The sequence below is a fragment of the Pararge aegeria genome, chromosome 4 (genome assembly GCF_905163445.1).
Source record: "Pararge aegeria chromosome 4, ilParAegt1.1, whole genome shotgun sequence".
Lineage (NCBI taxonomy): Eukaryota > Metazoa > Arthropoda > Insecta > Lepidoptera > Nymphalidae > Pararge > Pararge aegeria.
This window is the reverse complement of record NC_053183.1, coordinates 6,695,212-6,822,289: the sequence shown is the minus strand read 5'-3', so window position 1 is coordinate 6,822,289 and position 127,078 is coordinate 6,695,212. Positions and strand designations below refer to the sequence as shown.

Genomic DNA, 127,078 nt, shown 5'->3' with positions numbered 1-127,078 from the left:
GCAATTACCAAATACTCTTCTGATCAGTCTTGTTATTCCTAATCTAAAGATGGACTTCAGACTCTATGTATTCACGACGTATTAAAATAAACCTACTGGATTCCCTTGTTTTAATATGTTTTCAAAAAGTTATCAACAATGGTACGGTTTTGCTTAAGAGCTAAGGATTCCCAAAAAGAAGCGATAACTTACAACGAATCTCCATCCGCAGCTGATTTAATTTGTAATGACAAACCTGATCCCGAATGGAAAACAAATGAATTATAATCTGTGGTCTGCATTCCATCTGTATGTTTATCTGTGCCTAATAGAGTATGTGAACACGTCCCCCGATGCAGTAAGCAGGAGTTTTCAGCCCATTGACTTGAAGATGCAGCGGAGATGCCATGATCTGATGGAAACGCAAAGGGACACGGAGTCGTTCTGCGGTCGACAACCACTGAAGTAGCTAGTTTCAATTTATTTTAAACTTAATTGGAACTTGATATCTACTGGAGATTAAGTTTTTTAAATGGATGTAAATGTAATATAGAGAGAAAAAGGTATTTGATACAAAACAATTCTATAAAATAATAATATAAAAGCTTTTACGGTGAACTGCAGACAGTGCACATCATTAATTTCAGCGTGAACACTTCGTATAAATGGCATTTATATAAAGTGATGCGGCTAGATGCGGATAGCGGGTAGTAGTAAGCCCACTACTTTGATAACGCGATCATGCACACAAACTAAGAACTAATGCCACTTAAAATGGGACCACATCCTAAGTGAATCGCAGAAAGAGTGGTTGGGAGTAGGGAGACAAGGACCAGGACGAAGAGTTAGTGAGACATGAGTATAAAACCAAGCATGGAGAGATAGACCAGTGGCAAACAAAGACATTCCGCGGTCACAGAGTTCTCAACATCTACCTAACCGCATTAAGGAAAGGTAAGAATACTTGATTTGTGGAAAGGAATACACTCATGCAACTTTTGAATGTCCCGCTGGCAGTCTTGAGGCGGCACGGTGTGCGAACCCAGATGCGGACTTCCAAAGTCTCAAGAAAAAGAAAAACGAACGAACGACTCTTCTTAGCTTTTTTTAACTTCAGTAAGAAAAAAGAGAGAGAACTTTTTAGAAAGATGGGACTACGAAATTCTATGCAGTTTCGTAACCAAGAGGACACACGGGGGTTGTTTAAAAGGTATGTTTCGTGCGAATAGGACACGCCTTGCCAACAGAAAGAAGTGGCTAAGAAGGAAACGTGGCTATTTCCTACTCAAAAGCAGAAGCAGGCAGAAGCTAAGATGGCTTTTTCCTGCACAGAGGGAAAAAAGTCCGCTGGGCATAAACATGGTTACCAAAATTCAAAAATCAAAATTCAAAAATGTCGACCTTATCACAGGTACTTATGAAGCGTTCATACATTTAATGTTAGTGATGGTGAACTGCATTCGTAACCTGTGTTTGTGTTACCATGTTTATTCGAACTGGGAGCCTTCAACGGTCAAATTGTCCGCTGCATGCTCGTTAGATGATATTACTTGAAATCGAAATCGTTCGGCCGCAACGCGACCGCAAAGTTTCTAAATTTTAGCGATTGATTTTCTCACAACATTGCCTACTATTAGAGATAGTTTGCATAGCCGGTAACTCGATCAGCTGAGAGCGTCGCGCGATGGCGCGGGCGCAGCCAAGCGATCGACACCGTCTTCCTACTTATCATTTTACGTGCGCTCAATGGATATTGACCAAATCATAATCTTAGCTTGCTAACTTAGATTTTATTACGAAACAGATGTTGCCGATAAGCGTGGCACTAGTTGATGTGCGCAATTTTTGTTGGGTAGCTAAACATGATTTTAATTTTCAGCCATTAGTTGGGCTGCTGTTATATTATAGATATGTATAGATCTGTATCGTAATGATATTTTTACGTTTGGATGTCGTAAGGAAAATGGAATCAAGGGTAGATATTCTATGTAGGTACTTATAACATACTTATGTGTACGTAACTCGAACAAATTTTAAATTGTATTCCATTTAATTTTAAGCATAGGTACTTATGGTAAACTCTTTTTTTCACTAGTTAGCCCTTTGCCTCCAATTACACCTAGTGGTAAGCGATAATGCCATCTATGAAGCAAGCTCGGGTAAGCTTATATAGTTATAGGGATTAAGGCAGTTATATTAAATACTAGCTGTTGCCCGCGACTCCGTCTGAGTTTGATTTTGTTTTTTGATGTCGCAATCAATTAAGTTGTAGTTGTATAAAAATTAAAGTATTCAGTATCGCTAAGCCCTAAATGAGGAGTTCTGTCCTCTAGGTCACACAAAGTTTGGGGATAATTTAACACACATTATAACCTCTATAGTACAAAAATAATTATTTAAATCTGTTGGAGTTATGGTGTAAAATCGTCAAACACTTTCATCCCCTCTCCGCAAGGAACCGAGCTTAAAGTCGGGAAAAAGTATCCTATATTACTTCTAACACTTACAAAGAATATTTGTACAAAGTTTCATGAGGATCGGTTAAGTAGTTTTTGCGTGAAAGCGTAACAAACAAACTTACATTGACATTTATAATATTTGTAGGGATACCCCTAATCGATTTCAACGCAGAAAGTTCTACGTTTCTATCGTTCCAGGAAGTTAAAACGCATGTCTTGGTCGGTATGGTGGTAACTAGCCTCGTCGAAGCTTCCCACCAGGGCGCTATTAGGTTTGTTACCACTATTCGTTTTTATGAAGTAAGCAAACCGATTGCTAAACTATCCACCAAGGGTACGTGGTAGGCAATAAAGCTAATCTACATATTTTACTTATTAATTGAATGTTACGTAATAGATATGCATATCACTTGCAACGGTTGGTTAGGCGTAGTTACTTTATGCAACAATGTGCATGTAGGGTATATGCCTAAGAATTTATTGATCAATAAAAACCCATAGCCACTCTCGAGTTTTTTTTACGGTATAGTACCCACCGCTACGCTAATTATAACTCATCAACGGATTTCTTCATTTCGCATATATACTCGTACTCCGAGTATAGCTCTCTCTACGTCCCGCTGAAGCTTCCTTGTCTCGTATGTTATATTCTTCTTTCTTCTTTGTCGTTACACTCTTGGCAGAGTGGTCATAGTCATCATGAAGCGTGTTTGAGGGCAGATGTCACACGTCCCACGAGCATCCGCCACTTCTCTCGGCTGGCCGAAAGCCTGGTCCACTCGTGCAAAGGGCCACCCACAGCAGACTTAATCTAATCGGTCCATCGCATGGGTGACCTTCCTCGACCTCTAGTGCCCTCCACCTTGCCCTGCACGACAAGACGCTATATGGAGTCACTCTCACGCCAGGAGACGTGCCCTTAGAATTTTAAGATGCGATTCTGCACTAACGCGGAAAGACGTTTTTTAATGGCGATTTCTTGGAGTATAGAGATGTTGGTATTATATTATATTATACCTACTTATCTATATAAAACCCTCTGACATGTCTACATAGAGCTTAAAAGTGTTTTAAATGGATTCGTTTGAAATGGACGTTCAATTTTAAACAGACTAAAGTCAATAAAGCGAACGCTTTTATTTACATGATTTGTAAACATAAAAGGGTAAATTTACATTCTGATACTCGCAAGTGCTTCGGGGACTAAAGCGGCGTTCGCTCCCTAAAATTTTAAAACATCCATTTGCATATGCTTTGAGTAAATAAACGACACTTCTGTAGCACTTTGGGTTGGAGGGGTGGTAAAAGTGGGGGGGCTATTAAAATCTGTTAAGTTGTTATCTCTTCGTACTGCTCAGGGTGTTCTTGTAGATATTATGTGTTTGGATGTAAGGGTGAGTCACAAGGAACAGAAGTCTTTAATAAGTTGTTATTTACACCATATAGGTAGGAAAATATGATTTATATGGTTATTTATTTGATTTAAAAAGCTTCAGTAGATCTCTCCAGAAGGAGGCATTAAGACATTAAATGAGTCGCAGAGAGCAGCTGGATGCGATATAATGAAGTTATTTTCACCAGTGGAGTTTCATCGTCATCATCATCTGTACCTATCAACGGTTTAATCGTCTTACAGATTTCTAAGCTTAAGCATGCCTATGCCACTCTAAAATTGAAAATATAAATACGAATTTTATGGCTATATAAAGCCAAAAAGAAAAAAGTCGTGTCGGTAATATAAAGCAATATTCTAAAAGATTTATATTTTTATATACCTACTTACCTAAAAATCCTGATACGCACAAGTATGTACATAATAAGTATATTATTACGCACTATTAAAACACAGTATAAACAAGAACTTAAAGATATTCGTATGTGTGATATACCACTAGATATTTTTATCGTATTGTGTGCGACCCTTATGTTTACAAATGAAATTGATCAAAAACAAAAGTTGTCCTGTCTATAAATCCAAAAAAATCTCTCGAAACGTAGGCGGTAATCAGTTCATTGATAAATTTGCTTCACTAAAACTCAAATGGGCTGATTTGCATACGTTTACGTCTTTCTGGAGTAGGTGAAGCGAGGCGAACGTCAGGGGGTGCAAGTGGGGAGGCTACAGAAGGGGGGGGGGGATAATCAGCGTAATACCAATCATGCAAATGCCGAGATCCGACTGAAAGCCTCAACCGGCTTGTTTCAGGAGTTAAAATGGAGATCCACTTAGCGGGCTACGCAACTCACATACGCAATTGATGGCGGCGTCATAGATCAAAAAGTCTGCACAGATGCCAATTAATAACATTATACCTTGTCACATGGTGTGGTTTGCTACAAGGTGAGTTACCTAGTTGTCGTTATTTATTTTTACTCTGAGTTGATCAATAAAAAAAAAAACTGGTTTGGTCATAGTAGGTTGTGGAAATTCTACATAATTATTACCTAAAGTTAAAGTCAATTTCAAAAAAATGTTTATTCAAGTAAAACTATACCAAACTAAAGCTGCGAGGGGTCCAAACGCGCCCTAGACTTCACAAACTTATCTGGGTGTTCTTTTCTGTTATCACGATCTAACATTGTCACTTAAAATAACAACTAGAAGAGCAACCTGGTTAGAGCTATTAATCACACTCAAGCTTTTTATCGTTTACGTTATCATTTATACTATAATAGGACTTTTCTAAATGCCCACGTTTGACACAAACTTTGAACTTTTTAAGAGACATGCCATCCGTGCCTTTTAGAGTAAATTGTGTTAATTTCTCTACTAAATGGCAGGTCTGTACATAACACATTCAATGTCGAAACCGCGAACGAATACAACATTACCCGCTCCTAACGAATTTAAACGCCGGCATAAACTGAGCTGTATGCTGCTAATTGGGGATTTGTAACACGAACTCGCTGGCTTTGCTTTGAGGGAACTTGTTAGCTGCTTACAAGAAAGCGCAGAGTGTACCTAATAAATATTTCATCTCGATGTTTTTTTAATGGCGTTTTTATAGCTCGGAGGACGAAAGACGGACGTGTTTTTTGTCTGGTGCAATGAATTGATCTGACCCACATTTCTACACATACAACCATCCTGTGGCTTTTCCAAATTGATGTTAACAAATTCTGTTTTTACAAGAGGTTTTGCAAAAATGTTTTTTTTTAATAGTTATCATTAACGGACCAATCAGATGGCTAATATGATCGTCTTTAAACTAAGCAACGTTTGTAGGGCTTGCAAGGAACTTGTCTAACAAAGTGCTGAAGCCCTGTGACCATTAATCTGAGGCCTCAAGTGCCAGTATTGACACTGGTATAGGCTGATAGTACCTACTTTAGAACTTCTCCGGTCGCGCTCTTTCACAAAAAGTTCTACTACTACTGAAAATAATTATTGAAATTTGTATACCTAAGTAATAAATTTAAAGTTTAACTGTTTCGATAATTTTATTTCGTTTTCTAGTTTGATTAATGCTGTTGTGACACGTTATTTTTTTATTCTGAACTAGTGTACCAGGCAGAAGCCGTCTTGCCAGACGGCGAGTGCCTTGTCGACCAGAATCCCATTGTATTCCAAATATACACATAAAATTCCATCAAAATCAGTTCAGCTGTTTAGGAGGAGGTAGGTGACTAACACACCTACAAAATAGTTATATGTAGGTATACATAACTCTTATGTGTACTTTCATTTTTGGTATTTTCTCACCGTTTAAACATTCCCTAGACTTCCACGAATATTTCAAGATCGAAATTAGCCAAATCGGTCCATCCGTTCTCGAGCCTTAGTGAGACTAACGAACAGAAATTCATGCATATATATATATATATATATATATAAGATAGATTATGGTTGTTAACTAGCTTACAAAACCGCTATACCTAGTTGCCCTACCCGTCAATTAGTCCACTAAAAAGGTCCTATCACATAGATCATTTTCCGCGGTACTATCTAGTTAAACATTTTATGTTTGTCCGAATTCCAATTAATTCCGTAGATACGAAGAAATACTAAAATGTAGTTACCAAAATGTGCTTAATCGGCATATACCTAGCTGGCGGGCAATAAGCTGATGCCAAATCTATGGCTGCTTGCCGGATTCAACCGTTTCCTTTCCACCACCCGGCCCTGTTTCCGACTCCGTGATATCCGAACGTTATAAAGCAAATGTGACAGGAATTTGCAGCTTTCTACCTATGCTACAAAACTATGTGAACGTTTCTCCACTAAAGTAGTACTTATTATGACTTAAATAACTTATCAGCTACTATATAAAGCAAAAGAATTCACAGCAACAATTAAGTGATGTTATTTCTTTTTTAATTTTGGCGAACAGAGCATAGAAATAAAGTTCTATATTCTACCAATTATTTATCAAAGACGAGTTGATATTGTTTGTCATCTGGCACAACAAAAACGGTAACTTTAGTGGTCATGACGAGTCCAATGAGTTTTTTAACTGAGCTTGTTCAAATTGAAGTAGTACCTAAGTGTTGTAGCGTTCCCTAGCGAATCCCTAGGTCGCATACTTAGCTTCTAACAATAGCAGACATAATTAAAACGTACCTCTTTACATAAAAAAAACCTAGCTTTGCCGAAGTTCACCTAGAGCTAACCTTTGCTAAGCTATGAATCTTAAGCGATAATATTGCTAAGTTTGACAGATTTAGAGAAGCAACCTAACAGTCACAATAGTTTATATTAACTAAACAAAAGCTTAAAAAGTTTCAGCTTTTTCCATCAAAGCATTTCTACTTACTTCAACTTCTCTACGTTATGAAGCTGTGACCTCTTTTATTTTATAATACTTTCCATTAAAGGGCGCTAAAAGCAATATGGCTGCCGTTTCGTGCGCTTCCCGTTTTGATTTCGTATTCAAAACATGAAAACGGAGAAGAGCTGGCTTGGGTTAATGTTGCCACTTTTAAATATTAAGATTAGATTATTGTATCGTGACAGAAGTGGCATAAATTGGTCCTAACTATAGGGCGGACGTGACTACACAAATAGGTATTTTTTAATAAACAAGTTGGTATATCTACCGGGAAGATGTTCTAAATAAGAATTGAGAAATTCGTCCCATTCAAATACTCAGTTACTTTGGTGTTTCAGAACTAGTGGGTCGATTGAAATTTTATTTTTCGGTTATAGTCTACCTACTCATCTCATTTTACAATATTTACATGTTTCGTTTTAATCTTATCATGTTTACCAATTATATATTATGTTAATGCTTTCTCTCTCTCATGTAGGTGTTTTTGTATATGTACCATATACAAAAACACTTTATATTCTCGTGCATAAATGTTGTTGGCTTCTCAAAGAGCAACAACTGAGTTTCTAGCCGGCTCTTCTTGGTATAATCTGCTTTGGTGGTAGAGTCACTACAAGCACAGACAGACATATTTGACGTTTCAAAAGTGCTTATAAAATAGGCCTGCTTGATATAAATGAATTTTTAAAAAAAAAAAATCATTTATAAAAATAAATGAATTTGAATGTGAACCATAAAAAATAAATAAAAATACGCATATAAACACAAATAAGTTGCATACGCAAAATACAAATAAAAAAAAATATTAACCGGCTTCGTACGCTCAGGTGGCCTTTAAAAGATCACTTTTAGTGATAAGGCTGCACTCTAGCACTAAGTATTATTATCATTTTCCTTGTATTTTTCCTATTGTGTTGTGTTGCAATAAAGTTTTTCTATTCTATTCGAAAAATAGAATTTAGTCGAATACCTCTTTTTCTTTTTTAACCATGCTTCATTGTACCAATGCTCGTCATATCTCTAACATCACCCTATGTAGAAGACTAAACAAAGCATCATGCGTTTCTATGACTTTTTCCTCCAAGATTATCCATCTCAAATTCAAATCATTGGTGTTGCTCGATCCATTTCGTTAACGGTTTTCACACATCTGTTTAACACGGTTTTTCTGATCAAAATCAAAGTGCGCTCTATAGACCACAGCTTAATTACCTAGGTACGTAATCCTTGTCTTTATTCATGTTCCTAGACTTATCCAATTATTATAGTATACACATAATATTTTCTGTATGGCTTCTATCTTATAAATGTATTTGCATAGAGTGGGTACTTACCCACGCAAGAAGTGAGCGGGTGAGATGCACACAAAGGCAAGCTAATAGATGCGATGAAAAAAGAAATAACGCGAAATTAACATATCAAACGCCCCATCGTTACTTGTTCGCTGAAACAGCCGCGTCGTCGATGCTATTAGATCGCCTAATCAGTTTTGTATAACTTAGCATATATTTATTTTAAATATTAGTTTTTACGTTTTACACGGTGAAATTGTTAAAAACAGTTGTTTTACAACAAGCGATGGTAGCCTGGTAGGTAACATTTCGGGGTAGCAGTTTGAATCCCAGCACACGAGGTTCACCCACCTGTTTCCAGTTCTGGTGTAATCCCATCAATATAACCCACCGCCTTGTTTTGCTTCAGAGTCCTCCAACATGCCTGGAAGTCCGATTGACACTCAGAATTTTTATAAACGCATTGTGCGTAAATTAGTTGGATAGGATACACACACTCACAGACACGCAAATATGATATGTGGGACACAATATGCACAAATCTCTAGTGTCTGGAATAATCAGTAATGATAGTGCATCGGTTTAGTCTTAGTACTACTGCTAAGACGGACATTACATTGATACATAAAAAATATGTAGCAATGTCTAAAATATAAAAAGGGAAATATTACATGAAATGTTTTCGCCCTCGTGGGTGTGTCCTTCAAACCACCTCCAGGCTTTAGTTAAACGGTCGCTAAACGTTTGGGCGGCCCGCCCTAAGAACTTGAAGGCGACACAAACGATCTAGCGATTTTATTATAGTAAAATGGCCCCTAACCTCGTTATTATAAGGTAGATGATGAGCGATATGTGCTTTTGATATGGAACTGTGTCATAGTCATGTTCGTGTCATGTCTCTACGTATAGTTTAAACGGTTTGGATATTTAGGGCGTTACTGTTTTTCCTTGTACCTTCTTGTTGCAGGATTAAGAAAACCCTGCTCTTTAAGAACAAGAAAAGGTTTAATGAATCCCTGCTATAAGCTTATCATCATCAATGAATAGCCTATAACAGTTCACTGTTAGCCTCTCGCCATGGGAGGATTTCCCCATACACGCTGGGCTGGCTGGCCGCTGCGTTTGTGATCGCAGTAGATAGTTATAATGTAATACATATAAATAATATTAAATAGTCATACATATCTTAATATATATAAATTTCCTGACACGATGTTTGTCCGCGATGGACTCCTAAACTACTTAACCGATTTTAAATTTAATTGGCACACCGTGAGCAGTCTGCTCCAACTTAAGAGATAGGATAGCTTAGTACTTTAATTATAGTCGCAATTTTATTTTATTGCAAATTATTTGTCTATAATTAATTGACAGTCACATGTTATACATATATATAACTACTATACTCATTTAAGGCTTAGCGATACTGAATACTTTAAAAACAAAATCAAACGCAGACGAAGTCGCGGGCAACAGCTAGTAATATATATAATGTTGTTATTGTATAGATACGATAAGCTTTATAGTACCTATACAATAACAACTAGTAACTACGCGTCTTACTTTATAGCGAGAAAAAGTAAGTAACAAAAGTCGTACGTTTGACTAAAATGAATGAGGGTTCAAGCTCAAGGCTTATAAAAAAGAAAAAGAAAAGGCTTATAAAATTCAAAAATTCAAAATTCTTGTATTGTAATTTAGTGTAAATTAGTGTCTATACACAGAATTCAGGGCAGTCCACTTTACTCTATAAGCATGTTATGACTGTGCAGGTAATTCATTAATTGTACCCTTTGTTAGTCAAAGCCTTTAGCAGTTCACTGCTGGACTAAGGGTGTCTGGGTGGCAGGGTGTACCTACTGTATTCTGATCACCGCTATGTCCCCTGTTGGTACCTACTTGTACGGGAGCTCTGGTGATGCACTCGACCGTAATAATAGGAAGATCTTCCTTCTCCGAGCTGGTGTTGTGAGTTGGACCGAGGTCCAACAGGACGATGTGGCCTTGAAGAAGTAGCTGTGAAGCGATAAGGCCGCCTAATTGTATCCTTTTTTATGTACTTTTTGTAATGTGCAGTAAAAGTATATTCATTCATTCATTCATGTGGCAAAGAAAAATTCTTATATATCCAAGAACGATTAGGCTAACATAACATAGGTACTTAATATATTTAATGTATCAAAGAAAAACTGTTGGGAAAAACGCTCTGCTCTATGCTTGTAAACAAAGTACTTAGTTGAGTACAGTAAATAGGTACAAAAAGTAGACACTTAAGGCGATTCCCGGAGAATGACAATCGATTTGACCGGTCCATTCAGACGTAGGGAGGTGGGGGGGTCCGCTTTCCCCGGAAAGCATTTAATAACCTCTCCGCTAAAGTTGTGTACAGGGAAGGACTCCGGAATGTGAACAACTACTTTTACTACTATTCACCCAGTTTATTTTATCAATGAACCTAATGAAATTTACTTAAATGCGCGAAAAAAATAATACACTGCAGTTTTTTCATGCAACACAAATGTTCATGTAAAATTGCTTAGTGCCAGTAACTGCAAGCTAGGCAAGAAAATGGCAAAAGTTAGACGCGTTCGCTTCGTTGAGTACGCCCTGGACATCTTAAAGACAATATACGATTTTCCCTATATGTTGCCAACGGTTGCTTTCACATTTAGAAAACATTATCTACAAGAATCGTGAAAAAGGTATAGATGTAGCTTTCGTGAAAAAAAATTATTGACCTTTTAAAGGGGTATTTAATATTATTGAACGAACGAAAATTTAAATAAAATTAATTGCCGAACATGGCGAATACGTTTTAACACTTGTTGAGTGAATGTAGAAAAAAACATTAAAACCGCAATGCTTCCTTAAAGATGACGCTAACAGTCGAATCAATCTATAACTGCGACTATGCATATCTTAATTTCTATATCGGGGGACGAAGAACTGTATGGCTTAGTAGGCAAAGCACTCAGGTCACAATAGCAGGAGAAATGCAGGTTCAAATGCTACAGATTCTAAAATATTCTTATTACCTGTCGATAAAGCTAACTTCTATATTCGAATCACTGGTCAAATCCAAGGATAAGTGTCTAGCCAAAAGTTTTAAAATAAATGCTATAAGTAGCCAGTTATCTAAAATCCGAGCCTGGAATTTTATCCTGCAGTACTCTGTGCGGAGTAGCGATATGACTTTTTGCATTAGTCAGGAGTGCCACACATTTTCCGTTATCATTCCATATTTACAACACTTCTATGACTGCGGGATGCATCCGTATGCACGACAGCGTGTTATTCAAATATTTTTATTTTACAGCATCTATTAATATAATCGTAAAAATCTCGTAAAAATCTTAGCTACTTTATCACCGTACTATGAATTTAAACTTATAATATATTAAGTGTTATTATTTATTTATTTTATTAATCATTGGCGAAAGCCTGTGTTGTTTTACATCCCTCATGTTACTTCGCTTAGCGGGATGAATTCAGGGATGAATACAGAGGAACTAACTCTCTATTATTCGTCCTTACAACGATAGATAATTCTTACATATTACAGTGGTTAGTTAAATGTATGAGTAATAAAGATTATTTTTGAAGAACCGTTTTTTACTTACAAAGCAGTTAAATTAGTTGTAGAAATGTTATTTCACGAGCTAATTACCTAAAATTGATATCCATTTCTATTTTTATGATTTTTATTTCGTTTGACACAGTTGCCAAAGGTTGCCAACGTCTGTCTGTATTTTTTGCACGCCTAGTTAATAAGCGTCTACTGGCTCGTGAAATATTACAAATTGCGTCTCTCTCCCCTCCCGACCCTCCCACTTTTTACATTACCTTTTTTCATGCCACTTCATCAGGGGTATTCGAACCCCAAAGTGTTAAGTTGACGCTTCTGTTTATTTTAACATGCGACTCATCGAGGTGTTTACCTTGTTATAAAACTGTCTCTTGGTCTAGTGGTTAGCATATTCGCGTTTTCTGTCAAGGAGTTCTCAACTTGAAACTTGGAAACTGGCCCGTTTCTTAGAGCAAATCAAGTTGTACGTCCAGTAATTATTATTTATAGCATAAAATGATATTAACCTACCAAACTTTATGTAGCAACGTGGTAGGTTTATGGTCTAAAATCGTGTCTCCTACGAAAGGCCTTTGAAAGAAAGAAAGAAAGAAAAACTTTATTTGGATATACACACACTAGAATTAAAATACAACTTAATAGTCTACACAACAATTATAGGAACGGGGTGATCCCAAAATGGTCTTCACCTTTGCTATTTGCGGCTCTAATACGCTCACTATAAGTGTTTCTCGGTGAACTTAAAAAATAACTACGAAAGCGGAGGCTGTCGCTAAGGCCATCAACCTGACTCAGTTGTACATTTGAACCAGTGACGTCCACTTCATGCATGTACCTACTGCCTTCCCAAGTTTTGTTCTATTACCTACTGGCTACTTGTATTATCAATAGCCTGACGACCTCGCGCAATGGTGAGCGCCCTGAATTTAAGTTGAAGGTCCCGGGCTCGATTTCCGGCGGGGCAACATGGGAAAATATAATTTCTGATTTTACTGTTTGTGGAAGGCCGTGGCTAGTTACCGAGGTTACAGTTTTTTTTTTTATTTTTTTTTATTAACGATAGGCCAGCGTTTGACGACAATCATGCCCGTTAGAAAGCAATGATGAGGTCTAGGTTGGAGCACGCTTGCCTAGAAAAAGCCTATTCACTCTACCCTTGAAGGTACTTAAATTATACGTGGCAGGAAACACAGTTACCGGGAGGGCGTTCCACATCTTAGCGGCACGTATCAGAAACGTGGATGAAAAACGTTTAACAGTTAGAAAAATAAAGCAAGAACAGAAGAAAAAAGATAGGAATATAGACAAAAGGCGGCCTTATCGCTTAGTAGCGATCTCTGCCAGGTCATCTGATTAGGACAACATTAGATTAAGAAATAGGTGGTGTAAAATCAATAAAGCTACATTCAGAAAGTTACATACAATACATACATAAAAAATTCAAATAAGAAAAATATATTCATTAAAAAGAGAAATAATTATAGGTACTTATAAATGTATCAAGCAATATATTTATACCTAGGGTAAACTAAAATACAAGTATTTCGTAGGGAGGAGGGAGTTCCAAAACCACGGTGCCTTTGTGCCGTTTGAGTCCAGCGGATCCTTGCGAAGCGCTTTATGTGGTCTTTCCACCTCGTTGGGGCCGGCCAATACTGCGCTTACCAGTGCAGGGTCGCTATACCAGCATCCTTGGACTCCAAACTTCCATACGTTCTTTGAGCTATGTACCCCGCCTATTGCCACTAAAGCTTTGCTCGCTTCGTTGAGCTATGTCGATAACTCCAGTCTTCTACGGATCTCTTCATTTTTTATTTGATTACGTAGAGATACTCCAAGCGTAGCTCTATCCATCGTCCTCTTAGTGACTGAGCCTACTTGGCCTATTAAAGATACACGTATCATTTTAAGTGTATATTATTGAGTCATACATACAAACTTTCACATAGTTTATAATGTCAGTGTTATTATTATAATGTTCATAATAGGTATTACGTAGTACGTATAAGCGTTATAACTTTATAATATAAGTACTATAAATTACTTTAATTGATCTCAATTTATTGTTTACGCTTCCTAAACCGTTGCAGTGAAAGTATCTTTGTTACTTAATACTGGAAAATGTTATCCATTAAACTTAAACAATCCGTACATTTACCGAATCCTTATATTTTATAATAACATCGAAATAAAAATAGAAAAGACAGAAAAAGAGGCATTTTGAAAGTGAAACTTTTATCGTCTCAGAATTTTTTCATAGGTAGGTACATTACTGGATCGAATTAGAAAATAACATTTAACTGTAACCTAAGCTATATATTGGATTTTTCCATTTGCATCGTTATTTATCTACATTTCTTTTCCTACACCCGCAGCCTATAAATCCGCTATTGCTGGACACTAGCCTTCACTTTCATAGGAGAGACGGTTTTTAGAGCATAGGACTACCACGCTGGTATGATCCGGGTTGATGGGCTTAAGCGACTATTATCACCAATTAATGATAATAACCAGGAGCTAGGCTTAACGTGATCTCAGAGGCACGGGGGTTAACACCCAAATTTCCTAACTCTTGTCTGGTATCTACGGAAAATTCTCTTATAGATTTTTGTCGATTCGAGTTCTAACCCAGAGCCTCGTGATCCGCAGTAGCGAGGTAGTTAAATAAAGCTGCCATGTTCAAAATTACGCTATACTCTACATAAGACATCGGTGCCGTCATTATCAACCTCCATCGTTAGAATCCTTAAAACATCAAGTGATATGGAACAACGTATGACTACTTCTTATGTAAGACTAGTAAGTAATTATCTCGTGAATATAAGAAGTCAGAAGCTTACATTGTAAGCTTATATTGTATTAGTGGCATAATCAGCAAACGAATTTCTTTCTCGTTCACTTGACGTTCGTGATTGCAATACCTCAAAGTCTCATATCTTTAGCGTAACTTAGGGTCAAAATTTTACAAGTTGATAGAACGGTATTTCCTTCTAATATGATGATGATTTTATAGTAACTGATTGATTTAATTGTTAATCGAAATTATTTTTTATGTTTTAATTAGAAATGTCAATGTAAGTTTGTTTGTTACGCTTTCACTAAAAACTGCTTAACCGATCCTCATGAAACTTTGTACACATATTCTTGGAAGTGCTAGAAGTAATATAGAATACTTTTTATCCCAACATTTAGCTCGGTTCCTTTGGGAGAGGGGATGAAAGTGTTTGACGATTTTACACCATAACTCCGACAAACTATAACCGATTTAAATAATAATTTTTGTACTATAGAGGTTTTAATATGTGTTTGATTTTGCCCAAACTTTGTGTAGATCTGATGAATGTGGTTTGAGGTAGAAGACAGAACTCCTCAGCGGACAGCAGCAAACCCCTCATTTAAGGCTTAGCGATACTGAATACTTTAATTTTTTTTAGAACTACAACTAAATTTAATGCCACATCCAAAAACAAAATCAAACGCAGACGAAGTCGCGGGCAACAGCTAATATTTTAATATTTTCATCTATTGTAATAATAACAATTTAATTTCATCATAATAATTAAGGTTCATGTTTATCACACAAACATTTTCCAGTTGTGGGAATTGAACCCACGACCTTGGACTCAGAAAGCAGGGTCGCTGCCCACTGCGCCACTCGGCCGTCAAACCTTTGTTGCTCATGTTACTACTAGTAGAGTAGAGTGCGTGAAGATTTGACTTGAGCCAACATCTGAGTTGGTAGCAATTTGGATGTTGGCTCCACCAAAGAAATAGTTAATAGAACCAATAAATTTACTTAAAGGATAATTTTATAAAAGCGTCTCGTCCTTAGAAATTGGGAAAGTGAATTAAGCGCCCCGCAAACTGGTTATATCAATCATAAACTTATTCGATTAATTACGTTTTGCGGAGTTAATAGCGACATCTAATATCGGTTTAGTGATGGGGATGCAAGAGGGTCGACATCGAGAAGGTTAGTTACATTTGTCAGTATTTTATATACTAATATATGCCAAACCCTAAAAGGTTAGCCCGTAACGTAGGTTGAGATTGCAGTCAAGGACTAACTTGTAGTGGAATAATAAAAAAGAATTATATACTAATAAATGGAACTAATGCTACCTTTAAAAGCTTATGTAAATATTTATGTCATGAGCCAATAATTCATGATTATCATGAAACTATTACCATGCGTAGTGTAGAACGCTTGCCAAGTGCGGATTGGTGGGCTTCATACGCATTTGACAACTCTTTAGACAACTCTCAAGTATCTCACGAAGTTTTCATTTACCGTGTAAGTGATATTTAATTGCTATAATTAAGCAAAAAAACATACAATTATATGTTTAAGTTTATAAGAACAAACGCTTAGGTCCGCTGTACGGAAGTAAAGAAATATTCACCCTAATTTCAAATAAAAGATGTTACAAAATAGTTAGGTAATTAGTATTTAACCTCGATCGCACACTGCCGCAAGGTCCGCAAAGGCCGAGAGGTAGGAACCGCTAACAATGTCATACGAATTACAGGAGTAACACGAGGCAAACAGTAGGTTGCATCGCTCTCAACAACTTCATCAAAATTCGAAATTCAAAATTAATTAATTTCAGGTAGGCTTATTTAATAAAACACTTTTGAAACGTCAAATCTATCTGTTTGTAGCGACTCTAGGTGGCGAGTTCGGAAGGCAGATTATACTGAGATAATCTTCTTGGATGCCACTGCTCGTATTCCCATTTGCATTATCAATACTGAAAAATTAATAACGTACCACTTTTCTGGGTATTCATGTCTTTTGCAATATTTGCGGCTGTTTCAGCAATGAGCGATTAACTATAAGCAATTTGAACCAATGGTAAAAGTATATGCGTTAACGTCAACTACTTAACTATCGAATTCCACCGGACATTATAAATGTCGGCACGTATCGTATTATAAGTTTGGCATTCAAACATTTTATTTTATTTTGTCTGACACTTTAACTCTCTTAAAAGCGATAGACGCGTCGGAAACGGTAGCCAATTACCAGGCTCACCTGTAGGTGTCAAATAACATAGCGGCGATTACAATGAAATCATTCGAGAGAGGGCCGTAATAACTTTTGAAGAACGAATACATTATAATTTTATAACTTAATAGATGTAAATTTTAAGTACTTGCCCTTTATACCTAATTAGTTCGCCGGTATATCGTTCGAAAAACAAGAGTAGGTATTTTATTCAAACTACTTACATAACTAAAATTTAACAGCAGATTTAAATGTTTCTAGTCGGATGAATTACATTTTCTAAGTCTCTGAAGACATTTTTGAAGTTATACTTCTTTAGGCGCGTTATGAAAAAATTATGAGAGTGAAATTTTAAGATGCGCGCGCATCTGTGACACAAAATTAACAGTATGAAGCTGTCTGCTTAACCGCTCATTAAGTCTCGAAAAAAAAGCTACCTCCACTGTTTTCATATTTATAATATTTATCAACATGTTTCTAGTTTATACATTCACAACACGTGTTTTAGTTTCATACAAGTGCGAATTATATATGTGCTAATAAATTATATTCAGTAGTGATTTAAATTGAATATTTTGATTGATATTACTTACTATTTGTGAATATTAGTGAAAAAAATTGTGCTTATATACTTTTTCAAGTGCTCCAATATAATTGAGGTTAACTATCCGAATGAATTGTTTATTTTCCATACGCCAAAGAATTATAACTTCTAACGCGTGTACATAAGTAAACACACTCTCTGTTTTTACTTACTGGGTGTAAGTAAAAAATGTGGCTTTTGAATGTAATAACATCATAGGTTAGGTTAGGTATATATACTTATTACTAGTCCATATATTATCCTAAAATCTTTTTTTTCGGTTGTCAACAAATCTAAGGACGCTCACTACAAAGCCAAAAAGGTATTTATTTTGTTTAAATTGTTTTCGTTTACATTACCGCAAAAATCGCGTTTGCTAAGACAGAAACAAACAGACAAATTGCGATTGCTAAGAAAAGCCACAGAAAGACGAATTAACAAACCGTGACTTCAAAGAAACAGCAACAAACATACAAATCGCAATTATTAAGAAAGCAGTAACAAACAGATAAATCATGATTGCTTAGAAACAGCACCTTGCAGATGTATCGGAAATATCGCAGTTAACTCTCATCCTAGCATCATCGATAATCGTTGCATCACTATGCCCATTTCGGTGGTGTCATTAGGCAGGCTGCGTTAATGATTAATGCGGCGCCGTTCCAGGGATCACACGTCCCCTCTATTCTCCCCGGCCCCTCCCGTCCCGCGGCAAATAAAACTCAAACCAACACTTAATCGAGCTACCCCTTTTGATGGAGCGGCCTGCCCTCGGATTACTTTTATTTGCTAGTGTAGTCCGGAATAGCCATCGCTATGCGAGTAGATGAGTCTACTTTGTAAAGCAAGATTGTAGCAGTGCATTTCTATCTGAAATGCCCGTTGGAAACTGAAGTCATTAATTTTTTACGCCACTGATTTGAAAACTACTGAAGTAACTTGTGTATAATAAAAGCTCCTTACACGCTTTTATGAGTATCAAAAATGTAATGTCATCTTAAATTATACAAATTATACAGCTTTAGTCTTAGTTATACACAAGGTATAATGTTCTTCTACTTTTAACACGCTCTCTTTCCACAAGGTAGCCCTTGAATGCAGTTGCGTGCATAGAGGGTATGCTGATGATATAAAATTAAGAAAATCTGCAGTACAAGTTATATAAAACTTAAGGATAGGCATTGTAAGAGTTATAAAACGCCTACCCTTAAGTATTTATAACTTGTACTGGAGATTTTCTTCATTTTATTTTATCTACATATCCTTGAATGACTTCGTGCTTAAGATGCCTAAGATGTTAGGGGGCTAACCTGCTAGCGCTCATGTTATATTTTGTTACGTTATGCTGTTATAGGCATTACATACCCCTTATCTTTCTACGCGGCAACGTATTGAACGTTAAATCGCTTGGCGCCGGGCGGCACGCTACTGTCGGTAAAGTGGTAACTAGCCGAAGTCTCCTCTGATTCTTTGATTTGATGGATCATGTTTGTCGACAGTAAATACCAACGGTAGTTTTATACTCATCATCATCCTTTCAACCGGTTAGTTCAACTGCTGGACGAGAGGGCGGATGGTGTTTTGTAGGGAGAGCCAAAATCCACGGTCTGGAGCATTTTGTTTTCAGCAAATCCTAGCGTTTGATGTCGGTATACACTTCTACAAGTTTATCTGAGTACAAACGGTCTTTGTGAGATAGAACGACTATACGAGTACTAACTATAAAAACTTCCCTAAAACAAGGTACAAAACACGTACCTATCCATTATTTAAGAGCATCCTTTTTGAAGAAAACACAAACGCTTGGTCGGTATGCACTAGTGTTGCCCAAATTCAGTCTTGGTCTTGCAGTCTTGGTCTTGTTCTTGCGTTTTTGCAAGACCAAGACCAAGAACAAGACCGCGTATTTTTAGCAAGACCAAGACCAAGACTGACCGTGCAAGACTTGAGCAAGAACAAGACATAGCCTGCAAGACTCTTGCGTCTTGCAGCTAGGACTTAGCGCTATTTCACGGAGTAGTTAGGTGTAACAGTTCGGTGTATAGGTAGGTAGGTACGCTTAGGAATTCTATGAGACGCAAAAAACTATATCAAAGAATATGAAAAACTGGACCTATGCGCATTACGACTAATACCATAAAAAAATATCTATTAAAATCAAACTGAGTGCATGCATAGTTATGTTTTAACCATCGGCACTTTGATAATGCGGCATCAAAGGTTTTGTACTTACTTCTCAAAGAAATTTGCCGCTTTTCGGAAGTACATGGTTATGATACACGCGCCGGCGGCTTCTTTTGAAATCTAAAACAATCGTTGCCGCCGCGCCGAAATCATAACATTTGACACTATTCATGCAAAATAATTTCGAATTTTAAGAGTACCTACAGGTGTTCCAAAGAATAAATAAGTTTCAGATTGGTGATTTTAGATTGGTGGAGGACGCATGAGACAGAGTATCCGATTTTATCGAAAATGGCCCGTGATTTTCTCTCAATACCTGCAACTTCAGTACCTGCTGAGAGGTTATTTTCTAAAGCATCATTAGTAATTAGAAAACATAGAAATAGGTTAAGTGATGAGTCAGCCAGATGGTTACTTTGTATTAATTCTTGGTCAAAAGAATTGATATAAAGTATCATAACCTAATGATAAAGCTGTTGATTTGTGTTGTATTTTATTTTTTATTCAAATAAATGATAAATCGTAAAACTCTTTTATTAAATTTAAACAGTTACTTCCATGGAAAACGACATATAGGTCAGTTGATTTTTCGAATTTCTTATCAAATCTTCAGTTATTTATTAATCTGCTTGATCTTTACTATGGCTATGTTAATTCAAGCTCACAATGTTCCAATTCTAATACGTTTTTCTAAGATTTAAAGTAAACTTTAATAAATAGTAATAGACTAAAAGGTAATTGCAAGACTTGCAAGACTCTTGCTGCAAGACCAAGACCAAGACCAAGACTGGGAGCGCAAGACCAAGACCAAGAACAAGACCAGGTGTATTGGCGCAAGACCAAGACCAAGACTGGCTAAGTCTCGTCATGTTCTTGCATTTGGGCAACACTAGTATGCACTACTATATCCGAGTACAAAAGATCTTTCTCGACATAGGACTATACTTACTATAAATAATTACCTTATATAAAGGACAAAACGCGTACCTATTTTTTAAGAGTACCCTTTTTAAAGAAATTAAAATTTAATTATCATAAAGTGCTTGCTATAATTATAGGCAGGAAAATAAAACGTCCAGTTGGCAATCAGCCGCAACACTCGCAAGCAATTACACATCGCGTCAGAGGTCGGGGAGGACGAATGAAATGGATAAGAGAGGCAGGCGAAGCAAGGTAGCAGGCAATCAGTCGCACGGATGATGGATGACGCCCTTCAATATGTGACGGACACAAAACGACCAGCGCGGGTACTCGTATAGCTCATTATACGCCGTTGATAACGCGGTATGAAGTTGTAGTTAGATACGGGGCTTCTTGATTGCCGCGCGCTTTTGAGGTTATTATATTTTTAATATGGATTCTTACCTTTAAATATTAAGTATAATGTGTTGGAAGTTTTGAACGATCTCTCTGGTACAGATAAGTGAGAGGTCTTTTGTGGTTTGAAACTTTGCCAGTTGACGCAACTTATTACCTGTATCGTAATTGACTCTTCATTGGCTACTGACTGAACAGGTCAGGTTTTTTAGGTATACAAAGTTGTTTTGAAATGAATTATTTAAGCCAAACTTAGGAATTCTAAACGATGTTAAACAAAGGGGCTGAGTTGGTTGCAGGCATCTTAGTTCTCGTCTATGGTAAATAATTATAATACACATTCCACATATCGCAAATTAACTTCAAAGTAAACTTAAATATAGAAAAGCTTTGTATATAAAAAAATATATTATATTTGCAGTCTCTTTTGGTCTCATATAAGCTTGAGAGTTTAATTTCAGGAATATATTAACGTCAAGAAATTATCAAGAAGAAAAATATCGAAATTGATGGTTGAGAAATCCACAAAAACAATTAATACGTTTTGATTTGTTTTTTCTCCATTATTAGTTTTTTTAGCTTTAAACGAATTATTGGATTTCAAAGAAAGAAGTCAGTTTTATATTATTTTCAAAATACCATTATTACATATGATATTTCAGAAAATAAACAGAATGACAAATAAACAGCGGTTACGTACAGAAAACAAGAAAGTCTAAGGGCGCCAATAAGCGGGATTAGTCACGGCATTAGAGTAAGACAGAGGACATTAGGGAGCATTAAGCTGCGGGACGCAGGTGTCGTATTAGACACGCTACTGGATGGCGGTTAGCTGGCCTTTGATGGCTGCTTAATGTTGGAGAAGAAATGAAGGTTATGTAGGTGTCATATGAAGATAGTTCTAGATGTTTGGCTATTAGAAAATGAAATATTCCTCTTTACTTGGCATGCTGTAGGTACTGCAATGCCGAAACACTACAAGCTAGCCGCCCCGTCAGCGGTTAAGGCGTCCTCTTAAACACCCGATCCTAACGCCACTTCCATCAGCTGTCATTCCAAACACATCTTTTAGACCAGGCGGACCAAAGAATCCCAATAAATGCAGCCACTTCGTCTTTGCCGACAAACTCTAGGTCTCCGATTTCTAACACTATTCGGACGTGGGACTAATCCATGGTAATTTTATCAATGGATTTAGTCCGTAGATAGGTACACCTAATAAGGACTTAATCCTAGTTCGAAAAACGCAACAACCCATAATGTGGTTATCGGCTACTTTTTATCCAAAACAACAATACTTGTTTTGCCTAATTCCTCTCATTTCGCTTCCTAGCCGGGAGTCCATGAGTGATAGTTAAGCGGAGGACCCACGTTAACATTACTTAGGAGGAAATGATGCATGAAGAAATGATTTGAAACGACACACCGCCGGTTATGCGCTCAGAAAGACTACTTACGAGCCATGCACACTGCAAAGATTTTGGTAGAAATTTAAAGATACAAGTTCATTTGAAAAGCGTACAGGACACTGCCTATAAAAATAAGCGAATGATTGATTTAATATGTTACTATCGTATATTTTGGGGTCTACTTCGAATACTCTCACTTTTTCAGAAACGCACGAAACTCAAGTTATGTGCGTTTGAAATGAAAAAATATCACTGGCTTCGATAGTGAAAAAAGACATCGTGAGTGCATGCATGAGAGTCGTCTGTAATGTTCTCAAAGGCCGAATTGACGGCCGAATGGCGCAGTTTGCAGCGACCCTGCTTTCTGAGCCCAAGGCCGTGGGTTCGATTTTCACTACTGGAAAATGTTTGTGTGATGAGCATAAATGTTTTTCAGTGTCTGGGTGTATAGTTCATAAAAATATTCATCAGGCACCTTAGTACACATAACACAAGCTACGCTTACTTTGGGGCTTGATGGCGATGGTGTATAGTCGTAGTATATTTGTTTTATTTATTTAAAGGCATATGGAGTCCACCAATCCGCACTGGAAAAAGTTTTGGATCAATCGCTTTTCATTATGATATCATGAGCCTCTGCATGAGCGAAGTACCTGCCCTAATTGAGATTAAGCTTTATATTGTGATCACTGGAGAAAAATAGTGATATTCGCTCCCCTGTAGGACCCTTTTTAATATTAGTTTTGTGTATGTGCTTAGTAACCGTCTAACCACATAAAATCGGCATGATTGTTTGTTTATTTCAATTCTTTATTGCACAATGACCAAAAAACACAAATCTTAATGGCGATAAATTTTACAGAGTATAAGAGTTATATTGCAGTAGATAATCAATTTTTTTGTGATAAATCATTTATTTACCGGTTCAGTTCAAAGTTAACCTAATGAATCCTGTGACATGCAAATTACTACGGTTCACAATTTGTCTTATTATTGGCGGCGAGTATACAGGCGCAAGATGGAAGCCATTTGTCATGTGTGCACCTATTTGCGTCACACTTTCACCCAATTTGCGGTGGTTTACAAGGCGACATTTTGATTACTACCTCTTCAAAATTGCCTACAACACACCATTATTTAGTATTTCCTGCATTCATCAAAATAACTAACTGATGACTATAAAACAATAGCCGACAATTTATTATCTGGCAACAGTTTTCTAAAGGCACTGTAGTATTTTTGTTTATATCTTCTCCGAAGGTAAAAAGTAAGATAAATTTCAAAAGATAACCGAACACGTAGGTCGTGAAAGTGGTAAGTACACGGAGCCGATAAGAATCTCAACCTTTAAACGCTCCAAAGAAAATGGCGAGCGATTTGAATTTAATCAGTACCAAACGCTGCAGATGTGAAGTAAATTGATAAAAGAGAAAAACTGTCTGGATTTAACATTATTCACACGTGTTATCTGAGTGCACACGGCGGTACGGGCGCGGGCGATAGGCTCTACACGGCCCGGGGAACGCTGCACGTATCCTGGCATAGCCATACCTATCTTACAGATTGTGTTCTGCGGTAAAGCGATAATTCAGCTCAATCTATGTCGTGAGCGCTCACGCTTTGTTTTATCCGTTGGCTTCTGTGCGCCTTTATTTAGAAAATTGATGAGAAATGGTTTCCATTACGTACCGCCTTATAAAAGATATTACTCGGATCCGCTATAAGTACCTACGTCTGTTCCGAGAGAAAGGAAATGAACGCAAATTTGTTTTCGTGATTGCGAGCTTTGGAACGTATATTGACTTGAATAAAATTGATATCGACATCGATTTTGTTCAACAGTACCTTCCATTATGTACGTATGTGACCCCGTGAGAGCCTTTGGCTCTTTGTCCACTATTATTGACTGCGATATATCTTTACCCACTTTGGATACATTGTAACGTAATCACGTAATCACTGCAGATAATTTTTAATTCTTAACTTACTAAAAAGGAAGAGGTATTGAATTTGACTTTGTGTTCATGTATAATTTTGTTAAGCATGTGTACATGCTTGCATGTGAGTTTTTTGTATAGTATTATAGTATTTTTTATGTAGCGCTAATATCTTCGAAGACTCCTGATAGTTAGTTCAATGGTAAGTTAGTAGGCAATTAATATTAAAAATAATTGGTGTTAGAAATGTTAAAAAATAAATGCATTTATGAAATGAAATAATGTAAAATAATTATAAAATATCTATTATAAACATATCGTATAAAATGAAGTAACTTCTTTGTACTACGATGAATTAAAAGTACCTACTTTGTACTTGTAATTTATTAAGACACATTGACAATTTAATATAGTTAATTATTAAATCAAATATTTTCGAAATAGTACACAAATGGTTCAATTTAATAAAGCAGGGCCCAATTATTTAATAAACAGTTGCTCAAGTCTCATGGCTCATAAAAAATATACCCACTTAGAAGACAACAGAAATTAAATAACGTAAATGAAGCAAAACCTGCATTCAAATCGGCAAATACGTTGATCACTTCGGTGACACAGGTACATAAACAAACTGTCACAGCAGTCCAACCTACAAATAACATTTGTGTAGGGGATTAATAAAAATAAAGAGCGTTTTGATAAAGTTAAACCAGGAACAGCTGAGTCGTTATAAGGTTAAAATTGGTATGTACCCTTAGTTTAAGATGCGAACGTAAAGTCTTAGAGTCGATTTCGAATATCGAATAACTTTAATAACGTTGAAGTCAAGTTGTTTTAAAGTTATTTTACGCAAGGACTGACGGAGAGGAATCCATCCAATCCTTCAGTACTAAGGACTGTAGACGTATGAGACTGACAATCGGTAGCTGGTCGGTAGGTGCACGGTGTTATCTTATACACATTCACCCTTGTTGGTCAGTTTCTATAGAGTCTGTGAGTGTTTGAAACAGGCTTGTTCACTTCCCACAGCATGAACCTCGCGTTGTATATCAAAGTCAAAGTCAAAGTCAATGTGTTGGTGGCAAACCCTGGTGGTGAGATGAGTAACACTAAATACCTGGTACGCCTTGTCATAAAATTTAAATTAATACTGCATCTTAGGAAAGAAAAGAAAACTAGATCTGCATTTTCACATTTGCTGTTTTGCTTGGATACAATTATTTTCGGTAGGCAATATTGAGACAAACCGGAACTTTGTTTAGCAATGTTAGTACCTCAGATTAATGAATAGTTCTGAGGTTGGTACCCTGAAAAAAATCGCCAATGGCTTTCCCTCATAGATTATGTTCTTTAGACTGGTCAATTGAGTTCTGAATAAAAAATGGTTTTGTTTCTATTTTATCTCAACCTGTATTGGTCACACTTGAAGAAGCTTACGAATTCTATCTTCTATACTATCTTTTATTTTCTATACTATTTTTTCTCTTCTATTGTTCTTTAAAGCAGCTAATCAAATGAACGACGATACAAACTCGAATATTTTTCTGCTTCACCAAACGACCGAAATTGATTGAATTGATACCGCCTGTGCATCGTGTCGATAACACTTCACTTCATGCTTCTTACTACATACACCAAACTATTAATTTAAATTTTCTTAATATTTTTTGTTTATTTTTTTATACCAATTGTAAGTATACACAATTGGATTGAATTGGACAGATTAAATGGGTCGATATTGTAAGAAAAAAGTCAATATGTATATTGATGAGAATTTAAACGTAAGAAAAAAAAGCGCTAGACGTAGACTCGTGGGCAAAATACGGCTTTCAAATGAAGCAAATTAGCCCACTTTAAGCTACGTAGTCCACAAACGTTAAAGTTTTTCTATACTTACTCGAAGAGAGCTGCACAAAGGCGTACAGATTTCATACTAAGGGTAGGTACAGTTTGTAGGCGAATAGTAAATAGTTCTCGTCCAATTTGCGTGCTCGCGTCTCGCCACGGACAATCGCTCGCAAATTGCCCGGCCACTGATTGCCCACTGACGTTTATCGATATTCTAGCTCAGTACCCATTCGGTACCGCATGAATTTACACTGTTCCCTATGGTTACATGCTGATGGATCCGTTTATAATGTATTTTGCTCGAAACCTTTGTTATAGGGAAAGTTTACGCAATTCATAGGCCATATAAAACAATTGATTCAGTTTTTGCATATAAATATGTAACAGTTAAGCTTTATTCTCACGCGAGACTCCTACGTGACGGACCTACTCGGGTTTTAAGCGCGTTGCCAAAATTTACAAAAATAACTCGATTGCTCTGTTTAAAATACTATGGTTTTAATTTCGATTTTTTCTAGTAAATGCAAAAAAAAGCGTGTGTGCTCCTCACCAACTCTTTAGAGTAAGTTTATCGATACTGTTTGTTTGTTTAAAAGCTTTATTGCACACACACATTATATACAAATTTAACTCATATACAGAAGTACTGTGTTCAAGTGTTATTGGTTATATTTAGGAAATATGGTTTTAATATTATGATAATGAAATATTATGACTAACATAGTTACTTTTTGTTCTATCATTATTTATTAAACAGATCTTTCACACAATATTATGCATGAGAAAGTTTAGAACTTTCCACCTTACATTATTCAAATATATAAAGTACGACAATATGTTATTTCTACTCTTGTTTTATTTTACAGTTTTGGGTTGTGTATCGGTTATAGTATCCAAATTTTTTTTTTAAATATCTTCTTCGTACACCATTTGACCCTACAGTTACAGTTTTATTATAAGTATAGATTATCTTGTGTATTTATAAATCTCTACTGTCAAACAATATATATACAAACTAATTTTAACTGAATTTTAGCTCAAATGGGATACGGTTCAGCCAAAATACTATTAATGGAGCATTAGCTCCATTAATCGTGAATTTTAAATTAAGTAACGACACAACAAAATGATGACGATGATGACGGTTTATTGTTGTACATTGTTTACTAGGCGGCAGCTTTAATAGTTGCTGCATCTAATTTGTATGATAAGCTAACGAAATTATCCATCATCAAAGTCGACTCCATAACGATACTAAACCGTGACCATTATAATCAATAATTACGAAACGATATCACACATACGCGGAACGAATCCAGTTCCTATTTTCAAGTAACGTGATCCGACGGGAGTCAATGGTGCCCAGCAGGCCGCATTCAGACAATGCCGGGGTCATCCCACACAATACCGTCACGTTTACTGGCGCGTTCAAATCGAGCATTCATACCCGATGCCGAAAAAAATATCGATTTCCGTAAATAAGTGAGTGTGGCACATTTATAATAATGATGAATGGATGTATCGGGTGTTGTACGCGTCGATATTGCGTATCGAATCGTGAAGTTGCTCGAACGCAACAACTAAGATATTCAATGAGTGCTAATTGAAAAAGAATTATTATCGTCCTACCATAAATCTAACGTAAACTGGGGCGTATTTCGATACAATCTATTTGAGGTTGTTTTTCGTTTTTGTCCTTGAGATGTGTGGTCTCGTAAATCTTGCATGGTGTTATTGTAAATTCATATCTATCGATATAATAACGTAAATTATGATTTATTCCTTTATGATTTCGTAATATCATAAAGGCAGGGAATAAATGGAATAAATTATAACTTACTTATTTATATCTTTGTTATTGGTATAGTTTTCCTTGCACTTGAATATTAAAGGGATCTTGAGAGATCAATTTTATGCATGCACGATAACGTTTGTGATTGCAAAACACACAAAAAGTTATCTTAATTGATTTAGGTATTCGTTTGTCTACTCATTATACCTATTCATATGGCTAGCGTCACACTGCTGAGCATTGGCCTCTTCTCTCTTAGAATAGAGCTTTCAGATATAGACCACCATAAATTGGATTAACAGCTTAACTTGATCTCTTAGGCTCGAAGGTAGGCAACTTTTCCCTATATAATGTTATCATTATTGTTATCAACCCATTGCCGGTTCACATTTGAGAATGAGAAGTGTTTAGGCTGTAGTCACATGCCTTTGAGAACATTACGGAGAACTCTGAGATATGCAGGTTTCTCACGATGTTTTCCTTCACCGTTAAAGCAAGGGATTTTTCATTGCATATAATATAAACCAGAAACTCACGATACTTTGTTGGATATGCTAACTGCTAGATTAACGAAGCATCGCTGCAGTTATAGCCTAATCCAAACACACTCAAAACATTTTTTTTTTGACAACCCCACTGGCGCATTGGTGAGCGCTGTAGTCTTAATGGATTGGAGGTCCAGGGTTCAGTGCCGGTCTGAATTTTCTTTAGTCTGGTCCGGTAGGCTTCGGGCGTTACTAGTTACCACCCCACCGACAGAGTAGCCGTGAAGCGATTTAAGCGTTCCGATACGATTTCACGTAGAAACCGATTAGGGGTATAATGTCCTTAATATATATAACTGACTTACTCGGATACCCGCCCGCCGGTTAGCCCGCTACTGTCTTAGGATGCATCATAACTTAGGTACCACCAGTTAAGATTGCTGCCAATTGCTAAATTGTAGTGAAAACGAAAAAAAAGTGATAAAAATGAGGTTATATAGGACCTATACCACAATTAAATCATCTTACTCACATCCTGGGGTAGCTGGAAGAGATCTCTTATAGAGATAAGCTTTCCTTTGTACACTTAATGTATCTTTTGTTCACAATCACAATTTATGGTACATAAATCATAAATAAATATAACATACAATAAACACACAGAGAGACACACGCATGCACACACAAACACAGTCATATACACACATCAACACAATCATACACACGCACACACATTACACACACTAAAGAACAATTTTTTGTAATTATTGCTCCAACAGAATTTGTATGCTAAGCTGTTTATTTTATGTTTTTGATTTTTTTGTTTTATTATTAAGTTACCTTTATTGTATTGAACTTGGAAGGAAGTGATTTCCACGACACAGGGAATCCTAGTGTGGAAATCACATCTGTATTCTTTGGATTACTTTTTATGTGTTTGTTTGAAATAAATATCCCATGTAAAACGTTTTGCTTCCCCGTTCCTAACTTGCACCGTAAAGATCTTGAATAACTTTTTGGCTTCTGTCTTCCCCTATACCTATAATACGTATCGGGGAAACATCTACTGTCTCTGAGACTTATCAGTGAAACCGAAAATCTAACAGTTCTTGAGTAAACCACTGCCATAGTTTTCACTGAAAGAAATCAGATACAGTCCAAACATCACATGCAAAATTAAAATCATTAGACTCCTGTCACATTATAGATACGCGTCGCGTAGCGTAGGTACTATGCGCGTGTTGGTATTTTATCTTCAACAGGGTTGTCGTAAGAAAACACTTAAAATGCTTTGAATAATTTGTATGGAAAAATAAATATCTAATATTTTTACCCCTGAGCTTCTTATGAAATATACTTACGCATCCTTATATATTATTTCGTAAATCGGTTACACGTTGTAAATGTAATAAAAAAGGATAATTTCGATAGTAAGCAATCAATTAGGTTTCAACATAGCGGGACAAAGTTGCGTGTGACCGCAGGGCAACCTCGCTGCGCCAAATGTCGATAGCACTAACCCTTCACAAAAGCGTGGCGAATAGGCAAATTTAACGAAATATTTATGTAAACTTGCTTGAGGGTGGAAAAGAATTTCTGTAAAAGAATAATTCAAAGCCTGTTTTAGAATAGCGAGATAGCCAGTTGGTAGGACTTCGAATTCACCGGGGGCCGAGGTCGAATCGCCGCCCAAACCTCTAACTTTTCTAAGCTTTGTGCGTTTTAATCAATTAAAATATAACTTGCTTTAACGTGAGGAAACCTGCATGCCTGAGAGTTCTCCATTATGCTGTCCAAGGTGGAGCCCACTAATCCGCACTGGGACAGTGTGGTGGACTAAGGTCTTAACCCCCTTCTCTTTGTGGGAGAAGATCCGTGCCCAGTAGTAATTAGATAATGGGCTCATATGATGAATTAATTAGTATAAAAGTTTATACACTTCGACTATTTTTTCGACGTACAACGGTGACCTATTCAATCTGTCGTATGTTTACTATTAATTAATGTAAAATAAAAAAAAATGGTGAATAAGGAGCATCCTATATTGAGTGTAAGCGGCGTGATGCGGCGGTATCAATTCAAACAATTGCAGTCGATAAATGAAATGCTGAAGAAAAAATAAAATAAAGAGTAGAAAATTCATGTGATTAGCTGCTTTTAAATTTCTAAATGCATTAATTAATGTCTTCATGTTTTACCTTTATCCTCTGGTCCTAATCTGGGTAGACATTTTTTTATAGATAATATACCTAATATTGGTAAATATAATTTTGTTTTGCATATTAGGTATCTTCATATATACGGAAAAAAGGTTCGCCATCTACATTTGTATGCTTTTGGGAATATGTAAATAAGCACGTGGAGGAGGAAAAAAAAGTTTTCCAAACGATAATCTTAAAGATACAATGCGGCAGTTAGTAGCGAAGTAGTTATATAATTATACCGATCCAGTGGCAGAAAACTTTTTCTTTACATTAATTAGATGCTCTCAATATTTTAATAATATAAGTAGGTAGGTACATCAAAAGCGTATTTAATTGCTGTATAATGATAAAAAAACATAACTCAAGCCTAATTCATAATTAACGACACGAAAAAGAAAGTCTTGCGCACGTCAAAATTTGCAAAAATTAACCCGAGAACAGCTGTTATGAACAAAACAAAAAGCGGCGCGGGCGCAAGCCGAGCGCGGACAAAAGGACCCACAACACAAAATGCTCTTCAATACATCGGCACTAATTACGTAATTATGGGGGGAATAAAATGGCGCGCATTCTCGGCGCCCCGGCCGACTCGACACATTAGCTCATGACATTTCTTAATAGTAACTTTTTCTGCAAATTGAAATTCATTGCTTTCACACACGTAGGAGAACTTCCTTTTTAATGACGCGCTTACATTTGTCCTCAACGTTTACATGTAATTTTGCATTACTTTAGCACTAACGGCGGGTTATTTCTACTTCTCTACTAATATGAAAAATGACAGTATGAGATTGATGTTCTTTTTCTCGCAGCTGATAAGAGCAAGGTACTACTTTTGCATAGAGATAAGATAGTTATTTATTTTAATCTTTTAAATGATAAACGCCAAAAACAAGAGTTTCATTTGACAGATTTAATTGAGTAGAACTATCATTTTCCTACTTTTACCTGTAGATAAGGTAAGCACATATTTGGTTTATATTGATTATAATCTTTGGAACACAACTGAAATTAAATATGAATACACCTGGTAATATTCGCTATATTACTATATTATAAGCTGACTAATATTTTAAATGTGACAGGAGAGTCAAATATAGCGGTCAACTTTAACACAGGAACAGAATAAAATATTAGGAGGAAGGGATAAATATTTAGTTTGTGTAGTGGTGAGAACGTTCGACTCCTGATCACGAGGTCTTGGATTCGTTTTCGAAGTCGGGCCAGTATTTTTTTGGTACGGAGATTTACTGTCAGGGAATTTACTGTGCCATTCAGTAGTAATTTGACGGCCGACCGGCGCAGTGGGCAGCGACCCTGCTTTCTGAGACCTAGGCCGTGGGTTCGATTCCCACAACTGGAAAATGTTTGTGTGATGATCATGATTGTTTTTCAGTGTCTTACGTGTTTATATGTATATTATAAGTATTTATGTGTATTATGTTTATAAAAATATTCATCACCTATCTAAGTACCCATAACACAAGCTACGCTTACTTTGGGGCTAGATGGCGATGTGTGTATTATCGTAGTATATTTATTTATTTATTTTATTTATAAATTACGTAATCCATTCCCGTGCTTCGGAGAGTACGTTATGTCGTTAGTCCCGGTTAAAATCAATAACATGTGATGATATTCGTACAAAGCCCATGCTAACCCGCATTAGAGCAACGTTGAGGGTCTATGCTCTAAAATCATGTCTCCTATGAGAGAGGAGGACTGTCCTAAGCGACGGTACTTTGAGAGACTAATGATGATTATGAGGGATACAGTCAGTGGAGTGCACAGGGTTCTTAACCAGGGTATGCATAAAGAAGGAAGATGGCATAAAACGGAAAAATCTTTCACCTTTATGAGTTATACAAAATCTTTAGGGTAGGCTGTGCACAATGCACGCCACTGGATACAGTGCGTGATAACATTGTAGGACATTTATTTCCAATAAGAACATCTGCTGACTCTTGTTAGACTTTAATCAGCTCTTCAGTACGAGGTTCCAGAACACACCTCAATCGTAGGTAAATTGTAATCCTGACTGGTAGCCGAGGTTACTAGATTTCACTATTTTATGTGTGAAATCAGGTTACTTTTATATTAGCTACACATATACTGCAGCATCCCGCTCCGCTTTCATGTCTCACAGGAAAAAAAAAGAAAATGTTATAATGTAAATTGTTGAAGTTGAAAAAGAGCAACTGCTGAGTTTCTTGCCGGCTTCTTCTCGGTAGAATCTGTCTTCCGAACCGGTGGTAGAGTCAATACAAAAAGACAGACTTAACGTTTCAAAAGTGCTTATTGAGTAAGCCTACTTGAAATAAACGAATTTTGAATCTGAATTAGAATTTAATATTATTTGAGGTAAATAAGTAATCTACATGAGATTAATTGTAATTTATCATAGTTGCCTGTGTTTGACTAGGAAATACACACTAGCCCGGCATAAAAAATAGACAGCTCAACTGAATTTAAAATACGTTTAATACCTACCTAATATTAAACCTATTATTTAAATGCGACGCGGGTTAGATAGTTTTTATTAAATCTTTTTACGTAAGTTACTAACTAATTGTTACTGGCATATCGCACATAACATAATTTTTAAACTAAAAATGTATTTTTTTTTACAATATTATGTTCATCAGATCAACGATCCATGATACCCATATTTTATTTTAGCGCTTATTTTGCATTAGAGAATGCTAGGTATCATAATTACCTAGTAGATAAATATTATATTTAATTAAAATATATATTCAAATTAATATTTTTTTTATGCTGGCTGATTTTAATTCCGGCTTGTTTCCAGTAGAATTGGTGCTGCGAACCGTGGGTGGTGGAAGATTCGTTACAAACTTTGTTTCCCGAACTTTGTTTTATTTAAACAATATTAACTGCGAATGTAAATTGGAAAGATACTAAAATAGGGATTACTGATTATTTTGGTTATATTTAATATGAGTTAGGTTAGATGAACTTTGTAACGTTAAAACCAACATTTGTAACGTAATTATTGTGTATTGTTTATGATTAGCCTGTGAGAAAACTATGTTTGCGGTCAAGTGGAATTTATTGCAATTATGGTGACTACGGTAGGTAACTAGGGACTAGGTTATACCTATTTGATCCAACATAGGTATATAATGTTACATGCAAAGTTAACAGAGCGCTTACATAAATTTAAAATAGGCAAAAATATATGATTAACACCATAATACCGTACTGTACTATGTATTTAACAGGTATCGATAATTATTTTCATATTGATTATGATTAAAATTAGACTTTAAGTTATAAGTAATAATAGTTACAATCTAAAATTAATATTTACAATAAATATAAGCCGTCTAACTGTTCACTTAAGGGCATGGTACCCAAAATGCTGGCGCTATTGCCCCTTTGAATTGGTAAACATAGCCGTTGGGCTAAATAAGCGCCAGCTCTTGGGTCACCAGACGTTATTGTTTTCATTTCTTAATTTTTCATGAACTGCTACTTTCTTTTACTTAATAATTCCTGAACCATTTATTTTAATTTTTAATTTAAATTGATTTATCTTGAGCTATTTATAGAATTTAAACTACTGACTGACTGATTCTTTTAATTATTCTTATAAAGGCAACACTGTAATATTTTATTTTATATTAAGAATACGTCCTGAGGACACTGAAGATACACATCGTAGTAAAATGGACATTATTTTAACGAGATTAAAGCTCAAATACTGTCTAAATCCTTAGCTCGGTCTTTTGACTGAACGGTTGTAAAAAAATCAGAAGTACAAGATTTGCGAATCTAAAACAAAGCAAAATTAGGGCCCGTTTACTTTGACAACACAGAATTTGATATGCGAAAACGACTCCTCGATTGTGAGCGAGAAAATCTTGTACTAGGTAAGGCTACAGTCAAAAGTCAGAGCTTAAGAATTTTTTATATGTAATGCAAATTTGAGCTTTAATCGGATACAAATAGGATCCATTACACTCTGATGTTCAATTATTTTCATACTCGAAATGATTTCTCTATTGTAAGCAAATCTTGGCTACCGTTCTAATCCGGTAACTTTTAACTTTGCACACCCATCTGTTATCGCCCGCAGCATATTGATCATTGAATCTGATATGCCCGTTCTTGTGTGTTAATCATTGTACAATATGAATCGCCGCAAGGTACCAATGGATTTGAAATCATATCATTAAGTTTATTATGTTGTGCTATTTCAATGATACCTCGAAGAATAGGATTTTAAAATGTTACATCGATTTCCACGTTATATACCTAATCTATATTAAATTGTGACAGCAGATCAGAAATCAGAATACAGTTGCCACTACCTCGCTTCTTTCCGAGCCCCGAGGGTGACTTATAAGGCGATCTTTGTGCTACAACTGACATCCACGGTGATCATCAACCCGTCTGCCTGCGTGGTCTTTAGTCCAGACTGTTCTCGTAGGCTTTTAAAGATTTTAAGTTGGCTAAATATTTTTTTTTACTTTTATATACTAGACACAGGTTCTTCTCGTAAGCAATTTGCGTTGCGTAAAGCTTTTGCGATGCTGAGCATTCAAAATGAGGTTCAAACAACATATGCTGTTGTCTTTATGAAGTTATTTATAAGTAAATAAGTTATGTTATTATTTACCGTATATCATATTCGGTTATCCGCTGTACATGATTAAGTAAAATTATTGATTATAGGTAACAATCATAAAAATCAAAAAAGAAATACACTTGTATTTATAATATTAGTAAGTATCGACTATCTGCACCCCGTGTTGTTAACCAGGGTGAATAAGTCTTTTCACGTACTTATTTTTAGTTGTAGTTCATCTATGTGATTTTCAGTTTTCCACAGATCGCGCGGGAACCATGGTGTTTTAGAACCATGGAAAACACGAATAAAATGACTTTCTATAAAAATGAATCCTAGCTAGATCGATTTATCGCCCTCGAAACCCCCTGTATACAAAATTTAATCAAAATCGTTGGAGCCGATCCCGAGATTCCAATTATTATTAATATATAAAGATATAAGATAAATAAAAATATATTTAATTATAGGTATATATTTACATCTTTCTTATCGTCATTTTTTGCTCACAGCTTGTTTTAATATCTAACTCTACGTCGATATTAAAACAAGCTGTGAGCTTGATCATTCACTTTAATTTAAGAAAGCTCACTAATTAGCATTAACACATGCCCAGTTCTCATGTCGAACACATAGATATTCATGTTAAGATATGGCACTCCAAACGATCGACTGAGGCTTTCGTTATTGTAGAATATTGACTAGCGCAATATATTCGAATTACTCTAAACTACGTTAAGGTCATACGAAACTTCTTGGCATACCAACCATTATGTTCGAAATTTGTCATTTTTACAGATAATATTTTATTAACATTGCCTCAAACGAATGCCTCCACTTGGATCCAATTTCATTACATTAGACACGATATGCGTCGTTAGTCTACCGGTGAGCATTTCGGCATACCTTGCGGGGGGACCAAATTCGATCCCTGGCACGCAACTCTTACTTTTCGGTATTATGTCCGTTTTTAATGTAAGCTTTTACTTGCTATACCAGCACGGCTAGCATGGGCAGGAGACAGTTATATCCCCGGGGGAAAGGGTAAAAATTTAACTTTTCCCACAGCTTTATCAACTCTCAGAGCACTGGCGCACACATATAAATAATATCCAAATAATATATATGTAATATTAAAAGGGGGCAAACTTCTATTCCCTTTTCCCGTGCTTTAGCAAGATTACACGTGAATAATATCCCTTGTCAGGGGATATAATCAGGGGATATAATTTTTATCTCCTGACTGTGCCTAGCAGTGCAGTGAAGGAAAATATCGTGAGGAAACCTTCATGACAGAGTTCTCCATAATGTTCTTTAAGAAGTACGAAATCAACTAATCCGCACTTAGCCAGCGTGGTTGATTTCAGCCTAAATCAGTCTTATACCGCTATTACAGATAATACCCGAGCCGTATAGTGAGCCGGTAATGACTTGATAATCTTGTTATTCACAATTGTGAATTATTAATACCTTATCTAAATTGACAGCTAAGTATAAATAGAACTTTATTTTTCCACTCAACGAGTATAATGGTTTAAAAACCCTACAAATGATCCCATCGGGTCTCGTTATATATGTCATTGTTCGTGTATTTTGGACGCACACACTCACAGGTGGGCCCCTGACACCTGACGCCTCGGAACCGGCCACTTCCGCCGGACGCGCCAATTAGTGACGCACACACGCACGCCAGTGACAATTACAAAGTTAATGTCGCTATTGTTCTTTATTTGAAATACGAATTGTATCTGACATAATCTGTAATACTCTGTAATAGGAGATAAAAATTTTGAAAATTAGGCCAATCAGGATGTCATATTTAGGTGCAAATATAATAGATGGACAAGAACATTAACAAAACATGCAGAAACACCAGGTTAAAGAAATGAAATCAGACCTAACAGACAGAGAAGATGGAATATAGTCTGTAGACATCATTTATTAAGGCGACGCCAAATTCCACAACTTAAGTTGAAGTTGAAATTATTTATCAATAATAAATAAGTAATGGGTCATAGATAAAAAAGATACACTAATGCTAACGTTACACTTCGTTACAACACACAGAAAAGGAGTGGTTAAAAATATCCAACACAAATTTATCCTTAGTTTATAAAATAACTAGCCAAATTTTTACACGTCTAACATCACTTAATATAAAATGGTGTACTTTGAATGAATATAAATAAAAAAAAAAACTTTACCTATTATCATTCATTATTCATGAGCGATAATTTAATTTTCATGTAAACTAACGTCATATCCACGTTAGCGTAAATCTGTCATTTTTAATGGGGGTTCAGGTGACAAAATTTAATAACTCGATACAAATTTGGCGGATTAACTTTACCCCAAAGGTTCTTGTTAACTTAATAATTTACGCTTGGGGCAAAGACTTTTCTATACATTCTTAATTAGTCGTAATCATTGTTAAAAAAATAAAATATTATTAAATCTCTACGGGCCTTAATCTTAAACCAGGCATAAACAATTCGTACGTCATGTAATGTGTAATAATAAGGCTCTACAGGCATAGCGTAATAGCCAGCCAGCCAGTAAGAATTAGTTATTGTTGTACCATTCTAGACATTTAAGAATCAACGACAAAAAACCAGTTGTTCAAAATAATGATTTTACAATAATCTTATTCTGGATGTTATTTTATTCAACTAATATTAGAAATCCACTCAAACCGAATTGCCATCCCACGCCCGGCTCTATTGTTAATTAGCCATTCAACGAATTCTGTAATTATTATCAGTTTATACAAACGTTTTTTTTACTAAAGCTCACTTAACTGACAACATGTAACGAAGCTTAAAATTCAACCTCATTATTCATAAGAATTTTGATGTGTTCCGACTTAAAACAGAACCAGTTTATATGATAATTAACCATGCCGTTAAAATTAGTGGAGGCAATATTTTTTAATATAAATATATTGTATTAATATTGCCAGTGACATTTTTGTAATAATAATAACTCGTGTTGTCTATGTATAACTTTTTAGTATAAAAAGGAAATATTAATATATTTATAAAAATACATATACCTACTTAAAGAAATCATCTCTTTATTCTGTTTTAATTACTTTAACATATTTTTTTTCTATTCTAAATAACTAAGTAATTTAAAAAGTAATAAAAATATTGTTTACATATTAAGAAAATATATATGAGAAATAATAGAGTTTATATATCCAGTACATTCCAATCAAGTGTAATACATGCGTGCATTTGACAACCTTATATCCTAAGTTTGCTATTGAGAAACCCAAAATAAGTACGTGTGTTTAATACTGTAATATATTGTAAATTGCGTTGTCTAAAATTTTGGCTATATTTTCACATTGCTCCCTGTGGAACAGGATATTATATCAACAAAATTACGACTTACCTTGGACAAAATTTCACAAATATCAGACACTTTTTCTCGTAGAAAAAGTGTCGTTTTTTTATCGGACAGCACATCTAGTAAATTATTAATCGAAGGTCGGTACGCCTAACCGCCCTTCTATGAGAGTTATGGGTTCTGCGGGCTAATATAGCTCCAGCAGTATTATTTTAAAATGTTCGTTTTATATAACCATTTTAACCCCCCAAAATAATAATTATAATTCTAAATCAAGCGAAAATCAACTACTAGGCTACCGAATATTTGCAAATTAAATTATCAAAAGTACTGCAATCCTTTTCCACCGGAAACATTGTGAAAGGACAACACTACTTCTGGATCTTTCAGTTTAGATTTGTTTTAAAAATTGTTTACAAAGAAATAAATAATAATCACCGAATTGAAGTTGATTATTATAGTAACGAATGTGTGTGTTTTTTTTTAATGTAATAAAATTTTAGATAGTAGGTAATTAAATACAATAAGCCATTTTAAAAGTTAATAACGTTACTTACCTACATTTTAAAATCCTCTACCAAAAGTTTTGCATCAATTAGAGTTAACATGACAACAGTAATTATAATGGGAGTTCGTTAATTTTTAGGGTTCCATAATTAAAAAAATTGATTGGAGGTGTAGAAATTTTTGTGTATTTTGTAATTTTGTAGGAAAAGTTGGTAGGATATTTACTGTACTATAAAAAATTGTAAAAACAAAATTATTCATCATTTGCCAGGATATATTTTAATTGTTTGCTGTAAGCTTCGGGTTGTCCGCAGACTATTCTTATCGAATAGTAATATTAATGCAGTTTTATTTGGATTATTTATAGGGTAAAAAAAATGAACAAACCAATCGCTGTTGCCGCATGACAGTGAAGCAATGAATGATGCACGATGAAGTAATATAGAAGACAGACTCAAACCTTAACAGGCTTATTAAAAGCGTTTAATTAACTAGTGCATTGAAACAGATTTAATGTGTTAACAGCTCTTATCAGATTAAAAAGTACGGAACTCTCTAACAGAGGTCCCAACACACACTTGCTTTGAGTTTTTACTATTTGCTCAATTCGTAGTTTAGAGAATCGGTGCGAAAGTCCGGTGGACACGGTCCGGTGGCAAGGGGGACCGGGCGAGGCGGCCGACGGGAGAGGGGGTGGGCAGGTGATAAGATCGCGATTATGCGGTACAAAACGACCGATATCGCGGGCTCATTACAGACTTACCCGCATAATGGATGTTTATGAACTGGCCGGGCTCATGTTAGCCGTGCGGTGAAGTGATTTTTATCTAAGGCGCCTTCGTACAAAAATTACAAGAGCAAAGGTCTTGGTTTGCCTTTTATAAGCACCTATTATATTTGATATGGATTATTAATTGAATGTACTTAATGAAAAGTAGAAATTTAGCTCATGGTTAAAGATGGCTCAGGGTTACCAATAGGTACACCTAGCTGCCAGTGGCGTGCATCGAGGGTATGCACAGGGTATGCAGATGATATAAAATGAAGAAAATCTCCAGTACTAGTTTTAAATTCTTTAGGGTAGGCATTTTATAACTCTTACAATGCCTATCCTTAAGTTTTATATCACACGTGCTGGAGATTTTCTTCATTTTATATCATTTGCATACCCTGTGCATACCCTCTATGCACGCCACTGCTAGCTGCCTACCTACTACGTCCTAACCTGTTTGGTAAAGGTGTATTACTCGTATACGAAAACCGTTTATAATAACATTATTTAATAAGCTAAGCTTTATAGAGAAAACAGACGATTTTGTGATTTTGATTGCGACTGTGACTACACGCGCGCAAGAATTCACTGGAGTTTAGAAAGTATACCTTGTTTGTGGTTACTGTGCACTATTCAAGTGGTATATTTAACACGGCATTCTACCTAGTAGGTAGATAATACGTTACCCTGGTAAACTTTAAACAGAAATTGCCATATTGCCTCTAATTGGCTTCTTCATTGCATCGTACCGGAACGCTTATATCGTTTGGCGGTTAGATATGTAAAGTTAATTGTAGCATTGGTATATATTGCCAATTTATTCAAAATTATGTTAAAAATCACAATTATACCGCTCAACTAGTCATATGAAGATAATGTTACAATTTAAATTTGGAACAATGAAATTACAAAATGGCGTCACGCAATCGGAGGTAGCTAACCGCGAAACGTCCATTACATATCCATAATTCCACAAAATGGTGGATTAAAATTGAAAAGAGCTGACAAACGGACAAACGGCTCTGGCAGAACAATGTGCTCCGTTTCCCGCATTATTCAATTTGCTTGTCAAATTTGTTGCGCGCGCACCGCAGTTCACTGCAAACTATGCTCCTATGAGGCGATATAATGGTTTAGAATACTGTAGGAAATTAAAATTGATTGTGCTAATTAAGCTGTCAAAAAGGGTTAACGAGACTACCGGAGATTCTAAAACTTGAAGTTACAGCCAAAGAATTAGTTCAGATATAAAAAAGGGGCAATGTTGCCAGCATCTTTTGCACTATGCCTCGGTAGTATGGAAGACTTTTTTCGATTTTTTTTAATTGATTTGGTACATAGGTTATTTTTGTTTATAAATATTACCTATTATTTCGCCATTAAAAGGCTTGCCTGAGTAATTTATACAAAACATAATTTTAAATATATCTTAACGGATAAATCATTTTCGATAGATTATTCATAGATACTTACTTTGTTTTTTTTAAATAACACCTCTGATGCAGGTAAGTATTTAATATTAAGTTGTTCAAATATTATATTAAAACTAATTTGAAAGGATAAAAGTAGTGATCTCTTTCTAACCTACCTATAGGATTCCTACGAGTAACTAAACCTAGGGGTTTAGTGCTTATCTGTTCAATACTAACCTATTTTTTTTTTGTGACGGGGGGGAAATCTTTTTAAAAGGTACCCAATTCTCTGTGGGAGAATTTGGGTTATGTGGGATTTCTACCCACTAAAACCCCCTCGGTTGCCAGCCTCAGTACATAATGGGAGGCTCCGGGATCTCCTAGGAACGCACCGGTGCCTCCCTTGCACAACGCTTGTAGCTCGTTCCGGGAAGATTTATGATTTTCGATTTCCTGTAGGTACGTCACTTCGAGGTAAGTCAACACCTTGTCTCTTCTTGTCTTTCCAGGGTTCAATAGTAACCTACGAGTCGAAGGAGTAATGGTTTAGAAATTGATACCCTTGAAATTGTAATTTAAAACAGGCATACATGTTTATTTGTTTATATTCTTGGCTCAACCGCTTAACTGATCTTATTGTAATTTTCACATATAATATAAGCTTCAACCTGGAGAAGGCCACAAAATAATATAAAATATAATAAAATATTTATCTCGGAAATGCTGCTGTTAACAAAACGTGTTACCTACGGGATTAAAAAACACGTTTGTTACCTATGCATGGTTTGATCGTTTAACTTACCTTTGTCAAATTTTGATGTATAAAAAGAGTTTGCATCCTAGGGCTAGCATGCACGCCACGAGAAAGTTATGTCTACCGTATAAAAACACGTCTATTGCCGTGGAAAAAAATAAGAAAATCGGGGGGATATTATATTATCACTTAGCGCGCATGCTAGCCCCACTGGACGGCACGGCCTTAGGATACAATTTATCCCGAGAAAATAAAGGTTTGCTAAAAACCCGTAATAAACGAGGGCAACACTACTTATGAGTCTACTTATGAAGTCTTTATAACACAGACACAACCCTGAAAGGCACGATGACCGGAGATTTGGATGTGCCACCAACTGCCATCCACCATATTGACCCCAATAAGATTTCAGAGTGCCTCCACGAGGTACTTTTATTTCATTACACATACGAATTACGACGCAACGTAAAGTTTAATGTAATTACAATGTAGATTTAACATAAATACAGCATTAAATAAACTTAAGTACATGTCTGTATATGGAAAAAAGCAATAAAACGCTTTAAGCGCACGCAACCGAGGTGACCATTAAAACGAATCAATCGATACAAAGGAATTAATTATAAAAAAGTGCATACAAAGCGTGCAGCGTTATCGCGGCCGAGTAAAATGAAACGACTAATTACCAGTCGGTGGACGATACGATCTCCCGTATAGGTCAAGAGCTGATGAATAACTCGTCTGATAGTGTGCATAAACCACAACATTGATATATTTACAAATTATTTATTTATAAAATAATTCAAAGCGAGAGTGACGGGGACTAAATATATGGATGAGGAAGGCTGGAGACTGGGAGTGGTGGCACTAATGGGAAACGCTTTTGTTTAGCAGTGGACGTCCTTAGGCTGAAATGATGACGGTAAGGATGATGATTCCACCCATAATTTGTTAGTACTCGTATGTTAGTAACATTTTGCTTTAGATATTAATTCAAGTATTGTTTTAAACTAACACTACTGTAATGATTTTAAGCGCCCAATAACATCTTCATTATTTTTGGCATCTATGATATTTTAAAAATTAAATTTGATTAATAAATATTGACGTTTCTGAATTGGTCTTTAAATTTATGTGAATTTAAATAGGATATTAAACTATTAAATAGAATTACCCAGAAATCCGTTCGTTTATATAACCCATGTTTTTAAAAGATTTTTATCATAATTACTATTAACATCCTTCGCTGCTACGTTAATCCTTGTAATATCGTCTAAGTTACTGCGTCACAAAATGCATTTCCCTATAATATTTTCAAAATGCAATCTATTCAAATCAATCCGTATTCGGAGGGCAGGTTCAATTATCCCTTAGATATTACTTCTGAGGACTTGGCAGAGAGGTTCCGCACCTCCGAACCTTAAACCCACTTCCGTCTGTAATTAAATAATGAATCCTCGTAAAAACATAAACCGCGTAGCCGTGTAGTTATCGATTAGGGGTATCGGTTTAAAATAACTACCATACCCTAACAGGTAAGAACAGGTAAGCTCGCTACCATCTTGGACTGCATGATCAATCCCAATCAGATAAGATTTAAGTCAAGGGGAAACTTGTAGTGAAATAAAAAACAATTTCAAAACCGGTCTGAAAGTATAACATAATCGGGTCACCAACTCTTAGTCCAGTACATTGAAAACATGTGTGTGCTGCCATTCTGGTAATGGTTTTGATTGAAACCTACTTATAATGGAGATGTAAAATTTTCAAACGGTTTATTTAAATAATGGGAGAGAAGAATCAAGAATATGAAGAGGGTAGGTTACTACCACCTTGTTCCTTAGATATTCCTTAGATAGAGTAGCTACTTAAAATCATAGAATGATTTGTATTTTACACTTTTCAAACGCACACCTTCACACACACACACACACACACACACACACCACAATTCCACAAAAAAAAAAACAATCACATCATTGTAATTAATTTATTATGTATTGCGATGTTTGCATTTGCCTTATTTCACGTTGTTGTAATGGGTCCGAAGGAAGGTGGCGACACTCGTAACACAAGTTACCTTAGTGCGAGTGTTTAAGCATTCCTTTGTGCACAAATTAATAGAGTATCACTGTGTCCATTACGAGATTCCTGCTGTATACACTTTTATATGAAATAAATAAATTATTATTATGTATAGAAGTGGGTGTGAATACCACCATAGGTAGTACCACCAAATATAGGATATAAGCAGGCGTTACTTTGCGGAAATCCCTAAAATTTATATAAAAATTAAGGTTAATTTGCTATAATCCGCGGAAAGCAGGAGAATCTGTATGGTGTGATTTATAATTTCTTCAATCCTTATACGCCACACAAAACAGATCTTCGGCAATTTACCCTCTGCGCATGTCTTAAATTCAAATTCATTTATTTCAAGTAGGCCTACTTTATAAGCAATTTTGAAACGTCAAGTATGTATGTTTGTAGTGACTCTACCACCGGTTCGGAAAGCAGATTCTACCGAAAAGAGCCGGCAAGAAACTCAGAAGTTGCTCTTTTCGGAGGTTTAGCTCCGAAACCTCCTCAAGAGATGTTGACTTTTCAATGAACAATATTCTTTGTAGGAAGCTCCGGTTTCGGAGCGAAACGTGCGTAGAGGGTACAGGCCGAAGATCTGTTCGGTGTGGCGTATAAGGAATTATAATCTGTATGGTGTAATTTATAATAAGAAATTATAAATTACACCATACAGATTCTCCTGCTTTTCGCGGAGTATAGCAAATTAAGCTTAATTTTCATAGTTAGAGGGAGTACTGCAAATGTAACTCCTGCATGTATACACTACTAGTTAGGTTTTGCGTGCGGCCTTGCTTACGAGTTTCGATTTAGTTCGGTTTATATCAGTGGTAGAGCTTTTTTTGACAGAGCTCGTCCGGGGATGAACTACCACCATGCTTACTTCTGCCGCTAAACAGCATTGTTGCAATGCTGCTTAGCGGCAGGGCGATATTGCCGGTGGATTTACAGGCACATTAGGCTTATCACCGACGCCTCAGCTTAATAGACACAGGGCTGCACTTTGCAGGATGTGTTCTTGGCATGCCCTGCGAAGTGTTTCTCTGTTTATAGGCTATTGTTGTCCACTTACCATCATGTGGCCCATCTGATTGGTCGGTTCATTATAAACATAAAAAAAAAAAACTTGCAATAATTTCATACATATTTTAAACCCTCTGGTATTTTCTAAACCGAAAACGCCAACAATACAATCTGAATTCCAAGTTTGAATATGTCGTTATGAACCCCTCAGGTGTGAAAGGAGTAATATCGCAATCTAAATCGCAATAATAAATCGAAAGTGATTAGTTTGACATTTGACATAGAAAATAGAGTGAACGAACATCACTGCTATGCATAATTACATATCCAGCTTAATTAGTCTGGAATTTAGTATTTATGTGTCGTTCTGATTAAATCGCAACTGTACCTAAGTGTGTTTAGAACAAATTAGACAGGACCGGTTCCAGCAGGGGGGCTACCTCAGCCAAATATCAGAATATACCATCTCCACAGAATTCAGAAAATAGAAACCGTGTACACGACTAATATTGAAGCATCAAAAATCGCAATTTTCAAAATTGCTGTAGTACGATAGAGGACGCTGCTGCCCGTTTTCCGTTATATAACATTAAGCCGACCACCAGCAGCCGTATCATATAACTATATTGCCGGTGTGTTGATGTGAAGGGAATTCAGCCGCACGTTTAGTACAATAGTTGTGGAATGTTCTCCCACTAAATATACGTGAGGCAAAATCGCTTTTAACATTTAAAAACGCGGTGAAAGCAAGATAATATGTATCTTGCTCATTAATGACGACTTTTAGTACCTTGTATATGTTTAGGTATTTTTATTATCTATATGTTCTTAAGTATTTATGTATGATTGAGTATATATTAGTTTATTATTTATATTTATTTATTATATTTTTCTTATTTGTGCAATTTGTTTATGTATTTTTATTTTGCTATTAGAATGTAGGTTTAAAATAATTTTACACCACCTGTCCGCTCTCGCTCATCTTGTCCTAATCCAAAGGTTGCCTGGCAGAGATCGCTGATCGCTACTAAGTTGTATTTCTATTGTTTTTTTTTATTTCCTAACTTCATAGTGGTGTACAAATAAATAAATAAATAACAAAATAAAGTCAGGTTTTGCGTGTCATCTAAGAGCTCACCAGCGACGCTCTCAGCCCGAATCCAAAACAGTCGCTGTGACCAAATAGGATAGGATAGGAGTTAGGATTAATTGAGTGATATTCCCTTAGTCAACTCGTACGAAACCCGTGGAGAGAACAGGTGTGGTGCCAACCTACCGGCTCAACACGGCAATCAGGAATGAAAAATCAGCAATCTATTAGGTAACTGTTACATTGAAGTAAACAATTTCATAAAAATTTTACCGTTGTTCGTAACCTTTTATGTTTGTAATATAAACTTAGCTCAGTAAATATGCTTTCAAATGAATGTACCGCCGCAATGGCGGCCGATGGAAAAAGTAAATCAACACTAGTGTCTACATGAACGAGTAAATAGAGGATATCTCCATCACACACGTAATTGCTCACTTTAATGCACTGCTCCGATAACAATCTAGTACTCCGTTTTCATGGGCTTACATTGTCAATGGGCTATTACACAATATTTTGAACCGAGTTACAAAAGGACGAAAGGATATACGCTGAAAATATTAAACCCTTTTTAATTATTCTAACACGATTATAAGGCTTTTTTAACAAAAAACATCCCTAATCCCTAATTCCTAATCCTCCTCCTAATATTATAAATGGGAATGTAAGTTTGTTTAGTACGCATTCGCGCGAAAACTACTTAACTGATCATTATTAATAAATACGCATTCAATCCGCGACCATCTTTCTGAGCAGTAGCTGACACCGAGGATTTTATGAATTTCGGAGAGGAGTTTACGTCTATGGGCAAGGTAGCTCATGGACGTAACGTTAGAGCGAGAGAAACCGCGTATAGCAACTTATTATATGTATTATATTTGGTATTTTATTATATATTATATTTTCTAATATCAATTTTTTTATTAAAATATTTTTAACAATGTTTTTCTGCTTTCATTTACGCAACGCTGAGTTTGTTTTCCGGGATCTGATATCAAATGATCACTTAGCCCGTCACTTTTTGAATAATCAAATGTTATCCTATTATTATCGAGAGTGCACTACTTTTATAATATATAAGATAAATCGAGGATGATATTTTGCGTGAGTAGCGTGATAGAGACGGGAGTACCTCGTAAAAAAACATCTTAGTTCCAAGGGAAAACAAGCAAATATCAAGCCGATCAATCAACAAGCATTCGTCAGCTATATCACAAAACATAATATGCTATTAAAAAGTACATTCAAAAGGATTCAAACAGAAAAAAGCACTGAAGTCGTTTATGGCGTCAACTAAACGGTACTGTTAATTACGCGATACCATCGGGTTCGTGTAAAATAAAAATTGCTCCGCTTTGCTATTCAAATCGGTCGGTTTAATTACAATCATGGCGAGACTAACGGCCTAAACAATTGCGATTTATGTATACTAATAGTATATTATAGTGTACAGAAAATACATCTAACTGCCTCGATGGTCTGGTGGTCAGTATTATGACTAAGGATCACGAGGCCCTGATCCTTAGAAGTTAATACTGACCACTATTTACGGATCGCACAATCGTGTATTGGTTAGAAATGGGGCTTTCCTGATATAACTTTCAGTACCAGTCCGGATTTAGCAGTAAGACGTTGTCTTCCTTAGAAAACGTCAAGCATTTTCTTAAAGCCTGTCTTACAGTCATCAGAGCGGTTTGGAAGATGATTACTGATTTGAGAACTTTGGGCTGGTTTAATGAGAAGTTCTTGAAATAAAGAAACCTAATACCTCCCTAATAATTTATTTTGTCTCAACCTGGGTTTTGTCTGAACCTCGGGTTTCCTAGCCGAACCTGATTCGGCACTAATGATTAAAGAGGCGGCTAACAACAATAATTTATAAAAACACACAAACTAACAAACTCTTCAATAAAAGAAAGTTGTGTTAGTTACACCGTTTATAACTCAAGAACGGTTGGACCAATTTTTATGATATTTAATTTTTTGGATTCCTCTTAGACCGGAATAGGATAATAAGTATTAAAATATAACATTCATAAAAAAAATGGACCGCGAAGTTTGCCCGGACAGCTAGTATATATGAAAAGCCGAGTGTTAAACGAAAATACAAATATATGCACCCAGAACCAATTCAAATTTATGTTCAATAGTTTTAAAAGTAAACTCGTGATTTTAAAAATCATAACGAGGCTTTATTTCTTTTTTTCGCGTATATCTACAGTCAGAACTGGATGAATAATGATATGACTATGATGGCAAACATCCGTATAAGCAAACAAACTCTTTATAAAGTATACCTACGTTAAAAACCGGGTGCTAAACGTAAATACAAAAAATCTGCACCCAGAACAAATTCAACTTAATATTCAGTAGTTTTTAAAATGAAGTCGTGACATTAAAAATCATAACGACGTTTTGTTTGTATTTTTCCCTCGTGTCTCTCTGCGGTCGGCAGTCGGTGGACAAAAAGGCTAAAATGGCTGGTAATGAGTAATTACAAGCCGCGCGGCGGCGCACCGGAAGCTGATACACATCTACACCGGCGAGGGGGGGTCGGCCATTGATTTAGTGCTAAACACCCGTTAAATAAGTTCGTATTATATTTTATTTACTTTAAACAATGTTTTCAGACCTTTGAGTTATATAATTGTTTAAATAAAAAAATATTGAACTCTTAACGATAAATATGGTTTTTTGATTAAAAGAAATGATCGTTTCTGACCAATGAGAATTGAGTCAGCTATAAAACCAACCAAAACTTTGAGTTACAGAATTGTTTAAATCGAAATTAACTTTTTTATCATAAAATCAATCAATAAATGTTTTTATAGGGTTGTACGAAAACTAAACATCGTTATAATATACATTTTTTTACTGTATTCCCAAACAAGTTTTAGTTATTATTGTTCGGTAAGGTAAAGTTAGTTTTTAGCTATTGAATTTTTTATCCAGCGTCCTGCAAACTACATAATTTCTATATTTTCCACTAATTTTGGTAGGTTTGGTTTGGTTTGATAACCTAAAACGGATTCCTAATAATATCCTAACTACCTTTAAGGGTTAGGATAGATGGACATCGCGTGGCAGATGTCCTCGCTTCTTAAATGTTGTACTATTTTGTTTGGATAACTGCTTTAGGATGTCAAAATTGATCCTCATTGCCATCCTCAGACTTTTAATGTCCCCAGGCCTTCTTTCTCAAAAGAGAGAAGATTTAGATCACCACACAGTCTTAATGCGGGAAGGGCGGGCTACAAGTCGATCCATTTATGCGAACTCCAAAGGTTTGCATTAATAGATCTTTCAAAGAACCTTTTGTATAATGTATAGAAAACGTGATAATTAAGGAAACAAGTTATTATAAACGGTTCATAATAGTCATGAATGTGCTTCGGCAGCGGCAATAATTGTTTCGATAAATACAAAGTCTACTTACATAAAATCCCGGAAGCCGTACTTAACGCAAGCAGTAAAACTGATTACGAAACTGAAAACGATATCAATAACTCTACGTATTGAAAAAAACGCATGTTTAGTTTACTGTAGTCTGAAAGAATTTTTACTTCATCGGATATATACACGTCATATTCGCGTTAGTATAGTAGGTACCTGTAGTACGGTTATGTTATATATGAACGATACAAGAAAACTATAAAAGGCTTTTTCCTGGCTGACTGACGTCTGACAGACAACCTATAGCCCAAATTCAGTTGTAGTAATTTGGAAGTGACGTAGTAATTTGAAATTTTTAGAGTGTTTCCTTGAGCTTGTTTTGCAACAGGTATTTTTTAAAATTCTAATTCTATGGAAATGAAATATGGGAAGAAAATTTCTATGAGTCTTCCTTTTTCAAGTTATATTCATGAACTGCATTTGGAGTTTTCCAAAAAAATATAAGAAACTTGTGTTTCAGTTCATATATTAATCCCTCCTTATCTTTAACATTAACTAGGGTAAATATCATAGAAATATACAGAGATAACTCCACATATTTTCTTGTTAATTCTTTGGCACTTCTTTTAATTAAATAATAAATGATTTCTGATCATAATAAGGTGAAGTGTTTTGATTGTTGGCTGACGATTATCAGGTGGGATTGATAATGATCGGGACTTAAGGCTTAAGGGAGAATAACATAAGAGTTAATAGTAATTGACGTCTCAGCTCTCATGCTAAATTAAGGCAATATAAAAAAAAGCAGCATAGAAGATTAAAGAATATCAGCATAGAAATAATCATTTTAATTAAAGAATAATAGATATATTAAACGGCTATTGCTTACAAACACGAATTCATTGCTAATAAAGGCAGCGATGCTCGTGATTAAGGAACGTTTAAACCGTATAAATATTAATGCGTAGCGAGTATCTAGATAGCGTGTTTACTCCTTGTTTAACTTTTTATACCGTAGGTATCTTACTAGAGATTATTAAGACGACCATAACTTAGTAGCTTGTATGGGAAATAAATTTAACTTTTTCTAAAAGTAAGTAAAGTGTATTGTTGTCCAAGTAATCATATAAGTATTTCAAAATATACAAGGCCATTGCTCTTCTACCTTTAACTTTAAACTCCTGCTTGGCTTCTGCTCTTAGGAGAGAGGAAGAGACATAAAGCTTAAGCCATGCTACTTCAATGTCGGAAAACCCGCCTGGTGTTCTAGCTTCTCTTATGTTCTTCTGGTATATCAGGAGCACGTGCTGCAACCTGCCACCCTGTGTCCATTAAACTGAGGCGTAGGTGTAAAGCCTAATGTTCCTGTAATTGCACCGGCAACCACGACCTTCAGGCCGGAACATAGCGTTGCAACAATGCTGCATAGCGGCATAAAAAAACATGGCGCTAGTACTTCCCCGGAGAAGCTAGGTCACTACAAAAATGAGGTTTGATGAAAGGATGTTCGAATCCCGCGGTTACACGTCGTTATTCCGGGCTAGGAAATAGAATTACTTACTTGACAAAAACCCCAAAGCAAAAAAAAATCCGGTGATCCTAAGTCAAAAATTCTAACCACTAGACCAAAGAACTATTCTTTAAAGTATTATATATGCGATTGCCAATTTTTGAGTATGACAATTTTTTTTGTTGGCTACCATAGGTCGGCTTAACCACCGATCTTGATGAAATTTGGCACGTATTTGGCATATATCTTAGAGCTAATGGGATATGGGTTCAAAAGTATCATATGTCTATATGATACTTTGGAACCCAGAACAGAACCAGGGTAATGTCTCCGGAGTACTTTAAAAATAACTGTTACCTGCTGCTACACTGCTGTGGCACTGCTGTGTTGCTAAACCGATCTTCGCGAATTTTGCATGTATCTAACTTGACTGAGACTTAAAACCCCGTGAAAAGCTACTCTGGGCTTTAAAAACCCGAACAAGAAAAGTAGGATGCATCAGCTATATATCTATCAAATATATCTGTCTGCTAAACTAAAGTGTTCACTAACTTCACCGCCGCACAAAAAACCGCTTAAGGCGTAAACACGGAATACTTGAATAAATATCGTAAGAAAAAAGAGCCTTCAGTAGTCCAAACATTATTCCTTCTTGTCGGCGAAGCTTGACCACGCCGCCCCCGCGATAAAACACGCAATAGTTTGTAGAGGCGATTCCAGAAAACGGTCGTTTTATGATTAGATCAGCACGGCACCGAGAGGGGACCAGCAAGGGGTTGTTAATTGCTCCGTTTTGTGAACACGGCCAGTGGCGTGGCACGCGGGTAATCAGCGACCACTGACTGATTGCTTTTTAAATAGGTTTTATGCCCACTAAAAATGTTGCCAGTGAAACCAAAGAAAAGCTCGAACACAAGTTCGTGCGATAAGTGGCAGAACTCATTTCATAAATGTTGACGACCGAGAGCGTGACATATTTAGAAATGGTGATTCATGAAGGCGAAAAGAGTAAAAGCTCACGCAAATAATAAATATTAATAAATAAATATACCACGAAAGTACACACATCGCCTCCTAGCCCCAAAGTAAGCGGAGCTTGTGTTATGGGTACTAAGATAGCTCATAAGTATTTTTATGAATATAATATAATAATAGTTTTTGTCTAATTTTTGTTTTATACCCAGATGGTAAAACAGGACTCTATTATTGAAATTACTCTGTCCGTCAGTGTGTATCTCTGTTTGTCGGTCTGGCTGTCTGTCCGTCTGTCACCAGGCTTTATCTCATGAACCGTGGTAGTTAGACGGTAGAAATGTTTACAGATGATTTATTTCGGTCGCCGCTATAATAGCAAATAGAAAACAGAATAAAATAAATATATCACATACAACAAGCGTGATTTTATTTGCTCGTTTTTTCATGATATTGATAACGGCAACAGCACGCTTGAAATATATATACACACAATATTCAGTTTCATATTTACTTTAAAAATAAATAACTTAATTAAAATAAATAAATATAATATAAGGGTGGCTACCATACAATGCATGATTTTTGCCGTTTTTAAAGATAATGCTACAGAACCCTTCCGAAAGTCCGAAATTACTAATTGTAACTCGACGAAATCGAAATAAGTGCTAATCCGGCTTGCGGGGAATAAAAAGGACTGCGGCTCTTACTGATAACTCTTCATAGTTAAACCTAATAACTACTTAAGTTGGATGAGTATCGTTCAGCGTCGCTTTGCAACCTCGTTTGCTAATGCCCCTCACAATTATTCACTCGTTCCCGTTTACTTTTCAACAATTAAAACCATGCAATCGTTTGAATTAATAACATGATTACTAAAACAGCCGCTTATTATAGTCTGTGTTTTATGTGGCGTAAGAGAGACGCCAACGTTTTTACGAGTGTTCAAAGTAATCATTCGATACTAATGGGTCGCTGCAAACTGCGCCAATCGGCCGTCAAAGACCTGTGAACTAAGTTAAGTTTAGAGATTTAGGTGCAACAGAATTCATGATATATTATGTTAGTGCCAATTCTGTTGTACTCAAATCTCTTGAATAAATTAAATTGACAAGTCTTAAAATAGGTTATTCCGCTCCGGAATGAATGGATGAGATTCCAGAGTCGGGTCAAAATGATGTTGATTGTCTGTGAAGTTATTCTCAATATCGGAATTTATTTTAATATCAATAAGGGCAAAACGACACTTCGTCAGCGATCACCGATTTGACGACTGTGTTCGATCGTTGTATGGAAATCGCGCTTTTCAGAGATTGCTTTGGTGCTGCATCACGTTCCAGAACTACTCCAATACTGCCGTGCTAACTGCTTATTAAAAAGGTGACTTTTTGACTTTCAATATCGTGAAATCCATCGCCATGAAGCACTGTCTCCTGCGGTAGTCTAAACTGTGTTACAGGCAGTATTCTCATAGGAGAGAGGGATTAGCTTCATTATTGTAAACTCATTACCGTCCAGTAAAGGGCACTGTTCGCCTCTCAAACTGAAAAGGATTTAAACCGTAGGTGGCCAATACACTGGCCAAGTGCGTATTGGTAGATTTCACACGCCTTCGATAACGTGATAGAGAAATGTATGGCTGAATTGTTAATTCACGACGTTTTCCTTCACTGTTCAAGCAAGTGATATTTTATTAAGTTTATTAAAAATGTACATAGCTTCCAAACAGTGGCGTGCACTGGGTTTCTTACCAGGGTATGCATACAGCAGGAAAATTGCATAAAACGGCAAAAATCTTCTTATACAAGCTATGTATAAATTTTAGGGTAGGCAGTGCTTTTGTGCATGTATGAAGTGCAAGCCACTGCTTCCAAAAATCAGAGCTACTTCTTTACAACTAAGCTATCATTCATATATTGTGATAATGAAAGGCTGTGAATGATGACGATATTTAACCTGTATGAAGCTCATATTACCAAGATGTATTCAATGTACCACACATGCCTCAAGATGAAAAAATCGTGGCTCACCTCGCTCAGAAGTCACAATATATAATGGTTTGGGTAGATACCTACTTACTTTTTTTTTTGCTTTGTAGGTCCCTGATACGAATGCATTAATAAGGGCACAAAAACAGTCAAAGGTGCTTGAGGCTACTATAAGCAACAATTACGAGTATTTTTGCAACTAAGTTGCTTACATGGTTGATTGATTCCCAGTGGCCAACAACTTCCATGGCAGCGAGCGGAGTGATTCAGATTTACAAACCTGTCTGTTAAAACATTAGGTACTTACGCTGTTTACTCTGTACCCCGTAACTGACCATTAAGTAAATTATCTATGTATCTATACTTTACTTCCAAAGTTCATCGACTTCCTTCGCTAAAGTAGCTGTGGAATGCTCTTACTTTAGACATTCGGCGCTCTCAATCTTACCCGTTTTTAAACCCTATGGCACATATACATACCAACCAATGTTTCGTAACATAGGGCTTTTCGCCGATTCTTTTTCGAATTTCTTGCTATACTTAACTATATAACACGAATTTATACGTACAGTATATCTGTGAATAGATTATAAGCGGTTTTTTTAAACATTCTACGGGAATGGAGAATATTTTTGGTCCATAAAATAGCGTATGTGACATGGATACCGCCTCAGAGATGCAGCAATACCTATCTATATGCAGTTTACCATGATCAGAGTCTTTGTTGTAAGTACTAGTTGTGTTCTTACGGTGTTTATGTTAGTTTAGAGTCCACAAGGGATAGGGGTATTTAGTTTTCTCGCACTTATTCTTAATTATTAATATAAAATTTATACATTTTACCATATTATTTGCATACAAACAGTTTAGCTGTTAAGTCATTTGTATAACAAAGGTATTATTTTTAAATCTGTGAAGAATATTTCAGTGTGTTTTTACCAGGATAAATAGTATAAGTAGTAGTGGGAGGAGACCCGTGCCCTGTAGTAGGCCGGTTATGGGTCCGTGGTATCCTAAGTGGCGTTAGGATTCAAGCTATCCTAGTATCCTGTAATATGTGACTCGGAACGTTTGGTACATAGATTGAGCCTTTCATAAGTAGGGTGCCTATCACAAATAAATATACAAAGAAACACACACTTTCGTATTTATAATATTAGTATAGATAAAGGCAAGTAACTAAACTGCTGACAATGTCTTACCAGAAAAATATTAATAAATGCCACCACGCGTCAGCCGAAGGTCTAACGAAGCCTCAAACTAACGTTCGATGGATTTGGAAGTTGGCACGTCTGTGGATGCTCTTTAACGTGACTAGCCTATTCGCTTGATGGCGTGAGCGGTGTTAGTTAGCTAACCACGGTTTTTGTTACGAATGTTAACTACCAAATTTATGTTACGTTTGTAAATAATTCCTTAACAAAACAATTATAAGTAGGATATACAAAAATTATTGGAGACTCTAGAATAAATCGTTTAATGATTTCTAGCCTTGTTTATATAAACTCGCTATGATATCTAGTAACTAGAATTAGAACGATGAAAATAGACCTTCAAAGAGTGTTAATTAAGTATAAGTAGGTAGTTCATGTTTAATTGGTGGGAAACATTAAATTGGTTTTGTTTATTCCTTTAACTGTAATAAAATTCGAATTAATTTTCAGTTGTGGGAATCGAATTGACGGCCGATTGGCGCAGTGGGCTGCGACCCTACTTTCCGTATCCAAAACTGGTTGCATTCCCACACCTGGAAAATTTTTGTGTGATGAACATGAATGTTTTTCAGTGTCTGGTTCTGTATATTATTCAATAAACATATTCCTCAGTACCCATAACACAAGCTACGCTTACTTTGGAACTAGATGGCGATATGTTTTGGTATAGTCGCAGTCTATTTATTATATATATAGTTGTTATTTTGACTCTACAAACATATACTTAAATTTTATTTATTTGTATACCCAACGAACTGGTGGACATGGGCACAAGATAGAGATAGGTGGAGAAATCGATAGCAGGCCCCGGGCCCACAACGGGTTGTAGTAGATTAATATAGAGAGTTCTTGCCAATAATGATTATGATAAAACGTATAGATTTGTTCTTATGAGTCCTTTTATCTAATAAGTATCGAATAGCTGGACCCTTGCTCGCGTATAACTAACGTTCTTTCTTCAAATTTTATTTTATTCTTAGAATTCTTTAGAAGATTCTGTATTCAAATTAAATTTATAAGTGATAATTTTGACACATTCAAGTTAACGGTTGAAGAAGTTAATAGATACACATCGACTTTCATACACTCTGTTCTTGTGATCAGTAATTTGATATTCGCAAGAAAAACCACCCTCCGGCGCAGCGGTGAGTGATGTGGTCTTGTATGTGGAGAGCCCCGGGTTCGATAACCGGCAGGGACAGTTTGCAATTTGTAATTCATGAATTCTGTCTTGTGAGAGAATTTGGCCGTGGCTTGCCGACACTTCCTTGTCCGTAGGGTGGTTATCCTACCGACAAAGATGCCACCAAGCGACTTAGCGGTCCTGTATGATGATGCGTAGAAACCAATTAGGGGTGTATGTTTAGTAAAACTTCCATTACCCTCGTAGGTATTCCGTTACCACCTTAGACTACATCGTCACTTACAACCATATGAAATCATAAGGAATAAATTGTTTTGAAATAAAAAAATATGTCTTAAATGAAGTATCATTAGCACGATGTAGGAAACTAAGCGTTTATAGTTTGAAACATGTCTTGGAACACTGGGAGCCAGTGGCGTGCCCTTCATATATGCACAAAAGCACTGCCTACCCTAAAATTGACATGTAACTCTAACTGGAGGATTTTTGCCGTTTTATGCAATTTCCCCGCTGTATGCATAACCTAATGCACGCCACTTCTGGGAGTCAATCTTATTGATAAATTAGCAGTATTTGGAAAATATGTCCAAAATGGAACCAAACATTTTTACTAAACTAAAAAAGAAACACATCGGAAGTTAATTGACAACATTTTAATTACAAAACACCACAAATCCATTTGGACATAAAATGCCACATTCCAGATTGCTTAAGTACATTGCCATATAACTATTGTAGTTTTAGGTACGTTAGGTACCTAGACCTAGTTTATTTACTTGTGTATTTAATACTAACAATACATACAATATAATATTAATCATACATTTTTATTATACACTTTTGCACATTGTATCAATTGGTTGAAATAAATGTATTAAAATTATTTCTCTCAAAATGTTTTAAGTTAATACTGTTCTCTTATATTATTTACAATATCTTTTTAACTATGATTGAAAATAGGAAAGAAATTGAGTGGGTACTTAAAAGGCTAGGGACAAATAATCTAGCGGTTTCCGCTTACGGAATCCCATTTCGACCATTATATTACAAAACTAAGCGGAAATATCGCGTTCAGTAGAATAACTTAAATAGTATAGCTATATATAAATAAATCGAAATAAAAATGTGTTTTGTAAGGAAAGGGCGAGATCTTCTGGCACAGGTTTTAAACTTTACAGAATTTTTCCGCCTCATCTTCTACAGTTTTAAGTGAACAAATACATTTTCATTTTATTTTCATTTCATGAAATGAAATGCTCTACAAATAAAATTTTAGCAGTGAAAAAATACCTTATTTTATTAATTGTGGCATGTCACCATTCACCAGCAGCGAAAACTCTCATGAGGTGATAAGAAAAGAAAATACGAAAGGAAACGCAATGCATTATTTTATTCCAGTCATACAAATTCATAAATATGACTGCACCTCGCCAAGGTACTTATTTAGATAGATATTTTATTTATTTTTACATTATAGATGTTTACATGTCGATGAGCCGAACTCCGCGCTAGTTTGATCGCCAAAGCGCGAAATGACGCCTGCAGCCAGACGTCTATTTATTGGCGTTTACTTGATATATTAATGACACGGTTAAGCTTTATTCCGCAGCGTTTTTCAGCTAAGATTTATCCCTAGCCTAAAGAAACACAACGCAGCGTTGTCGGACTCTTGTCTGAGAAAATTACAATCACTGGAAATTTTATAGAGAAGCTAAAACAAATGACAGCACTTGTGGCTGGTGAGCATTGAGCTTTTTAAAATTGGGGAGATAGAAGAAAATCGTGAAATTATTGACGTTAGACACTTTCATAATCAAGACCAGCTTGTTGTTAAGTTTTGAGTCATCAAAGCGTTATGTTTACTAAGTTTATTATTATAGTTGTACGACATCGAATTTATTTATATTACACATAAGCTACTACTATTATTTAATCCGAGCTTATAATATCACATAATTATTACGGACAGGCGTTGTCCATTCATAAAAACTAACGATTCTCTTAAGATCGCGTGACGCTTGCGCAAAGTTCTTTACGCAGCAAAATAAATAAGTACTGTCCTTTGAGCCGACGGAAGGTTACCGAACCTTATACAGATTTTCACTTCACAGTAAGTAGGTATAACTTTTAGTTACGCACTTGTAAGTCTTCGCGTACGTGATAAATTCACTTGTAAGTCTTGCAACCACAGAGGTTTTTGGTCCAAACACGGCAAACTTTTTGTAAGTTTTTAAAGCACAGACCACTGGATCTACACGTGTATGGGTTCGTCGTCATCTTCGTCGTCGGTGCGCCGTTCCATGGAGGGCTCCCGAGGGGATCGATGAGGCGGCGCGGGGCTTCCCGGGTCTAGGTCTGGCGAGGGAGTACGCCTCGCCTGCGCATAGTAACCTAGAGCCCCCAAACCTGGGGCCCCGAGGGAGCCGAGGTGTGCTGACGGGCCCGGCAGCCCGAGGCCCAAAGGTGGGACACCCGCTAGAGGCGCGCCTGGGTATAACCTGTAAATGTTTTAGAATGTAAGTAGATCGTTCTAACAAATTAAAAGTGTTAAAATGGTTAACCTAACTATATTGATACAGTCTCTACATCTGGAATAAATATCACACTCAGGGACACGTGTTATACTCGTGGATAGTCCATCTTTGTTCACACTTTTATTTTCTTTGCAATATTTTGCACACTTATTTGCTAATTAAGTCAATCTTAACAATAATTCATTGTAAAGTCAACATCTCCTGAGGACGCTCTGCTTTCGGAGCGAAACGTGCGTAGATTGCAGAAATCATAAATACGATTACATATTCTCCTGCTTTTCACGGGGTTTAGAAAATTAAGCTTCATTTTCATGATATATCATGGAATTCCGCAAAGTTACGCCTTTTCCTATCCAATACATAAAACACTTGGTACTTATAGGGTCCTAGAGTTCCCTTAACAGGTACAATCTTTATATATAATTTTGAAACGAGGTTATTTAGTCAAGAATATAGCAAAGGGAAGGTACCTTTCGTGCCATCATACTTTAGATAATTCACCGAAAACTGCCACAGCCGTGAACGATGGAAAACAGCCACTGACGAATTATAGCATTCAATCAAAGCATGATCCCTACATTTCTTTTAATAAGGTAAAAGCTTGCATTTATACAAGCACGTATAGTTATCGCCCAACGTGGAACGCGATTGATATTTTAAAGATGCATTTCATTCTTGTTTTACAAGTACCCAGGTTGTCAGATCTCTAAAGGGTGTACCTACCTAGGCATGCGTGTGTGGAAAAGTTGACGCATTGACATCACAATGGATTAAAACCCGAACGGTGTTTTGCACAGATCGAATAGTTTCTGAGCACAGTTTTTGAGATATTATATCATGTAAAATACTGATAAACCGGCCAAAACCAAACTTAACTTAAACGAAGTTCAAGCTCTGGGATCTTTGTGTTTTATGATAAAGTTTATATTTGAACTCACCGATAAGGCAAAGGTTTCTGCAGCGTATTCGCAGAGGCAGAGGCAGCCGCTGCGGCTGTAGCAGCAGCCTGCCTGTAGTAGAGGTCAGCAGTTGGTGCGGGCTGCGTGGGGTACGCGGGCACCCCCGCCCAGTACCCGCCGTATAACCGCTGAAGAGCTGCATAGTTGCCCGCCTCAGCTAGAAGTTCTAGTCCGACAGCTGTCTGGCGTTTCCATTTCGTCCTGAGAGAATAAATTTGAAATTAGATTGATAGTTATCAGAACTGGATATCTACATATCTATATTATACTTATAATAAAACTGTAACTGGAAGATTTCTGTACATTTATTATATTTTGAAAAAAATTTTAACCGGGGGATGCTTTATAATCGATGCTGAGTCCAAAACAGATTTTTATTTAACTTTTGTTTGTCTGACGTGATGCACGTAAAAACTATCGAACGGATTTAAAAAAAAATTGTTATAGTGGTAACTGATATTCCGAGTCACTATATAGGATACTTCTTATCCCGATAAACAATAAGTTTCCTCCGGGTAATGGGATGAAATTTTTTATCAATTTTACTTCATAGCTCCGTTAAATTTGAACCGATTTTAATAATTCTTTTTTTATTTAAAAGTGTATACTAAATAAGTGTAGAATAATTTTGTTTTCTTCGACAGAACGTCTCTTATACAATAAATGATGGATAAACGCTATTATATAAGGAGTCTGATTGGTATTTGAATCAGCTTTTGGAAAACATTATTCACTTGCGCTAACCCATAATGGCTCTTATCAGCGATTATTATCCTTTATTACTTCAATCAAGCAGAAAATGATAGTACTAGTTTCATACCTACTGAGAAATTCTACGTTAACTTTTTTTTTCTGTTCGACGTTTACAAAGAATTGTAATAGCGGAGCATTTCAACAATTTCTTCAACTGTTAATGGATCATTGAATCGTCTAATAGATGGCTTGCAATCATGCGAATACCATATGAAATCATCTGTACCAGAACCATTTATGCGATATTAAAAAAATTAAATCGACTCTAAAATGTTCGAAACTGTCATTTACTAACCCCAAGACCATAGATCACTAACACTAACACGCATTGTGACCCCAATCGTCATCAAATTTGTCACAGACCACTCGAAAGTACAAAGAGGACACTACAATAGAGTAAGTAATAAAAAAAATATAAATAAAATAATAAATTTGACAAAACGTCTTGGGCACTCGTATGTTCACCAGAGCGTGATCCAGTGCTTTAATTTGATTTATTTGATTCTCTCGGAAAGGGTGAGCTGGTATAAATTACAAGATATTGCAATAGGGATCCGCCAGATTTTTAAAACGCTCTATTTCGTATTTCCCAAGTAGCGATTTAGGATGAGTTAAGAGATAAATCGTAATAACTGCTCGGAATCGGGTTTGGATTTATATTTATGTCCGGAATCGCTGTATTAGTTATGCGGTTATTTTATAAGTGCTTATCTATAAAAAAGTTATATTTTATGTTATAAAGGTGGCATGGTATAGATTATGGAAGTTATGTACGGAGAGCATACTAAGGAAGTTTTTCTTTGTTGGGTCTTATTATGGTGCTGTTTTTACTATTTTACACCAGTGACTAAAATCTTACGTCTGTTATTTAGATTATGGGTAGACTTATTTCACTCTGTACTAAAACATGGTGATTTTATGTAATAAAATACATTACATGTAGCTAATTTAACGCAGACGAAAATGCGAGCACCAAAACTTAGTTAAATGCAAAATTGGTTTGATGATATTTTTAATTTTATGGGTAGGGATTTTTGTCTATTCTCTCAAAATATAGATTTATATCTTATATATTTTCTTATTAAAATAGTAGGTAGCCTTCTTTTTGAGTTTTATTCTATTTAAATAGGCCTCGGTGCAATACCGAGAGGAATAAGGTCTTAAAATAAAATGCAAATTGCAAATAATATATAATTCGAGCGAAAGAACATCCAAATTAACCGAATACATTTCCCCATGATAGTGAAATTTAATTTCGCTCAGTCCTCGATTAGCTCAAGAGCCGTTATTGTCATTGAGTGAGGTTTTTATTAATTCGAAGGGAGCTTTGGCATTGCATTATCATTGTTATTATTATTTCATTTTATTTTCGTGGGGAAGACGCCATTGTATGCGGTCGGGCTGTGGTTGTTAGATGCCGCTTCACTGGTTAGCTCGTTAATTAATTTCTCTAAATGGATCATTTAATTTTATTAAATGTAAATGAGGGGGAGTTTAGGATGTTTTGTTGCTCGTCTTCCAAATAATTTATGATATGTCATTAATTATGTTATAAAAAGTGTACTTGGGCGGTACCAACATTAATTTAAGAATTCAAATTTATTCGTAACTTGTGTTACCTACCAAAGTTTAGTTTTTGCAGTAGATATAAGATCGTGTAGAAATAGGTAGGTAGGTTAGTTCTTGTGTATTTTTTTATATTTCTAGTTATTTTAATTTATTTCTGTTATTTGTTTTAATGGTTAGGTCATTATTTTTAGATAATTAATTACTTTGGCTTAGGTTAATGCAATCATTAATCGTGCGATGCGATATCGTTGTAGGCAGGTAAGTAACCTACCTTTTAGATAATCAGGGGTGAGATGTTATTACCGGCGGGCTTGAATAGAGGAATATTATTTGTAGTAGGTACCTACATCACGTAAGCCGGTAATGTTCCTACTTACTTCTTCAACCAGTCTCTCACAACTGAGGTCTATGGCGAGAAATCTAGCGGAACCGAGACAGGGGGAGAGGTATCACATAAATACCTCTCCACCAGATCCTGTTTCTGTATCTATTGCAATGAAGAAGGGTCAGGGATCAATTCATGGGGCTATCGTGTTGCACAAGTGTCCCTAGCTTTTCCTTCTGCCAGAGGTTGCCTGTAAGAGATTGCTTGTAGCAATAAGTCCGCCTTTGCATGCCTACAATTCTTGTTCTTTTGTTTATTCTTTATTTTATGTATATTTTGATGTTTGTGTACAATAAGGTATTTCTTCTTCTTCTTCTTCTTTTAAGTCCCAATTAATCCCAGAGAACGTCAATATGATTTCCTTGCAACTCTGCTTCTACAATTATTAATTTGCCATCTTGGATCCGAACATACACGTTCTACTCCCCAAATAGACAATAGTGTATAAGAAGATACATATTTTTCAGAAGTGGTACCTACACTCTTACCAGCATTGTTAGTGACTTTCAGCGTCTCAATCGCGCTGGTAAGGACGTAAGTACATTTCACATCACCATCCCAGAATAGTGACGCCGGGTTTACCCGGATCGCACGGCAAAAATTCACTCGTTAACTCTTTATATCACTAACAGATGATAATGCTATATCTATCATTGCCTCCTGCAGTAGGGTATATTTAATTACAAAGGTCTCTAAAGCCTCTTCCAACTGATTGCCTATTTACATAGATAACGTTTCCTCTCGAGAGAGATCTGGTAGAGTACCGAGCTTTTACATACAGAACCGCTAGTAATTTTCTTGAAAACAAATTCAAAATAGGTACCTACTACCTACATTTTGTGTGTTCAAAGTGTGAAATAGCGCCAGTCTTCATCAAAAATAAAAATAGACATGACACTATCGCAATATACCTACCTACTACCTAGGTACCAAAGTAATTGACGTCAAGAGTAATGAATACAAGCTAAGCTTACATAGTTTTGTTTTAAATACTAGTCCGTAATTATCAGTAGCCGACAATTTGATCGATAGAACGCGTCTTAGCACACATTAATCATGCTTTATGACGGGATATACTCAGGAGGGAACATTCAAGAGCACTTATTTAATTGTCAAGTGCTGAATGAGGCAATCTGCCCAGTGACACTATTCTTTTTATTATTGCTGCGGGCGACGAACAAAAAGCTCCGAGAGCGCACTTAAATTCGGCCCGCCATCTCAAGACCTCACAACAGACGATACTTCCTCTCTTTCCCACGTATACGAAGCGTCGTAAGAACGAGTTTTCTTTATCTCTGTTCCCCGCATCCCCCGGCGGAGTCTGACTACGCTCCGCCCAGTGGTTTAGTGATTTGATGCTGCGTGAACTGATTCAATTGTTGTCCGTGAACGTTCGTTCCAAAATGGCCTCTAAATGTTTCGGTTAGAGACGAAAATCGCCCGGTAAAACGGAACCACTTACGACCTCTCCGCGGAGGAGTTTGTTTATCTCGATTTAAGTTTTTGGAAGACGTGATGCGAATTCCGCTTGTATAGTCGACAAACAAGGAATACATTCATCGATCTGAAATGTTTGCGTTTACACTTGGTGCTTAAGCTTCTTAGCGTTGGGCGTTATTCGAGTGTTGTTCGAACGTTACTTATACGCTGTTTAGGAACTTTCAAACGTTTGAAGTGTATTCTTATGGGAATTTTAGCGACTTTGCCGTTGTCAAGATGAGGGGAGTGTCTAATCCTAACCATCAAATCTAAGGAAGTTTTATTTATCAATGATTATTATGTATATGTATAACGTTAAAACATGATTGGTCATTTGTAATTCTTATAGTGATGTCTTAAGATGTCGATGTCTAACTAGAATTACGAATAAGCGTAGAAAGCCGAAATGTTCCTATTTAGAAATATTTATTCACAGAATGGAAAGACAAGCAGGCCATGCATACCACAGAATTTCAGCCATTATTGCATGCCGAGCACTGTGTCCAAAAACAGCGAAAACGCTCCGCGCATATCTTACTTCACACCCGCGGAATGTTGCTAGCTCACACACTTTTCCCATTTTAGGAAAAATAATTACGATCGACCGCTCTCACTCATTTAGTGACTAATCGGTTTTTGATGCTTCAATATTAGCCGTGTACACGGTTTCTGTACATTCTTAATTCTGTGATGGATACCATACCTATTTAGGAACACTACAATGGCAATCTAAAGATTGGGAAGAAGTAGGTAGGCGTTACTTTGTAGAAGTTCATGATATGAATTGAACATTTAAGTTACATTTAAATATGATCAATTGAACAGTCGATAAAAAGAACGCACACTAGCAAAACGTGCAGTAAGTGCAAAGTTTTGTTTTTGCCACTGTGCGTTGTGAAGTCACCAGTGACCAGTGTCGTGCACAGGGTTTGTGACCATGGTAGGCATAAAGTAGGAAGATGGCATAAAATGTAAGAATAATCCTAGGAGACTTATTAACGAAAACAGGATATAGGCATTTTTTTTTGTGCATTTACGTAATGCACACCACTGTATTAGAGTTAAATATCACTTATTTTAGAGGATCTGTATAACGCTGCGTATTTAAAAGAACAAAAAGAAAACTACACAAACAAAATTTACAGTTGTTATTATTTGTTGTATTTATTATGAATCTAAAGATTGTAGCTTTGGAATTATAAAGTTAAGATGCTTAACATCCCGAAGTATTAATTCAAGATAAGATAGTGTTTTTAGAGGAAAATTGAGCATGCATAAAGTAAATTCATCCACCCTCTGAATACTATAACTAAGTAGGTAACTCAAAATCTTGTTTTAATTTTAAAATATATCAAAATAATGAGTATATGAGGATACTAATAATAAAACACAACAAGAAATAAAAAACGCTAGGTCAAATAGGACTTTGGTATCTTGGTGTATAGATTTAGCAAAAAATGACATTATAACATGACCGTCTGTCTACTTACAAAGACGGCACAAATCAAATCGTTCAAATAAATACACAAATTACTCCTAATTCATGACTTCATTGTCAGACGGACCGTATACGGTCACAAATGTCTATACTAAATTGACGTTTTGGCCGCATACCAAAATTGGAACGATAAATTACATACTGCGAATTAAAAATCCTCTATTAAAATTCGAAGTTGAAATGGCATCTGCAGCATAATGATTAGTTTCTAAATGATAAAGCAGGCGACCTCCGCGTCCTTGGTTCGATTCCCGTGTCTCTGGAGGTGTAATTTGGCGGTTCGCTATAAACGATTAGCCTTCTTCTCGGTAGCTCCCGCGGAACCCTGACATTATGTCATTAGGGTAGCGCAGTCACACGTATGGCGTTTTCGTTTGTTCAACTATTGTTTTTCATATGCAAATATAGTAATTGTTTTATTGTAATGAAAACAATTACTTACTCCATATAATAAGTAGGTAGGTACACTCGAAATTGTATGAATAATGCACATTTTATGTGTCCGAATAAATAGCTTGAATATGTGATTTTTTTAAGCACATAATTTTTTTCTTTAGACAGCATATCTCTTAACCTAATTCTAAGGAGGTGAGAAAAATAGAAGATTTTTCATAGAGACTCATAAGATAGATTTTTTTAAACTCACCTCCAATTGGATGAAATTAGGGTACGAAAGATTGATTGAAAAGATTGTACGAAAATCCTATGTTTTTAAATGAAAGGATTTTTTTTATTATTAAATAAAAAAAATCCTTTCATTTAAAAACATGAGGTGTTGCAATATCCACTAAGAAAGGGTTTTTACGAATGTCTACGAAGTCAAATTGCAATTTGAAGATTTCATGAAAGTCCTATGTTTTTAAAGTGAGATACATTAAGAATTTATGAAAAGAAGTGGGCGACCGCTTGTCTTAAAAATAAAGTTGAATCAGGGCCTATGATTCTGCAAAACGAGAGCTACTGCATGTACATACCATGATACCTATATCCAACCGTGGGATTCGATCAATTAAAGAGGTGCTAAATTCACAGAATTAATATAGTGCGCAATTAAGATTTATGTAGGTAGGTACCTATGCAAAAATTCAGAGCCCGAACTTAAGTAGGTGCCTACTTTATATCTGAGCTTTATGATGAATAACCAGGTTATCTTCATTAAAAAGAAACAAAATGTTAATTTTATTTAAAAAAAAAAAATATTATTTTTGCTTATGTTTGATATTAGTTCTCCAACTGGCTAACAAAAAAACAAAGTTATGCAAAAACATTTTTTAAACGCTGACTCGTTTTCACCCTGTGTGTTCACGTTCCTGCAGTCACATTTCAAAGGTTGAAAGAAATTATTGTATTGCTAAATAATTGACTTGTGTTCTATAAGCTCTCTGGCTTGGAAGTGATATGACTTACAACTTGTGCATTAACTAAAATCCGCATTTATCTTACTTACTGCATAACACAGATAATATATCCGTATACAGTCCGGACGGTCAATTTGTATTGGATGGGTTTTCCTATTTTAGATATTCCAATCCTTTTGTAATCAACACTCACTGCTAGGTACATCACAGCTAGCATTGGGATGAGACAATTATCTCCCCGGGGAAAGGATAAAAAAAAATCTTCTCCCACAGCTTTATCAACTCTCAGAGGATTGGCACACAAGTGAAAATAGCATCCAAATAATATATGCGTAATAATAAACGGGGGTAACTGCTATCCATGTTCCCGTGTAGCAGGAGGACACGTAAATTATATTCCCTGTCAGAGGATATAATCGGGGGACATAATTTTTGTCACCTGCCTGTGCTAGCCAAGCCGGCCTCTTTTCTAATATTTAGGAGATTGGGATGTACTTGTTTCTTAGCTTTTCTTACTATACTAACTTAGGCATAAACGAAAACAAATGATTAGAGATTTGCGAAAGAAGAATTGCGAATCAAAAATTAAAAAATAAGTTTTACATCGTATTAGGTAAAATAAATGCCCATCTCACTACTTATATTTGCTGTTGAATGTACCAATTGCACGCACGAGGTAAAAACGAATGTTATTTGCTGAATACCTTGTCTATTAACACTTACCTATTAATCTAGAGGCTGCTCCAATGCTATTTTTAAGGTACCTATAGCCGTAACCTAACGATCATTCTAAAATATTAGTGGTAAAACCAGAACCCACGGATTTATGTATCTAGACTGTGAAATATCGGAATGCTTTTGCATATTTCCTAACATAAAAAACCCCTTTTTTTACATTTTCCCAGATTTTTTTTCGGGAATCTACGAACTGCGTTCATTAGACCAACCATTTGGTTCCTATTATAAATTCACCTAAATACAATACATAACTGGATATAATTAATAGTTGTAATACTATTATCGTTTTGTACAACACAACGGTTGAATGACGTTAAACCAATTTAAATACGAAAAAAGCCTTTGAAACCTTACAAAAGACGTTATAATGCTCGTACACTGAGGTGTTTCGATGGCGATTGTACGCTGATCCGCGTGTCGTTATAGAGTGCTTATTATGCTTCGTCTGGTAATGAGCGCGGATTACACATCGCCGACACTAAACGGCGTTAAACGTTGATCAAGGACAGTCTACCTTACCTATAAATTAACCATTACGGTATATAATCTGTAACTGCCCCCCGGATCTAGTTATATATATATGGGTCTATGTTTAACTACGAATCACGAGGTCCTCAGTTCGAATACCAGGGCGGGCCAAAAATTGTTAAGTTTTGTGAATAGACTGTTAAAGAATGTTCAGTACCATCTTAGTTAGATAAACTGTCTCGGAGAGCACGTTAATGCGTCGGTCCTGTATACTAACTGTAACTTGTAACAAAGGTCGGTAAAACCCATCAACCCGCATTGGAATAGCGTGGTGGGTCTACGCTCTACAACCGTCTCTCCTCGTGAGAGCAATGTGATAAGCTGCGGATAATGATGATGACGACGGCTTATAATTACAGACAAAGAATCGGTCGTATAGACAAAACTGCTTGCGTCGCTATGTCAAAGTCAAAGTCAAAAATATCTTTATTCAAGTAGGCCCATAGGTGGCACTTTTGATGCGTACATAAGACTACTACTATATAAATAATACTATATATCACTGATGCAATGTTATTGACCTCTCGTCCTTGTAATCTTAATCATTACCGTAGCTACTACTTAGCTAAGATAATACCTCAGGGCAGGAAAGCTTTTTCTGTTTCCTAAATCCCTGCAGCTCACTCCAGACAAAGCTCCTGAAGCTCGCTTTTGTAAATAAGAGCTGACTTCAGGAAAAGCTCATGAAATTCGCTTACCTGGCAGCCGTTTTTTTACAGGATATTGTTATAGAAATCAATAATATTTCGCGCTGAACAGCCAAGGCAAATCTTTGTGCTAAAAATGAGCCAGTATTTCTGGTCTCGCAAGATTTTTTATAGCATGGCACTTCTAAGTTCTAACTAACGTCATATCCCTGAAGAGTTTTATAGCCATGGTAGGCTATCGTGGTATAGTCTGAATAGAACACATATAAAGGCTTTAGTTGGCGATTGTACGGTGATCCGTAGATCATTACACAATGCGTCATTAGATAATGATCGTGGATTACACATCGCAGACGCTAAACGACGATAAACGATGTTCGCCGATAGCCCCCGGGCTTATTATGCATTTACGACTGGACAATCGTACGACCATTTCGAATTTAATGTGTCTGTTACGTTCGCGATTGATTGTTGGTTGTTCACGAAGGCCCAATATCGCAGTCTTTGTTCATTCCGCGTGAATTAAGTCTATCAAAGACTAGGATACTGAGACAGAGAGACTGAGTGAAAACTGAGAGTAATCTTATTTTTGAGAACATTGCACCACATGTGTTTTTATCTTTTGACGGATTTTCGTAACATCAGACTTTTGTTTGGACACGTGTAACTTTGTTGACTTGAATTATGATATCCACGAAAGCCATGGAAGTTTCTAATAGTTAAGTAAAACTCGTACTTGTAAAGACAAAGGTAGGCTTATACTACGAATCAAAATTGCCTAAAATCCTATTCGTACTTTTAATGCCAAAGGTAGGTAGGCTTTAAAAGTATGATTATGATATGATACACGAGTACGATTTTAGGATATCCACCCAAAAACGTACAAAGCAAGAACAAATCAAAAAACTATTAGAAACTTCAATGGCGTTCGTTTAACAAAGGTAGCAGATGAATTATCACTTCAATATCATCACACAATGAATCATTTTAAAACAATTAAGTAAATAAACTATTGAATGATGTAAAAAAGTATCAATTTGGTCGGCGGTAGCTTTATAATAAACGGCGCGGCGGCGCCGGCGAGCCCGTGACTTGCAGACGCTTTGGTCAAGTGCCGACGTTGATTCACACGTAACAACAATCTGTTATCCAAATCCGAGTAAAGGCTTTGTTCCGAGCATTATTCGGTGTTGTAATACACGGAAGATCTTGCGTGTGTAAGCTATATATAACAGTGTAACTTTGCACTAACACCAGAAAAACTTTGCACTCACACCAGAAAAATATGTTTTTACACCAGAAAAATATGTTTTTGCTTTGTGCTGCTACTTTCTTGTTAAATTTATTTGACTGTGAATTCATCAACAACAAATCTGTCTAAAACCTAATATATGAAAGGACAGAGTTCCTAGAGGGATTATTCGGACATAGATAATACAAAGTGTGACAGAATTACGAAATAACATTGAAGGATGCATAGGTATATTTCAAAAGGAATCCCACTGTAAAAATATTAAATCTAAAAATAAAAAATATTAAATAAATAAAGAATACAAAACATTCTTAGTGTTATTGAAGATAAAAAACCTATACGCGTAGAGTAGGTACTATATCTACTCTTTATGGAGAATTTCTCAAAGCTGTGAAGTCCACCAATCTGCACTGGGCCAGTGTGTTGTAGTGTATCATAATGGATAATAAGATGGTAGTCTATAATAATGCTTCGACATCTACGCTTCATTATGACTTCAATCGACTCGACTAAGGAGGAAAATCCTATAGAATATCGCTTTTTAACGCAATTTACATAAGTCGTCAATGCTGACTTTTTAATAGGCACATAATTTTTTGAAAATATTGGAAACATTACACGCAACTGTAAGGTCAGTGAGACCATAACTTTATTAAAAAAATCATACGTTTTTACACTTAAGCATATTTGAGTGAAGTACGAATTTATAATATAATGTGAGAAACAATACCGTAATTTTAGTTTTTGTAATATAATTACGAAAAATTATCTTGCCTGTTTTTAAAACTACTAAAAGTCTTGTTGAATTGAAGAAAACGAATTAAAACTAAAAGATGATTTTACATAATAATGTGTGACGTCATAAAGACTATGAAGATTATTATATACTAATTGCGAAGATCTCTGAATCGAAAGTCATGCTATGAACCATTGTCATAGGTAGGTACTTGTGCGGAAGGCTCACTTACACTTTTCTTTAACTTGCATACTTTTGTATATTTATGTTAAATTTACTGTGCCCCGCTGAAAATCAGCGTTGCATTATTTTTTAGCGGACAGGTATTTTAGCTTATTTAGGCACTTTTGAAACGTTAGGTCAACAAGGTTTCTTTGTAATGACTCTAGCGTTGGTTTACAAGGGACATTGTACCCGGAAAGAATCTCCATAGTTATTCTTTTCCTACAACATTTTTTAAAATTTAGCAATCATTTTTATATTTTGTGTAAGATAAAAGCGGGGCGGCCTTCTTCCAAGCAACTTAGTTATTAAGAAATTCATCAATATATATTTTTCGCTATCAAATATTATCATTGGTTTTTATGCTGTAAATATAGTAAATAAAAAACTATTATTATTGAATGTTAACCTTAAAAGAGGCAAATGAGATACAACAGGTAAAATATTAAATATTGTTACAGAAAATAAATACATACCAACATACGCTTAACAACGGATGAAAATAGCCGCACACAAAAGCTATTAAAGCCCCCTATTAACTCCGATTTCACACCCTTTCACGAACCGAAAAATTGAAGCCCAAACATTAGTTTAACCGAAATTAAAGAAAACCGATAAAAAGCGTGGCAAAAAATCGTGGTTATAGAAAAAGCTCCAGACGGGGCGGGGACATCTTGTACGGCGCCTGGGCTGTTCCCACTGCAATAATTTCTTTGACCTAGTACGCTACCGGTATTCAATTAGGAAAAAGCGGTGATAGCCTAGTTGTATGGGCTTCGGTTTTCGGCTTCCAGTTATGTGCGTTTGAAGCAATTATAATATCACTTCCTTCAACGGTGCAGGAAAACATCGTTAGAAAACTTGCATGCCTGAGAGTGGGTTGATATGATGAATAAGTTCATTGAAAACTACCGTCCCAGGATTGAAGTGTTAGACCGCATGTAGAATACACAGGGGCAAAAAAAAGCTAGGTTTACCTGTCAAGTAGAATTACTTGACAGATAAACCTGCCTTTTTTTTTCTTATGATGGTTAAGGAAATTTCCATTCCACCACAGTGCCTCGGAGGACATTTAAAGCTGTGGGGAACGTTTATTATCACTAAAATAAGCTCATCATCATCATCGTTAACCCGCCAACCTGTATTAGAACAACTTGGAGGCTAATTTCTATTATATTTCCTACGAAAGAGTAGGCTACGCCCAGCATTAAAGCATTAATAGTTTTATGATGTTGATTGCATTCGATTCAGAACATTTTGCAAGTACGACTGGTATTTTTTAATGCTAACTGTGACTTAAGAGGAATAGGTGCGATGACTTTACGAGATTCGTAATACGCTAATCAAAGAACCATTCAAGTTAAGTTGCTTTTGACTTATTCTTACTTCACTAGTAATGAAGTAATTATCAATTAAGAATTAGGTATATTTCCTTAATAAAGGTTGTCTAAAGGAGATTGTTTTACCGCATTTGTTAGACCGCATTTGTTTTTTTTTATTTGATTCTATGATAGGTTTGCTCAGTGGTCGAAATCAGAGCGATTATATTAATATGTATTAAAAATTTTAGCGTTCACCAACTTTAACAACGGAAAATTTGACAGTGCTACGTGCGCAAATTATGTCTAGATCAGCGATCTCCAAATACTATTCAGAGTTATTTGGCCTACATAAATTCGGTAAAAGAGAGGAACAAAGTATTCTCTTCACGTTCAGTTCCAAACGTATATACGTATAGATTTTGTTAAATGGCCATAAATACTTTTATCAACTTTTTTTAAACCCTGATTACAAATGCACCCGACTTTCACGAATAACGAGACAAAATGGAAAAACAGATCACAGACAATGAAACAGTTAATAGAATTTTTTCTAACCGTTTATACGACAATAGCAAAAAACTGTATTGAATGGATTTTGATATAATTTTGGCTATCACGTAACTTAGCGGTACACTCAGGGTATAGAATCAATACAACGGATTCCGTAGGTTTCGTAGCCTGTTGAAGGTACCCTGTCAGTTGTCACAAAGACAATATAAACACTATATTATCCTGTCACATAATTATTCACACATCTTAGAATGTTTTAATGCTAAAATAACTACAGAGCATTTTTTATAATTTACTTTTCGAGACAAATTTGTTAGAGTGCAAACGTTATTAAATTAGAGGTTTAGGTACATTGTTGATTAGATTTATGTCATGAAAGTAATTTTATGCCAATACATACTTAATTTTAGATCTAGTAGGTACCTTATCTAACTTAAGTACCAATTAGCACTTTTGAAACGTCAAGTCAGTCTGTATGTAGTGGCTCTACCACCGGTTCGGATGGCTAAGAACTCAGCAGATTGCTCTTTTCCAACATTATTTTATAGTTTAACAATCTTTAGAATTTTTCTGTTTTGCGAGGGATGAGAACGGAGTGGCCTGCTTCCAAGCAGCCCTGTCGTTAAGGAATTTATCAATCGTGTAGTAACCACGATTGGTTAAATGTGTTTTAATATATTGTTTAAACTTAGGTAAAGGTAGATCTAATATTACCTTCGGTATCATGTTATAAAAGCGTATACCCATCCCCACAAACGATTTCTGTACTTTTCTCAGACGATATTCAGATATCACTAATTTATGTCCGTTTCTAGTAACAGTCGACTTACTATATGATATAGACTTTTTGTTTATAATTACTTATGTTTTGTTTAGGAAAGATTATATTATTAAAAATATATTGCGAGGCTACTGTAAGTATACCTATTTCTTTAAATTTGGCACGAAGGGATTCGCGTGATCTAAGTTTATACATATATAAACAGTATAATATGGAGCTTATTCTCTACCTTAATGTTTTATGACGGAAATGTTATATAAATAAATACATTTAAAACAATACTGATATGGCTATAAACAGATCCACTAATAAGTCGAAGTACATATGTACCTACATTAGCTGTTATATCAGATATTCATATTGTATATATTTACAAAAACTAACATTAGTAACCGTCTCTAAAACAGGATTATCATTTGCAACAAGAACGTTATAAACGATATTATGAGGTATTTTATACATTCATTTTGCAAAGATTTCGATAAAAACTTTTAGTTTAACATTTATAATGGTTAATTATTACCAGTAAAAACTAAACGCATCTACAATTTAATAATATACCTACGTCAGTTAGATAAACTGAAAATTAATAAAAAGAGGCAATAGAAACCCTGAGGTAGTCGGAGTTTTTTAGTTAGTCAGTTTTTATGTGGCATCTAGAAGGTGGCATGGTCGGCGGCGGCAAAGGTCTAATTATTGACGTTTGTTTTTGAAATAACCGCTTTGGGCACAGTCGATGACGAACCTTGTTAAGTGATTTATAATGAGTTCCTTATAATAGTTGGGTGCAATTTGAATGGAAATAATTGGGTTAAGTGTAAATATGAAAGATTTTTTTAATGATTTGAATAATAAAACTAATTAAATGAGAAAGTTTGCATGTTTGGATGTTTGTTACTTTTTCATGTAGCAATGGCTGAATATGTTGTATTTTTATTATTTTTATTGTTAGTTATTGATATTGGAATATAAAGTCTACATAATTTTCATAGCAAAAAACTGAGGCCTTTCCGTTGGCCAGATCTGGCTAAAAGGAAAATGTTTTCAGCCCATAGAAATAATTCCGTATCCGATAGGAAAGGCCTCAGTTTTTTGCTATCAAAACTATGTAGATTTTATATTCCAATATCAATAAATAACAATAAAAATACAACATGAAGTCAAACACCAATTTATAAGAATAATTATTGAATTCAAAAAAAAAGTGTGTGCGTAACCTTTACGCGATTGAAGTAAAACTTTTTTTATTATTTATTGATGAAAGAGTAAAATGTTTCTGGGATCCGCCATTTCATTTAATATTCACTATTTCATTTTAATTATATTTTAAATTCTTTAAAATCACTTTCACATTTTATAAATACATATTTTCATTTGTTAAATATAATAATTGAGAGTAGAAAATTGAAGGTTAGATCAGCACATGTCAATATAACCTTGTCATTGAATATTATAGAATGTCGTAATCGTCAGAAAATAAATAAATTATTTATTTATTTATTACAAAAATAATAAATCAGTATATTTAGAGAATTTCAAAAAACTTTGCAATTTAAAAGCTGGCTTATAAGTCAAGAAGCGTGGAGTATATGACATAGCGGAAACCACACAGACGTCTATAGTAAGCGTTACTTCCGTCAAAAAAAAATCTGAATTAATCCCTAGTAGCGCCTAAAGAATTTTTACTTCAAAAAAAATGTTTGTAATCCTATACAGACGATATAGGAGAAAAATCTAAATTTCAATTTTACTATAAGATATTGTTTTATTCTGTCGTTGACAATTGAATGAATATAGTCGCAAACATAGACGCTTTAATAGATTCGGATAACCGCGTCGCGCACTGGTAGCTGTGTTACCAGAGATGCTGACTCAGCACGCTCTGTGAGATTGCCGACTATCTCACGAACTACGTCATGAATAGTCGCTGCCGTAATTCATTGGCTTAAGCGTAATTTAGGTTCCCTATATAAAATACATGATAACTCAGTAAACATCTTAACACCTAAAGTTCCTAATTTAATTCAAGTATTGTGAAGAAGCATTTCTGATATAATATTTTACACTTTGGCTGTTCTTTGGGTTTTTAATATCCTTTGTTCCTGAACCACCCCTATATTGAAATTAACAAAATATGATCAATTCAGTCAAGCCAGTCAGTTTCGAATTTTTGCAAAACACATGCAAGGTAATTTTATAAATAGAGAAGCTAACAATTTTATTTCTAACTAGCGGTTCCCCGTTATTGCGCATACGCTTAATTTTCCCCTTTGCATTTCCAGCCCGCATTGTTATTTCGCTTTTGCTTGATGTAGGTGCAGGGTTTAATTGTTGATAAATTTTAGTAGGTACAGAATGAGAAAGCTACAGTCCACTAGCGCGCCCAGCGCGTACCTATTGTTAGATATTGGTTGTTTACAGAACTTTAAAGCATGCAGGTTTTTAAACGCACATAATATTTTTCTGAATTGTTAAAGGTGCTTTAGTTTATCTTATGAAATAACAAGATTTTTGAACAACACGATACGATGTATGATGATGTACGATGATGAATATAAATAACTTACAAACATACTTCAAAAAGAGTTTTTATTTTGCTTCTTGAAAACATTATGTAGAACGTAGATTCTTTTTTTCGAAACGCGGATCGCTTGCACCTTAGGTTCAAGTAGAGTAGCATTCGATAATTGCTTTCTTCATTCGAATCGTCTTACACGTATTCAGTTTTATAAACCCATTACGGTGTGGGAGGTATAATACTTAATAGTATTTCTACACAATTTTCATGTAAACTAAAGGGAATTTAATATCACATGGAGAGAGTTCCACAGCGCACTGCATTTATGAACTTCAAATTATCGTTAGATACTAATTACCAATGTAATTTTCCTTTTCTCCTTTATTTTAGGTACTAATTTGAGAGTTCACATGTTGCATGTATTGTCCATTTCATTAACAGCGACGTATCTATTGCAATCTTTATTGAACGAAAGATCGATATAAATAAATGTATTTTTGTTAAAGAGACCGCTCTTATTAATTTTATGTAAATGGAAGAGTGTGAGATTGATAATAATATTTTTTTGCCACTTTACATTTTTAATAATCGTACGCAGATGTTTTCAGTAGGTATATCGGTGTCCACCCCCATTTACATACTTACTAAAAATTGACGCATTTACCTACGTATTTTTTCGCGACTAGAAGCTAGTTTTAGCACATAGCACATATATGATTTTAAATAACTACGAAAATTAAACTTTTCGTAGTTATTCAAAATCGTAGGTATTGCAGAAGTCAGTGGAAAACTTTTCTATCTTGTAGTACCTACAATAACTTTTGCACCTATCTAATTATTATTTATTGTCTGCAATTATAAAGAAATACAGGTGCAGTTTTTGCCAATGGTGCAACGGGGAAGAAAAAGAATTGAAAGTGTCAAAGTGTCTTACCTTCTATTTTGATACCAAGTTTTGACTTGAGTATCCGTAAGGCCTAGTTTAGCAGCTAGCTCCATGCGGTCTTGCACGCTGAGGTACTTCTGCCTCTCAAACGACTTTTCCAGGGTCTGCAGCTGGTGGTCCGTAAACGCTGTTCTAGCTTTCCTCTGCTTTTTCGAAAGAGCGGAAGCATCTCCACCACATGACTTGCTTGATACGTCGTCTGAGTCATCTTTAACACCTATAACAAAAACGTATTAGTTAAATTGGCTTATCAATTAATGCGAGATAGGTATTTTCTAAATTTCTGAACAGAAAAATCCAAAACCCATTCTCGGCTTGACCAAAGATTTATTCCCAGCAGTTGTAAGCTTTAGTCGTATATCTTATCGACAAAGAGGCGCAAAGGTTAACAATGCTGCCTGTAAGATACTGCTTGCAGCAAAAAGGCCGCCTTTTCATGCCTACATTTTTAATTTATTTCTTATTCTTGTTTCTTTATGTTATCTGTATTATTTCATGTTTTGTAGGTGATAAAATGTTTTTCCTTTTTCTTCTTTATGCAGGAGAGACTCTTCACCACAATAAGAAAGCGAGTTTGACGCTGCGGTATGGTGTTTGCTTTACATTATTATCATGATAATCATCAACCCACTGTAGGGCAACGATCTCCCCCCAAAATGATAAAGTTTTAGGCCGTTGTACACCACGCTGGCCAAGTGCGGATTGGTAGACTTCACACGCCTAAACCTATGAAGAAAACTCAAGCATGCAGGTTTCCGTCAACGTAAAAGCAAGTGACATTTTAATTGCATTAATTAAAAACGCACGGAACTCCGAAAATATAGAGATGCGTGCCGGGGTTCGAACTCAGTCCCGCCGGAAGGCAGTCCCGAAACCCTAACCACTAGGCTACCACCGCTTCGCTTTACATTATGATAAAATCCATGCCAGTAATGTAAGCAATCAAGTAAGGAAGCGGTGCTGACCGCAGGAAGCCCCTCTATAGGGCTTCACTCTCTCCACCGCGTCGCGTCGGTCACTCCGACAACTTGCTCTAGACTTGAGTTACAAAGCTCTTTTAGCTTATGTACCGAGTATTGCCACCTCTTTTGTTTATTGATGTTACGTTTTAGGCAAAGGGGCTTACTACAGTCCATTTACTGACTTTTCTCTTTTTTTTTATTATAACATAGAGGACTATATAAGTTCAAGGACTGTATAAGGTAGGGGACTATTTTACACGATTGGAGTAACCGCTAAGGGCATAAGTTTAAAATTTCCGTTTATATGAAATACCTTGACTACTTAAAATAATGCTTAAACAAAACATCAACAATATAAAAATAATACTGCTGTAAGCTACGGTAATAATTCCCCAGTTTTAGTAAGTTTCGTCAGCCTAGTGAATATTTACACGACTGGTCAAAAACCTGACTACAACAGTGACACTGCATAAGGAAAAAAATTAAGACCGCTGATTGGTGCCATTTTCAAATGTAGAAATAGCCTATAAACAGAGCGACACTTCGCAGCGCATGCAAGGACGACATAGATAGCCCGGTCCAATAACCTAAGGCGTAGGTGCTAAGCGTCATGTGCCAGGAATTACACAGCCAGGGCACAGTTGCCAACTGTGCCCTGGCTTCAGATCGGAAGACGTCAAAGCTCATTGGTAGCAGAAATAAGTATGCCAATAATAAGTACTTCTCCGGACGAGCTCTGTCAGAAAAGGCTAAAATGATGATGGTGATATTTTCTTTATTTTTTAACGGTTTTAGGAAATTGCAAACTAGTTTACTAAGAAACTTCTTTAAGAAAGCTGTGGTAACTAAGCAATTTAATCACACTAAGCCGTTTAATACAACCTAGTGACACATATATAATAATTTATTGCGATAATCAATTCAAACAATACTTAGGTCCTGATAAATTACTATCCTTTTTTCAACGAAATTTTATCATACTTCAAGTACCTATAACCCTTTATTTAAATAGAATGATACGTAGGTAGGTAGGTACGTATTACGAAGAAAAAATCATATCAAGCATAAAAAATTAACATGTTTATCGGAATATGAGTTTATTAAAGTGCTTTTTTATACCCGACCAGATAATTTAGCAAGAGTTAAAAGCAAAATTTACGTATGCGATAAAGTACACAAAAAATTATCACTTATCGCCCGGACTGTCATATGTTAACCCCTAATTATATTAATGACTAGCTTTTATCTTTGACTTCGAATTCAAATAAGTAAATATGATTCTTATGACCTCACTTTTTCAAAGAGGCATCGAACAAAAACGCGGAGCAGGTAAATACTATTCACACTACCTGCATTATCTGTTTCGTAGACTAGTCGTGGCCCGTAGTTTGACCCGCGTTGACTAAGGACTACGTTTTTTAAAGGCGCTGTTGGCGTGCGGTTTAGAAACGTGCGTCGACGGCGCTTTTATCCTACAGAGATTTGTTGTTGTTTATATCGATACGCACGCACGTAAGCAACGCGTTTGCACCTATCCAAACGCTCGTCACTAGTGATTGACTGTCTTCATCTTGCTACTATTGGCGAGGTTCTTCTTAAAAACGTAATATCTCACAAGGCGGTAAGTAAAGATGTAGATGGTAGCGGGCTAACCTATTAGGGAGTTTGCCATTTATATTAAACCCTTAGAAATCGTGCCGGAACGCTAAATCGCTTACCGGCACGTCTGTCGTTAGTTTGGTACTACGGCCGAAGCCACCAGAGAAAATTCATAAATTTTAAATCCCCAAATCGAATCCGGGACCTCCAACTTAAAACTACAGTGCTCACCTCCGCGCCAGGGAGATCGTCAGATGGTGGCTGCTGGTAATAAGATGTTTCAAAGAACTAAACCTGCTTTCGCTGTTTAAATGCGCTATCTAAAGTTGGATTTAGATTATTGAAAGTGACATAAAATTATTTTCATGACATTAATTTTTAGTGGTCTTAAGCAAGAAAGACGAAAACAGTCTGCTCATTTTCGAACGAAAGGTCTTGCGACGAGTGTTTGGTGCTATGCAGGATAATGGTTTTTGGCGCATTCGGTACAATCACGCGCTATACGAACTATTTAAAGAACCGTCAAAACTATCAAACTGTTAAGACTGCAATGGGCAGGGCATGTGCAACGCATGGAAGGCACGAGAGCGCCAAAGAGGTTTATGGAGGGCACTTTGGAGGGGCGTAGAGGCCGAGGACGACCTACGGGTCGGTGGAGTGATGAAGTTGAGAGGGATATGAGGGTTCTGGGAGTTCGGAGCTGGAAAGAAGTAGCTTCTGACCGCCTCAAATGGAGAAATATGCTTGACCAAGCCAAGGCCCACCCAGAGCTTTGATGATGATGACGAATTTTTATTAGTGATAAGGCCGTCTATTGTATTATTTATTTAATTTAAATACTGTTTATTATTACTTTGTGCATGGTGTACCTACAATAAAGTTTATTAGATTTTCTTCATTGTTTTGATTTAATTTCATCAATAAATGCCTTCAATTGTAATGTGTTAACCTTTAATTTTATAATTCATGCATTAAGCGGTTTGATTAATTTAGATTTAGATTTAGATTTGTAGAGATTATATATTAGAGATTTAAACCACTAACATCAGAGTGATGAAACAAAGTTAATTTGAATTTTTACACTCTGTTTTAACAACTGTTACGAGTTATTCAATCAGCAACATCAGCCAGTAGGTATAACTAGCAGCTTTTGTGACGTGGATCTTGACAATTGCCGCATATAGCAAGGTGTTATTTTGACGTCACGATATGGTTTGAGTGTCATACAGAATCAGAGCCTAGCGCTAAAGGTACTTAATCTTGGTCATGATAATGTAAGCTATTTGCCAAATAGACACAAGTAAAGCAGTGTAGACTCTACACTGTAGAGTTAAGCAAGATTTAAAGTATTATTTCATAAGTTTGCCGGTGGAGTTGCAAAACAATTTTAAAGGAGACCAGTTTAATAAATAATGCATGTGTTCCAAAATTCAGTTTTTCTTCTATAAATTGACATAAATCTTGTAAAATTACACCATTTTGCACTTGTACCAAGATTTGATTAACAATCGAAAATGGTAACTTATATGTGTTCGTCGCTACATAAGGCGTTCAAAGTACAGGTAAAAGAGAAAGAAGAAAAAAGGTGTAAGACAAGACCATGAAAAATTTCAAAATCGTTGTCGTGTTTTAGGCCGAAAGGCGGGTACACAGTCAACGAGGTGACAGGGGGGTTGTAGCCGGTAAAAGTCCGGCACTACCTAGCGCCGCTGGGTGTCCACGAGGATTCCTCCTGTGTAGTAAAAAAAGGCTTTTAAAGTGTGGTTTTGCCACACTTTAAAAGCCTTAGGTGTAACAAACGTTGTCACACTTCAACTGCGAGCACCTATAAATTGACCAGAGCCTAACTGAATACGTTATTTCACATTGATTTAATATTTTACTATCGTAGCAAGCTTAATGTTATTTCACGTTTCGTTCAGAGACATTATTTTGAAAACTAAGGCAAGTATAGTGCGTTTAAAAAGTTAGCCACAATATCGCCGTTCAAATAAGTAAATACTACACGAGATTATAGGTATAATGCGGAGGGAATTAGCGCAGCCGAGTGTACGCGTTGCGGTTTACCACCCACGCACTAAGGGCGCTTACACACGACGACATTCTTTTTAGATGCATTAACACGCGTCTTTTGCACTACGTTAAAAGTCGGTAAATTCTATATAACGCACACAAACGACGTGTGTTAATGCTCTTTAAAGCCACGTTGCACGGCTATGAGCATCATCAAGGCATTTTCTTCACGGTGAAAGGTCAAAATGTATTTTTAATTTTTTATCCCCTTTCGGAACTAGGCACACAGGTGGAAATAATATCCTAATAATATACTTAATATATACCTAATATATCCTATCTTATATTTAACAGGAGTGTACTCCTTTAAACTATTGAAGAGCATGCACAAAGATGAATGTGAAGGCTTGTTTATGTGGGGGACCAGTTTTCAGATCACCGTTGTTGGTAGACGCGTAGCGTGTCAACGTTGATCTACAAGGTGCGCACGGCTTACGCTTGCTTTTTAAACCGAGTCTTATTATTACGTAGAGCGTACGTTATAGCTTTTTAGTAGTATTAGAGCTTTTTAACAGCTAACACAATGCTTATTTCTGCCGCTAAACAGCATTGCTGCAACGCTGTGTTTCGGTCTATCGGGCGTGTTTTCCGGTATATTTACAGGCACATGAGGCTAAACACGTACGCCTCAAATTGATGGACGCAGGGCGGCATGTTGCAGGACGTGCTCCTTGCATGCCCTGTGAAGTGTTGCTCTGTTTATAGGCGATGGTTTCCCACTTACCATCAGATAGGCCATTTACTTGGTCCGTCAATTATTACTAAAAAAAATAAAAAAGATTCTGGTATGCATAATTGTATAGTGTCTTTGATTATCATCCGTTAGTGATACATGAATTGTCTACGTGTAGATCGCATCGTCACACACACGTCTGCAGGAGCCCTTAGCGCTCGCTGCCGTGTGCCGTGCATTGCAACGTTCCTTGCTGGAAACCTAAGCAGCACGATGGTGAATTATTGAGAGATGTCAACATGTTATTTTAATTTTGCACATTTCATTTATAAGGTAGAGAAGAATTTTACTCAGTATTAAAAAAAACAATGTGCAAGTAAACTAAAATCCATTTAGGCTTTTTCACAACCGACCGGATTTTTTTTCACTAGAGAAAATGACCAAACGAGTGATTGGTACCGCTGCCAGAAAACGTCGCTCGTACTGGTTATATATGCTGTCTCAAAAGAAATCAATTTATTGGAATTTTCTTTCTTAATAAAATAGACTACATATTTTATTAACGAATATTTAAGAAAATTAAACAGTTTTAATTGTTCGTCCGTGTTGCCTAAGATATATAGGTATTTTATTTAATACGTATGTGAATTTGTATTTAGCAAGATGGTTAATATAAAATTTAATACTTTAGCAGTAATGAAATCTTTGAGGCGTAACCGGTAGACCGGTGGTAGGTCTATGTAACCGATCCGCGTACTTTCCCGCATAAGCCTTTATTTTTTGTACTCAGTCTTAGAATTTTAGTTAAGCTTCACTAAGCCTGAATTACGCGTTCATACCAACGTACATTTGCACAGTCTATTTATATAGATCATTGCAACCATCAGGTTTAAGAAGCTAACCTATATTTGAGTAGGTTCAAAAATGATTTTTTTGGTATCAGCTATAGACACTAGTTCACTGATGGACTAAAGGCCTCTTCCAACGGGAGATTACCCATAACAATAAAATAGTAGTAGCACCAAGAAGGCTGCTTGCTGCCCGTTCTTGGTTATATGAACTTAGTGACCTCATAAGACAAACTCGGTAAACAGAAGGGGACTAACTGTATTTTTGATATGCTACACGGTATTATTTCAGTATGTATACCTTAATGTGATACTTATGTATATGTTCTGGGTAATCAAATAGCTATTTGTCAAACATAACCAAATTTTTTACCACAGCTCATAATTAAGGAAATTAAATAATAATGTTTTAAAAATAATAATAACACCCCAGAAACACCTAGTTTACTCTGATCATAAACCTCAAAATACTAAATATTGGATTGAAGCAGGCGCTACTTTGCAGAAATCCATAATATATTATGAAAATTAAGCTTAACTTGGTAAACTCCGCGAACAGCAGCAGAATCTGTACGGTGTAATTTATAATTACTTCAATGCGTTGTTAATTGTTAACAATTTTTAAAATGAATAATTGTTAAGTAACAATTATTCATTGTTAAGTAACAATTATTCATTGTAAAGTCAACATCTGAGGATGCTCCGGTTTCGGAGCGAAACGTGCGTAGAGGGTAAATTGCCAGGGATCTGTATGGTGTGGAGTATACGTAAGTATATATAAATTACACCATACAGATTCTGCTGCTGTTCGCGGAGTATAGAAAATTAAGCTTAAATTTCATAATACTCAAAATTCTATTATTTAACGCTTCAGAACATCAGTAACCGAAACTGAAATTTACAGCAAATTCCAACTTATTCCAATTTTTCTAGCAATAAATCCACCATTTCTATACCTATCCGGAATTTTGAGTTTAAACAAACTATATTTTAGTAAGCACTTCAGTTCTAAAACGATATTGATAAGGTTAATGGCAGCTTGACGTTTTACAGAAACATTATTGCCCACTAATGATAATAATTTTCACGGTCGAACAAATGCAGTTGGCAGTTGGGCCTTATTATAATAAATTAATGGCGGCGGGCCCTAATGGGCCCGGTCGGTCATAATTACACTCGATATTACAAGCTGGAGGGGTGTTGAAAAAATCGCCACGTAGTTCAAATTACAAAGTAGTCAAGGTTGTGTTTGTCAGGAAAAAAACACAATAGTTTTGTAGCCTGAGAAGGTAAGCCTCTAAATTTCCTTCAAACGAAATTTGTTTGTTTAACTGATGTATGCTTTTCTTTCCTTCCCATCAAGACTTGTATTTAATTAACTACCTTGTTATTTATTTTTTGAAGCTGGTCTGATGTGGAAATAGGTTTCATAAGATCTCTCCAATGGTTTGCTGGTTTCTTGTATGCCCTATACTCTATAGGTATCATAGTTTGGATGCTACCGACGAAGCTAAAACCCCAAGTGATTTAGCCCTGTAACACCGCTGGGAAAGAGATAAAGGGATGTCGTTCAAGATTCGAATACATTACTTAGTTAATTCATTCATGCATTCAGTTAAACCATAACATACTATCGTTTAAAAAAGTGCTCGGAACGGCAATACTACAACGGGCATAAATTGAACCTAACATCATTTGGATTTTTATCTAACCTGCACACCGTTATGTTTTGCAGACTATATATTTCGGAACACTTACGGTTAAATACCAATGGAAACAACACGAAATAATTCACGCCCGTAGATAAATACAAGTTATACTGCTACTGTTCCGAGCGAGCTATTATAAATAGGTTTTACGACCCACAAATTGGCTCTTTAAGTTTTTCATCCTGGCCAAGGATTAAGAAGCCGGCTAAGCGCGAGTTGAATTCCCCTGGGGAGGGTTCCGTATAGTATCTTATATAAAAAAATATGTACAGATGTATATTTTATGTGCGTTTTCCGTGAGAATTTTTAGACGGCTTAGCTTTTTATGCTTTTAACATTAGACCTTATTTCATAAAAAAAAAAATTGTGTAAACTGAACCCAGCCTTGTTTTGCTACTGTTAAGTGTGTTTTTAATTCTCGTCCACGTGGAAAATTTAGCTACACAAACACTCTTTATGTATATGGAATCTCCTGGCGTCGATATCTTCCATGACTCAACCACAGCTTTTAAGAAAAAACTCACAGAACACTAATCAGGAATTGAATTTTTTGTCAAATTAAGTTTACATGACGCTTGTTATGTGCACTTGAAATTGACGTGCATATCAGACCATTTTCGTGTGTGTGCTCTATTTTAAAAACATGTAATATCCATGTTGTTAGAGCTTAATAAATAAATAAATATAAAAAATAAGTGAATCTAGAATCTTTTATGATCTTATATATATATATATAGGTATATACATTATACATATATATCTATATCAATTTAAGGGCACCGTTTATAAATAAAAAGGTAAGGAACCTTAAAAACGATAATGAATACTTACAATACACGTGTTAGATTGTCTAATGTATTTATAATAACGCGTGAGTGGCCTCGTTTGTTTGTCACCGTAATAGGTACCTACTCGTAACTCCGAAAGGACATCCCACGTATCTATTAGATATGTTAAGCCGTTAATTGAATATTAAGTTACTTGTGAGCGGTTGATTGATTCGGGGAATATTTAATTGATTAATAAACACTCCAATCGGTACAAGAATAAAATCTGTACGATTAAGGTCACCGCTTGGTTATGTAGGCAACTACTTAGCTGATTAATTATAAGTGTACTTATGATATTAATTTAGGATAGATGTTTGATATTTGCTTACTGTATTTTTCTGTTAGTTCTATTTCTGTTTTTTTAATGTTCAGCTTCAATAATCCAGGTTCAGAGTATTCATTACAAACTTTAACGTTTATAATACTATTAGGTTCATTACCTCAAACTGTGGATGTTGTGGACGTCCATCGTTGGCCGTTGGGAATAGGCATTTTTCATATTTTATTACTGCAGGTTGGCCTTTGTCATAATTGACAGAACAAGCAGATGCTGACTTGATGGTAACTGAGAAACAGCAAGCAACACGTCTGTGTCAATCAACCCAAAGCGTAAGTGTTAAGCTTCACCTGTCTGTAATTACAGCGGTCACCATGTTTTTCAGACCTGAGCTCAGCAATGCTACACTTCGGCAGATATAACCATGTCGGCAATACTAACTTGGACGAATATTGCCACATAATGCTCTACTAGATATTAAATTTAACACCACCTGTCCGCTCTCGCTCATCTTGTCCTAATCCAAAGGTTGCCTGGCAGAGGTCGCTACTAAGCGATAAGGCCGCCTTTTGTATTCTACTTCTGTCTTTGTATTTCTGTTTTTTTTTCCTAACTTCATAGTGGTGTACAAATAAAGAGTTAAATAATAATAATAAAAGCTCTACTACAAAGAGATAAGTTTTGATGAGAAAAGAAATTTGTTGAATATGATTTGTCCGTACGTCAGTCAAGAACAGAGAAAATTCAGAAATTATAGTATCCCAAATTGTACCTTACATAAGACCACTGCCATTACCACTGCGTCCATGAGTTTGACAGCTGTTTGGCGCATTGGGCAGCCTTCGAGTCCAAGGCCGTTGGTTCAATTCCCACAACTGGTAAATGTATATGGGATAAACTTGAATGTTTTTCAGTGTCTAGGTGTTTATCTGTTTTTATTTAGACGGCCAATTGACGCAGTGGGCAGCGACCCTGTTTTCTGAGTCCAAGGCCGTGATTTCGACTCCCACAACTGCAAAATGTTTGTGTGTTGAATATGAATGTTTTTCAGTGTCTGGGTATTTATATGTATATTATAAGTATTTATGTATGCTATTCATAAAAATATTCATCAGTCATCTTAGTACCCATTGCACAAGCTACGCTTAATTTGGGGCTAGATGGCGATGTGTGTATTTTAGTAGTATATTTATCAACTTATTTATTTATCTATCTGTATTTTATATTTACCAGTATTTATGTACCTGTTTTATATTCATAAAAATACTCATCAGCTATCTTAGTACTGTTTATTGTCGTAGGGTATACATTTTTTTTTTTTTTTTTTAAACTAAAAATTCACGGCTCTCTGCGACTACAGTAGTGGAAACTCTACGAAAGCTGCATTTTTAGGAGTAGGTTCCAAGCTCCAGCACCAAAAAATGTGTACCCTACCGTCCATCAGTTTTACGAGCTGTATGCCAATCACTACTTTAGTTCAACTGTTTCGGTAACTCTGATTCTTCTAAGGATCTCCACGTTTCGGATGCCACATGCTAGTATGTCTATAATAATGGGACTCGCTATCATCTCTTCACCGAAATGAAAAGGTAGTATTTATAGTAGTTTTATCTCCCAATTTAAGAAGTATTAAATAAAGGATATATATTGAGAAAAAATACGATTGAAAAATTACCATAGCCTCGATGAACTGACTTATTTTTGAAAAGAAGATAATATAAGTAATTAGCACCGTTAACTAGACCTAATAATTAGCTTTTTGAGGTCCGAAAATTAAAATGATGGTATACACCACACCAAACGCGATTTTATACTGTCTTATCATATATGGAACTAAGTTACTTCGATTGAAGTAAATCAAGAATCTATCTGACGGCCAATCAAGAATCTATCTTATCTATTTGACAGCCGATTGGCGCAGTGGGTAGCGACTTTGCTTTCCGAGTCCAAGGCTGAATGTTCGATACCCACAACTGGAAGAAATTTTGTGTTATCTACATAAATGTTTTTAAATGAATTTAAGTATATTGCCAGTCATCTCAGTAGGTACTCATAACACAAGCTACACTTGCTTTGGGGCTAGATGGCGATGTGTGTATTGTCTTAGTATATTTATTTATTTACAAGTTAGTAGCTGTACGTATATTCTACCGTCTACTATTAATTTGATTGTGACGATTATTAATCCGAATTCCATCTTTTGTTTAAGAAATAAATGGATTTATCCTCATAGTATTGAGGCAAACAAAATAAAAAAAATAAATGTGAAATCGATTAAGGTATTTTCGAGTTTTGGCAAGACCCACGCGCGAAAATTAATGATCAAATTAATAATAAGGACATAATTGCAGTTATTTTAATATTATGTTATTTTGTGAAACTACACTTAATAATTAATATAAATATGAAAAAAACATCCGGATCATAAGGAACCGGTAGCAAGGTGAGCTAAATGGTACAAAATTGCGGCGTGCCGTTATAAGGTTTCACAGTGTGGTAACTTTTTTGTAACTGAGATGTTGTAGTTGTGACGGGCAATATTTCAACGATAATATATTTTACCAGAATATTATTAAAGTATTAAAATGACTAATTCCAATTCTTTGTTCTGTTTATAAATGTTTTCGAATATTATAGTATTTATTCCTAAAAAGCTATAACCTGGTTCAGGTTTAAACAAGTGCAATAAAAGTATCCGGACCTAAGGACTATGTAGTCACCTAAGAACTTTTAAGTATTCTAGATAGATTTTCCTACGAACCTATGAAGTATGAAGTTTATTAAACTTCAACAACAAGGTAACAACAAGGTTTTACAATATCATTACCTACCTTTATTATTATTTAGGTATATCTAGATACAACGTCGGTAGATAAAAAGTGACCATACAAAACCTATGTTCAGTAATTTTTTCAAGCTTTGGATTAAATGTTTATAATAAATTGATTATTATTTATACAAACGCATGCAAATCCTGTGAACTGCTGAAAACTTTGAAATATCGAAATCTGTTATTGACAATTCGTGTTTCTAAATAACGTTCTTTATGTGGTACGAAATTCAACGGTTGTCCAGTAACATATATATTATATAGTAACGTATATCTTTCTTCATTTGTACCTAATTTAGGTTATTTATAATAACAACAATGTCAAACTTTCATTACGGTCGACTAGGCAGTTGTAATTAGATGCATGAACGACCTTGGGCTAGGTGCCGAACAAATTTAATAGAGCTGCTAGCAAGGCGACCTCATGAATAGACATCAATTTATTGAATTTAAATACATTCATAGTTATCGGCCTTAAAACCTTGCGGGATATCAAAGACAAAATCATTAATTATCAATTTGATACATTAATGCCACTCAAACTGTTAAAAAATTTCTTCTGTTGAGAAATTGGTCGTAGAGTTCCGAGTTCCAGATTCTATTTTATTGTAAATATTTTTTTTTAAGTATGTTTACTGTAGATACGTGTACATTTATTAGGTACAAAGTAGGTCAAATGAGCAGAGAAAGTACGCTTTGTCCTCGCTTATTAATTTACATTACGAATATAATATTAATTTAACACTATAGAATCGAAATATGTATAAATATTTCACATTACTTATGTATATGTTCTGGGTAATCAAATAGCTATTTGTCAAACATAACCAAATTTTTTACCACAGCTCATAATTAAGGAAATTAAATAATAATGTTTTAAAAATAATAATAACACCCCAGAAACACCTAGTTTACTCTGATCATAAACCTCAAAATACTAAATATTGGATTGAAGCAGGCGCTACTTTGCAGAAATCCATAATATATTATGAAAATTAAGCTTAACTTGGTAAACTCCGCGAACAGCAGCAGAATCTGTACGGTGTAATTTATAATTACTTCAATGCGTTGTTAATTGTTAACAATTTTTAAAATGAATAATTGTTAAGTAACAATTATTCATTGTTAAGTAACAATTATTCATTGTAAAGTCAACATCTGAGGATGCTCCGGTTTCGGAGCGAAACGTGCGTAGAGGGTAAATTGCCAGGGATCTGTATGGTGTGGAGTATACGTAAGTATATATAAATTACACCATACAGATTCTGCTGCTGTTCGCGGAGTATAGAAAATTAAGCTTAAATTTCATAATACTCAAAATTCTATTATTTAACGCTTCAGAACATCAGTAACCGAAACTGAAATTTACAGCAAATTCCAACTTATTCCAATTTTTCTAGCAATAAATCCACCATTTCTATACCTATCCGGAATTTTGAGTTTAAACAAACTATATTTTAGTAAGCACTTCAGTTCTAAAACGATATTGATAAGGTTAATGGCAGCTTGACGTTTTACAGAAACATTATTGCCCACTAATGATAATAATTTTCACGGTCGAACAAATGCAGTTGGCAGTTGGGCCTTATTATAATAAATTAATGGCGGCGGGCCCTAATGGGCCCGGTCGGTCATAATTACACTCGATATTACAAGCTGGAGGGGTGTTGAAAAAATCGCCACGTAGTTCAAATTACAAAGTAGTCAAGGTTGTGTTTGTCAGGAAAAAAACACAATAGTTTTGTAGCCTGAGAAGGTAAGCCTCTAAATTTCCTTCAAACGAAATTTGTTTGTTTAACTGATGTATGCTTTTCTTTCCTTCCCATCAAGACTTGTATTTAATTAACTACCTTGTTATTTATTTTTTGAAGCTGGTCTGATGTGGAAATAGGTTTCATAAGATCTCTCCAATGGTTTGCTGGTTTCTTGTATGCCCTATACTCTATAGGTATCATAGTTTGGATGCTACCGACGAAGCTAAAACCCCAAGTGATTTAGCCCTGTAACACCGCTGGGAAAGAGATAAAGGGATGTCGTTCAAGATTCGAATACATTACTTAGTTAATTCATTCATGCATTCAGTTAAACCATAACATACTATCGTTTAAAAAAGTGCTCGGAACGGCAATACTACAACGGGCATAAATTGAACCTAACATCATTTGGATTTTTATCTAACCTGCACACCGTTATGTTTTGCAGACTATATATTTCGGAACACTTACGGTTAAATACCAATGGAAACAACACGAAATAATTCACGCCCGTAGATAAATACAAGTTATACTGCTACTGTTCCGAGCGAGCTATTATAAATAGGTTTTACGACCCACAAATTGGCTCTTTAAGTTTTTCATCCTGGCCAAGGATTAAGAAGCCGGCTAAGCGCGAGTTGAATTCCCCTGGGGAGGGTTCCGTATAGTATCTTATATAAAAAAATATGTACAGATGTATATTTTATGTGCGTTTTCCGTGAGAATTTTTAGACGGCTTAGCTTTTTATGCTTTTAACATTAGACCTTATTTCATAAAAAAAAAAATTGTGTAAACTGAACCCAGCCTTGTTTTGCTACTGTTAAGTGTGTTTTTAATTCTCGTCCACGTGGAAAATTTAGCTACACAAACACTCTTTATGTATATGGAATCTCCTGGCGTCGATATCTTCCATGACTCAACCACAGCTTTTAAGAAAAAACTCACAGAACACTAATCAGGAATTGAATTTTTTGTCAAATTAAGTTTACATGACGCTTGTTATGTGCACTTGAAATTGACGTGCATATCAGACCATTTTCGTGTGTGTGCTCTATTTTAAAAACATGTAATATCCATGTTGTTAGAGCTTAATAAATAAATAAATATAAAAAATAAGTGAATCTAGAATCTTTTATGATCTTATATATATATATATAGGTATATACATTATACATATATATCTATATCAATTTAAGGGCACCGTTTATAAATAAAAAGGTAAGGAACCTTAAAAACGATAATGAATACTTACAATACACGTGTTAGATTGTCTAATGTATTTATAATAACGCGTGAGTGGCCTCGTTTGTTTGTCACCGTAATAGGTACCTACTCGTAACTCCGAAAGGACATCCCACGTATCTATTAGATATGTTAAGCCGTTAATTGAATATTAAGTTACTTGTGAGCGGTTGATTGATTCGGGGAATATTTAATTGATTAATAAACACTCCAATCGGTACAAGAATAAAATCTGTACGATTAAGGTCACCGCTTGGTTATGTAGGCAACTACTTAGCTGATTAATTATAAGTGTACTTATGATATTAATTTAGGATAGATGTTTGATATTTGCTTACTGTATTTTTCTGTTAGTTCTATTTCTGTTTTTTTAATGTTCAGCTTCAATAATCCAGGTTCAGAGTATTCATTACAAACTTTAACGTTTATAATACTATTAGGTTCATTACCTCAAACTGTGGATGTTGTGGACGTCCATCGTTGGCCGTTGGGAATAGGCATTTTTCATATTTTATTACTGCAGGTTGGCCTTTGTCATAATTGACAGAACAAGCAGATGCTGACTTGATGGTAACTGAGAAACAGCAAGCAACACGTCTGTGTCAATCAACCCAAAGCGTAAGTGTTAAGCTTCACCTGTCTGTAATTACAGCGGTCACCATGTTTTTCAGACCTGAGCTCAGCAATGCTACACTTCGGCAGATATAACCATGTCGGCAATACTAACTTGGACGAATATTGCCACATAATGCTCTACTAGATATTAAATTTAACACCACCTGTCCGCTCTCGCTCATCTTGTCCTAATCCAAAGGTTGCCTGGCAGAGGTCGCTACTAAGCGATAAGGCCGCCTTTTGTATTCTACTTCTGTCTTTGTATTTCTGTTTTTTTTTCCTAACTTCATAGTGGTGTACAAATAAAGAGTTAAATAATAATAATAAAAGCTCTACTACAAAGAGATAAGTTTTGATGAGAAAAGAAATTTGTTGAATATGATTTGTCCGTACGTCAGTCAAGAACAGAGAAAATTCAGAAATTATAGTATCCCAAATTGTACCTTACATAAGACCACTGCCATTACCACTGCGTCCATGAGTTTGACAGCTGTTTGGCGCATTGGGCAGCCTTCGAGTCCAAGGCCGTTGGTTCAATTCCCACAACTGGTAAATGTATATGGGATAAACTTGAATGTTTTTCAGTGTCTAGGTGTTTATCTGTTTTTATTTAGACGGCCAATTGACGCAGTGGGCAGCGACCCTGTTTTCTGAGTCCAAGGCCGTGATTTCGACTCCCACAACTGCAAAATGTTTGTGTGTTGAATATGAATGTTTTTCAGTGTCTGGGTATTTATATGTATATTATAAGTATTTATGTATGCTATTCATAAAAATATTCATCAGTCATCTTAGTACCCATTGCACAAGCTACGCTTAATTTGGGGCTAGATGGCGATGTGTGTATTTTAGTAGTATATTTATCAACTTATTTATTTATCTATCTGTATTTTATATTTACCAGTATTTATGTACCTGTTTTATATTCATAAAAATACTCATCAGCTATCTTAGTACTGTTTATTGTCGTAGGGTATACATTTTTTTTTTTTTTTTTTAAACTAAAAATTCACGGCTCTCTGCGACTACAGTAGTGGAAACTCTACGAAAGCTGCATTTTTAGGAGTAGGTTCCAAGCTCCAGCACCAAAAAATGTGTACCCTACCGTCCATCAGTTTTACGAGCTGTATGCCAATCACTACTTTAGTTCAACTGTTTCGGTAACTCTGATTCTTCTAAGGATCTCCACGTTTCGGATGCCACATGCTAGTATGTCTATAATAATGGGACTCGCTATCATCTCTTCACCGAAATGAAAAGGTAGTATTTATAGTAGTTTTATCTCCCAATTTAAGAAGTATTAAATAAAGGATATATATTGAGAAAAAATACGATTGAAAAATTACCATAGCCTCGATGAACTGACTTATTTTTGAAAAGAAGATAATATAAGTAATTAGCACCGTTAACTAGACCTAATAATTAGCTTTTTGAGGTCCGAAAATTAAAATGATGGTATACACCACACCAAACGCGATTTTATACTGTCTTATCATATATGGAACTAAGTTACTTCGATTGAAGTAAATCAAGAATCTATCTGACGGCCAATCAAGAATCTATCTTATCTATTTGACAGCCGATTGGCGCAGTGGGTAGCGACTTTGCTTTCCGAGTCCAAGGCTGAATGTTCGATACCCACAACTGGAAGAAATTTTGTGTTATCTACATAAATGTTTTTAAATGAATTTAAGTATATTGCCAGTCATCTCAGTAGGTACTCATAACACAAGCTACACTTGCTTTGGGGCTAGATGGCGATGTGTGTATTGTCTTAGTATATTTATTTATTTACAAGTTAGTAGCTGTACGTATATTCTACCGTCTACTATTAATTTGATTGTGACGATTATTAATCCGAATTCCATCTTTTGTTTAAGAAATAAATGGATTTATCCTCATAGTATTGAGGCAAACAAAATAAAAAAAATAAATGTGAAATCGATTAAGGTATTTTCGAGTTTTGGCAAGACCCACGCGCGAAAATTAATGATCAAATTAATAATAAGGACATAATTGCAGTTATTTTAATATTATGTTATTTTGTGAAACTACACTTAATAATTAATATAAATATGAAAAAAACATCCGGATCATAAGGAACCGGTAGCAAGGTGAGCTAAATGGTACAAAATTGCGGCGTGCCGTTATAAGGTTTCACAGTGTGGTAACTTTTTTGTAACTGAGATGTTGTAGTTGTGACGGGCAATATTTCAACGATAATATATTTTACCAGAATATTATTAAAGTATTAAAATGACTAATTCCAATTCTTTGTTCTGTTTATAAATGTTTTCGAATATTATAGTATTTATTCCTAAAAAGCTATAACCTGGTTCAGGTTTAAACAAGTGCAATAAAAGTATCCGGACCTAAGGACTATGTAGTCACCTAAGAACTTTTAAGTATTCTAGATAGATTTTCCTACGAACCTATGAAGTATGAAGTTTATTAAACTTCAACAACAAGGTAACAACAAGGTTTTACAATATCATTACCTACCTTTATTATTATTTAGGTATATCTAGATACAACGTCGGTAGATAAAAAGTGACCATACAAAACCTATGTTCAGTAATTTTTTCAAGCTTTGGATTAAATGTTTATAATAAATTGATTATTATTTATACAAACGCATGCAAATCCTGTGAACTGCTGAAAACTTTGAAATATCGAAATCTGTTATTGACAATTCGTGTTTCTAAATAACGTTCTTTATGTGGTACGAAATTCAACGGTTGTCCAGTAACATATATATTATATAGTAACGTATATCTTTCTTCATTTGTACCTAATTTAGGTTATTTATAATAACAACAATGTCAAACTTTCATTACGGTCGACTAGGCAGTTGTAATTAGATGCATGAACGACCTTGGGCTAGGTGCCGAACAAATTTAATAGAGCTGCTAGCAAGGCGACCTCATGAATAGACATCAATTTATTGAATTTAAATACATTCATAGTTATCGGCCTTAAAACCTTGCGGGATATCAAAGACAAAATCATTAATTATCAATTTGATACATTAATGCCACTCAAACTGTTAAAAAATTTCTTCTGTTGAGAAATTGGTCGTAGAGTTCCGAGTTCCAGATTCTATTTTATTGTAAATATTTTTTTTTAAGTATGTTTACTGTAGATACGTGTACATTTATTAGGTACAAAGTAGGTCAAATGAGCAGAGAAAGTACGCTTTGTCCTCGCTTATTAATTTACATTACGAATATAATATTAATTTAACACTATAGAATCGAAATATGTATAAATACTGGACACTTTACTGGCAGAGATAACAAATATATTTATTAGGTATTTAATACGATACGTCCAGAGAAAACATAGTAAACCTTTTGACGTGACAACGTCTTATAATTCGATGGAGCCGGCTGCACGCACGAAAAAACATGACGTATGCGGCGTTACCTCGCTCTGAGGCGTTCCACTCAAGGCTTGAAGTGCAAGCGAGAGCGCGGAACGAGCGACAAAGAGGCACAGTCGGCCTTCGCGTTCGACATCTGTCTCTCTCCTACTTGAGTGAGCGATGCGTCCGCGTGGTCAGCTTGTATACAATAATACATTTACATGTTTTCGGCAAGGATGAAGTGCAATGAAAAGCGAATGTGGTGTCAATTGTTTATAGCAACGATAATATCTATCAAGCAAATAAAATTAAAATTCTCTTTTGAAAAATGCAACCATTCCATCAGTATTTTCTTACGACGTTGTCACGTTCAACTATCGTCAGTAAGCCGACTTTACAGACAACCAATTTTTTAAGAATTCAGCGCGCACTTATGAGATTTAAAGTCTATTTACACAAGAACTGCTTAAGTTAAAACTTGAATCGGTTAATTTCAACTACCCAAATAATATTGGTCATTATAACTTAATACGAGTAGGTGGTCATTGTACTATAGTCTAGAAAGCCAGTATACTATACTGAGTATAGCCAGTATAGAAAGCCTAATTCTATAGACATTTAAGTTGCGTTTTACGTAGGTATGTCTTTCCGTTACATAGATTTGTAATTACCGTTTAAGCACTTACTGGCATAGAGAAAATTACTGCATACCTAAGCATGCAGCTTCGGTGACATAATAATATACCTAACTCCATAGAGCGCGTCTGTTGAAGATGCTGAAAGGTGGTCCTATGAATACCTGAACTATAACTACGTAACATTTTGACAAGTACCTTAGACGATTGTGGTTTCCAGTATCTGATGATTTGAGTGCAAGGTGATGGTAGTGAAGGACAATCTCATTATGGTCAGGCTCAAATTATTATGAAAGAAAATAACGTGTTGTGGTGGGTAAATAAGAATTAAATATTTTCTTTTCACAAAATAACGAAGCACTTATTTCTAGGCTTAGATCCTCCTTCAATGTGGGTTGAGAAGCATAAACAAGTTGGTTCAAAGTATCAAAGTCCACGGCCGATTGTGCCTCACAATACAAACAAGTAGTTGTAAAAACTTGCACTGTAAGATTTTCTTAAATGAATTTTAATTACACTTACAATAACATGCTATAATCATGCCAAAATCTTGATTAATAATTTAAATGCTACAAAATTTAAATAAATGGATTTTTGTAGTTATTATTTTATTATTCGTTATACTAAAAGCTGATTACGATAAACAGTACGTGCGTCATACTAATTATTTGTCCAACTTTTAGATACACATGAAAAACTAGTTTCATGCGAAAATGATGATTTTTAAAATTACTTTTGTCTTAACTCTTAATTTATTATATTAAAAATAGTGTTAAGTATTATTAGACCAACTCTCAGTTACCTTAAAGTATCTTAAACTGAAAGCTCTTTCTTAAAAAATCATCGTTATTTAGATTTCATGGATAACTTTGGGAAGATGGTGTAAACTTTCCTCATTATTTAATTATTTTATAATTTATGCGACGTTGAAACAGTTTAATAACTTAAATTTTTAACGTAATTTAAATTTCATCATTAAATATCTTGTTTAATTGAGATAATAATAGTATTAAAATAATTAAAAGTCTGTTTGATCTGAGATAAGATTTGAAGTTAAAGACTTTAGGCATTTAATTCGGTAAAGGAAACCTGCATGTTTTATACTATTGAAATAAGACAACTGTATTATACACCCCGTTAGGTGTACCTACCGAACTGGGCCAAATGCCTGCTCAATAAAACGCAGGAAACACTCTTACGTTTGCTTAACTGTGAAAATTAAAACAACGTTGCAACGACAACCCAACACAAGGTATTCATAAGTCTTACTTTCTAAACTTAAGCAAGCTCGCGTGAGGCTGGTCTTGGATTCATGAAACCACTAGGTAATGCCGACATTGGTGATCACACGTTTGTTTCATTTAACATTCAAATTCACTTATTTCTAGTAAGCACTTTGGAAATGGCAAGTCTGTCAGTTTGTTGTGACTTTACCACTGGTTCGGAAGATAGATTCTACCGATAATTATAAGTCAGTTTCTATTTTCCAACATCATCATTTACTTGGTATTTCAACCTACACAAAAAGAGGTTGTACATGTCTAAAGCGTATCTGTATATGTGTCTGTCTGTGGCATCGTAGCTTCAAAACAAATGACTGGAAAGATTTAACGTGTGATTTAACGTGTGCTCATTAGAATGAGTAGGCGTTAGAAAGACGATTAATAAAGTCATTGACCTTGAAGATTATTTAATATTATTATTCAAGAATAACATCTAGCTTTTTGTTCTTTTATTGTACTTTTATAAGATATAGTTCATAACTATATTGCTTATAACGCTTTGATTAACACATCATCAGCAGCCAATTAACACGTTGTGGGGACTTTAGCAGCTGTGGAAGGAAATATAATAAACGGCCGGCAACTGGCAAGTATGTTAAATATAAAAAATTATAGTCTAATTAAGCGAAAAATCACGAATACCTTCTTAATAGATAAAGCGTATCAAACCATTCAAGAGTAAGCTAATAACTTAATAAGTAACTATAGAACTTATTCATTTAATATTTAATATGATGACATTGAAATTTTTGGATTGTACCTACTGTTATTGTTTTCTTTTACTCAGCGAAATATTGTACTTACGTACATTTTAATTAATTATTAAATATCATGCAACTGTAATGTTTCAAGCAGATAATTTTTGTTTATTTTGATTCTGATTCTGAAGGCTTTTCAAAGGAGAGAAGAGCTTAGAATAGAAATTCGTTCACAATTCAGCTCCTGCATTGGAGCTTTTAATGGGATTCGAATATAAGTAACACATGTTAATATTAATAAACGGGACAGAAAGCTTAACGTAGGTACTCAGACACGAAATAACCACACTTTAAATAAATGTGGGACAATAAGCTGGTTTTATTTATTTATTTAAAACAATGTCTCTCTCTCTCTAGTCGCTCCTTCATTGCTGAATTTTTTTTACTAGAATTCATGGAATAAATAGACATCTAATATCATCATGTGGTGGCCAGATTACAAATCAACTCTCATTCCGCTGAAAATCAGAGTTAAAATCTAAGCTACCCAAATTGACTATAGTTCGTTTACCTAATTAAAAATGCTATATCTTAGATTAAGCTTACGTGTTAGAATTTCCCTTAATCCTGTTCACGCAATGGTATCATAATTAATTGACGAGTTACGTGTTTGTGAACGTATTTAAGATGTGAAACAATAGGACCGCCGATGCGACGGTGGCGTTATATCATAAACGTTTCGTAACTGACTTACGTCCATTGTTAATCTATGTTACTTTAATTATTAATTTTATTTTGTATTCTTTATTTTGTTACCTTTAATACTAATATCATAAAGTCAATATTCTTTTACTTGTCTTAAAATGTACCTAAACAATAGGTATTTTTGTTACTTTTAGTGTAAAGTTTTGTGTCAAATTGTTAAGAAAATAATAATAACACACAATAAAGAAAATTTAATCCTATTGTGTTTGGTTTTTATTTAATTTATTGATAAATCATACTATATATTCAAAAGTAATCAAAGATAGTATCTATTACAAGACAAGTTAGAGATAGAAAATTAGAAATAAAAAAAATTAAAAAATAAAAATTAAAAATTAAAAAAACATTAAATTTATGAGATTTTTTTTTTATTTAATAGAGTGTAGACTATTCCTATGTTTGAACGCTCTAATCAACCAGCACTGGAACAACAAATTTCAATTTATTGTCTTGAGTTATATTGTCTGTTTATGGGGGGAGAAAGGTAACAAACATAATTATGTAACGCTACTACCCTACAAATCCTAAAAGTTAGGAAATTAAAGAGGTTCGAATATTTTGCTATGGACCCAGACTTACCTACTTACTGTCCGCATTTTTTTTCCAAAATAGCGGCCACATTAGAACAATATTCACCAATAACTGGACTAAATAGAAAAAAGAAGAAGAAGAAACACTTTATTGCACGTATAACATACAGGAAAAGAAACAGTAAGGAGTATACAGTACACAATGTAGACATGCATGTAGTGTTATATTTAAATGTAAAAAATTACTAAAACTGAAAATTAAAAGTGGGAATGAAATAAATAAATATACTACGACAAGACACACATCGCTATATAGCCCCAAAGTAGGCTTAGCTTGTGTTATGGGTACTAAGATAGCTGATGAATATTTTTATGAATATAATACACATTAATATTTATAATATACCTACATATAAACACCCAGACACTGAAAAACATTCATGTTCATCACACAAACATTTTTCCAGTTGTGGGAATCGAACCCACGGCCTTGGACGCGGAAAGCAGGGTCACTGCCCACTGCGCCACTCGGCTGCCTAATTAGCTCTGAAATATTGATTAATGGTAATTAAAGTCTAAATCCCGCAATAGATAAACTGTCAAAGTCAATCATAATCATAATCAATTTATTGGTAATTATTTTTACATTACATACATCAAAATATGTAATTATTATTACAATTTAAATAGCATTAAAATTATTCGTATCTTTATGGCCATATATAGGTAAACCAACTGTATATTACAATTATGATAGAGCCTAAATGTGACTGAAACTAAGACTATAACAGATAATGTTATAGTCTTAGTTCTTTTATTTTACAAAAAGCTCTCGACAAGCCAATCCTTTAATTTATTTTTAATGTTAGTCACCTTTTGCATTTCTAATAGTAAGAGGTAATGTGTGCGCCCATACTTCTATCGGATTTTGTAGTTTTCTTGAGCCTTCCGCCAATCCATTTATTAGTTAAGTTTAATTTTAGTTTTAATAACTTTTATTCACTGATCTCACCATCAGTACAGTCATGATCGCTCATTTTTCAGAATTTTAAACAACTCATAAATTGTCATAATTCCAGTAATTGATCATACTTTTCTTCCGTTGCAGGGAAATTGATGGTAATTACATCTTTTTAACTTAAAACTAAACCTAAACGGGGTTTTAAACTTAAAAAAAACTTAGCCGATAATGCATCGGTATTAGTTTTATGTAACGAAGTAGGTTCATCTTTAAAAATATAGTAGAGTATTAGAATTTTCCCGCAATTAGTGATTGCATCCACTTAATAATTGTAAAACAATACTAGAACACGGTGCACGATTTTTACCACGATAGCAATTAGAAAATCTACGTAATTGTGTGTTTACGTAAACAGATTACAATACGATTTCTTTAATTCTTTTAATGACTATCACTAAGGATGGCTACAAACGCAGAACTTGCTATTGTAAACCACTTTGAGTTTTATTTTATTTTATTTAGTTCAGCATTATCATCATTAATATTCTACAACTGGACACAAGCTTCCCCCCCCTAAAATATATATAGTTAATTTATTTTGGGTGATGACGACAGATCGAAATACAGTTGGCACCACTCCTCTTTTCTCTTCCTCGTACGTTGCGACTAAGGGAATATAACAGAGAACTGGCACTGGCATTTATGACAAGCCCAATTTCTTAAGCCCTTTTGAATAATTTCTTGATATCACAACCGAGATCCCGTGATCCGTTGTCAAGCTAGCAGAAGTAGCAGCAGTTCTAACAACAACGCAGTTATTTTTATTGTATCTAAAACTAAATCCATAATTATTTGCTTCTTACCTACATTAACCTCCTCCAGATCCCCTCCAACGAACCCGGTTGGAGGAGATCCCTTAAAGCGATAAGACGACCATTGCACATTTTTAATTTGGTTTTTTATAGTTCTCAATTTCTCATATTTATTTTTTATCTTTTAATTGAGAGCAATAAAGAATTTATCCAGCTAATATATATATATAAATAACAGAGGACAAGTATCAACCAATTCATTTCTACGAGTATCATTGCAACCACCCCAATTCACTAAAAATTGCCGTACTACTAACCTAACCCAACTTATATTTACGTACCTAATGTATCGTATAATATAGGACACTCCAACTTGGTTGTCGACTTTTGGAATTCCCATTGAGATGAAATAGCACGGAAAATTATGAATTTTCCGTTACTTTTAGAGGACTCGTTCAAGTGGATATTTAGATTTCAGAGATATTATACGGTGCCTTCACTCACATTTACTTTTACATAATTTGCTCGAAGATCGATAGTGATGCATCTCAAACAGTTATATTCTATTATCTATATTGGTAATTAGCTTAGTAGGTATAATGGTATCACGCCATTGAATTCATAAAACTTTAATTTCCTTTAAATATCAGTCAAATTATAAATGTACAACTAGAAGTGAAAAGTCGGAAATTATGCTCTGCTTATCTATGTTAGTAGTAGATGCATGCAGAGTAACGAAAAATTAAGCAAATAATAATTGCTGACTATATATCTAACAACAAAATGCTAGAAGCGCTTTAGTTAAACCTCTTCTTTTGCTTTTTTTGGCTTTAAGGTGTGCCAAATCAGCACGTTGTACTTCGCCAATGTCACGTATATTTGGAAGAAAGGAGATTGTCAAAAAAAAAAAGAGTTAAACAAAAGGAACGTCAAAAGCGTATACAGATTATATGCTCCATAGGTTTGCGTCTTAGGCTCGTAATACAGAACAAGCTGAATTCTGTAGTCTTTGGATTTTTTAAATTTAGAATTTGTATCATTTATTTTCCATGCAGTGATCAATCCAGTGGCTCGACCATTTCAACATTAACACAACAAAATCAAACTGTAAATAATCCCCGTTGAAAAAAAACTCTAATCACAAAATTCTTAAGACGGACCTTTATATTTTTAATCGAACTCAATTTCACAGCTCACATCGCCTGTCAAAAACGACACAAAGCCGCAAATAGGAGCCGTATTATGTGAGAAATCAAACTGGGCCTATTTATTTCAATAATCTATTTATTGTCACAACTAAAAAGTTTTGATTTTATCACTTGGTGCGATGAAAGAATATTGTCACCTCTCGCTTATCAAGATGCCAAAAGTCACGAAGTTGCTTGTAAAATTACTTTAATCTTTACGGCTTTAGTTATACAGTTTATTTTACCTTGATCTGTATTGACGGTAAACATGGTATGCTAAGCAGCTTAGCGATGGTGCGCGCTTGAGGTTACGTTTGACGTTTCAAGTAACGAACCAGTGGCTTCGTAACAGTAGGTACAGTTCATGATAAAAATGTTTTGAACTGCAAAATAAGTAATCTCCATAATAGCTCACTACTATATAAATGCGTTCAAAAAGTATTACCATCACATAGTTTCATTCATTTAAAATTGTCATAATTTAATTTTTTGCATCACTATTCACAAACATACACATTTTCAAGAATAACAACAATATTATACAACAAACTGTCATGGAAAATTTTATTATTATAATACGCTGAAATAAACGTAATTGGTTGTTTGAAATAGGTTTTACTGACTAATCGATTGAATTGTGTGACCACGACCCTACTAATAACCATGTATTAATTACTTTTATAAAATGTCTGTAGGGTTTTATATTATGAACACTAATTGCTATAAACGCTGTATTTTTCACATTCCCGGTAAATGGGTTTTTTTTATAATTATGCGAGAAGCTTTGTAGTATTTACAGTTGTACGTAGACGTTTTAATTGCAGTGAGCGGAGGTTGAGTACAGTAATTGACAGGTTAAAATCGTTAGTCAAGGCATCTGGTCAGAAAGATTAAATTTTATTAACAATGTGTTACCAAATGTAGTTACTGGCTACTACAATCCTTACCTATAAAACAGTACAATGAGTGATAGACTGGCAGATAATGCATAAGCTAAACACCATAAGATAGAAATGTATGAAACTAAAGAAATGCAAGATTAGCCGAAATCCAACTAGGTACTAAATGGGTGAAATCCTAAAGGAAAGTTGGTATTATGTTCGTGTTTTCAGTGTTTTAATATAAAGAACGGTTTTTATGAGAATGATTATCCTCTTTCTTCATCACAAGAAAGACCATATACCTACCTGTTTATGTTTTTTTTATATTTTTTTGTATTGACGACTGGAGTTCTGTCCCGCGACAACCTAAAAAGCTGTGATAAAGGCGTTAATCAGTCAAAACCAGTCTGGGATCATGAGAAATAATTTTCTTTTCTTTAGATGATACGCCGGAAACTAGATATAATATTATAACATGAGTAAAGATATAGATACCTATAGGTATTATGTTTATTGAAAATTGGCTGTTCACTCTAAAATGTGTCTGTTCATCCTGGCCCTTTTTATTCGCACAAAGCGTGTGGGCTTTTCTTTCCAGAGTTCAATATAGTGCACATTATTAAAGCACTAATTAATGGTATAGGTCAAACAGAACTAAACGATTTTTTAACCAAGCGATTCCGCAATTGAAAACAGCTGAAAGTTTTAATTCCGAAATTTAAATTATAAAACTTTAGCACGCAACGATACTGCGAACTGCCGCGTTGAACATTCACGAATTAGGTGAGCTATTTAAACTTTAAAAAGCGAACTTAACTTGACATTTGACAAAAAGCTGATTATGACGTCATTTTTTTCCCGCTCAACGAAGAGCCCTTTCAGGCAGGATTAATTTGGTCCGTTTTATAAGGGCTTACTTATCTCGGAACCGAGTGTTACGAACGGGTTTATTTATCGTGCCCATTATAGGTTTTATTATTTAATTTATTTAACGCTTCGAGTTTATCGGCTTGTCTATTAAATCGTCGACGGGATAATGCGATTGAAACTTAAACATTCAACCAAGATATTTTGAGCGTAACTTTTAAATTAGGACTATGGCTTTTACGCTTTGAGTGTCGCGTAGACAATCGTCGTCTTTCTACAATTTCTACAACTAAGTAATCCATATCAAGATGTTCTAGAATTCTGATATTAACCAGATATGAGGCCTGACGATAACCTGAAGGAAAAAACCTGACAAACTTCTCTTTGCTTGCGTGGATGAACAAATAGTGGATCAGAATGGTAAAGTGAGAAAAACCAGCAATAAAAAAAGAACCTAAAGCAATGTTGAATGTTCTAGTTATTTATAGATCCCTTAAGATTGTAAAAAAATCGGAACAAACAGATTATAGTGGAACCTTAAGTTTGGATTCTGTTACTCAGTCAGCGAAGTTATGTAAGAAAAAAAAAATTTACTTCCATCAAATAATGAACTCTTAGAGTTTCTCCGATCCGACGATTGAAACCATAAAGCTGTAATTTAACAAAGATATAAAAAGGTGGTGAAAGGTGATATGTGGTGACGGCAGATCAGAATACAGTGGTCACCCATCGTCCTCTTCCCGCGGTACGAGGCGACTAAGCGAATATCATAAAGAATTCGCAGCAGCATCCTCTGTGATACTAATACCACCTACTGCGATCCCCAACCAGCCTGATACAGTCAGCACAGCGTGGTGATTATTGGGCAGGCCCTCTCATTCGGAGAAGCGTTTAATCTAGCAGTAGACTGTTATAGGCTACTGATGATGATTATAGAAATAAGTTTAAAACGCTAACTTGGCCTACCTAAGGTGTTTTACATCCAAATTCCAATAATATATTTCAGGTTCGCCTAAACACTTTTGGAAGGACTGCCTGTCTGTTCTTAGTGACTCTACCACGAGTTCGGAAGCTTTATTCAGTAAAATAAAATGTTTTATTCAATATTGTATGAATTCGTTCACACCTTTTATCAAAGGCATTCGTGTTCTGTAGCATGCTGTGACGAACACTAGCACGTTTTTTTTTACTCTGCCCTACTCGTGTAAACACTACAGATGTTGATGTTTCCTGATAGGTATGTGTGAATACAAGAACAAGTACTAAGACTTTTTGATTACGTTGCTCCGGAGCCTGGAATGCTTTGTGCCTGATATCTGAGCAGACTTTAACATTTTGTTGAAAAAGACTTTTTGTTAGTTCATCAAAATTTATGGAGATAATATACCAGCATCAAATCATATTGTTCTGCTTGAGGAAGCCTATTAAATTTTGTCTAATTAAACAATCATTATACTTAGATGCGTTCAATATTAATTTAAAAGTAAATAAGAAGATTTTCATACTACATATTTTGTTTATAATTAGAGATAAATATATGAATATAACAACGGTCTATATTTTGTTTTAAAATATTCAATTATAATGTATAGAATAATGATGAATAATAATTTTAGCTTACGCTTAAAACTCTTAGCTTGTTATTTGGTGTATTAGCTAAACGTAACCTTTTATATGGGAAGAAAGTTTTTCAAAAAAACATTCTCATGTAACATCTACCAGTACCTATATTTTATATCATAAGGACTCCAAGATGATTGATGGACCGGGGATTTCTGAATTTTGTGAAATAAATTTATTTATTAAGCGATATAAGTACACACTGAATTGTTAATTCACTGTTTCACTAATAAACTAATATGGTCACACATTTATTTTCGTAAATTATAATAATTCCAGCGTGCAAGCCATCTCTGTATCCAAATGCCAATCAACCAACAAATAAACTAACAGACAAAATACTACTTTTATTATATTAGTATATTACACGTATTCGTGATAACTTTTATAAACTGGAAAATCTATAATTGTTATTTACAATACAATTGAAAAGTGTTTATTATACAAAAATCTCTAAGAGATGCTAAACATGAGGTTTGTAAATTAATTCTAGATAAAGATCAATTGTCTTAGATACTGTAATTAGTTCCCAGCTCAGTAAAATTAAAACTTAATGAGGTATTATAACTCCGTGAAGACTACAAGTAGTCTTTTTTAATTAATGAAAATCGTATGCTATGTTCGGTTTACATACAGCCTAATTGTTATTAAAGGCGTTTAAATTATTAAACTAGCTTATGCCCCCGAGTTTGTCCGAGTGCATTTTGATGTGTTTTTTGACAAACCAACTCTTAAGGTTTTATATAAACACAAACTCAATTGTTGATTCTTACTCTACAAGCACTTTTGAAACACCAAGTCTAATTGTAGTGACTCTCCAAGTTCATGGTTCTGAAGGCAGACTCTACCGCAGCAGTTGCTCCTTTCCAAAAATAACAATTTCAATTTAACATTGATTTTCCTATCTTGTGAGAGATGAAAGCGACAGACATAGAATAATAACAAAGAAAAAGTGAGCATTTTTACGAAAAAGTCAACAATTAGATAAAATATACTTTATATTACATATACATACCGGTCGATAATTAAACTCATAATATGTATAAAAAAATTTTTTTTTAAAGAGTCTTTGCTATTAAAACGGCCAACAGAAAAGGTACTGCCCAATTTTATAGTTATGTCAAGCTGTTAAGTCAAACCACATTGCATAGCGTGAAATTCTTGGCTATAATGCATTATTGTGTCCTTTGAGCTGACTTATCAAAATTATACTCCTAGTCTAAGAACCGGTATCTAACTTATGGTCTAGGGACCGATGACACTCATTCTACATTTAAACTTCAATCAATGACAGATATGCATTCCCGTAGAATATGAATGAATAAATGAATACACTTTTATTGCACACATAAAAATACCTTGTACTTACATACTCGTACCATACAAGGTACAATTGGGCGACCTTATCGCTACATAGCAATCTCTTCTAGGCAACCGATGGCGTAAAACACAGCTCAAGAAAAGAGGAAGATGGTGCATATAAATAAATATATATATTATACTAGTGGACCCCAACGCCATCTGTCGGCCTGTTTTGTGAATCTAAACCATCCAGGGTGCCACCCAAACGCATACCAATAAATTCATTCAAATCGGTCCAGCCGTTTAGGAGGACATACACACGCACACAAGAAATATATATATAATATATATATATATATATATAAAGATGAAACACAAGTTTTCCAGTTTTTGTTTATACTTAAAGCTATATACTTATAACCTATAATATTGATGTTCTTACCAAACGTCACAAAATTATTTTTGCGTAAGCAGTTGCGTAACATTTAGGTTTAATCCTTCCTGCGCAATTAGTAATTTTCCAGATTTTTAACGTGAAAGTGAAATGGAATTAAATACGTGTAAATAACATTATTTTATAGATGCTTACAATCATCGCATGCACTTTAAAATGCCATATCTTGACGGTGACTGAAGCAAAAGCGTCAACGATATCAAAATAATACTGCTTTAAGAAGCCCCATGTGCGATAGCGAAGCATTATGTGTAGCGGTGTCTTAAATGTAATGTCAAGGCAATCAAATGAGTCGAGGGATTTTTATGTCAAAATAATCAGTCAATTTGTTTAACATTCAATCTAACGGTCACCTATTTAATGAGCATTAGCATTCACAGGGGCATTACTTAAAACGTTTTATAATTAAGGTACCTACTGCTTAACTAGCTTTTACGTGCGTCTTTTTCTATGGATTTCTTCCTTTTTCATGCAATAGAGTGCATTGTGTGTTTATAAAAAACCTTTCCGATTTAGGTCAGGTTTGGAATAAATTATTTTTCTTATATTTTGGCAATAACCTCGTTGGTCCAGTAATTGTCGCCGGAGAACCAGTGACTGCCTCGTTGCCTGATAATTGCCGGTTAACAAATGGTAATGGTGCCATATAAACGAGCTTTAAATCTTTTCTATTAATGATTGGTCTAGATTTGGCTCTATGAGGGGTTAAGAAATGTTTATTATTTGATTTTTTCCAAGAATTATTTGTTCCAAAGCGGTGTTTAGAAAGTGTCGTTTGGCGAACTCCTTGCCTCGGAAAAAGCTCCATAAGTTTTTAAAAATATTTAATTCGATTAATTTCGTAACTGTATACAAAAGTATAAGTAGTCCGAAAGGGGATTGGAGATATATTATGTGAAATGTTCTATTAAAAGATATTTCTATATTTTCCGACCTTCGAAGGTCAAGCGTCAACGGGTGCGGATGAAACATGATCCGAAACGTTTTTGTAACAGCGGCCAGCGAATCAGCGAGTGTAACAAATTTTGTGTGACTTTTATTCACGGGTATTAGTTCTAACACGATTGATACCTACGTAGTTCGGTGATCGATTATTCGCTTACTCCTCGTCGAGCCACCAACTCGTTCCACCAGTGGCACGAGAAGGAATTGTTATTCCTCGTCCTTCCACTGAGTCCGGATGATGCTCTACTTAACGTCCCTTTAGATATAACTCTATAGTATTATACTTAAATAATAGTTGTTAGTATTTTTTTCTAACTAGTATACATTTGGGTACTTGTATTATTAATAGACTTCATAAAAAGTGGAGTATACACTACAAAAATGCAACCGAATTGGTTGCATTTTTTAAATATGTTTGTTACCTCAAAACTTCGTCAAAAAAAGACAATAAAAAGTATTGTCTTTTTTATTTTAATTCATCGGCCATATTTCATTTCGTTCATACTTCATTCATATCGGGCAACACCGAGTTGGTCAAGTGGTTCATTCGAAATAAGAACCAAGGACGGGTTTGATTCCCGAATCGGGTCAAGATGATAGGCATGCAGTTTTTGTTAAAAAATCGCATTAGGTACCAGTCTGGAGTTAGGAAATTGGTGGTGTCGACCACTGCGACTCGGCGGGCATGTTAAGCCTTTCATAATAATCTATGCTCTAAAGCCCTCCCTCCTATGATGCCTGCGCCTAGTTGTGGGACTTTAATAGGCTGACAGTGATGATACTTCTTGTTATAGTCATCGGTATGTGTTGTTTATGATAAAGTCGTTTAAAAAGGTTTACGTAGTATTTAAACATGCGCTTTTAAATGTATTTTTAATCTATATTAGGTACAGCTATTGTAAATAATGAATCCTATTTGCTAGAATAGGTACTTACTGAGGTATAGTTGTGACTACAAATCTTAAAAACACTCTGAATTACCTTATAAATATGTATGTTCCAACCTAACCTAACTTTAGACATTAGCAGTAGAACGGGAACCTCCAGACTTTATTTATCTTCTTGCATTTTAAAGTCGCTCACTTGGTATAAAATGCACCCACTCAGTATTTCTACTCGCCTACTTTGTTCCTCTTACCATAAAATAATTGAATGCTGCTTGGGCATGTATTAGAGTATATGGGTCGCTATAGATTTTTTTTATATTTATAATTATAGTATTATATAATATACTTAATATTTTATTTGCTTTATTTGTAATATCCTAAAAGGTAGGAAGCTAAGGAAGTAAGGTACTTTTTTTACATTGTTATCAATGAACATTGATATTAAAGTTTTTTTTTTTTAACAAAGTCTAGTTCATGACAATCTAAATTTAGCATTCATCCGTTATAACAAAAACCAATGATTTATTAAGCTTTCCAAGCTTTTGTTTGTCTTCTGATTTAATACAGAGATGCCACGATAATATTCAAATATAAACACACAGACTTTGTAATTAAAGTTGGTAGCTATAGTGTAGGGTCCCACCGCTGGCTTAGCAGTGGGCCCTGAGAGCACATCGACATGTTTAATCACCATTATCATATATCTGCTTTCCGAACCGAGCTGCAAAACGAAAAAAAATGTTTCCTTTAGAAATACCTGTAAAGGTTTAAGTTTCTGGTTTTTCTTTAGGTTTCTGTTTGGAATATCACGGTTGAATGCTAAGCCATCGAATCATCACACTTCATAATAAATATGGACGCTTGTTTTGTAATCACGGCAAAACGATTTTGATAGGATTGAAATAGTCGCTGCTTTGATAAGCTCAGGATATTTTTTAGATGGTTTGGTAAACTCAGGATATTTTTTTTTTTGCACAAGAAGCACGAATAAAAAATCACGGACGGTACGGGTTATCAAAGTTATCCGAGTTGTAAAGTATAATGCCTAGTTTTAGTCCAACCAAAACCTATTTATTAATCTGCCCCGTCCCGAATAAAGGTACCTACTTTAGCTTACATTCTCACAAGATGGTTATATAATAATCACTTACTTTAAACCAATAGAGGACAGAAGCAAGTGCAAGTGTAACAATTACAGAAACAAAAAGAAACTATCGCCAGTCTATAAATTTTTCACTGCCGGACATACCTACGCCCACTCTCTCATACAAGGAGGTTTTAAAGCATAGAACTACCACGCTGCTCCAAGTCTGGTCCGGGCAAAGAAAGGAATAAAGGATCCACAAAGACGCAAGTTTAACTGAGTTACGACAGAGAAAAATAAGTGCCTAACACCGCAGAAAAGGAGTAGCGCCTGCTTCTTGGTCACCTTGCCTAGACGTGCCTATTTGAGAGGCATTATTCATTTATAAATATTTTTGTAGTAGAAAACTACTACAATGCATTTCTGACAGTGTTGCGTAAATAATTAACAAATGTTCCTATTATGATACTGTAGATATAGGTTATATATCACAAATACTTTTTTTTATTGTGATAAGTTAATTATCAAAAAACGTTACGTAATGATTTGTATACATTCCTAGAATATCTTTTCCACTATTTATTCTTGCTACGTTATTCCTTTTAATAATACAATGAAAAGGTTACATAGAAGTAGAGTGCCGACGGACTCATAAATAAGTGAAAAAATTTGGAGCGCTTAGCTCCTTTTTTCGCGTAAGTTTTTAATAAAATTAATTCCATCAAATCAATTCATTTAAATTATCATGCCGTAAATATTGATCCACATAATATCTTGTGAGCTAAAAACGTATCATTATTTAGCCCAACGACTAAATCCAGTCATAAATTAGGCACCAGCGTTTTGGGTACCATGGCCATAAATGATTATATGGCTGAGATATATATTAGGCAAAAATTTTTCATCGTTATTATTGTTTGCAAATATTCAATTCATTTAACGACAGAATATTGAAGGTAGATATATAAAAATACCAATAGCAGAAAAAAAAGATCATAGTGGGTTTTAATCACAGTTGGTTTTTCAGATACCAAACAGCTATTAGACATAAAATAATCCTTAAGGAATCTGAATTGTTGTAAAGATTTTAGTATTAAGTGATATCTATAGCCAAGAAATAAAAATTAATAAGCTATAACTAAATAAATAATAATTTCTAATAGCTAGATTAAAAAGAGAGTAAAACAATTTAGAGGCTGTTCTATTTAACCATTACGTGATAAATATCGTTCAATACTTTAATAGCTGCTCAGAAAAGTGCCATTGTTCTACTAATTAGTGGAACAATGGCCACTTTTCTGTCACCTAGTAAATCTCAAATCGCGTGACTGATCGGTGACGCCGCTCCCGTATTATCAGCAATCATACCTATTTAAATATCAAATAATTAGAATATCCAACCGTTAGCGCTGTATGAATAACTAATATATATGTCTAGGCCGTTTTCTTATTAGAAGATGCAAATAATGCCCTTATAATTCGCCACTGAAAGAATAACGCCTGTCAGTTGGTCACATAAAATAATAATAAATATGGCATAATTATAATATAGTTTTTATGATAATCATTCGTGAGTACGGCAATTAAACAATTAAAATATTTTTATCGGAAAGCAACGTCACTTCAAAGATACAACGTCCATTCAATCTCGACCTGCCAGTAACAAATTGTTTCAACAACTGCTCCTCGGAACTTTACAATTGCCTTTTACCTAACCATGTGGTTAAATTAAATGTGGTCAAGTTAATTTGAAAATGTATCATTTAAGTCATAGATTTCAAAACATACAGAACCCTCATTGAGCCATTATTGCATAAAGTCAAAAGAGTCCAAAAATAGCAAAACGCCCAGCGCACTTCTGACTTCACACCCGCGGAATGTTGCTAGCTCACAAACTCTTTCTCGTTTCCACATTTTATGGTAAACGTTTAGAATATTAGAGGTAATAGTTACAGTCAGTTGCTAAATAGATTGAATTGACTAAACACTTCGAGAATCGAGAAACTCTACTCAAGTACAGTGGTTTTTGATGCTTCAACATCAGTACACTGTTTTTGCATGTGCTTAAAATAAACAATTGTTTCAATAGTTAGTAATTTGCATATCCAATGGTACTATGGACTTAAAGTTTGTTTAAATTAAGAACGCTTTAACCCGCATAAGAACAGCGTGGGCTGTAAGCTTAGCTTGATCCCATTAAATATTAAGATCATAAGAGAGTATCATCCGATCCCAGCAATGGGTCAATATAAGTTAATTGACATCGGGCATTTAGCTACTGGGCATATTTCTCCCCGAGCGTAATAATACCTAACGGATTCATCGTAATAAATAGATAGAAACATGGTTACCGTAACATCATTACCAAATGTACTAAAACAGGAAGATAGGTACCGGCCGAGGATTCTTATTTTTCCTGCTTAACACAGGATGTGGGAACGAATAACGAATCAAAAATTAAATTAATTTAAATTATGGTAGTTAAACGAATATATTAACACGCTTTTAATAAGATTAATTTTGAATTTAACTCTTAATTAAGAAAATATATTGTAAAAATGAATATATTTTGAAGTAACAAATATAAATCTAGAGTTCTATAACTGTAGTTTAGATACACCATTATACAAAGAAACAAAACAAAATAAAAACCTAGTGTTCTACAATGTCACAATGTATCACAATATATTGTTGCTACTGCACTGTAGGAGACCCAGTAGCGTGCATAGACGGTATGCACAGGGTATGCAGCTGATATAAAATGAAGAAAATATCCAGTACGAGTTTTAAAAAACTAAAGGACATGCATTGTAAGAGTTGTAAAAAGCCTACTATTAAGTATTCATAACTCGTACTGGAGATCTTCATTAAGTATCATCTGCATACCCTATGCATACCCTATATGCATGCCACTGAGGTGACCTGTATGATGGCAACAAAAATTTGGGAGGTAGGGTATTTTGTGCCCACAAAAGAACCATTAGGCTGACTAAGATATCAGTTAAATATACGAGTATGTAATCCGCCAGCTCACATTCAACCACGTCGTTATAAAATTATTGCAAATAAAATAATTCAAAGAAAGATAACTATATTGTTTGTTTTAAGTACAAATTCACATGTTTTAATATAAAAAAAAATGTTTTTGTTTTTTTTCGTCTGTTAACTGTCCAATATTAAGGTTTGATGACCAATAACTTATTCAAAATTATGAAATGGAAATTTCACTTAATATGGAGTTGTCAAATTAGGCAGTACGGCCTTTTATATAAATTGTAATGTTAACACAAATGCCAGTGTGACGTTTGATTACTTTTAAATGAACGCTTAAGGGACTGGTGGACCTTTTCCTTAAATTGTTTTTAAATAAGTTGTTATGTCAACGCCGGTCTCGTTGAACTCTTTTATTAGGCGGAAACAACAATTGTTAAAATTCACATTCTAATCGAGAATGAAAATAAAGAAATGTGTGCAATTTCTTATTAAACTATTTTTTTCATTAATTTACGTGGTTTTAAAAATAATATCATAGTAAGTTTTAGACTTATGCCCGTTTTCATTAAACCTTGGAATCGCCTAAATCGAATGCCTGACGAAAATGTTTTACCAACTCTTAGGTAATGACTACTGGTCAAATGTAGATGTTTGTCTAGATTAGGCGTAAAGTATCGTTAGATTAGGCGTTACCTATCGAGGCATTGCCTTGTTTGTGATTGAAGATAGTATTATTAAAGTAAGTAGGAATTAGTGTAACAATTTATATATTTTTTGCATGCCATCTAAGGCGGATTGTTTTTCCTTATATTTTATCTACCAACAATGTAAAACCAATCAGCAAATAAACGAATTGAGTTGAATTGAATTGAATTGTCGTTAATCGTTAATGAAAACGGGCCTAACTATGTAGCTTTATTGGTTGATTCAAATATTAATACCTAACAGCCGAAATCAGGCTGCGTTAAGCATCACTTTCTAGCTTATAATCCAGATTGCCTAGTTTGATCTGAAAACAAGTAAGCAGGGCAAGATTTAATCTCAGAAAAACACCAACAGCTAACGAGATTTTAGACCTATGATCGACATATCATTTAATTCAGCTTTGCGTACTTTATATTTCCTAACAAGTTGTCTTAATATTTAAACAACCTTTTCCTTAGGTCTTTGGTATAAAATATAATTTTAAAAATAAATAGAAACATAGGTACATATATTTATGTATGAAGATAAAGTCTTTTTAATTTGTAGGTTTTTAAAACTAACTTGCTTATTTTTCCTGTTTTTCAAACAATTGGTAGGTACTATACGGTAAAGAGTATTTTTTTTTACATAATAAAACATTTAGAAAAAAATTGGCATAGGTAGGTACATATTAAGGTGTTTATGGGAAATGGAATCGTTAAGGTATGAATCCATCTTTAATCTTACAAGACAGAGCACACTTTTGACGGTAGGCGTAAAGCAAGAAGATTTTTTTGAGTAATGCTTATGTGCTTATATGAAGTGAACATCACTGCGGGTGTGCAGCGTATCATGATTACTAACCTGGTGAGTCCGTAGCTGATCTATCCGAGTCGGAATCCCTGTGCGCGCTGAGGTCCCGGGGCGCCGCGTCGAGGATGTCCGTGATCATGAATCGGGTCCGGGGCGCGCGCGCGTCGCGCTCTTCCCGTTGCACCGTCATCGCCACGGCGCCGGGGCCCACGCCCGCCGCCGCCGCTCCTGCTGCATCCAGCGCCCGCGAGCGCCACCCGCCACCCACCGCCACCTCGCTGGCCCCCAGCGCGACGACCGAGCCGCCGACGCGCGACGTCGACCCTACGCGCAACTTCCACACGCGCGATGCCCGTCACCGCAACAGACACATCACACAGAAATCTTTTCCAGCCGCGCTTCAACTTTACTAACAGTCTTTCATCGCCTGATCACAAAACAGTACCACATGCAGAACTTGATAGAGTTACAGAAAGTTTCAGGACACTATTATCACAGCCAAATTCGGGGCTCACTTTGTGTTCGGGGTAACGTCAAATCATCACACAGAACTTGAATCCATTTGTGTAGTGTGGTTAGAGAAGTTCACAGTTTGCCGCCGCGATTGAGCGCGTGGTAAGAGCTAGAGAGAGGTGAGCGTTCGCGCAGGCGTCCGGGCCGAGGTGTCGGCTGTGACTGAGGGCTGAGGCGGCGGCGGGCGGCGCGGCTTAGCGCGGAGGCGGCGCCGGCGGTGGGCGCGGATCATACGACCAACGGCGCGACGCGGATCGCGGGGCGTGTCGAAGCCATGTTGCCTGAGAGCAGCCTGTCCGCGGTAATGCTCTTTTTGCCGCGGGAGAAAGCTCCGCGCGGATTTAAGCTTTTATACGTGGATAAAACGCTTTTATAGGAAAATAAAGCGTTCTCGCTGCGGAATATCGCGCTTTACGACGCGTTTTACTGAAAGTTGGCGACACTATATGCTCGTAATTGGTTCGCTTCGGCCAAATTGAGGCTAGCGTGTCGTAGACGGCTATTTGTAACTGATATACGGATGCAGTTTAACTCATTTAAATGATGTATGGGTATGTTAACATTTAGTGACCATGCACCTATCCATAAAATTATTTTTTTGCCACTTTGTAGTTTGGCACTGAATTTAGCTCGATACCTATAATATAAATAGCCCATTGAAAATATAAAACTACTTATCGTTATAGGTACCACTTATATCTCTTTGTTTTTTTTAATAATAAACGTAACTTAACGTGCGTGGAGCTTTTATAATAGCGACTAACCATTATGTTGAAAGAAAAAAATTGCATAAAGTGGTTCAATTTGTAAGTCACAGAAGAGTGACCCCAGCTCAGGCATTCGTAAATACCTTCGTCGATATTAGGTTCAGGTAAGCACCTATACCTACCTAAGGTATCCATCGCAAGTTCTTTTGATAACTACCGCAAGGTATTACATCATACTTAAGTTAAGAGTTCAAATAGGTATAGGTAAAGCATTTTTTTAGGTCAAGTAGAACCAGAGATTGACCCTTAAAAAAGCTGCTTGTCGTGGTAGTTTTAAATTCGCGGCTACTCAATGTTGGAACGACCTACCTCTGCCATTTCGAGACATCAGCATATCTATACTCTCTTTTAAAAAGAAATTAAGAGAGTATCTTTTGCAAAACTAAAAGATTTGAACAAGGGATTAAAGATATTTTTTTTTTTAATTATATAATACTTGTAAAGTATATATTACTAGCTGTTTCCCGCGACTTTGTCTGCGTTTGTTTTTGTTTTGGATGTGGCATTCAATTTAGTTGACGTTCTAAAAAAATTTAAGTATTCAAATTCAAAATTCAAATTCAAATTCAAAATTTCTTTATTCATGTAGGCCTATCACAGGCACTTATGAAGCGTTCATACATAATTGTTTACATAATTGTAACGGGATGGTGATAACTTCGTTCGCCAACTTAAATCTAAAGCTACGAGGGTTCCAAACGCGCCCTGGTCTAAGAAGAGCCCACAACAAACTTAGCCGGGTAAATTTATTTTTTATATTATTTATATATTCAGTATATTCAGTACCTCTGAGGAGTTCTGTCCTCTATCTTCAACCAAATTTATCAGATCTACACAAAGTTTGGACAAAATTAAACACATATTATAACCTCTATAGTACAAAAATAATTATTTAAATCGGTTCTAATTTGTCGGAGTTATGGTGTAAAATCGTCAAACTCTTTCATCCCCTCTCCCAAAGGAAGCTTAATGTCGGGATAAAAAGTATCCTATATGACTTCTAACACTTCCAAGAATACGTTTACAAAGTTTCATGAGGATCGGTTAAGTAGTTTTTGCGTGAAAGCGTAACAAACAAACTTACATTGACATTTATAATATTAGTAGGGATAGGGATAGGGATTTTATAGTATTTCCATAGTTTTTAAGCGTTGCTCTGTCAAGTGTCAGTGCCAACCGTCTAAACGTCACGTCTGGCTCCAGGAAGATCAGAGCTCGGTTTTTAACAGACACAGCAAACATGCTTAGTGTAGACTATTTTGGGATCACACCGTTTTACCATTGTTGTGTAAGCTATGAATGTTATTTTAACTTTCGTGTGTGTATACCAAAATAAAAGATTTATCTTTCTTTCTTTCTTTCATTTTGCTTCGTTATTAACGACCGAATTTTTATCACAATTGGGTCATATTATGATAATTAAGCTTAATTAAGCCCCACGAAAAAAAGGAGAATCAGTATGGTATAATTTATAATTTCTTCAATCCTTATAATCCACACCAAAATAGATCTTTGGCAATGTACTCTCAAAAAAATTTAATTATCATAATATATCATGGAATTCCGCAAAGTAATGCCTGCTTCTATCCAATATCTTAAATTTGGGCAGTATTTATCTTATTCTGACGTAAGTTATACCTACAAAAGTAGACCCAATATAAGCGTATATGGCCTACTAGTAGTAGACTCTCTATAAAAAGACAAACTTGACGTTTCTATGAACTATCATAGATTCTACTGAAAGGAAACCGTCAAGAAACTTAGTGGTAGGGTGCTCTTTAATATTCTACCTTTTACTTGGTTGGACTTAAAATTGTTGTAGAAAATATTTATTACTTGTTTTTTAGTTGTACTTACTTATAACAGAATCGTTTGTCAAAAATGTTATTACAACATTATTTTAGAATTTCACAATATTATTTTTCACCTTGTGTGAGATGAAAGTGGAGCGGCCCGCTTCCAAGTGATCTTGTCACTAAGAAATTTAGTAATAAAATAATTCAAACTTATATTAAATGTGTTTTAATATTTTGTTATTGCGACTTTGTTTTCTCAATCAGCCTAGTGATTTTTGAGTTATGCTCTAGCTGCATATTTGTCATAGTTAAAATTCAATATTCTTAATACTAAATTCAAATTCAAAATGAGACATTAATGAGACACTGGGACCGTCTATTTTAATTTGTTTCCATTTTCCTGAAAAAGAGTTATGTTGATTTTATTGCGTTTCTTATGCAATTTTTAGTTTTAAGGACATTTAAGGACAGTTTATTATCGTCAGATGAACTGCAAGTCGTATTTAAACTAAATGATCCTAAGTTATTTATGAGCCCAGGGTGGGGTTGGCACGGTTGCTTTATATTTTTAAGTTAACTTGTAGAGTTATTATCAACTAAAATAGAAATAAAAATATGTAGGTGTTGCGAGAATAGTATAAGTGAGAATTTCACTTGTATAAGGGCTTATTGAAGTTATACAAGTGAAGTTCGAGTGCCGAGTTCGAATCCCAGCACGCACTAGAGGTGCGTGCTGGGATTCGAACTTTTAAAAGGCATCCATGTATCGGCATTTGTTGGAACTTAAGGTATGACAATGCAATAATTAATAACCGCTGCTTTAATAGCGTTTGATTGAGAAATTATGTCTGAACAACACTACTTTGAATATACCATACCACGTCACGCCGTGTCGATGTCGGCATCAGCACGATACTTTTAAATTTTTTGACTTAAGTTGTTTGGCTTAACTTGTTAGTTTTTTTTTTTTTCATTTTGAAGTCATAGACGTTGTATGTTTAATTCCAATAAGAAAATAATTATTTATTATTAGTAGAAAAAAAATCTAACAAGTGCAAAACAACTTAATTTGTTTAAGGGCTTTTATCGCTACCTTCTGATAATTAATGAATTATTAACAAATTGTGTTGACCACTTGACATAAAGTAAGAAAGTGACAAAACGTATGTTCAGGATATCCGACACTTGTCGTAAGGTGGTGAAATAAGCCCTCATCATCATCATCACATCAACCATAACCGGCTCTCTACAGGGCACGAGTCTCCTCCTATAATGAGAAGGGGTTTAGGCCGTAGTACACCACGCTGGCCCAGGGCGGATTGGTGGACTTCACACACCTTTGAGCACATTATGGAGAACACTCAGGCATGCAGGTTTCCTTACGATTCTTTCCTTCCCGTTTAAGCGAGTGATATTTAAATTGCTTAAAACGCACATAATTTACAAAAGTTAGCGGTCCGTGCTGGGATTCGAACTCCGAACCCCCAAAAGTTGAGTCGAAGTCCTAGACTGGGCTGTTACCGCTTAAACGGCCCAATGATTTGATAAATTGACAAACTATTTTGCTAGTTACTGGAAAAAACCTAAATGCAAGCTAAGTCGCGGATAGAGCTTGTTTACGATTTTTTTTTAATTTCCATTATTAGATAGCCTTTAGGTAAGTGATGATGCAGTCTGTAGAGATAGTAACGGGCTAACCTGTTATGCTCAGAGAACCGATGGACGTTGGAGCCGAAAACGAATCGCTGGGAGACGCTGGAAACCAGTGGCATAGGACCGCGAATTGTGAACTCCCTAAAAAAGACCTGCACATGATGTCATGTCAATCAGTTAAAGTAACGTGATGATGAATCTGCTGTGAGCAGGTCAGTTATAATAAACCGATTTTTACAGCCGCCTGGCGCAGTGGGCAGCGACTCTGCTTTCTGAGTCCAAGGCCGTGGATTCGATTCCCACAACTGGAAAATGTTTGTGTGATGAATATGAATATTTTTCAATGTCTGGGTGTTTATCAGTATTTTATAAGTATTTATGTATATAATTCACAAATATTAAGACCTGCTATCTCTTTACATTTTACGGAGAAACAGAATTACACAAAAAAACGCGATTTTATAGTGTCTTATCATATATGGAACTTAGTTACTTCGATCGAAGTAAATCAAGAATCTATCTGACGGCCAATCAAGAATCTATCTTATCTATTTGACAGCCGATTGGCGCAGTGGGCAGCAACCCTGTTTTCTGAGCCCAAGGCTGTATGTTCGATTCCCACTATGTTGGAAGAAATGTTGTGTGATGAACATAAATGTTTTTAAGTGTCTGTATGTAAGTATATTGTCAGTCATCTTAGTACCCATAACACAAGCTACGCTTACTTTGGGGCTAGATGGCGATGTGTGTATTGTCGTAGTATATTTATTTATTATTATTATTTTTTAATAAACCGATAACCCGTAATTGATGATAGTCCTAGCCACTAGGCTATCACCGCCTTTATACATTACATACCTGCTTCTTATAGTATTCTATTATGAGAAAAAAAATCCATGTTGTTCTTATATGGGGGCAATAAGAATTTTTCATTTCACGCTCGCGTAAGCCTCTAATCGTATATTTAATTACGAAGCCATATTTTTTTGTTCTACATATAAGTTTACCCAGTATTAGGTATAAGCTTGTTGCCCGTGTTACTAACACAAATAAGAATTGTTTCACGTATTACATTTTATGCAATTTCCCTGCTGTATGCATACCCTGGTAAGAAACCGATAGGATAGTAATTGAGTATTAGTGTCTTAGTAAGTAGACTTTATTTGTAAATACATATAATAAAATCGTTAAAGATTTTTGGAATCAAAATAATTGGGAGAAAACCATAAAAAAAAAACTCAGTAGAACTTTTTTAAGAAGCTTTCGTAACTGTAACCTCACCTGGCCAGCGATATGCTAGTTATATTAAACCCCTAATCGGTTTCTACGAGGCGTTGTACTGGAACGGTTTATCGCTTGGCGGCACGTCTTTGTCGATAGGGTCGTAACTAGCTACGGCCAAAGCTTGTCACCAGACCAAATTCTAAAAAAATATTTCTAGTCAAGTCTTAAGACTAATGCTTGACCACACTCTATAATAAGTGATGATGCCGGCTATGAGAGACGCCAATTCACTCTTGAATTGAAGGATATTTTTGGGAATGGGGGTAGAAGGAAGGCGAAAGGGCATTCCAGATTTTAGCGGTGCGAATTAGGAACGAAGAAGCAAAACTATTTGTGCGAGTCCATAGGAAATCAACTACGCAAAGGTGCAGATTCTTACGAAGCCTTGCAGTTCGATGGTAGAAAGGTCAAGATGGAACCAAATTAAATAGTTCCTTAGCACACTTCCGAAATATATCTTGAGTACCGAAACACAGGCAACCTCGCACCGGTATTCCAAACTTTGGAGCTAGCTTTTTTTCTATAGCCTTGTCAGCGATTAGTGTCCTAGCTCGGCAATTCACCGAATCCTAAGAATCAAGCTGGTACTTAGCAAAGCCATCCCAAAAATGGCCTCGACGGCATCCACAGCCGAACTTGAGCTTGGTACAGGGTTACAAGCTGTTCTGGCGTGAATACCGCTTCACCTTGTTGTGGATGCCATGGTTTTTTGTATTGCCCAAAGTTGAGGTTGGACGATAAATTAATACCTAGGAGCTCAACACTGCTAGGGAATTAGACTCCCAGCAGCAGCAAAACTGTAGCGGAGAGCACTGAACCCTGAGCGACACCGATGTGTATAGCCATCAGATCAGACGAGGAGCCAATATAACTTGAAAGAATCGCCCGCGCAGGAAGTATAACATGCAATTGTATAGGTAAGTGGTTAGCCATAGACTGAAAGCTTGCTTAAAAGATTTTCGTGCCAGACCCGATCAAAAGCTTTCGATACATCCAAGTGAAACGGCAAGCGCCTCACCATCCTTGTCCATGGCTTCGCGCCAGATATGAGGTACACACTTATAAGACCACAACGCCCACCACTGCGCCAGGGGGGGAAAATTAACCGCGGGAAACAGGAGTTCATGGCGGACTAAGTTAACTGCTAGAATTTGTTAATAAAAAGCAGAACAACTTAACTCCTGCACTGGCAGTAATTTCACGGTCGCCGACGACGCTGATCGCTGAAAAACTCTAATCATACCCGTTTAATGGCGACTGTTTGCAATTTATATTACAAATATGATAATTTTGAATCATAATAAAATTATTATCCGCCGAGCACTCGGCAAACTGGAGCGTTTATCGCGCGTTTCCGTTGCCCGTTATCGGTTTAATGTTTTTTTATTATCGATTTCTCGGGAACAATTAGTGGTAACGTCTCCGTACTTTCCGGCGGTGCCGGCCTTTTGAATTAGCGATTGTCCAATACATTTTGTACGAATTCTAAGAATCTTTATCTGGTTCTGTGTAACAATTTTTATTTAGATTAGGTAGTATTACTAACTAAGATAGATCTCAAGCATCCAGAGACTGGTAGACCCTAATACAATGCTTATGCCCATTCACTGAACCTAGGAATCGTCCAAATCTAATGCATTATGATTTTGGCGATATCTATAGAAAATAACGTTTCACCAACTCTTAGGTGATAACTATTAGTGAACGGTTCATTTAAGCCTATATATATATATATAACGGAATATATAAATATATTTATATTTTTATTATTTTTTAATATATATCGGTCTCACAACTTTCGGAGGTGTGCAATAACGTATTTACAGACATGGGTAATTAAAAATCTTTAAAATTTGAGCTATTGAAGTAATATCATAGATAGGATACATAAATCCTTCCCAAAGATTCCTACATCAAAAATGCCCTCGAAATTGTAGACGAGTGTTTGTACCTCACACACACATGGTCCAGTGACTTAGATCCAATTTTTTTTAATAGTACTAGATCTTTTTGCAACAGCTCTTCCTCTTCTCTTCTCCTTTATTTTAATTGTGTATTTTTTAATTTGGTGTACAATAAAGTGTATTTCGTTTTATTTTCATTTCATTTCATTTGTTCTAGGGACAATCGTCAATTATACCTATAAAAAATGTAGAGGAAGAAATGTTTTTGGAAACTTCGTGAAGTCTTTCCATTCACAATTTTGGTGTCCAATAAAAAACCAATAAGCATAAGGCAACCCTGGTCTAGTAAACATGTTCAGTTTATTCAGATTCAATCACGTTAGAACTGGTTGCATCAATGAATAAGCGTTATTTACAGTTTTCCTAACTGACTGACACGTACAATCGGTATTTTTCCCATGGATTATAAATATAATCATTTGGATGACATAATTAGCCCCTCCTCCTACTTTTCTCTTACTTCTGTACAGATAGCATGTTACTTTTATTTTGTTAGATATTTTTACTGCGTTTAAGTTAAGCTTTTTGTCTTGGTATAATCTACAATCAGATAGACTTAATTGTATCACTGGTTGCACTATCCCGTTTTCCCTAACCTAATTCTCTACCATAAAGGGTTGTCTGGAGGAGATCGCTTAAAGCGATAAGACCGCCTTTGCGCATCTTATATATATATATTTTTTATTGTTTTGTTATTTCTTGTTTTCGCTTTTAATTTGTGCAATAAGTTTTTATCTATCTATCTATCTATCTTATCTTTACAAAAAGCCTGTACCTACTTCTTGATATTGAACTCGACTATGCTTAAGGGTTCGTTAAACGCTGTGTATACCTGTAAGGCACCATTCCATTTCAACACCTTGCGACCCCAACGTCCATCGGATTAACAAGCTTTACGCCCTACAGAAACCTCGAATCTCGTTAGCTACGTTGGTAGCTCTAGTTAAAGAAACTCTCAACATAGCTGTCACGATCGCCTGCTGGGTGACTCCGAGACTTCTAATGAGACCCAAGAGCCAACGAGGAGGAGAACAGGATCAAACGAGTCACTGAGAGTAGCTGGAAACAAGCGGCCCAGGAACGTTAACCAGTTGAGATGATGGTCATAAGAATTAAACCCAGGTATATGTTTTCGCATCGTTTAAAACTCGTATTATATACACGACCTGCCATCTTTTTAAAGTCCGTAACTCTTAAGGTTGTCTAGCTCTTTAGCGATAAGACCCAAATCTATATAATTTTTAGTTTTATAATCTGCTCTCGAGTCTTTCTACAGTGTGCAATAATGTATTTTCATAAATACATAGAAATCTTGGAAATGTTGAGCGGTAGAAGTCATAGCATAGATAGGGTATGCTATAGATAAATCCTACCCAAGCAAGTCCACGTCCAAAATGCCTACGCCTTTATCTGGAAGCTTATCTGTTAGTAGTGCAGCCTTTTGACTTCGTTTGCAAGTAAGATCTGTTTTCGAGTGCGGGTTAAATAATTTCCTTGGAAATAAAAATATCTATTGGACTATCGGTCTACTTAGATTTATTAATATTGAAGCCCTTGCCGAAACTGTGTTCTGCATTTGGAAATGCTCAACCTACGTATCCGTTTTCGTCCGTCCATCCGTCCGGTTCCGGATTCTTAAAAACAGTTTTAGCAAAATGTCAATAAGTAACTTTTTTCATTAGCACGGCATAAAGGAACTTAGTAGGTACAGACAAGTAAGTTTGTTTAGTAGTAGTTTGTTTTAGGCTAGGTATCTTCTCTTTGTTGTTATTAATGGCTATACCTATAACATCACGCTACGACCTTTATTAAATGTGACTAAAACAATAGCTAACAATTTTAATATGGTATATCTATCTTCAAAGCTTTAACAAAAGCTAAAACTTGTAACAACTAGCGTTCTTAAAAAATATTGTAACTGTAACCAATAGTTATATTTACCTATTACCAACGTTAGGTTTCTAATCTAAATGTAGACTAGGTATGTTTGTTTTAAACAGCATTCGTAATGCCGCTTTTATCAAACAATATTTCGTTATCACTGTTTCCTTAGACACAGTTATATACATTTTAACACTTATATAAAGCTAACATTAATAAAACGTAATTATATAGCGGGTAATTATTTAGTAAAATTAATGATTAAAATGAGCTTGTTAATAGAATATAGCGCGGACCGTACTTCTAATTGCAATAATTACTCATTATCAGGAAGCATGGCGTACATTAATTTCGTGCCGTTTTTACTCGCGCTTAACAAATATTTATTTAATTGCTCCGCTCTTTGTTCCACCTAGATTGTTATGTGGATGATGCAACCGTGGGTACAGACATAGATCAAACAGTTTTGATCGTTGCGCAAGCGCATCTAGGGCTGCCTACTGGGGTATTACCATCCGGAATATGCCCTGCATCCTCATTGCCAGCGTGTACTTTATCTATATTTATATAAAAGAAATGGTGTACGTTTGTCTCACTAAAACTCGAGGACAGCTGGGCAGATTTAGCTAATTTCGGTTTTGGAATATTTGAGTAAGGGAAGGGACTATAGGGAAGGATATAGGGAAGGTTTAAACGGTGGGAAAATAACTAAATCCTTCAGTTATTTTCGTCCGTGTATTTGTCACCTAACTCCTCTTAAACAGCTGGACCGATTTTGATGAAATTTTGTGTGTATATTGCAATGGGTTTGTGGTTGGTTTGAAAGCACACTTAAACCCGGTAGGTGGCGCTTGACCAGGCAGGACGATGTGTTCGGTGTCCGGATCCGCTAGTATATGTATAAATGCACAAAGGTTATGCCTATACCCCGATTTCATATAACCCGTGTTAGACGGATTAGTATTCATTAATCTGCAAAAAATGTATATTTTTAAATCTTAATAAGTAAACCTCCCTGGCACAGTGCTGAGCGCGGTGATTTTAATGTGGGACTACCCAGGTTCGAACCCCAGTGGGATAAATTTCAGAATTTATAAATACAGCCAGCAATCTAACTTGTAGTGGACTAAAAACTTCCAGTTCCATGTCACGTAAGGATTGACTGATCCAGTACCGGAAGCACCACGAAGCAAGAGTAGCAATTAAAAAAGGGGGCCCCCCCATATTTAATACCGCCTGACTTACTGACTGACTGACTGATAGACACGCACACGCACACACACACAGACATCGCCTATAGTAATTCACTAAACTATTAATTACCCACAAAATTGTAACCTATAGATAGCAAATACGTATTGTATTTAAGATACGTGTTGAGTATTGAATTGTATTTTTACCACTTTGTACTTAAGAACCCATAGCTTAATCAGGCACTGGACTGATCTGAGTGGAAATGCGGATTACTCAAAGCGTTTAATATTTCTTTTTTAGCCTAACGCATTCGAACAGCGTGAATAACTGCCGCCTGGCGCCATGGTTTTTTCGGCAGCCAAGCAGCATAGTTGTGTTACGGTCTGAAGCGCGTGGTTGCCGGTGTAATAACATGAACATGCCCTACGCCTCAGGTTGATAGATACGGGGCAGCGTTTAG

General features: G+C 35.4%; 1 protein-coding gene across 1 annotated transcript; it reads right to left on the bottom strand.

The window, feature by feature from the left end:
• Positions 1 to 58,429: 58,429 nt before the first annotated feature.
• Positions 58,430 to 115,887, bottom strand: LOC120637902 (homeobox protein B-H1-like). The gene is made up of 4 exons (XM_039909962.1): positions 115,618 to 115,887; positions 77,376 to 77,604; positions 60,125 to 60,346; positions 58,430 to 59,150 (listed from the first exon to the last, which is right to left on the bottom strand). The coding sequence occupies exons 1-4, from the start codon at positions 115,754 to 115,756 to the stop codon at positions 58,904 to 58,906; spliced, it is 837 nt and encodes a 278-aa protein (XP_039765896.1). The 5' UTR covers positions 115,757 to 115,887; the 3' UTR covers positions 58,430 to 58,903.
• Positions 115,888 to 127,078: the final 11,191 nt, after the last annotated feature.

Bases quoted from the DNA above. Each gene is read 5' to 3' on its own strand.
- LOC120637902 (XM_039909962.1), bottom strand. From the start codon at position 115,756: ATGACGGTGCAACGGGAAGAGCGCGACGCGCGCGCGCCCCGGACCCGA. The intron at 77,605-115,617 runs GTTAGTAATCAT...TTTTTGTTATAG, and splicing joins ATCAGCTACGGACTCACCAG to GTGTTAAAGATGACTCAGAC. The intron at 60,347-77,375 runs GTAAGACACTTT...TTATTCTCTCAG, and splicing joins ACTTGGTATCAAAATAGAAG to GACGAAATGGAAACGCCAGA.